Source organism: Strix uralensis, chromosome 5, assembly GCF_047716275.1.
Source record: "Strix uralensis isolate ZFMK-TIS-50842 chromosome 5, bStrUra1, whole genome shotgun sequence".
Taxonomy (NCBI): domain Eukaryota; kingdom Metazoa; phylum Chordata; class Aves; order Strigiformes; family Strigidae; genus Strix; species Strix uralensis.
In genome coordinates, this window is record NC_133976.1 from 53,406,342 (window position 1) to 53,528,237 (window position 121,896).

Sequence of the window (121,896 nt, forward strand, 5' to 3'; positions counted from 1 at the left end):
GAGCAAGGACAATATCCACTCAAATATGGCTTTTTATCTATATTAGCTCATCTATATATCTATATCCAGTCAAATACAGCTGCTGATCTATACTGCAGGGGTGGCTTTTGCATGGAATCCACAACACGGCTGATTGTATGATTGAGTTCTCGTTCTTCTGCACATTAATTCTCTGGATACAAATTTCACAACTGATGGAAGTTTCAGGTTCAATGGAAGCATATGCGTCTTCAGCCACTGCAAAAACTGTGAATGGCAGTAAGATGTATTTACTGTCATCTTTGCATCTTAATTCTCCATGGCCATCTCCAAATACAAAGTCAACTGCTGCCCATGCCATATGCTGCTGTAAATCCAACACTGCTGGTGATCAGAGTCCCACCACACTGCTCTGCTCTGCTCTGCAAATACTGCTTTACTGTTCTTCTTGCTGCTGGCTTCACAAGACTGAGTTATGTCTGAGAGGTTGATGCACTCTGTGCAAGTTAATGACATGAGGAACCCTTAAAACTAAAGGCTCTTAAAACTGAACTGTAGAACTGTTAAAGATTAGTGCAAGATTTACTTATTTGGTAGATCTTATCTTAGTGCCTGAATTTCACTGTCAATACAGTGCTATAACCTCTTCCATTTTCTGTACTCATGTAGGTAAATGCAGTTCCTTGGTGATCTTTGTATGAGCTGTATTTCAAGCCTGGGGTTCTGGAAAGTAAAAGATGCAACAGTATTGCACTGTAGGCTCTTATCTTCCTTGTCCCTGCATTGAAATAAGGCCCTGACAAGCACAGGCAAATGCAGCACCTCAGCTCTTCCTCTGTAAAATGACCAATACACCCAGCACATGCCCCATGTCATGTGCTTACATCCCTGAGCTCTCCATCACATGCCACCTTCTGTATCCCATCCTACACCAACATGGAGTTTAACACATTGAGTCTCCAAGAAAATGAGAAATGGTTTATAGGACTACTTCAAGAAATGTTGTAAATGGGTACACTTGCAGCATGCCAGCTGTCTGACTTTCCCATGCCTTCTCTAAACCCCTCCTCCTCTTAAGATGTACTCCTCTGTGAATTTGTCATGAATGGCTATGTCTAGGAGAAAATGATGCTGTTTACAGAACAACAAAAAAAATCCTCTCCCATTGCAGGCTGTAGAAAAGCAAATAGTGGGTATATAAATGGTCAAGGCACTTCAAAAGACAACAAAAAATCTCTCCCCTTCAGAAAAATATAAAAACTGTAGCTAGACGCATGATAGAAGAACTCTTTGGAATACAAATACTTCCAAGACCTTTAATAGTCTTTCTTCTCATGTTACCTTCTGTTATAAACTTCTTCTCTGTTCCAGATTATCTGCATTTAGAAAGCAAGGAATAGATAGTCATGTAACGAAATTAAGTCATATCACCTCTTTAGTTGCTTGAAAACAGTCTCATCTATGAAAATGTTTTTGTAGTCTATAAATTTATTTTTACAATTTGCAAAGATGGTAAGATGCATACATCTTTCTGAGAACAATACAGTTCAGTGACTCTTCAGCAGCTGCTATTAGGCATCTGCTGTACAAATGACACTTGCATAAAACAGTCAGTCCAGCCAGCCAGAATTCGTATGTCCTTTGGATAAAGTCTTTGATGAATAGACCCTCTTATCCTTCATTTCCAATCTATTATTACATTCTCTGTGATCATCCAGACACAAAGAATTAAGACAATAACTCAGTAAGTGAATACCAGAGCCTTATCTTCCCCAATGGAATAATAGTCATTAAGTTTCTGCCAAAAGACCATTGCTTCAGACATAATGATGAGCAATTACCATACAGGCTTAGAAGGTGTTTATACATGGTATATTAAGTTAAAAAATTCCCTTTTCTTGGGAGTTGTCTTGTGGTAGCACCAAACCTATCAATTAAATTACCTAATGAAACACATTTCAATATAAACCAATCTTCATTCCCAGTGTAACCATCTCTTCAGTAATAATATACCAAGAATATGTGTATGACCATCTTCCTGTAGACAAACAATGAAAGAAAAAAATGGGTCAAGGTAGTTAATATTTCTATGTTGCTGAAATAATGAGAAACTTTAGGAACTAACTTTTTGAGACAAAGAGGGGGATATGAAACAAGCAGGAATAACAATTTCCTAGTCAAACAAGCTTACTTTTATCCCATCCGACTTTGGACACTGTAGGCAGCCCAGAATAACACTCTGCTAGCCTAACACTGAAATGCTGTCTCTGTCTCTCTATTGTGTCGTGGTTTAACCCTAGCTGGCAACTAAACCCCACAGAGCTGCTCATTCACTCCCTGCCAATGGGATGGGGGAGAGAATCAGAAGAATAAAAGTGAGAAAACTCGTGGGTTGATATAAAGACAGTTTAATAGGCAAAGCAAAAGCTGCATGCACAAGCAAAGCAAAACAAGGAATTCATTCACCACTTCCCATCAGCAGGCAGGTGTTCAGCCATCTCCAGGAAAGCAGGGCTCCATCGTGTGTAACGGTTACTTGGGAAGACAAACGTCATCACTGCGAATGTTTCCCCCCCCTTCCTTCTTCTTCCCCCAGCTTTTATGTTTCTGAGCCTGACGTCATATGGTACGGACTATCCCTTTGGTCAGTTGGGGTCAGCTGTCCCAGCTGTGTCCCCTCCCAACTTCTTGTGCACCCCCACAACAAAAACATAGCCCCATACTAGTTACCATGAAGAAAATTAACTCTATCCCAGCCAAAACCAGGACAACTGACTATATAAGGAGGGAGAGTTCACAGTGGTCTCATTAAGTATCACAGTTAGGAGCTAGGAGATGAATGATCACAATTTGGGCATTGTTGTTATGTGCATGCAGAGTGAGAGGATGAATGTAGGCACAAGAACCTGCCAAGCTGCTGAGATCTCTGACCAGTAAACTTTTGACAATGTGCATGGCACGCCTGCTGTTGTTGGACTGCCCTGATTCCATCACCCATCCCCATCCTTTCTTTGTACCATATCCAACCATTTCAGACTAGCCATGAAATTGCTGTTCTTGCTGCATAACTTCATGCTGTTTTCCCTTTCAGAAAGCGATCTGGCAAAAGGAGAGACCACACTGAGCAATGACCATCTCTTGTCTGTATCATTTGAACACATGAAGGAAATATGGTGGTTTATGGGCTGCAGAAACTGTAGCCGCAGCCTTCCAAATTTCATATCCTCTTTCCATGAGTTCTGTGCATATTTTCCTCTCCATAAACATAGCTTTCACTATCTTGTCTTTTCAAAAGCCACAAATTCTCTTTATTTCACTCACCAAAATCTCAGACTAAGTAATTGTTTTACCACAGAGGAAGTTTAAGTATGGAACTAGCATAGGCAACACCCAAATTCTGAATGCATCCTGAAACACAAAGTTATCTGAATCTGAGATATCCATCTAGCCACAACATCCTTCTCCTAAATATCTCAGCTGAAGTTCTGCATCCGGTCTACAGAACTGCAAGGCTCTTCCGTTCCTCCCTAAATTGTAGGCAAACTCAGATCTAGATCTAAACTTTACACACTAGCATGTCTCTATTTAAGAGAACAGGGATGTTATTAATTGGCCCTGTAGTGCCCATTTTTGAGTACAGTTGTTCTTTTACTTCCAAATATAAGGAAAACAGATTGCTACAGTTTGCAGTTACACGAGGTAGTGTATGATAAGAATGCATGTTGTAATAGGATATCCAAAATTCATTTACCTAAAAAATACCTGGTATTTTAATCTTTCATCCTATGAAAATACGATGTTATTCTACAGGGACAGTCAGACTTCAGGAACTCTCTCCCATGCATACTAAGGATTTTTTTCTAAATAAAAGTGGTGACCAGAAGATTGATCAATTACTCCGTCGATCTATCTTCTGATACATCTTCTGCCCTGAATATACATCTTCTGGTCAGATTCCCAAACTGATCTAAATAGTCTCGCAAAGCTGCATCCCATCACCTTTGAAATCTTCTAGGGAATTGTACCACATGATGGCCACTGTAAAAGTGATTCCATACCCAGGTTTAAGGATTGACACACCCCTAAGAGTCGAATGCCTTGATACTTCTCAGTTACCCTGAAATAATACAACCAAGATTAAGACAGAAGCAAAACTAAAAAGCTTGGTTTCAGCACAGTATTGCAATGGAGCCCCTCTGAAAAGTGTTTGCTTTCTCTACTTTGTTTGAAAAAATGCCTTCAGGAAAATATACACTCTAAATGTATTAATCATTATTTATTTAGCAGGCGGGTATTTATTAGTAGTAATTAACTACTATTAAAAATACTAATGTAATTCTTTTTAGACGTAAATTTGTAAAGCCTTATGAGTCTACATTTTTAAGTCTCTGTAGGAAGTAGAGCTTCTTTACAAATAGCTAGAAAGTGAAAATTTTACTTACTTTAACTCCTTTTGCCTCCGATTTTACACTTTTGTCTATCTAAGTAATTTAAACATTTTCTGGCTTCTAAATATTACCTTTACTCTTCATCCCTTTTCTTGCACTGTACAGGCCTCATTAACATGCACCTAATCTAGCAATGTACTAACAGTCAGGTTCTCTCATCAACACATATTGCTCTTGACAGTGCTTAGCTATAAATAGTCAAGCTCAGCTTTTAATCATCTGATGTGGAGTTATGAATGACTTTCCATTCTTAATGCACAGTTTCAATCATTTTTGCCTTTTAAAAATGGCTGAAATTTCTTCTGTTCTTTCTTGACTCAGAAGCCAGCTTTATTTAAAAATTGGTAACTTATTACTGGTTCAATTGATTTTAAAAACAAAAAGGCATTGTCCAAACCTAGTAAGTTTTGTAGATGTAAAACATACATTGTGGAAATGTGAGGTAAAGAACTTGCTGAATAATACAGGACTTCCTCATATGAAGAAACAAGATTCAGTAATACTAAAGTTCATATTAAATGTTTTAGAAGAACATGCTGACACACACAATATATTGCTTATCTGATGGTGTGTGTCTTACAGGTTAAAGAAATGTTCCAGGAACTTTCAGGTGTGTAGAATTACACAAACAGGCCTTAAGAATGCCAAGCTATTATGCTTAAATACACTAGTAAGTGAATCATAGAAAATTCTTCATCTGTGGTAGACAAATATATATATATACACTATTCACAGATGTATAGCTCTTACTTATAGTATTGTTGGTTGTGGGGTTTTTTGAAAACCTGAAATAACCTGTCTGAAATAATTCTGAAAAGCTGAAGACCAGTAAGTTCATTAAAGAATTATCTAATAAGTTTGTTTAAATCCTTCTGCTTAACCAGAAGCATGTAGGATCAGGATTTTGCCTGTGTCAGACTGGGCAAAAATTTGACATCTTCAGCTGAATTTTGTCAGAAGTGTAAAATATTATTGGTATTTAGCACTGAAGTCCTTTTGAAAAGCTTAGTCTTTGTGCCATTTAGAAAATAATGGTTCTAAAAATATCTTTAGCATTTCCCTTTTTACTTTTCTTAAACTATGTCAGAAAAGATTGTGGCCCCTCACCCATTTAAATAGAAGACCCTACACAATTTCTTCCAGTATGAGTAGTTAACCTACAGAAAAACTTGACTTTTTCCTGTCTTCTTCTTTTCATAGTTTCTAAAGTGCTATAATTAAAAGTATATCAGTGTATCAACCCAACAATGTTCATACAGCAGAGTCAAAAAATACTCTCTCTCTCTGGTTCCAGGCAATAGTCCCTGAACTTTCAGTTATTATTAAGTAAAAGAGTGGCAGGAGCATTCATTCATTTGGGAAACCTACCATGTTCGGTGATGAGGACTTACACAGCAGAGATAGGGGACTGGGATACAGTGATGATGCAACTTCAATCATTTTCTTCCTCTCAGTCAGTCTTGCTACACTGAGAATGGGCAACTGCAGAGTTACCCAACTCTAGGCAAAAGGGTTAGTTTCATCTTTTGCAAAACCCACAAAATGTGGGTCCTGCCTACATGAATAAACAGGGGAAATGATCTAACTGCTTCCTCCATTTCCTGCTCCTCTTTATCCTTTCTTTCCTCTCTTTTCTATATTCATTATTAGTAACAAATGGACAAAACCAGGCATTAACTGCACATCTGGTTCAGCTCTGGCAAGAACTCTCAGGATGCAAGTGGCAACAGCTGCCAAGTGCCTTAATTTCAAAATGGAAATTCTCCTATTATAACTTTCTGTAAGAGACTGATTGATTTTTGCTGCCAAGTGAAACAGGCCAGTCCCATAGTTAAGACATTGTTGTAACTCCTCTTCTTTACAACCACATACTAGCAAAATGTTATCCATTAATTCAGTGAAGAGAGTGTGAGGGAGGGGAAATGAATGATGTTTTCTCCAGCCATTTTGACCCAGATTGCTATAATTTAATTTTATGAGCCGATTTTGTGTAAACTGAATTGGATTTAAGAGATATAATTATTTTTTTTCTCCTATTTTTAATGTAACAATTACATAAAATAGTAACCTCAAATTTCTGCTACCAAACTAATTTTGAATCAGTTAATTTTACTGGACTATAAAGTAGAGCATTTCAGAATGCCACCAGAGGGAGCCAATGCAATTGCAAACTTCAAAATCTAGTTCTTTTGCAAAAAAACCTTACAGAAAGATCATTATCCTGCAAAATAGCAGACAGCAAAGAAATAAAGATTATTGATCTGAAGTACATTGTTTGTGCCTTTTGAAGTAAAAATCTCCACATTCCAATCACACATAATGAGGAACACTAATGTAAATGAAAAAAAACTTGCTTATATTTTTTCCCAGGAATAGATGCATTATTTTGCATTGCACTGCACTTTAATAACCCCTTATTTTGTTTATTGTCACCTTGACAATGTCTCCCTTCACATTTTGCCCCACACCAATTCCTCAGCCTTTTTCTCATCTCTTTAAGCTGACATCTCCAAACCAGTGATTGCAGATCACCATCTCCCATCCTTAACAGCTGTGAGAATGCTGTAAAATGTCCTGTGTTCTCTGAATCTGGGTCTACCTAGCAATGCATTTGATATTTTTCCTCTTGCTTCTTTTTCTTTAATTTTACTAGAATTAAGAGTAATTTGGTGATTGTCAGGCAATGTATTGCAGATACACAGTAGTGTCAAGCCCTTACTTCAAGCAGCTGTGCTCTAAGCACATCATTCTCAACAGTCTCATTTGTGGTTTTGGCTGTTCAACTGACTTTAAATATTCATCTCTTGTTTCAAATTTAAAGTGCACTGCGATTCATTTCTGCATCTTTTTTTAAGTGTCAGGCTTTTACAATTGAGCAAGATGGTTAACCATCCATCACATCTTGAGTAATCTCTGGTGAATGTGCACATTTGCTTTTCTCTATCATGAATAACATTGGAAATGGCAATTAATTTCTGTAAGGGCTTTTTAATGTTTTATTTCATACCATCTTCCTTCTTCCATCTGCTAAATTTAAAAACCTATCCACTTCCCTTCTATTGCTCATCTACCCACTGAAAATTGTGTCAGAAGCAGAAGCAGCCAATCCCAGGATCTTCTCCTGGCATGGTTGAACAGGACCAGCAGTTTCCTCCATCCTTCAAGTCACTCTTGCACTCCCATGACTTGGACAAGACATGGGGCATCCTGGTTTTTCATAAGAAGAAAGAGTAAAACAAAAAAAAGGGGAGGGGGGGATGGAAGGATAGTGAAAAGGAAGACAGAAAGACTGCAGAAGTGAAAAGCCAGGAGTAATAGCACAACACATGGCAAGGATAAAAACCAACTGCTGAAATGAGAATTAAGCCTTACTGTTTTTTCTTAGTCATGAGGACCACTTGGGGTTTCTCAAGGTTTCCCTGCGCACATGGATTACTGCAATCATTGGAGTACATTCCTGAGTAAGGAAAAGAATGTGGTTTCCATGCTATGTGGCCCTTTTATCATAAGGAAAGGAGACATGAGGAAACTATTGCCCCATCAACCCATAGTTTTGTCCAGAAAGGGAGCTATTCTTCTGTTCCCCATGCACAACACAATGAAGTAGTAAATGGTGGAGACTGGAAGACCGGGAATGCACAGTGAAGCCAGCACTACAACAAATTGCTAGAGTGCTGGTAGCTTTGATCTAGTGCTTGGTTGTTAAAATAAATTAGTTGTCAACTTGGTCTTTTGCTGAGACTATTCTTAGCACTTTTGGTTTTTTAACATTTATTATCATTTTTTTTCAAAACATTCATCAAGCTCTGAAGATCTCTAACTGAACTATTAGAGAAAGATTGCTAACAGACATTATATTGTTCATAAAAGCTCCATTAACTCCAATGCCATTTAGAAGATTCCAAACTGTCATTTGTTATGCTTTCTACTTAATACCAAATACTTTCACAGACAAAATGTACCTTGATGATGCACTATGATGTTTGAATATCTGTTCACAATGCTGCTTTCTCTCTCAGCTACAGTGTTTTCTTAAGTCTAGATTTTGTGAGTTATCAATACATTTTTCAGTGATGCATATCTATCTGTCATGCTGAAACTTCTCAAAACCTTCACAAAAGCAGCAAACATACATAATTTTCCCTCTATACTTCCATGACACACTCTGATAGCGTTTTAAAGGTAAGGTCAGTTTCCCTTGTGTTAACTACTAGACAAAAACTAAACTGACTTCTATTCATTCTTGGCTCAGCACACTGATATTTATCTTTTTTTTACCCACTGATTTTTCAGTATTACAGTAGTACAATCTGTCAAACTTAGAGAACAGCAAGCACTGTTCAAGGTCTGGGGCATTAGTGAGTTCTGCTGTGGGAACATACAATTTTTTTCCAAGTATTCTGCAGGATATTTTGTATATTTCTAATTTCACACCTTAAGCAAGCACAGAGGTTTTTGTTTTAAGAGCACCTCCTCTCTGTGCTCATCTCTGGTTTTGATGTCCGGTTTCCCCATTGTAATTACTTGGCCTGCACTTGTCCATGGTCTAGATTGAGTGAGCATGAGAATGCATAAAAGATCAGCTTTCTAAGATAAAGATAAAATCATCGCATATTCCCTCAGTTATAACTTTGTAAACTCAATACCTTTAAATATCTCCCCATGCTCTTTACAATATAATTAATTTCTTTGTGCGATGCCTTTATCTCATGACATCTTTGTTTTGGACATCTAACTTCAGACTATGGTGCTTTTTCCTGTATTACTTTCTGTGGGTTTTGCTATCCCATGTTTTTCCTGTCTCTACACTTATTTTGCTTTGTTAGGTTCATGATTACTTTTTTTTTCTGAATGACAGTTTTTTACTCCTAGAACTGATATGATGTGAGAGTCAGACCTGATAGTTGCTTTATGGATGTATATGACAGGATTTTATTTTTTTTCATGTTTGTCTCCAGAATTTTCCTTTTTAGGCACTGCATGATTGGTCTATTTTGAAGCAAATTATTGACAATTTCAAGATTCTAAGAAATGCCATACATCTGACCAAGTCAGACCAATGGTGAAATTGTTTGGGTCCACTGCAGTCTTTCATCATGGGTAGAAAGTTTTTACTATTCTTGTAGTCATATGGTAGGCATATTCTAGTATCCAGAACTGCATTACACAGGAATACTTACATTCGTACACAATCTATTCAGGTTTTGGAGTGTCCTGATATATGTCTAAAGGCCTTGCTGCATAAACACTCTTCTGAGATTACTCTGAAACAATAAATCTCATACACCAAAAGAGGTGTATTCAGTATACAAACTTGATCAATCTTCTGCCTTTTAATTACTGAGTCCTATCCTCTGATTTCTCAGTAGGACATCTCTCAGTTTTCGCTGTTCTGAAGTTGAAATTATTCATTAAAACCAGCCAGCCTCCACTTTTTCTGGTTTGAATTTTCCAGTTTTTTATGGTATTTCTCCAGTACTTTTGCTTGGCAATCCCTTTTGAGGGGAAAAGTGATCAGAATGCAGATTCCCTGTGAGAAGGAACTTATTGGGAGTATCCATCAGATTTAAACTGTGCTATAGGAATAGAAATGGCTAGATTCCACTATCCAACTTTCTTTCAGAGAAAATGCAGTTCTGCATGGGCACTTCTAGTCCATTTTATTTCACAGTTCTTAGGACTGAAATTTTCAAGCCCTGAGATTCCTCCAACAAGTTTTTAAAAGGCTCCATTTATTAGACAGTTCACATGACGTAACAGAGAGGAAGCTGCCCAGCTGTGTGGCTGCATTTAATACTGTATAAACTATACTAGGCATGCTAATAGGAGAAAGCCCCTTAAGTCCCTCTTCCCACTAACAATGTCACAGTCCCTTTTACCTTTAATTTCTTCAGCTCTTCAGCTGTTGGTTTTACACAGCATGTGTGATCACTCATTCCCTTAAGTGATGTAAATTCTAATAACTTCTAGAACTTCATTTTAGCTTGATCAAAATACATTAGTACAGAGAGAGATCATTAAGTCATACAGATTGCACAACAAATCCATTACACTGGACATTGTGTATGTCCAAAAACTATACAGAAAGAAGTCCTATAACTTAATATGCCATTTGATAACTCATCCATTCTTACTGAAAAGCTCATTAAATCCTGTGCTGTGAATTTCACAGGGTGAGGGTACAGACAAAAATTAAATGGAAAATAGAAAACAAAGAGAAGATGGAGTGTGAATGTGTGTGAATGGGCAGCAGTAAGAGAGTATAAAATAGCTATGAAGAGTAATCAGAATCAAATGCATTCAATTTGCAGCAGCTCTTCTGGACCAGGGCATCCTAAAGACCACACCGGTGAAGGACTTCGCTTCTCATCTAGGGTTTGTGTTTTTTACATCGATTTAGAAGAATTAATTTCTGCAGCTACAGAAGGCTCTTTTTTTCCCCTCACTGAATATAAAATTAGAGTAATTGGGCTGAAATTACTTGTTCTATTTCACAGTCTGGCAAGGAGATGAGGGCCTGACTTACTGCTCACAAAACTTACCTGTCAGCAACTGTGGGTTCTGAGGACTGTCCTCATTTCTTTCAGGCCACCTGGATCATTGTGGCAACTACAGCTAGGAGGGAACTGCTGATGCAAGGAGCTGCCCTAACAACATTTCATGCTACACTTAGCACATTCAACCTGCTGACACTTTCCTGATCACTCCATAAACTGCAGAAGAGGCAAAACCACTTCTGTAGCTTTTTAAATTTTCCTTGGTTTGGAGCCCTAACATTTTTCTAATGGGGTTATAGACCTCTGTACAACAACTCTAAACCCAATGACAATTGGTTTGCTGTTCCTAGCTTCCTTCAGGGACTCTGGTTTTAAAAACCCAGAAGATAACTCTTCTGTATCAGGGCAGCTCTCCAGAAGGCTATAGTGCTTTGGAGGTGACACCAAGGAGGTGTTACTTAGCACTCACCTTGACTAATCTGAAGCAGATATATATTTGAAGTATGAATATATTTTAAGCTAACCAAAAGCTACCTCAAGAAAATGGAAAGTAATCACAATATCAAATAGCTTCCTATTTGTATAAAATATGGTCATCAGTACAGTTATTTATGTAAAAAAAGAAAGCTTAACATATTTAATAGAAGGCACCATTTTCAGAGTATGGTTCAATAAGCAGTTTTTACTGAGAGATGCCCTGGTGTAAGAGGCTTGATCTAGTTCAAGAGACTGTTACACGACCAAATTTTAAGCGGCTACTTCAATCAGATACAGTACCTTGACTTTGTACCAGTGTGAAGTGCTAAGGCTTGGACAACAGGCCCAAGCCAGAGTTGACCTATAGATGAATCCTGTATATTTTATAACTGATAACCATTATGCTAACAGGTGTTATACTAAATTATAAATACCACCTAGTCTGATGTAAAAGGTGGAAGTGTTGAAGCCTGAGCAACAGGCCCTGCACCGAAACTGTTAACTCAGCATGTAATCCCTAACGAAATATGCATGGAGGATGCAGCTACCTTGAATGTATCTTTCCGTTCCTTGTATGTGAATAGAACAACAGAGTCACGGAAGCAGGTGTCTGTCTCCGAGACCTGATGTGATGAATGTATCTTTCCCTTCCTTGTCATATGAATAGAGTAACAAAGTCATGGAGGCAGGTGTCTGTCTCCAAGACCTGATGTGATGAATGTATCTTCCCCTTCCTTTGCATATGAATAGGGTAACAGAGTCATGGAGGCAGGTGCCTGTCCTCGAGGCCTTGTGCATAACCCGATCAGATAAGCAGAGAAATTCCCTTAGTTTCTTCCTTGAGCCCTGGCCAGGCTCTGGGGGGAACCTAATGTGAAATTTAAACCAGATATTTCTGCTTGAAACAAAGGTGCCAGCTATTCTGGCTTGCTGATTTTTAGCATATAAGACTGGACCCGCTCACAGCAACTTTGGAAGCCTCACCTACGGGTGGACGCACCGCGTAGGATTTCCCACTTGCCGGGACAGGCTCTCCAAATCCTCGCTGTAACCAGGGCTCCCCAGCGACTGTGGATCTGGATGATGGTAAAGTATGCAAGTGGTGATATATCTTTCTTAATCACTATTCTCTCTCTCAGGTAGTAATGATTTGATGATTTAATGATGATGTATTTTCCTATTTGTTTAAGTGCACTGTTCTGTCTTTTCTTACTGTATGATTTCTGTATTATTCTGTTACATTATTTTGTTATTTCTAGTAAAATACGCCTGCTCTTTTCACTCTGCTGTCTGAGTTTAATTGATATCCCTGATCAGCAAAACACAGTGTTACCCATGAGCATGTTGCTGGTATCCTGCATCGCACTGTGTCAGATCCACTGCTTATGGACCCTGGGATGCTCGCGCAGCAACACTGTGAGGAGATTTTGTGCAGCTCAGCCTTCTGCCTGGGGGACCAGACAGTGCCTCCAAGGCAGCAATGCTGCACTTCACAGTTTGCATCTCAGATCTGCAAAAGGAAACCATGGTCTCAGCATCACACCTGGACAACCGTAACGCTAGAAGCAGGAGTAGTTCTACATGGCAAGAGAAGTACAAGCCGCTGCCATAGCACAGATCCATCCCAGATCACACTGTCAAGGATGGCATCAGCTGTGCCAAACCTCAACATGCCGACAATAATGTATGTTCCTTGTCAAGTCAAATAAGGTGACGCAGGTGGATGACATGAAATTGAGGGGGGCAACTGATAGACTCAAGGGCAGGGCTGTCATTCAGCGGGACTCTGAAAGGCTGGAGAAATAGGCCGACATGAATGTTTTCTAATTCAGTGAAGGCAAATGTAAAGTCCTACACCTTGGATATAATAAACCCATACAACAGCCAGGAGCTGACTGGATAAACAGCAGCTTTGCAGAAAAGGTCCTGGGGGTCCCAGTGAACAACAAGGATGGGCTTGAGTGAGCAATTGTTCTCGTAGCAATGAAAGCTAATCATATACTGGGCTGCATTGGTAACAGCATAGCCGTTACCAATCAAGGGAAGTGATTACTGCCCCCACCCTCACCCGGCACTTGTGAGACTGCCTATGGAGTACCTATGGAGTACCCTGCACAGTCTGGAGCACTGCGGTACAAGAAAGACATTGGCAAACTAGAATGAGTCCAATGGAGGGCCACCAAAAGAACAGGGAGCTGGAGCATGTGACAAACAAGGAGACACTGAGAGAGCTTGTTTTGTTCAGCCTGAAGAAGAGAAGGCTACAGGATGATCTAATTGTTGTCTTCAGCTACCCAGTAAGAGGGAATAGAGAAGATAGAGCCAGACTCTTCTTGGAGGTGCACAGCAAAATGGCAAAAGGCAACCAATCAAGTTACAACATGGCAAATTCCAAGTAGATATAAGGGGAGAAAAAATTCTTCCCAGTGAGGGTGGACAACCTGTTGTGGCAAAGAGGTTGTGGAATCTCCCATCCATGATGATATTCAGAACTCAGCTGGACAAGCTGCAAGATGAGCTTCAGCTAAGGAAGCTGAAGGGGAAGTAGCTAGCTTCCAGTTACGATGATGCGCTAGATCCCAGCCCTACTCCTACTTATGGTCAAAAAGGGCCTCTTGCAGATGGCCGTTGCTCCAGGGAGCAGGCCTCTAGTGGCTGCTGAACACAAAGCTGGTGCAATGATGAGGAAAGCATGGAACAAGATTGTTAGGACTGGACACATGGAATAGCTGTATGCAAATCCTGAGGAGAAGGCAGATGTTTCACAGACTCTGGAACACCGATACTAGTTCCTAGTACCTGTTCTGCTTTGTGCTTACATGTCTCCATGACAAACCAACAGGGAATGCATTTCTCTGTAACTGCGAGTCATTGCAGTCTTTGAATAGTTCATCCACTTCAAAACAGCACTTTTGCTGTGCTGACTCATACTTCAATGTCTCTTCTTGCTCCCCTTCTAAGACAGCTTTGGAGAAGCCACCTTCTTGGTGGCAGTACACAAGGATGTCTTTAAAAGTCTGGCTTCAGACATGCATATAGGCTTCACTGAGAAAAAAAAAGTGCTCATGGTTTTCACCATAGCAGGACAGTTGGTTAACCCTCCTTCAGGGTTGTTTAAGAGTCACCATCACCAGGTCAGGTCATAGTAGGTATTTTTAGTAGATATGCTTGCTCTCCCTGCCAAATGGGGAGTGGGAGGAGGTTGTGCAAGAGCATGAGCCAGTGTATTGACTGGCACTTTTGGTTCAGGGTTGCCCTGGTTGGAAGATGTGGAGAACGTACAAGATGACTGACGCAGCCAGAAGTAGCTGTCCCAAAATGGGAGTGGGTGTGCAGAAGTAGTGCAGTGAGCTGAGGCATGACCAAGTACTCTCATTTCTAAACTAGCTGCTTTCTGATAAAAACACCCTTAGCAATGTACTGAGCTATTGAAAATGGTGCTTCAAGAGGCCTGCCACACCACAGGCTTTCCTCATATCTCCAGCAGGTCCAGAACTTCCAGCCAGATCTGCTTTTGCCATCATGGACAAAGTGAAGAACACAACAAAATGTCTACACTTGTTGTGAGCCTGGCTCCGGTATTCTGAAAGTGCTTAGCAATGCCAAAAATTTGGAAGAGATGTTATGGAGATAGCAGAAGTCCTGTTCCAAGAGAAGACGGCCCAATGAGAGATCTGTGCAGGAACCTGAGGCAAAACCAGCTCTGAGGTAAAGAGCAGCAGCTAAACAAGGCCTGAGTGCAGCAAGCACCACCACTTACACAAGTGGTAACATCTCGGCTGCTTGACCACAGGGATCAAGGAACAGAAGGAACTGAGAAGCGGCTGCCAAAAAGGTCCAAACGAGCCAAGTGTGAGTGGTCCCACAAAATGCAAACAGGCAATGTTAGATCCACCAGAAAGTCTCCCAGGTTAAAGTTAACCATCAATATCTTTTGAATAAAATTTGAACCTGCGCAGCCAGTTTAGACCAGCCTAGCAACACTGGTTTTGATCCTGCTCTGGGAGGTTTAAAGCCTATCATCAGTTCACAGCCCTACCAGTTCATCTCATTACACTACCTCTAAAGTAATGAAATTATTATGAGGCTTTAGATTTTTCACTGGTCAGGACAAAATTTGAATCTGTTGCATCTACTGAGAAACACATTTATATTCAAATGCTTAAACAAGTAGGCCAATTTTTAGAAATGCTTTGTTTACAGGTCACTTATATTTAGATGTCTGTGTAGAGATTGCTGTTTGCTCTTTAGCAATGCTTGTCTGAAAAAGCTAAGGTAGCGTCCTTTCATCCAAGGAAATACTAGAGGTAGCTGAGACCATCAGAAGAGGACACTGGTTGTTCCAATCGCTTGTTTATTATATGGCCTTAATTCTTCATCTAACAAGGTATCAAATTAAATATAGTTCCCTGTCTAACGTCACTGTGATACAAACTTACAACCATGTCACTGCTGACCAAGCCAGCATCAAGCCATATGCCCAGTATGTGTCCTTCTGCCTTTTACTCTCAAATCTCAAAGTAATTGGTTTCCATTTCTCTCGTTCCCTTTTTAGGTAGGTAAGAAGCAGGTGCTCGAGGCCCTTCACCCCAAGGACTGCTGACTCCACGGCTTCTCAGGTTCCCGTAAAAAGAAACTGCGTGAGCGAATGCAGAAATACAAACGCAAAGACACCCGAGCTGCTGCTCTGCCCCTCGCCGCCTCCCTTCGGGCAGTCTCCTCGCCCCGCAGTTCTCCCGGCTGCGGCGGGCAGAGCCGCGGAGCGCCGCGCTGCTGGGCGGGGGGTGCGGACCCGGGATGCGGGTGGAGGGCACGGCACCTCTCCCTCCCCACAGCGACACGCCAGGGCCGGAGGCGCCCAGAGACGCCCGAGCCATGGGGGACGCCTACGCGCCGCCACCGCCCCGCGCGGGGGGACACCAGCAGCGACCGGCACCGCCCCTTCCCTCCGCCGGGCCGCAGCGCGCAGTGCGCGCCGTTACGCTTCCGCACATCGTGCACTCGGCTGCCCCGCGCGCGCCCGCCCAGCCGCAGCCTTCCCGAGGCCAGGGGAGGGGCGGAACGAGCGCGTGGGGGCCTGCGGCGCTCCCCGAGGGCCTCCGGGCAGCGCAGGGCCGGCCCCGGGCAGCGGACAGCGGCCTCTCCCCGCGCAGCGGCTGCGCAGCGGCTGCGGCGCCCGGCGGCTCCTCGTTAGTATAGTGGTGAGTATCCCCGCCTGTCACGCGGGAGACCGGGGTTCGATTCCCCGACGGGGAGAAGTGCGCCCGCGCGTGTGTTTTTTTTGTTCCTCGGCGTGCGGCCCGGCCGTTGGCCCCCGGGCGGCAATAAAAATCCTCGGCGACGGGCGCCCCGCCCTTCCGCCCGGACGGGGGAGGAAAAAATTTACAGCGGCCTCCCCGTCGGGGAATCGAACCCCGGTCTCCCGCGTGACAGGCGGGGATACTCACCACTATACTAACGAGGAACTGCCTTAAGAAAGTTCTTCGCGCGGCTGCCTTTAGGTACAAATGCACACGCCACCTCCCTGCCGGCGAGTAACGGAGGGCTTTTGACGGACGGCGGGGGGGGGGGCGAGACCTGCGGGCAGCGGGAACTGTGACCCACAAGGCTGCGTACGGCGGCGATGCCGCGAGAGGCGAGCGCGGCACCCCGGGGGGCGGGAGGCCCTCGCCACTGGGGCCCGTAGTGGGTGGGTGGGTGGGTGGGGAGAGCTGGCGTACTTGCGCGGGAAGGCGGGAAACGAAGCAGCGGCGGAGAGGGGCCGGCGCGGGGACGCGGTTGCCAGAGCAGGCGAGAAGGGCCCTCGCCCGCGCAGTCTGGCCCCGGCCCAGGGGGGCGTCCCGGGGCGGCGCGTCCGACTGCCCGCGCTGGGCGAGTTCTAACGCTCGCGGTGCGGGTGCCCAGCAGGACCTCGTGGCGCAACGGTAGCGCGTCTGACTCCAGATCAGAAGGCTGCGTGTTCGAATCACGTCGGGGTCACTCGCCTTTTGTGTTTTCTCCTTTATATTTCCGTTCTCGGTCTTCACCGGCTTTGTCTCGGAGGAAAGAGAGGGACATTAATTTCTTTTGTGTGGTTTTTTTTTGTTGTTTTCCCTAAAGCTAAGGGTCTCCTCTCTTTGCTTGAGCCCGAGAGGGAAAGCAGAAGTATAGAAGGAGAGCCGTCTGAACAGCGGCACCGACGAGGCAGCCCGCGGAGAGAAACTCGAGAAAGAAGTGTGTAGAAAGCATCTGGCTTTCAAATTTCGGCAGCAGCGGTTTGGGGGAAGTGCCAGGGTGCCACAAGGGGAAAGGAAACGAGGACGCTGCTGTCCTTCCCTGCCGTTGGCACCACCACTGCCTGCAGCACACGCCACGGTGCACGGAGAGGCATTTTTTCCCGTTTGTTTTAATTGTTAATTAAATTTTAATTTAATTTTTTAAAAAACTTAATTTGTTTTTAAGGCATGTTTCCCCCGTTCCACTTGGATCACATCTTGCAATTGTGCACCAGTAGCTGCATCACAATGGGAGTGATGGTGCAGTGTTGCTGCAGTATCAATGTAACCATAAAGATCCATAAAGATCCCGTTGGATAAAACAGACATGTGCTTGTTTATGGTGTTTGTGTATCCAGGACTTTCTAATGTCACACTTAAACACAAAAGGCAAGAACGTGTCAAAGATCTACTTCAAGTTTTACAAAGACTACCCACTGTGTGGAAATGATGAGAAAAAGTCAGAAAGAGGTATAATTTTAAGTGGGACAGAGGCCCAAAAAATGTCAGGGAGACCCTGTTTTCAGCACAGAAGCTCAAATGAAAAGGAGTGGAAGTCAGGGCAGGGGAAACAAGTGGTCGGGATGAGCCAAGGGCTGAGACAGATGCTGGGTTAGGAACCCTGAAGGCAAACAAAACCCTGGTGGGGAGGGAGAGGTGAGTGGAGTGCCAAGGGAGGTGCTTCAGAAGGTGATGGGTTTAGGCTGTGGAACAGAAAACTTTTCTCAGAGTAGCCATTTTCACATGCTGAGGTGCCAGAGGCAGAAAGGCACACAAAGTACTTAATTTTGATCTAGATATGAGATAACGAGTCCTAGAAGTAATACTTTCATGATTTGAATGGACTGGAAAGTTTGACACTTAATGAAATTTAATTAGGAGGGAAACAGAATTGTTTGTCAAAGGCCTGAATTTGAGGGACAGAGAGAAACATGCCAGAAATACAATTCATAAGTTTGTAAGAACTGATTATTAGTGTTGTAAACCATGGCAGAAAATCAAGAGAATACAGAAATCTTAGAAACCAGATTCAGCAGAGTCATCAAATTATGTGGGTTTTTTAAAGATAAATACTTTTGGGTTTACGGGCTAATATTTGTTCCATATACCCTTAAAACCTTTCAAATCGAGAAATTCTGTGTGCATCTTAAGTGCTCTGTTCCAGTGCTTTGCTATCCTTACTGTTAGGAAGCGACTATTTGTAGTTTAACCCTGATGTCTCTTTTGCAGTAACTTAAATCCAGCCCTCGTGCTATTGCACTGGAGAACAGTTTATTCCCTTCCTTTTTATAGGTACTGCTTACATATTTGAAATGTGTTATGCCTCTCCATAGCTGTTTCAGAGCAACAGACCATGTTTGCTGGGCTTCTGATTATTTGTATCACTTGCCTCTTGGGTCTTTCCAAACGAGTTGCATTTTTACGTGCCCAGACCAGTATTTCAGCTGACTCAGGTTTTACCAGGTCTGAATAGAAGAGGAGGACTGCCTCACACGCTATGCTCACTGGACTTTCATTTATGTGGTTAGTTCTTTTTTTTTTTTTTTTTTTTTTGGTGCATAATCTGTTACATAGATGCATTTTATATTGGATGCGTAATCTGTTAGATGTTTCCCTGGTCCCACAAAATATCTTACGTCTCTGCCTTACCAGCCCTCAGAGAGATGGATGTCAGATGTGGCAGCAATCTGCTTGCATTCCTGTACCGCTGCCAAAGCAGGTGCGCTGCTCTAAGCATTCCAGATTGTTGCCACACAATACCCCTGGCTTGCAGTAAGGGGGTCAGCTAATGACAGTAGAGAATATCTATTAATAGGAGTTGAAGTTTTCAGGGTGTGGTTTCATGCTAATATACCGAACGTAATAACGTGGGTGCAGGTTGTCACAAAACAGTCAGTCTCGCTCTGCCCTGTCCATCCCTGCCTGTGTGTTTCCCCCACTCCACTTGGATCGTATCTTGCAATTGTGCAGAGCAGCTGCTGGCTCAGCATGCAGATCTGGTGACACAACGACTAGATCCGACACAAGAAAAGTGTCAGGAGCACATGGCCTGGGACAGGATAGAGAGCAGGATCATCCCTTTCAACAACAACCACAACTACCAATGGTTCAGCTAAATTTTTTGTCAGTTGTTCTTTGGAGGGAGAGTCTACTGTCCCTAAATCAAAATAATCTAGTGCTGCTTCAAAACTAAGTGAAAGAATTAAATGTGCCTTAGCTATGTGCAAACTCTCCCTCTCAATTTCCTATCAGTAAAATGGGGATAAGAGAATAGTCTGTCATCCCACAGCTGTTTTGTCAAGTTGACTCTATTAATTCTGAGGCACTCAAGTACGCTGGTGCGTATTTGTCTCTCAGCAGCATTTCTACAGTGTGTGTGCTTCTGTGCTTTTGTCCCTTTCTAACTTTTAAATGCTTTGTTTTGTAACCTGACTGATCTTTTAACACAGATGTTTTTACTTACAAAATTGTTACTAGCTAAATATAGACAGTAACTTAAAATCCACATAAGGTTCAAAAATCTTGGAGCTGAAGTAATAGCTTACATATGGTAAATATAGCTGCTGCACTATCTCTGTCTGCGTATGATAAAAATAGATATCCAAATAATTCTTGTTTGGAAATGATTCCGTGTGGGAAACTGCCCTGTAAACTGTCCTTTTCATTTCTGTCAGTGTACCTAAGCAGGAGCAGATACTTCTGTTTTCAATCCTTGTTGGTACAGGCCTTTGTCTATCACAGTGTCAGCAATAAGAAGTATTAACAGTTACACCGCTCAGTTGTACACATTTCTTTCCCTGCCCAGGAACAGTCGTGCAGACCACCCACAGCGCTGGGCACCCCTGTATTCACAGCAAAGGCAACCACCCGTCTGTCACCACGCTGGGTGACAGACACAGCAGCATATTCATCCCAGCAGGTGCCAAGGTGAGCGCAGTCGCCTGGCCTCTCTCCCTGCTAAAACTACGTCCACTGGCAAATTCGGCAGAAGATGTAAGAGAACTGCTCTAGCAGCAATATACTCCATTATAGTAAGGCACGCTTTTTTCTTACCACTTTGCCATTTCAACTTGTATTATGCTTAAAAAGAGACGTTTCTGATAAGAACGCCAGAGTTATTAAAAAGCCACCTAATTTTTCTAAATTATCAAGAACATGGAGAAGAAATGAGTGATTCTAGAAAGTATAGCTACACTGTGCCATAATGATTAGGCAACTGCTTATTTTATTTATAGTAATGCTTTCTGGTTTCTATTGCTTTTCTCAGAGGGAGTATTATTTTCATTGTGAAACTGGCTGTGCACCAAAACTGAATTAATACTTCATATAGTTTTTTTTACATTTCCTTTAGCTAAGAAGATTTCCATATCAGCTCAGGCTAACGCAAGGACATGTCTGTAACACTTCCTTAAACGCCTTTGCCATGCATGGATTTATAGCCTTCACAGTGTTATTATGTATTATGAGGCAAATGTTACATGTGAATGCAAATTATACATCTATACTTCATTATGGATTAAATGTTATCCAACCCTCCACTGAATTTAGGATACTTTTTTGAACACGTAGCTATAGAAAATTCATTTTTTTCGGTGTAGCACAACCTAAACTACCTGCCATATTTTTATGGGTGGCATTAGAGGTTAGGAATCATAAACCTGGTGAAACTCAAAGCTAGAAATCTGAGATAGGCGGCATTCAGTGTTTTCCTGTCAAAGAAGACTGTATGAAAATCTCTTTCTCACGCTCAGGAAAGCTAACAAATTCCAGACATTTGGGAAGGTCCTACAAAGGAAGGATTTTTGGCTTCTACTTTCAGCATATTTCACATTTTTAGGCAAGCTTACAGCAGTTTTTTCAGCACTGAAAATGGCCATAATCTCACACCATTTGCACTTTTTTCCTAAACTTTCCTTTTGTCACCATTTATACTGACAAGAGGTAAAATGTGTCTACCTGTTTCTCAGGTAGAGGCAGGTATTCTGTCTTTGAAAACCAGAACTTGCTGTTAGGGATGAACATTTAAGTACTGGAATGCTTCACAGAAGGCATGGCAAAACACCAGTTTTGTACTCCAACCTTTAAGACACAAATCATCTAACAGGCATATGGATCACCTCATATTTTGTTGTTCTTTTTTTCTTTTTCTTCTAGAAACGTTAGAAAGATCTTTTGAGCTCATTGATAATGTACTCATTCCCTTATCCCCTTTGACTGCTGCCTTATGCTACAAAATGCAAGCTTTCTTTCCTTCAAACAAAACAAACAATGAAGGTGCAGATCCCTCAGCTGTATTAAGGTCTAATTGTGGTGATAGTTGCAGGTTCCAGTGTTAATCATTATGTATGTGCACATTTTGGCACTTTCTTGTATTACTTTCCCTGTCTTTACCTTGCCTGGAGAATACGTGTTTTTACCAAGGAGCAATAATGAAAAGTGTGTGAGCTGACACAGGCAGGATGCAGGAACAACCACAAAACCACATGCGAAATGCAGAGAGTAAATTCATTGTTACTTCGCAACCCGGGGATCTCTGCAGCAGCACCCGGGCAGAGGCACGCAAGCGAGGACACAAGCACATGGAGCTCGGTCCTTGCTAGCCAGAAAGAGTAGAAGAAAGAAAAGATCTCGAACCTGCTGCTTTCATCTGTATATATCAGGGATTTTCACAGGCGTAGTTCGCTACTGTGGATCTTTCCCACAGCAGGGCAGGAATCTCAAGGATGTTCAATAAGGTGCCTCTGTGTCTATGACAGGCCTATGTTATCTAAATGCAGAAGTTCTACCCGTCAAGTGCACAAAGCTAAACAACAATTAGTACGATATATGTTTTCGACATCCCAGCTGCAAGTCACTTGAGCATGTTTACAATCCTCCTCACCGATCTTCTGTTGTATTCCCACAAAAAGTGTAGAACCAGGGAAATAAAGGACAGTTTTGTGCCAAGGATTTTTTATGGACTTGGCTTCCCAGAGAAGTCTACTGCTTTGAAATAGAGTGACGCTAGAGTATTATATGATGCTTTTTTAGCTTTTGTCACTTTGGAAGCAGCTAAAGGTAAGCCAACAAGAGTCCAATGTCCATGCAAGGGAGTTATATCAGTGTAACAATGTAACAGAGAATTAATGAAAGATAATTCAGATTTCTATTGTTGGGGAAATAACTTTCAAAACATGAATGGACTGTAAATATGAACTGTAAGTAATGTTAATCTGAGGCTGTGGCTCCACAACCACTGTACTGGATTTTGAAAAAGTAGCCAAAACATACAGTGCTGAGTTTCTGCTGTCTTTATGCTTCTATGCCAGTTTTCCCTGACAGCAAAAAGACAAAAAATACAGATCCAGAGTAAAGCCAGTTAACCCATCTATTTGTTACGACCAAAGCTGAACTGGGAGTGTAACTGTAGTGATTTACTACTTCATACCATATTGCTGTTGCATTTTTATGCTACACTTAATGCATTAAAACCAGACTTACCACCAATGTACTTGGATTGAAAGGTGTAAACTGACTTCGAGCTCAACAGTTTTCATTCCTTTCACTCCTAAGGGTCACTCACAAGAAAAGCAAGCACCAACTGTTTTGCATACTCTGAACAGTACGATGAGTTGCAAATGGCAGTTGCACTCCTCTAAGAAGCTGCGTCAGAATCAAGCTTCATGCCTAGAGTACCACTATTGTCCGTGGGGATGTTAGATGGTGTCTGCACCAACTTTCTAGATCGTATTTCCACTGTTACCTTTGGTTAAAGTTTCCCAGACTCCGTTCCCCCTTACGCTGCTTTAAAACATTTTAGACTTGATATGAATTGAGGTTGTTATTTTTTACATTAGTAAAATAGCTGAAGAATCTCTCTGCCTCTGCCTTTCTGAAGTATGCTGTGTCAGTCTGCAACTGGTTTCATATCCAAATAAGATGTAAATTTTTAAAGGTGGGGGAAAGATCTATTTTCCAAGGCACCTAGAGGCTTTTCAAGGTGAAACATACTATCTACACTTTAAATTATTACTACCAAATTTTGAGAGGAATTCAATTTCCTTTAAGCATTGCCAAAACACTTGTGATACTGAATACTTTCAGATACAAATTATAATGAACTGCAGGTGATGGCCACCTCATATCACTACTTGCAATACAAGGTAAATTAAATTCCCCGAGCTAAGTTTCTCCCATGTATTAATTACTTTGTTACACCACGCCAGTTCCTCAGTTGGAAGCATCAGGCTTCTTGCCGGTGGGTCAATGATTTGCCTCAAAATTACCTTCCACAAAAATAACCCTCAGCACCTTCATCTAGCCAATACTGTGGTAATGGCTAAACAGGAATGACAGCCACCATATCTTGTCATGGAGCAAACCCAAACAGAGAAAATTCCTTTTGGAACATGAAGAGTAGTGGGTGCAAACACTAGCAATCCTGTTTCATGTCCATGACTGATGGTCAAATGAAAATATTCACATCTCAATTCTTCTGATACTGTAACACAGTTCTCAGAAGGATAGGATATATAGTCAGATGTAAATATTAAACTGTTCCCATCATAAAATACAGGAAAATGTATAGCATCATATGTTCCCAGCAAGCAGCCTGTGAACAGAAGGATTTAACTCGCTTAAGACTCCGTCTTAACTTGCAGTCTTAAACTCCGTCCTACTTCCCCAGCAGGGACACACTCGTGAAATTTTTGAAGTCAGCTCAATAAAATGACTACGTGCCTTTAAAATTTTTTAATACTATAGAAGTGATTCTATTTTTTTTTTTTAACATGTAAGTCATCACAACGGCAGCAGTTACACTAACAGATTAACTACCAATTTCCCGGTTGGATTTCTTCTGAAGCGTGATAGCTAACGCATTAGTGAAGTTAAGCACTTGGCTGGCGGTAGCAGCAAGTTCGGTTACCCGGGAAGAACTCCTCTCAGTGTATCTGAGAGGCGGTCGCCTCTCCAAACGGAAGAAAAGCTCGCGGCAGCTCTGCCAGCTGATCGCGCCAGGGAAGCCGGAGCCTGCGGAGCAGCGGCGGGGGCAGAACCGGTGGCAGAGGTCACAGCAGGTCACGGGGATCACCGCAGGTGTCAGCGATCTCCTCAACCGCCTCCCCCGCCTCACGACGGGCCCGACCCGTCACCCCGACGGGGCGCTCCCACCCCTTCTCCCACCAGAGGGAAACAGCCTGCCGGTTCCCTACCGCGGGGAGGCCCCGGCGGTAGCGGTAAAGGGGGAAGCGCTGTTACGAGGCGCCCGCCTAGCCGGGAGGGGGGCAGGGGCGGCGGCAGCAGCAGCAACGGCCAAGGCCGCCTGAGGCTGCCCGCGGCCGCCCTGCGCGAGCGCCGCCCCCCGCGCCTCTCCCGCCTGAGACGAATTTAAACTGCGTTACTATCCCTCGCGCAAAGCACTAACGTTGGCGGGTCTCGCGCGCCTCTCCCCTTTTCCGCCCGACAGCCAATCGTACGGCCGCTTCGTTCTCCTTTCTGCCAATCGCGGCGCGGTTTATTGCTGGCTGGCAGGAGCCCACGGTGCGTGCGCCCGCCCGCTGTGGAGCTGGGTCCCTGGCGCGGGGCAGGCGAGTCTTCCTCCTTCTCCTCCCCCTCCCCCCCCGCCCCTTCTCCCCGCGCTTTGTTGGTGCCTCTCCCAGGAGGGCGGCGGCGGCGGCCGGCGGCGATGCCCGAGTTCTTGGCGGATCCGTCGGTGCTGACCAAGGAGAAGCTGAAGAGCGAGCTGATCGCTAACAATGTGAGCCTGCCGGGCGGCGAGCAGCGCAAGGACGTGTATGTGCAGCTCTACCTGCAGCACCTCACCGCCCGCAACCCGCCCGCCGCCGCGCAGCCCGACTTCTCCAGCGACGAGGAGCGGGAGCCCACGCCTCTCGGCGCCAGGAACCGCGGCGCTGCCGCTGGGCGGGTGAGTACCGCCGTCCCGCTCCCGCGCTACCATCCTGGCCCCCGCCCGCTGCTCCCGCGGCTTCCCGGCAGCCTCGGGCCCGCTTTCCCGCCCGAATGGGTCTATTCCACCCCCCCTCCCCTCCGCCTGCCCGGCCGCGAGTCGGAGACCGGCGTGAGGCGCCGCGGCTCCCTTCACGTTCTCCCGCGTGGGACCGGGGCCGGCTCCGCCTCGCCTTACTTAAGGCAGGGCGCGGCCCGGCTCGGCTTGAGGGCGCGATGGTGCCCGAGGGGGACGGTCCCTACCGCTGGGGCAGAGGGGCAGCGCGGCCGCTCCGCGCCGGCAGGCGGTCCGGGACCCGCGGGGTGGGTGCAGGGCAGCCGCCGGCTTCGCCTCCAAGTCGCGTGCCGCCTGTCCGCTTCTCGGCGGTGGCGGCTTCCGAGCGGCCGCGGGGCCCCGCCAGCCGGGGAGGGGCAGCGCGATCGCGCCTGAAGCGTGAGACACACACCCCCCCCACACCCCGCGACCGTAAATCGGGAAGCCTTTACTTTGGTTTGGTGGGCGGTCTCGTAAGTAAAATACTGGAGGAATAAAGCGAGAGGAACTCCGCACGGGGCTGCAACTTACTTTTAGAAAGAAGACTCCCGTCAGCTGTCCCAGCTGTACTGGAGCAACACTGCTCTGTGTAAATATCTCCTGATGAAAGAATGAAGCTGTGAAGGAACAGCTTGTTTGTTTTGTTTAATGAAGTGGACTGTTTAGTGTAAAGAGGGTCTACTTAATGTAGCTGTCTTTCTCATACCTCTGAGCATATGTTTTATAGCAAAGTGCCTTTGCTGCGTGTTTGGTTGGGCCACTGTTACTTGCTTTCTTAGACATACTTTCTTTTATCGTGTAAGGAAAGAGGCAGGGAGCTGATGCCATTTGGAATTTTTCCCCTTTGGGAAAATGTCATTTCTTTTTAAATTTTTAGTAAGTGGTTTGTAAATTTGCATATATTGAGAAAGCAATCTTTTAATTTCTAACTCGAAGCTGTCTGGTCTCACGTAAAGGCTTGTATAATGATTGCTAGCTACCAGAGTTGTAATGCATGTGATATAACAAGTATTTAATTGTATCTGAAATAGTGTCTTTCAAAGCTCATTTGTAAAGAGTGCAGAGAAATGGACTCCCTTGAAGGTCTTTCATACCGAAACCTTTAAAAAACCCCAACAAACAGTTCTTGAATTAAGAAATGGAAAACTGCACCTAAGAGAGGAAGAGATTTCTAACCAAATTATTTATCTCTCTTTAACATCTAATTCAAATACTTAACTGGCATTCACTGGAGAAACTTTACGGTGAACTAGATGCTTCTCTGAGTTACTGTTTTGCCTGTAACAATTGTAAGGTGCTTTTGAGTAGAATAGGATGAGCTTGAATCTGATGTGTTTCACTCTTATAGAAGGAAAGTCTCATAGCTGCTGAAGTTCCTAGACCTGATTTTTCCTTTCCCTTCCACAGTACTAAAGCTTAAACAATTATGGGCGACTTTTTTGATGTTTATAAAATGGGTGGTACTCCTACACTTCTGTTAACAATGTCTGGAAGGCTCTGTGCTATTTATGCTAGTCTCGTGTGTTAATATCAGAGCACTATATCATCGTAGCTTCCTAAACTTCAGTGAATGTTCTAGTGACAGTTGCTTGGCTATGGATCTGTCATGCTTCCCACACTGCCCACCACCCCAGAAAAAAAAAGCTTGGTTGATGTGTGCTTGTCTGTTGAGTACAGCTTGGGTAGTTCTGAAACTGCTTGTAGCTTGGGTAGCTGTTGTCCCTATTAATGCCTTTTGGCATAAGGGTGCTTCTCTGATCAGCTCCCCTTCCAAAAGAGTAACATACAGGTCTCCAGAGTGACTTGCCCCCAGCACAGTTGGAAGGGAGAGACAGAGTGAAGGAGGTCTGACATCCAGTAGAGTGGGATTCCGGTATGGAAACAAAGCAAGTTGATAAGATAGAGAGGGCCAGAGGGAAAGCACTCAGACATCTGGAAGAGACGAAGCTAGAAATAAGGGACAAAGGTAGGGAGCTGGAACTGCAAGGCATTACGGAAAGGAGGAATAGAATAAAGGAATCCTGTATTTCCTGTAAGTCACTTTGTAGGCTTCAGAAACAAAGGTGGATTCAGCGACCTCTATCTCTTACTCCTCTCTAACTTCATTGTTTTATCTTGGGTATTGCTTTTACATGTATGTTTAAAAGAATCAGAAAACAATTTGCACTGGGTGCATAAGGAAATAAAACTACTTTATAACATGCACTGGTATAATAACATGGCTCTTTTCTGTTATTAGGGTGAGATCTGAGTAACAAAATTGCAATGCTTTATTAGTTCCATTTTTATGTGTATTACAGGTCTTAGAAATTGTAGTATTGGCTTGTGTACATTGAGGAGGGGTTGTAAACTGGCTGTTTCAAACTTCTAGGCGATCAACTACTTAATAATATGTTTCTAGAACACCAAAATACTTGCCTATATTACAAAGGTATCTTCTATGGGATGCAAAAACTTGGACTACTCTATTCCATGTTTCCTGTATCACTCTAAAGATTTGGATACTGCTTAACTTGAAAATTGAGAGTGTCTCTTCAATCCAGGTGACTCTGTCCAGGCTAGTATTAACTTGTAAAAATGTTTGAAAGAGCACTGACATAGGTTTGCATTTTGGAGCGTTCTGTCCCACTGTGCTTTCTGTTAGTCCTTATTTTTTTGGTATTTCTTTGGATATAGCTTAATATTCTACAATCCTTAAAAAAAACCCGAACAACAATAATCAATCAAAAAAACAAACTGATTTGGGAGTGAAAATTCACTTTCACTGTTGGGGTGGATGAATGAATGAATGCTGGATGCATAGAGCGAGAGGTAGAAAAGGGCCAGAATGACTCTTGGAGCAAAGAAACTTTTGAATAGAGTAACACAAGTGAGAGATGTAATCTCTTTCTTCTTAAGTTTGTGCTTATTCAGTAGTAATACCAACACAGTAGTTGGGAGTGCTTAACTGTGTGTGTGCCAGCTTGCTCAAGTCCTCTGGAAGGATTGGGATCACAGTCAAAAAGCAGTCTGCCCTTACTTTATTGGCAAAGGCTATCAAAGATGTACAAGATAAATTGTTTAATATGGCTTTTAGTGTGAAAAATTTATTGTGATGAGGATATCATATTGGCCTGAGCAAGGGTGGTCCTGACTTGTTGGTCACTGGAGGGGTTTACTGCTCGAGGAGCCTTCCCCCCATCCCGCTCTGGGTGTGCTCGAGTGTCCCTTCAGTAAGCGCAGGGAGTTGCAGCTCTCTCTGAGCCTGCAGCCGGTCGGAGCTGCCGTGCCCGCCTCGGTGGAGAAGGCCTGGGGCCGGGGCCGGGGCCTGGGCCTGGGCCTGGACCTGCTGCCGCCGTCAGGGCAGGGCTGCGGTGGGACTGCTTGCGCTGCCCGCCAGGGGGCGCTCCGGGGCCGCCGCCCCGGCACGCGCTGCCGCCCCGGGGCCCTCGGGGCGGGGGAGGGCCGCAGTGATGCTGGGGGGCTCCATTTGAGGGGACAGCGGCGGGTATTCCTGTTACGCTTGAGTCTATACCTTGATCTGTCTGCTCACTTACGCATGCTGAAGGGGGGAAGAGCAGTGTTTTCCTTAAAATGGGTGTGAGAAACAGGTTCAAAGTAGTACTGTGAATATCAGTGTTGCAGCCATTGAAAAGGTGGTAGAGCTCAACCAAGTCTCTTGATTCTGACAGTTAAATGTTTTGACACTGCTGTAGTCATTAGTAATTTTAAGCTGTCTACACTGCCATTTTAGTGTTCTTTTTTCTAAGTTCTGGGCATTTGATAATTCATTTATGTGCACATTTTCTATTGATGAAAGCTGCGCAGCAATGAGACAAATGCCATAGTTTTAATTCGCCTACAAATTATGTCTTTTAAATCCATCACTCTTCCAGCACAGCTCTATCAATACTACATCCAACCTATACCTCTCTCGGAATAAATAAAAACCTTAATATGCTAGTGATGTAAGGTGATGTATTGTAAGACAAGTATCCTGTGTCCATAGTGATGATGCTGCTGTTTCATTTATCTTCACGTGGGTTTATTTTGACCTGTTTTTTATTCTGATATGGTAGTGAACATACAGATGATTGACATGCAAGTATGAGCAGATCAAAACTTTTAGGGGTTTTGTTCTGACCACATTGTTTTCAGGCCCTGAAGCTATCATGATTTGGAACAGCAAACTCTTTAGACAGTTAGCATTTTTTTGACACTAAAAGACACTGTAGCAAGATCTTCCCTTCAGTGAAACTCAGACAGCATTTTTACGCTTTGTAATGTGTTACAGCAAAATCCACTCCTTTTGTATGAAGTGCAGTCTGTTTTGTGGATGATGACTTCAAATGCTGCCAAATACCTAAAATTCACTAAATCTAAGTAAGATTAAATGTTATCCCAATTATTTTTGTTAAAGAGAGTTTTCCTGTGAAATATTTGAAAGTATCATTTTAAATATGGCCACTTCTTTAGACTTCATACTACTTTTGGGGGGGTGGGGAGGGCTCACTTTGTTTAGATGCTCTCACTGGAGAGGAAAAGCTTTTGAAATCGTGCTTGTTTGGGCCTCAGTCTGATAATACTGTCTGGAGGAGCCAGCTTCTCCAGCTCTACTAATGTTTTTTTAGCAACTTTTTTTTTTTTTCTAAGTCTGATTAGCATACTGGTATGTGAGGACAGTGGCTGGTATGCGAGACACCTTTTTGCTGTGGGGGAATCATCTGCATCTGGATGGTCCTGGTTAGTTATGGGCTGAATATCAGGACAGATAGCTCAAAGGAAAAATAACTATGAAATGGCATTTTTTGCCCCTTGAGGAGCATTGTTTTAAAGCACATACCAAAAATATCATCTTGACACTGTTGCCAAACAGGAGCTGTTCAGAGCTCAGAATGTGTATGTTTTATGACTTAGTTTATTGGTGCATTTCATGTCCTGGAAGAATTTCTTTAGAATACACTGAGTGATATTAAGGTGGTGATTTGAAAAAGATCAGTCAGATGTCTCTTCTTCATCCTGTTAATGAAGGTATAATGAGATCATCTGGACCTGAAGGGCCTGTTTGAAAGGTTATAGAAGAGATCTGTGAGGTAAAGATGATGTTTTGTTTTAATCAAGTAGCCAAGTAAATTAAGAGCTAGCTTCAGCTCTTTGTGGCCAGAATGGTGTGGTAGTGATAATGTCTGTAGCTGAGGTATCTGTATGGTTTCAACCCCTTCGCTCTGAGAAAAAGGAAGGTAATAGTAAAACTGGTAGTTTAAGAGGATTAGGAGTGTGGAAGGTGAAACTGCGCACTCGGATAGGCAAGAGAATGTAAAGCATATATGCTACCTGGTGAAGGAAGAGAATCTATTCAGTGTTCCCTGTGTGGCTGTATCTCTTCATTATGATGTGACCCAGAATACAGATTAGCACCATTGTGGCCTTTTAAATGGCACTCATCTGCTGTCTCAGTGACAGCTGTGGGCAGTAGGGTGAGGTGACTGAGTAATTCCTGCTGCAGTGAGAAGTCCTGCCATGCTGTTCTGCACCTTCATGAACTAGGGAGACATGCCTGTTAGAGCGCTGGTGTAATAATGGCAGTTATAATTAAATAAAATAATCCCATCGAAGTAACTTTTCTCTAGCAGTGCATGTCAGTTGTTCAGCAGGAACACATACACAAGCCAGATCTCCAGATCAACGTTCAGTTGACTAAGCCATGAGACCATCTGTTAGTTTGGTTTCTTGATTTGTTTTTTGTTGTGATTTTTTTACTCTTTCACTTAGGTTCTCTGGAAACAATTCTTCATTATGTAGCGTTCATCTGTTTTCAGAGTGGGTACATTCCCTTCACTGAGTAACGTGGAATTTAGTGTCTGGGCAGAGGAGAGCGTAGAAGGGTTGAGTAGTCCCTAATCTTATAATTTAGGACTGTTACTGTACATAGGCTTGGAAATTAAGTCTGGCACTTACTAACTAAGGTTAAAAGGTAGAGAATTCTTAAAGTCGTGTGTATCAGTATCTCTGAATTACTGCTGCATAATTTCCTTTCCATTGTTTATTTTGTCTGTCCTGTAGTTTTTGTTAAATATTGTCTCAAGGCATTTGAGGTTAAAAAGTTCAGTGGGACTTTGTTTCCAAAAAACAAAAACTTCTACTGCAGGAAATGTTTGCCTATGATAGAATAAAAAGTGCAAGGGGAACAGAGACCTCTATTTTGCAGTTTAAATCTATTATTGAGACTTGGCATGTGCAGTTTCTTATCTTTCCCTCCCCTAAGAGAAATACAGTTACTTGTTACCAGAGACAACACTGTACAAACTGGAGAATTAAAGAGCATTCTGTTTGTGTGATTTGGGCTTTCTTAGCTTGTTTTAACCTCATTCAGAGAAACATTAAAGAAGCCCTGAGCCTTTCTCCTTCTAGTGATGAAGCTGTACCTGCCTGGGATTAAAGTCCTTGACTAACCTAGTGTAGGTGTCATTTAATTTGGGATTTGAAAACGCGTCTTTTGATGATGTCTCATAGTTGTCTGTTATGTTATTTAATGGCTTCTTCAAGATGTTACTTACGCTTTTCTTTGGAGTAGTGCTAGAACTAGCAAACATATGTGTGAAGTTTGTCTGATAAGTGGTCTGTGGCTGTTGGATTTCTGTTCAGCAGGAATGCAAAAGATGAGGTAAGGGATAGCTTCCAGGTCTGAATTCTCATCACTTGCATTTTGTGCTCCCCTCATTAGTGAAAGAAGGTGAAAGCTTTTTGCTGTCGAGGGCTGACACTCTGAGAAGATGAACTTCTCATGCTCTTTTTTTTCCTGTGGCTCTAGAACTGAGAATGCTGTGTGGGAGCCCCATGTTTATAATTCACTTCAGTACTTGTGTGAAGGGTTGGGTCCTAGTTAATCTGAAACAACCTGGCAGATACCACTACCAAATTGCCATCTCTTTGGTGTGAACAAATCTCTTCTCAAGTGAAGTATTTAGATCCTGTTCTGCCTTGTTTTCTAGAAAATGGCAATGACTAGAAATATTTTTTTAATGCTGCTAGCTTTGGATAGAGTTAGATTTTTCAGATAAGGATTTATTGGTCTAGGTATAGTGTTGCAAGAATATTTACATTGTGTGCTGCACCACCTTACTTTGGCAAATCCTGGTGTTCGCCACAATTTCGTTTTAAGCACTTCACCTCTGCACCACAGTAAGACTTACTAGTGGTCACCAGACCAGGAAAATGTGGAGGTGTTTTGGGGGGCTTTTTGTTTACTAGTTTTGTTTTGATTTTCAATGACAAATTTTAAAGCTAGCTCTCTTCATCTGTCTCATGGGGCAGTCCCATGGATAAGTTGAGATGTTGCACAGAAAATGTAGTGGTGCTTTGTACTATAATAGTAGTGGTAATTAAAGTTAATGTTGCTGAGGTTAATGCTGTCATGCCACAACCAAGGTATGAGAGAAATTCTTCTTTCCTGCCTTATGCTTCTAGTGCTGGATCTTATGGTCCAGTGAGTAGTTAAGTGGCAACTTTCTACTTGTACAAGTGAAGTAATTTGCTTCTGTTTTAAGGAGAATAGTCATTCAAAAGTAAAATTTGAAGACTCACAGAACACAAGGTAATCAATACATTATGGAAGAACACGGATTACCTTCAACTTTTCTTCTCCTCCCTGCCCTTTTTCTCTGCAGAAACTGACTACTCTGATGGTCTCAATGTGTGGTAATACTGCAGTAAAAAGTGAAATGGTACTTGGAAGAAAAAAAAAAAAAAACACTGATACTATGAGCTGTGTGAGTTTACTTGTGTTAGAGGACCATATTACTCACTAGTTGCAGTTAGATTTCTGGTAGTTCAGATTTCTGTAAAATGTCTAGTAGAATACTTAGTTCTTCTGGTGTATATTGTTATAGTCTTTTCTGTGGCCTTTAAGTGATATACAAAGGCAGAGATACATTAAATGAGGTTTCCAGTTTATTTAAAGTGCCATTGGGATGTTGATTTCCTGCACCATGGTGGTAGTTTTCTTCTGAAATATGGAAGTAGCATCTTAGTTAATCTGCTTGGTGATGTGTGTAAACACCACAGCTGTCAATAGTCTAAACAGATCCCAGCAAGAAAACCCAGCATGTGTTTTAGAACTCTTTTTCACTGTTTGGACAGTTCAGTAGTTCAGAAAAAAAAAAATGCACTGAATATGAAATTCTTGTTGATGTGATACTTAACTTGAAATAGTGTTATGGCCACACATTCAAAAATAAATACAAGTCTCCTATAGCTGCAGGTTGGTCATTTTTTGTGTACAACATAAGTAGGCTCAGTTGCTTCAAAAAATGAATTAGATTTTTATGTGATAAAGAAATGGAATGATTAATAAAGTGAGTTGTAAATCTCATTAGTCAAATCTGCCACTTAGTGATCCTATCCTTTCTTCAGACTGCTTGGAGTCTATTTCTTAGAATTAAGAAATAGCATGAGCTCTTAGAATGTGTGGTTTTTCAGCAGCTGCATCATGCTGGGATTTTCACAATCCGGGAGTTAGAGGAAAATCTAATTTAACTAGGGGGTCAGTTATATTTGGGAAAACCTCATACAGTCCCTGTTTAGCTTTAAAATGCCAAGACACTTGAGACAAGACTAAGCTTGCGTGCAAACCAATATTGAACTGGCATTAATGGCTAACTAGATACTGTTGATTCATGTCAGTCATCTTACAGTCTTTTAGTGCTGTCTTACTACATGTAACAAGAAAAAACTATTAATTGTGACTGAGTGTTATAACATATTTGTATTTGGAATTTTAGTCTCTGGTAAGTACCGGAAAACCTGGATAAGTTCCTCTGGGCAACCAAGTTGAGAAGAATGTTATAAGTGTAGAAGTTGTATCTGTTTATATCCTACAACTTTGAGATACAAATATGACTTATTTCAGAGCAGTATCAAGATCTTTCTTAGTTAAGAACAGCAGATCCTAAGCATATTTTTTCTGTCTTACCTCCTCACTCTCTTGCAGATCTTGGAGCTTGAAATGCCTATTGTAGTAACAAAGGCCTCCCAAGTTGAGCAAATGTTATGATCACTCTCTTTGGATATAGCGGAAGCTGCTAATTTAAGAGTAGCATCTTGACAGATTATTTTGATAACCATCTGTATGTGGTGGTGGTGTGTTGCCAACTGTTCAAGTAGTGTTGCCAGAGTTGGGTTTAGGATTTGTTAGAATGACACTAGCAGAGGCCTAAGCAGACAGGCAGGATTTTGAAAATTTGAGGGTGTTTCTGGCTTCGCCTTTCCCACACTCATTTTGTAACATCTTGTACTCTTACAGAAAACACCAGGATAAGTGGGAATGGGGATTTGGGGAAGTTGGTTGAGAGGATGTGGGTACTGAAGAACTTCTTCCATATCATCAGGGGAGGAAGTGTTGACCTACTAGGTAGAAGAATAATGTGAAGAAGTGCCAATGGAACACAGATATTTGTAGTTTAGTGCAGTCATGGTGAAATGGCTAGAAGCTTACCTCTCCAGTCATAGGAAAGTAATCCTCTCCTTTTATATACTTCAACTTCAAATTAAAACAGAGGATCACTATAGAGGAGGCCTGTAATGGGTATTCCCTTACATAAGTAGGAAACTTGTGCATGTTTGCTTAGTAGGCGTAAATGTTTGAAGTGTTTCACATAATCTGTGGTGCTGGTGGGGGAGAATATATTGGCTTTTTCCGGTTTTGTGTGTTTAGGACTCTCTTATCTTCCTGTTCCCTTAGAAGAAAAAGATGTGTTCTATATTAACTGGAAACACTCTGTCTCTTGTTTCTCCCTTGCATGCTCACAGAAAGCCACAAAGAAAACTGACAAACCCAGGCCAGAGGAGAAGGATGACCTAGATATAACAGAGATGAGTAATGAAGATCTTCAAGAGCAACTTGTGAAGTATGGACTAAATCCTGGCCCAATTGTAGGTAGGTCAACTGAACTAGCAAATATTCATCTGTTCAACATATTTCTCACTAAACCTCTGTTCTGAGTGCTCTAAGCTTCTTTGATACAGTTGCGTATTAAGTTTAGTACCAGTAATGTTGTAATCCTACTTCCCACTTCAGATGCTTTCACTGAACTGTATACATTGAGAAGACTTGAAGCATTGCAGTGTAAGCAAGTCCACAGTTTGTTCCTCTTGTGTTCTAGGCCAGCTGGAGATGTTCCAACTTCTGTTCTGATGCTGTCTAACTATTAGTTAAAGCTCAGCGCTGGGATAATTAGGTCTTTGATACAGAGGTTGAGATCTGGGGCCTGGTTAAATAGAAAGTACATTTTACATAATAAGCTAATAGCATTGAGAGCAGGATAAGAACATGGACCTTTCCCTTCCCTAGAGCATTTCCCACTCACTGCATTGTGCACTAATGTTTTCCTTTGATTTTTTTTTTAAATGTTTTTTTTTTCCTGGCCCCTTGAACCTAGCATTCTATCCTGCATGCTAACCCATGTCAGAAGTCCTGACCTCAGTTTAATCTCCTGCCTTAGGCACTCATCTGTGATGTGGGATCAAAGCTCCTTGCCTTTCAGACTGTGCACTAGCATAATGGCAAGGGACTTTGATTTCACAACTCTTCAAAAAAAGATGGTTGCCTGTAGTGTGCTGAGCCTTCTGTGGAACATTCTTGAAATCCTAGGTGGATGGAAGTGCCAGTGATGGAGCCTGGAGTCCTGTGTGTATTCAAAGTTTTATGCATAATAGTTTTTGTTGGCTGTTTCTGTATGGCTTCCCATTCAACCTAGTCCTCTTGGGTAGCACTCAAGTTTCTGAAAAATTCAAGTACCTATGCAGTCTGCTGGAAAGGTATTTGGATTTGGCCTAAGTAAATGCCTTGGTTCTTACAGGGTATGGATTCTGTTTCTTGTGAGAGTCTGCCACTTATTTCAAGAATGGCTTCCTCTTACCTGAAATCTTCTAAGGTTAGAGTTTTCTGCAGCTAATAGCTCAGGCAGTGATCACCTCTACAGAATTTTGCCAGCACAGTTCTGACATGGAAGTATGTGCCAGACTTGATACCTTTTAGTTTTAAACAGCTGTCCTCTTAGATCAAGCAAGCAGCAAACAGGAAGGTCTGTTGTTGCTGTCTTGCACCACTGATGCTTATTGGACTGTTTGCCAACAGGGCAAAGGTTAAACTAAGGGGGAAGGGACATTAATTCCAGGGTAAAGGGATTAAGAGGGTAATATTGGAATATGCATGGAAACTGTTGCCCTTGCAATATCAATCTCAATTTTTTGTGAGGGCATAACTTGTGTATTGCAGCATATGAAACAAAACATCTAAGCAGCAGGTAAATTCCCTTTCCATAGATAAATGCTTGTAACTTTCAGTATGCTAACAGGTCTAAATTTATCTTGAGAATTCTCTTAAACCAAAAAGTTAGAAGCCTTAAAGGTAGAATTATATACCTAGAGGTATATGCTTTAGGACTTACAGATGGATTAAAAATAAAAAACATATGTTCAGAGATTCCCAAGGAATATATAACAGCCAAGTTCTAACAGTCAAGTCAGGAAAGATGAAAACTGTATCTTTAGCATGTATCCTTCCTTGTTATAGCTACTACTAGGAAACTTTATGAGAAAAAACTGTTGAAACTGATGGAGCAAGGTCCAGAACTGAAGACACCTGTGTCTTTCCCAGCAATTTCTTCAACTGCTGAGAGCACCAGAGAGAATGGAAATAATGATTCTGACCAGTACAGTGATAATGAAGAAGGTAAGACTTAAGTGGAACTTGTGTGTGAACTATTCAAATTAGATACTTCTCCTACTGTAAGTATTACTGATACATAGAGGGCATGATCCTGCTGTTAGGTGAGGCTTTAAGGTACTTCTGTAGACCATGTGAGTTATGCACTTGATCATGCAGTACTATGGCAGTGATCCAGGTGCCTGTTCTGGGAAAGGAAACTTTTTGCTACTAAACTGTTCCCTTTTGTCCATTCTTCCCAGATTGGAGCCTATAAATCTGATAGGTAGGGGAACTGTGTATTAAGTGTTCCAGTGTTCTTTGCGCTTCATCTTTAAGTGCACATGCCATTTTGTCTTATGGTGCTCACAGTAGTTATTTACTATGGGATAGTGTATGGATGTTTGTTTATCGAATTTCTGTACTTTTTTTATGTTTAATATATGTCATGTATGACTGAGAGTCTCTTTTAAGCTCTGTTCCTGGTGGACTTAGTTTGGGGTGGGTTGATTGGTTGGTCTTGGGTGTAGTTTTTGTGTTTTTTAATATCAAGTTTATATCAAAAAACTATAGGGGTGGGGGAAGTGGAATCTAAAACACCATCTTACAAAAAATAAAACCAGTGTAGGTCTTAAAGAGTGTATTGAATGTTAGAAGATGCTTATTTTGTGTGGTTTGGTTTTGGGGGTGGGTTGTTCGGGGTTGTTTTTTGTTTTTACAGGAACTTCAAAGGAGATAGGACAGAAAGGATTGAAATACAACTAGGAACTCTGTGGATCTCCCTTGAATATTTAGTCTTATTTTTGAACTTTAATCTTTTGTGCTTTAAGGGAGGAGGGGATGTTAGAGATTTATTTATTTTTAGGACAGCCAAGAGCTCAGTCACAACTGACAGCTATCTCCTTATACTTACATATGCTTCATCTAACTGCCAAACTGTTGAAATAAGGGGGGGGGGGGGGGGACACACACACACACACGACAAAAACCAAACAAACACTCCCTCCATCAAAGAAAAAAAAATCTATAGATAAACAAACTCCAAATATGTTGGTGTAATGCTATTAGAATTTTAGAAGGGGGATAGAAATAATACATCCTCTTACTGGTAAGATGACTACTAACCACTCAGCCTTCTGCATCAAAGAGTTTTATATAAAAGAATGTATTTTAAAAGAAACAAAACTAACAGCCTAAACAGTGTTGAAAAGCTTCAATACTTTTACTACAATCGGTAGTATAATGGTACTTCGGCTAAAGTAATTGCAACTTGATACCTGTTTCTAAATGGAACTGCTGGATTGGTCAAAGCTTATCTGAAATGTAGGATTTTTAGGACAAAACTGAAATACTTGGGTCAGTGTTTTAAAATAATTTTAAGGTTATTCTTCAAAAGTCTTTGTCCTTCTACATTCAATGGAGAAACTTTGCCTGTATCTTAAAACTTTTTAAGGAAGTGATAACTCGTAACATAGTTATGTTGCCTCTTAAAATGAATTTTTATTAAAATACAGTTGGTTTAAACTAGTACAGCAATTAGTAGTATTATGGAAACTAGTTATATTAAAACTGGTTACAGATCCGAAGACTGAGCTGAGGCTTGAGCAGAGAGAACCATTGAAAGCCAGGATGAAGACCCCAGTAGCACTCAAACAAAGAAGAGTTGTTGAACACAACCAGGTATGTTTAATTTAGTGGCATCTGAAACAGCTGCTAACTGCAGGTGATCTGCTCATTAAACACCTTACTACTTTTAACATAATCACATTTGACTTAAGGGGGCTATGCTGTTCTTTAAAAGTTCTTTCAGAAAGCCTGTTCTAATACAGCATGAAAATCTTGTGAATCAACTACAACTGCTGGTTTTACCCTGTCTAACATTCAGAATTATGGTCTGCTAAAAGCTGTTTGTCTGACTTGCCAGCTGCTGTAGCACCATTTAGAGAAAAATAATAGGCAACCTTAACATGTTTAGTTTTGGAAACCTGACAGGTTTTTAAGTCAGATGGGCTGATGTCATCCTGTTGGATGTTTGTAAACAACTCGATTCAATAAAAGAAGCCCTTTTTAAAAAAAAAAAAAAAAGTTTGGAAAAAGTTTGGTTTTGTTTTGTTTTTTTAAGAAATGTTTTTAAATGCATATACATGGTATTTCTCTATGTGGTTTGATATTTGTAGATACATGTGTGCATTTTAAATACATCTGTTTAATGACTGATTTCAATATAATATATGAAGTAACGTACTTCTGTATATGCCTATATACACAGAACTGTGTGTCTGTGTGTACACACATGCACTAGCTGTCTCTATATTTTTTTTTCCTCTACTATGCCTGTAGCAGCAGTACTAGAGTAGACATTAATTTGTTGGAAAGTTTCTCCTAAGAGGAGAAATAATAAATAACAAGTTTAAGTCTCGCTGTATGTACGCTTGTCCTTTACTTATAAATATTAGTTCTGTTGTCTTGGTGAAAGAGGGATTTTACAGAAACACCTCAGGTTTTCAGACTGCTGGCTGAATACTAGATTTGGTAATTGGTGGCTGATCTGTCCTTGTTATGTGACAGAGTTGTGCTACAGTAAAGGACTTTTCTATAAAACAGTAAGTGACTCAAAATCTGACCTGGTAATAGCTTGATGTATTTTAGCAGATCAGTGACTTTTCTTACTACTTTATGGTAAATGCCAGATACTTCCTATTTAGATAGTGTGTATGTATGTATAAACATGCTTTTGCTATGGATGTCTCTTAAAGCAGGCAACATACTGCTGTGTGAGCTTGGGTAATACAACAGTTATGGAGATCCATAACTAGTTCTGCTTATTTTTAATTGGATTTTTAGGGTACAAGCTGAACAGATTTCACTTCGACAAATCAAAAACCACACATAGTTCATCACACAAAATATTCCTTAATTTATCAGACAGCTTTTGTTCATGATGGTCTTTATCATGGGCATCTGAATCCTGAGGTTCTTGTATTTTAAGGATTACTTTTTTTCTAAATTGCTATTCACCCAGAAATCCCTGCCAGCCTCAGTGTAATAGAGATATTTAATTCAGCTATCAACAAAGCAAGCTTCCTAATCTTCAGGAACCCACTAACAGAATACAAGGGCAAAGATGCAGTGATGTATTTTTGTGGCCTTTTCAAGTGATGAGTGCATATTCAATCTTTTCCATCCAATTTCACTGTAATAACATTAGGTTATTACTGTGTTTTGTCTTGCAATCTTTTACATGTGCAGTATAGATGCAATATTTTGTGACTTGTGTATTTTAATTACCAGTAGTTAATTAAAGGAGTATCACTCGATTAATCAAAAAATGATCTAATTTCAGAATGATACCAAATTCTTGAGGAACTCTTAACTCTGTAGCTTGTTAAACCTTTTACCTTTCAACTCCTGACTGCTGTGTTTAAAACAAACAAACAAGCCCCAAACCCACCAACAAAAATTTAGAGCTGCTTGAAGCCAATAACAACTCATTGGTTTTGGCTAGCAAATGTGTGTAGTCATGTATTTTGCTGAGAATAAAAGTGGAAGATGGGGAAGATGTTGTCTTTCTTTTTTTTTTTTCCCCTCTTCCTGTGAAATCAGATCTTAAGTTTGCTGCTAATGTGTCAAGTGACCATACTCATTCTGCAGAATTATATGCAACTGGTTCAAAGACTATGAGGCTCTCAAAAGTGGTGGGGCTGAACTGGTTGGTAGTGTGGTGTGAGCAGACTTGTTAGTCACTTCTAGGTCCTGTGTAGCCCTAGTCTTAGTCCAGACATACACAGCTGGAAAGATTGTCATTTGGTATGGGTGGATGTTGCTGTTCTCTTAAGAAAAGTGCAAATAGATAGTCTTTAAGCAGGCTGGTGCAAAAGAAATAGGGTGGGGAGGCTGAGGAGGCTTATGGATCTTATCAGTCAGTTAACAGTGGAGGGCTAGACAAATTTGAGCTTGGCTGCTTGTGCTTAATTGCCTCCTCATAATGAACTGGAAAAGTTGGAAGAAAACCCTAATTTGAATGTGCTCTTCCAATGAGGTAGGTGAATATAGAGTTCAAATTCAAAACTGAGCGGAAGGCCTCATAGTAAATGGCACTGGACAGAAAGAGGCAGGCTAATCAGTTTAAATGTTAAGGAGTCCTAGCAACATAAAACTACGTTCTCTCCTTCAGACTTTGTATAGTGACATTCTGCATTTGCTGTGTTCCCCTACTCCTCCCTGCATTTTTTTGACAATATAGCTGGGCTTCTTAAAAATAAAACATGCAGCATTGCAGCTGCTGGCATACAAATTTCATGTGGCATACACCTAGTAAAAAAACTTGATAAGTGATAGCTGAGGTAAACTCATAATCTATAGCTTTGCTGCTTGTGAGTAATGTGACAGTTAAAAACACATGCTGAATAGTACTTGTGTACCACACCATTGTAGCTTTCTCTGGTTATATACATGGTGTTGGTGTATCTAAACATGAGTATTATATTCTAATAGGGTTTATTTAGTCCAGATATTTGTGGGATAAGCAGACAAGGCCTGCTTAATTTACAGTGAGGATAACTATAACAGTTCTTTTTAAAAAAAAAAAAAAAAATTGTCTGTTTGGTATGTTCTGTTGAAGTCTGGATGGGTCTTATGCAGCAGATTCTGTTTTTTTCCTAGACTTTTCATGCAAGAAAAAACTTGAAACTTTGTACTCAGAACACATGTCTGACAAGCATGTGAAGAACTAAGGAGAGAGTTGGTTATTTACTGAAGTACTTCTAATTTTTTGTTAGAAGAAAACTAATTCCTAGCCGAACAGCCTGGGACAAGGGAGCTCTCCATTAGCGGGATGAGGGAATTCCCTTACTGCTTTCTTGAGTGGAATGTGTTTGAGTGGAACCATTCTGAAACTAGTGTTTTTCTCTAAGCTTCTAAAGAATACCTCTCAAATAGAAAGTGTATGGGGGTGAGGTGGGGAGCCACGACTGAAGGTTGCAGGTTAAGCTGTTCTTAATAGGGAAGAGAAGCCAGCATCTGGTGAATATATAAAGAGGGTTGGGAGATCTTTCATCAGAAGTCTGTTTAAATTAAATGGTGGAGACTAAGGCTGAAATCTACAATTCAGTAGGAAACATCTGAATCTGTTTGGACTTGAGGTCTGTGCATAAATATATATCATTTGGTTTTCAAAGTATTTCAGTGACTTAGGAGTCAAGCAAAACACTTGTGCTCCCTCTGCTGGATATGTAGCAGCTGTAATACAGAACTTCTGTTTAAGAGTCATAAAGCTGCTCAGCTTCTAGTTTCACCGGAGTAACTTTGAAGATACGAGTGGGGAATGGATAGGGCATTGTTAGACTTGTTTTCACTTCCTGATAAATAAGTACTTTCCAGCCTGCTCTCTTAACACATTGTTTTGGGGCCAATACTGTTCCGGTGAAGCTATTTCTGCTGTTAGACCTGACGGTTGCACCAATCTGTATAACTTCCATCAGCACAGAGTGTAACTTCTAAAGACTTGGCAATACATAAATGCATGAGGTGTTAATGTGCAAAGATTTCAGTATTAACATAATATTAATTCTTATTTTTAAACTTAACCAAATAAAAAGGAAAATCTTGTATATAATTTAGAAGAAGCAGGACCTCATCTCCCTTTTCCTCCAGTCTATATTTGGAATTAGGTTTGAGGAGGACTTTTTTCTTTGAGCATAAGACTTGCAATAAGGCATAGGGAATGATCTGCCTTTTATGGCTATAAAAGTTTGGCACTTCATGTTGTTATTTAGATTTGTAAAGATCTGTGTGAGGCTTGATTGTTTAAACCTACTGTTATGTGAAAATTGTGTAAGTCTCATCTGTGCGTGTGGAAACTTTTACGATTATAAAACATCCCCCCCTGCCCCTTGTGGCTGGAGATTAGTTCCTGTTGAAATGTAGGTGGGTGTGCCTAAACCATTCCCATCTCTGCTTGAGAGAATAGACCCCTGTCTGGGTGGAGAACAAGGTGATGCTTTCTGCTTATGCTCATAGGTTAATTTTTTTGTGTAGGCAGGTAATGTAATGGGCCTGAAAGCTAGCGTATCTGCTGTCCATGACTTGATGTAACTACTTGTAGCATTAGTTTACTCTATTGCGGTGAGCAAATTACCAGTTTTTACTGTTTGGCATTATCTAGTCAGTTCTGTATTTGAACAATAATGTGCTCTAACGTAAGTATTGTGGTTAATGCTACTAATTAGCTAGCTATTAATTATTGAATGTATTAGGATTCATATTTTTGGGGGATTGTAGACATGCTGCTTCTGGAGTATGCATGCTATTCTGGCTGTTGGTTGTGAGTATCCAATGTTGAGAGCTGGCTTTCATGTATTTGATCATGTGTTTGATGCTTGAATAGACCTATTCTCAAGATGAAGTTACTGAGACTGTCTGGACAAGCGGATCTTCAAAAAGTGGACCTCTGCAGGCATTTTCTAGGGAGTCTACAAGAGTGTCAAGAAGAACACCAAGGAAAAGGGTGATGAGAGGCTTATTATAATAGACAAGCTTTTTTTCTCACTGTTAGGGTTCCAGTGGCTATTTTATTCAATTGTTTTCTTTTGTTTGTTTTAAACAAACAGGTGGAAGCTACAGCACAGTTGCCTGTAGATGATGCTGTAATATCAGAGAGTACTCCCATAGCTGAAACTATATTGACTGCCAGCAACGAGACCCTAGTAAATATGCTTAGTAAATATGTTTAAGTCATGCAAGTGGTATTCTTCTGTAATATATCTTTATTGTCAGAATCATTCTGGTTTGAACAGTTAGAAGATTGTTTTAAGGAAAGTAAGACTATTCAGTAGTCTTTGAAACTACATATTCAGTATCTGTATTAGTATGTAATGCTGTTCACTTTCACGTGGGACTAGGTAGACACCTAGGTCCCATCTAATGTCTTTTGGGGGGGAGGGTTGAAAAGAACCACTTTAAAAGCTTAGATCTTTCCTTAATTTATTTGAGTACATGCAGAATATCTACTTTTAAGTTTGGCTTTTTTTGTGAACTAAATAGCTCTTATGTTTCTAAATGGCTTAAAAGAAAATACTTGGAATGATAAGCAATGTTTCCTGTGCTTATTTCAGAGTCTCTGTTACATAACCTTCTTGAGTTAATGCCTAACATGCATATATTCAATGCACATAAAGGTTTTGTTGTTTAGTTCTGCCACCTTCCCCCCCTTTTGTTTTGTATTTTGGCTGATTCTGAGTTTGAACAATTTTGAATCTTGGCAGGTTGTCAATAGGGTGCCTGGAAATTTCAAGCATGCATCTCCTACGCTGTCAGTCAGTGAACTCTCAGACACGCCCAGAAGAACACCAAAGAAACCACTGATGACAGCTGAAGTAAATAAATTAAAACTTAGATTGCTTTTGCTTACTCTCTGTGAACAAGATTCTTGGGTGTATGTGCTTACTCCTTAGCACAGAAGGGGTGAAGGACATCAAAATAAACTAGTGTTGGCACATGGCATAAAAGAAAGAATATAAACTTCCCCTTTCAGATTTGGGGGGTGTGTGTGGAAATCCTACTTTTTTTTTTTTGTTTCCTCTTTTTTTCCTAAGCTAAATATGTTTTGGTGTGTTATTTCTCCTTGTGCTGCTATTTTTCTGAAAAGACTGTAGCATTTTTTTTTTCCTTTAAAATTCTTTGAATAGCTCAAAGATAGAGCAGAATTGGGTTATTACCTTTGATCTCGTGAATCAGCCTATCCTGAAAAATTGGAATGTGCCTTAATTTAGGGAATCAAATAGTAGGATTACTTTAGACCAAAAGCCTGTATTTAAAAAGCATCTGTAGCTTCCTGTCAGTTATCAAGAAAGAAAATAATTCTTTTACTGTTAACCTATTCAAGCTGTCAAAATTATATATCTCTTGGAGAACTTGCAAGTATATGTAATTGTATTAATGTAGTACTGTAATATTGTGGAATTTTACATTACAAGGTAGTGCTTGGCTGAGTTTAAATGGGGTTCATTGCTTCATGTAGTTACTGTAGATAAAACTTGTATTGACACTTGTGAAGCCTGTTCTATCAATGGGTCTGTGATTTTTAGAAACGGGCTGCTTTATTTGTTTATAATGTGACTGGAATGTAGACTTAGTCAAGTAGAAGGTTGTGGGAAAACCTGATGTTCTATTTCAAACTGGTTTAAGTTTTTTTTTCTTTAGTTAGTATTTTACTGTTCTATGGCATTGTTTATTACAGCAAGAAGAGACAGATTGCCTGCATCAGTGCTTTTTTAATCATGTTGGCCACAACCAATCCTGTGATCTGCTCAATACAGCCATGATCGAGGTGATGGTTAAGTTTTTTTGATCATCTACATCATTGGCTGGCAGGCGTATTGTATTTATACAACATATTCTTTATCTTAAAGGAAACTGAAGAGAGCACTGAATGCTTTAAGACACCAAAAGTGACCAGACAGCTGCCACTAAAAAAGGTTAAAGTAACTTCTAAACCCCAAGAAGTAAACTTCTTGAATGTCACTGGGTGACTCATTCACTTTTACAAATCACACATGGTTATGGTCACTGAGATAGCTATACAGGAGCTTTTTTGTTTTGTGGTCTGTTAGGCCTATAACTGTTTTTGGTTTCCTAGGTGCTGGAGAGAACTCCTACAGAAGAACGAAGAGTAGAAAGGGATATTCTTAAGGAAATGTTCCCTTATGAAGTATCAACACCTACAGGAATTAGGTATCTCTAAGGCTTATGGGGGCTTCTTTCTTGGTTCTCATAAACCTATTTAAGCTGAGAAGTATCCTTTGATTATATTGGTAGATTTCTGCGGAACAGTTTTTGCACTCTGGCTCAGTGACAGTTGAGATGACCACCTAGCTCTTCTGTTCTGTATACATAGTTTTGTTAGCTAGAACAGCCTCCTCTCTAAATTGGGGGTGGGAGAACAGGGTAGTAGTACAGTAGGAATTATTACTGGAACTTCTGGATGCTGCAAGTTAAATGGAAAGGGCTTCTCTGTGGTATTTTAAGTTTTTGACTAGATGCAACTGCTTTAGGCCTGCTGTTAAATTAAGGAAAGGTCTCCCAGTATATATTTGAGCTTTCTTTTTGAAAGCCAAAAAAGAATTTTCATATACCCTGTTTTTTCCTTTAAGTAGCAGTCCTGTTGTAGTCAAAGATTACTCTTAGCATGAATAAGGATGACATCTAGGAAGGGTTATTAGGTTTCTCTTTGCAACCTTGTATTTAAACAAAAATTGAAACAACCCTCTGGATAATAAAGCAGTTCACACAACTTTGTCCTGTTTAGAGAATATGAGAAAAAGTTTCCCTGTGTTAAGATGTGAAATCAGCTCCTGTGTTTCCAACATGTTAATTATAGCTTCAGTTTAAACTGCAATTGCATATAAAGTCTTACCATAAAGAGAATATGTGGTACCAGTTACTACTACTATGGTGTATCTGCTCACTACTCAGCTTTGTTCTCTCTTGTTTTGAGGTCTATCAGCCTAGTTAAATCTATACCACTTTTTAAATAAAAATCATGCACGTGTACTCCTTGTATATAAGGACATGGCAATGTATGTGGGTTTCTTAACCCTTACTGCTTTGCCTTCTGGCTCTGTGTATTAGCTTAGCCATCAGTAGGTATTTGAATGGCCAGGGACAGTCTTAGGTTTAGAAATCTCAGTGGGCTGCATAAGTGATCATTAAAAATGCAGAGACACTTCCTAGAGTTCTATTGCCAGTTACAATCCACTGATTATGTGGATAGGGTGAAATTGCCTTTGAGGTTTTTTTAAGGGGTGTTTGCTTGAACACTGAATGATTAACTTTAAAAATAGTAATAGTAGACATGTTAGAGTTTGAGACAGATATTTCAGGTACTGTGTTCCCTAGAAACAATTTTTAGTTCTTTTAATTGTACTAAAACTTTCCTGTGTACCTTAGATTGCTCTTTTAAAAATGCAATATTTTAATTCTTTTTTTCTTCAATTAGTGCTAGCTGCCGTAGACCAATCAAAGGAGCTGCTAGCCGGCCTATAGAGCACAGTGACTTCAGAATGGAGGAAAGTTTCTCTAAGTACATTCCAAAATATGGTACCTCAACTGACATCAAGTCGGAGAAGCCACCAACAAAAAAAGAACGCTCAATCCCCCTGTGGATAAAAGTTCTTCTCTTTTTTGTTGTTTCAGTCTTCTTGTTTTTGGTTTATCAGTCTATGGAGACTAACCAAGGAAATCCTTTCTCTAAATATATGAATATTGTCTCTCCAGGCAGTGCCAAATGAGTATCTTTCTGAAAGGCACACCCAATTTGATCTCCTGTTTTTAATTGTAGAGAACTCTTCTGCCCTCTCATCGGCTCAAGGACTTCTTACAAACAATGTGATTGGAACCTGATAAATTGGATAAATGAAGAAAGATAATATTAAATGGACATTGGTAACTTTCTGGACTTTGGACTAGTAGATCACTTTGCCATAGGAGTAACATTTTTTTAGATCTTTGAACTTTTTGTAGGCTTTATTTTTTTAATGTGGACATCCTTTAAATTCATTTTTGAGAAACTGTATATTTGTTTTTGCAAGAACTTGGAAGCTGAGAAGGGCAAAAATGTAGTAAAATGTGAAGCTGTGGGGTTTTTTAAAGCTTTTCCTTTGTACAGAAAAGAAGTTGTACTTTTGTCTCTAGATTATTGTGGAGAATTTTAACACAGGTGATAAAGGGAAATGCATTTTTGTATGCATTTTTTCAGTAACAATGTAACTGAATTTGATCTCTTAGGATGTAGGGAGAGTACAACAACAACCTTTTCTGTAGATTACTGTAACTTTTTAGTAAATGTAACTGTAAACCTGTTTGCATTTCTGTAAAAGTCTTAGTATCATATTAGTAACTCCGTTTAAGCGTTCACATCATTTAAATGTATCTCTTCATTTTAGTGCTTACAGTGTTGTAGGAGCTGAATACAAATCTAATTGGCAAGAGATGTCTTAGAGAAACTTATTTATTAGTAATATGCGTGGAAAATAAAAATTGCATCAATATAATTTGCTACTAAAACACTTTTTTGGGTCAAGGTTGTTATCTGAAGTAGTCTAGTAGCAGTAGTCTTTTTTCTTTTTTTAAAAAAGCGAGGTCTTTCCAACACAGCTTTATGTGATTATCTTTGAATATTCATGTAGAGAAGTATTCTCAAAGTGTGAAAATTCCATATGAAGTTTTATTCTTGTATGAAGAGGGCATTGCTGCATTTTCTGCTACAGTTTTCATCTTCTAAGGTGAGATTTACTACTTTCATGCAGCTGAATATTTTTCTCAGTGGAAGCATGCTGAAACACTCTATATTGTATAACTTAGTTGAGCAGGCAGCTGATTTCACTACTACCAGTGAAGAGTGATAAGCAACAATTTTTTTAAAGTGAATGTATACATTTTGGTGCGCTTAAATCTGCAGCATACAGATGTTCAGTCTTACTGCTTGGTACAAAATTGCAATAAATCATACTACTTATTCTTAAAGTGCTACTTATAAAAAGCTGAGAACATTAGTTAATAGTCATTATCTTTTTACTCTAGGTACAACTGTTGTGTAGACTATAGCGATGGGGAAGCTTTACTTTGTGAACTTTGGGACAAACATGGTAATTCATAGCAAAGCAATAGTGGGGTTTTTTTTCTGTTTAGGTTAATGTTTTTTTTCCTTTTAATCTGCTTTTTTGAGTAATCCAAATAGCTAAAGTTGTGTCCATCCTATAGAAAATTGTAACATAAGACATTCACTTTTGGTGTCAAAATGCAGAAAAATAAAAATGATTTTAATGTGTGTGGATTTTCCTTATCAAAATAAATGCATTGCTGAAAAGCAGCAAAAGCAAGACAACTGATGTATCAGTGGTGTCATTTTGTGCTGCTACAGTCTTCCATGTTTTTTAAAAAAAAAAAAGATAGTAAATCCAGAGCAGTTCATGCCAACACCTCAACACTTGGTGGGAGGAATATTCATCATACTCCCGCTATAATAATAGTTTTGCACCACAATCCTTTAGCCTATGTTTGGTCTTTAATTAGATGGGGCGAGAAGCTGGTTAAGGAACTTCAATGCTTAAGGAACTTCCTCTTCACTTTAAATTATTTTTCACCCCACTTTACTATATGTTTTGTCATGAAATATATCTTTCTCTTGTAGTTACATGAAATACTTTCAGTTGATGTCCTTCAGGGATACTATTAGCATCATAAAAAAACCCGACGAACCAAACCCCAAACTGAACTGCAGTGCAATTAAATGTCATTCTTTCATTCATGCACTGTTTTGGAGAATCCTCTTGACTTCAGTGTTACTTCACAGAAAGTAAAGACTTTTCTACATAAGTCCTCAGAGCAACCTACATGTAATTCAGCTGTAGTTGGAAGACAATGCATCTTCAAGAAATGAGTGAGCTTCTTGAGGCATTTAATGGTGTGAGAGCACCCTTAGAGTAATCTCTTCATTATTCACTCTCTTCCTTTCTCCCTCAGCCCTGAATATGGATGTACCAGCATTCCTAAAGCTATTCATGTTATTCTAAGAGTAACACATGTAGTAATAGTGCTACTAGCTGAATAGTTGCATGTGCTTAAAGCCTTCTAAATACTGCTGTGTAAGTTACACTGAAGTATACTGTGGTCTTTGATACAAAGTGCCAAAACAAAAATTTTAAATAATTTTGTTCCCTTAGTTTATCTTGACTTCTAGACAGAGCCAGGTTAAGCTCACAAACCAGAGCAATTTTATGGACTGGTATTAGTATCCAAATTCCAATTGCAAAAATTAGCTGAGTTCTGACGTAAATATTGCTTAAGTCCCTTTTAGGGCAAGAGCTACAAGAAGTCTGGAAAAAGGTCTGTGTAAGTTAATAGGCATGGCAATGTTTTTTGGTTTTGGTGGGTTCTCATGATTGGTTATACTGCTTAGAATGCTGTGCTGAAAACATGGCAGATTTGATTTGCCTGTCTGAAGTAGAGCTTTCTAACACAGAGCTTGTGCTTTTTCCTTTAAATTGTGTGCTAATCTTTTAACATGCACCCAGTCTCAGGAGTCGGTATCAGGCTGTGAATCACTGGAGGATATCGCTTGCAGCGTTGAGACAATTTTTTGATGCGTGATCCATGGTAAAGGCTGTGAGAGCTTTACCTAGTGTCTGAGCCAAGAAACTTTCAAGGAGGATCTTAAATTTAAATTGTGTGTGTTTTGAAACCTTAATTTTTATTTAAGTAGAAAATGGTGTGAAGGAACTTTTTCTTCCCTGAGTTTAACTGCTAGCAGTATCCTCAGTACTGCCCTACAGAATGCTTTCAGGTCCCTCCCAGGTTTGATCTACGTGTGTTTTGGTTTGTGTTTATCATGGCACAACTTAAAAAATCATGGTATTAAAACTCTCGCTTCCTGCTAATCACCTTCTTGACTAGTTCTGTAGGCAAATGATTAAAAAAAAAAAGTGTTAACTAGTTTGTGCAGAGTTAAATCGGAAAAGCTGAGTACAAAAAGAATACCTTTAAATAATAGAGCTCCAAAAGGAGACTGTTAAGCAGAAAAAATGTGTAATAATTACAAACGAAACTTGTAATATTGTGTGGCATGTCTTGTGTGTGGTATATTTGGCTTGCTTTGATATGACTGAAAAGCTTTTAAAAAAACCCCAAACTTCATCCGATTGATCAAAATAGATACAGGGCTGGGTTGTGATGTATAATTTTAAATTCTGTTTACAAACTTAGGCATTTCAGCATACCCTTTGTTGTCAATACAGCTTTTACTGTATGTTTGGTAAATCTACCTATCTTTGCCTGAAACTTTTGCTTTTCTTTTTCCTTGGGGAGTGCAACAGCAGGCTACAACAGATGTATACATACATGCATGTGTTCATACAGCACAGGGTATACAAGTTAATTCAACTTGTAAAATAGTCCTAAGGTGGCGTATATAAGTACTACATATATATTGATACCAAAAAGAATAATTCCTCAGATTTTCTGTCCCACCTCACTTTGAAATTTGTGGTCAGCATTGGTAGTTTGTGGTTTAAAAATTGTATCTGCATTGCCTTTATTTGCTGTTTAGGAAAAATAAGATGTTTTAGGGAAGAAAAACATGTAATGTCTGGGGAGAATTTAGATTAGAAAAGATTATCAGATGAGGACACTTACAGCAATGACTAATAAGAATAGGAGAGTTTTCAGTGCTTCCTGCATTCAGAGGATGTGACTGCTGTTGTTCAACCTAGCTAGTTTGGATCCTGTTGAAGGAGATCCTGCAGTGTTAAGGCTTCCCTTTGGGCTGTGAAACCTATTTACAGCTTGAATTGACCTGTTACTGATTCTCTAGAATCACGGTCTGGTAATTTTGGCATTGATACAATGAGTATGTAAACCACATGCCTACAACAGGAGCAGATGCTACTTGTGCTAACCTGATTATCAAAGATGTGGAACGTTGTTTCACTATCTTGTATATTTTTGAAAACAATGTCATCTGGAGAACAAGGTTATAAGAGCTTTGATTTTACTTACAGGCTTCATCAAAATGTTAAGAGCTGTGAAAAGTTATTGTAAGACAATTTCTTGGTTGTATGCTGCTTGGGGAACAGAGAGAGGATGCGTGTGGTGGGTGTTAATAACAGAAGGGAGAGATGTAATTAGGAAAACTTTGGAGTTGCCAAACAGACATTTTCTTAAACTCCCAACATTTGAAAAGCTACTGATTAGGAAGATGGATTTAATTTACAGTAGCTCTTTTCACTGTGAATCTGACAGGTGGACACCAAAAGGTAACACCTTTCAAGTCTTCATCTATTACTACCTTCAGTGTGTGTCAGAAATCAGATTAAGCTAGATGGTTTGAATTACAGCTGTTGCTATTTTATTATTTCACATCTGGGAAGAACTGAAGAGATTTTTTATGTAAAATGATATGCATTCAGCAGAGACATACATTTCATGGAGATATGTTAGACTTTGCTGTTTAATAGTACAGCTGTTAGAAGTTAACTCTCAGCTAAAACCAAGGAAACTGATCCACAGACTGTCAGTACTACTTGTGCACACAAATTGCCATTAGATTTATATAATCACGTTCATCCTTCATATTTGGAAGGAGCAGAGGTTTTCTGCATGTTAAAAATCAGAAAAGTCTGCAAGAATTGCAATGATTGTAATTTCAATATATGTATTGATACATGGTACGTAATTTCAAGAGAAGAACCCAAGTCTCAGTCATGTTTAGAGGTTATTAGCTAATTAAAAAAGTATTGGTGTTTGGCTTTTAGATAAAACATTGCTACCAACAATTGTTTAGATGCACATGAGTAGAGCAGAACAAGTAATGGCAAAATGAACAATTCTGTCCTGTCTTCCATCAGTGACAGTGAAGTAAACAGCACTTCAGTCTCTCAGCTGGTTGTTAAATGAAAGTAAAGAATGCAAGTTTCAGCTGACCTTTTCCCGCTCTGGAAGCAGCTGGACTCTAGTTTACTCAAGAGGGACTTAGCACTGTCACAGAAGTCTAGGTTGGCTATTTGGCATGTGTCATTTTTGCCTGTGTATGACAGTCTGCCTGGATCAACTTGGTTGTGAAATACAGCAAGCAGAGCCAAGTCCTAAGGTTAGTGTAGCAGGTCATCCTCCAGGAAGTTCGATAGGAGCCGCTCAGCTGACCGAAGGGGTGTTTCTTCAGTGTGGTGGCATAGGTGTTATCAGTTGCATTATGGCTCCATGCCCAGAAGTAATAGCTGGGATATCCAGTGCGTGCCTCCTGCTTTGCCGTCTTCTGTGCTTATGTTGTTACAGAGCACTATAATGGAAAGAATATGATCAAGAGGTGAAAACTTGGGAGTTCTTACCTCTTCAGTAACTGGAGAGCTGAACTGTGCTCTGCCACTTTTGTACTATGTAAATCAACTAAAATGAGTGAAATCATAGAGTGTTAGAAAAGGCATAGTTTAAGGTAGTTAAGGCCAAGCATGGTGCTGTGCTAAATAACATTCTACTTTTAACAAACCAGTAGCTAGCAATTCTTCTGTAAGCAGCTGCAGCTGTTGTAGCATGGGCGGTGTCAAGATGCCTTGCAAGCTTGACCTCCAGAGGTGAAATGCAGCTGTAGAGGCTGCAGGTAGTACATTTGGTGGCCTTCCTCCTGACCACGCTTGGGCTTACGCTGTGCTGTGGCAGGAGCCTGATGAAAGGGCTTAACCTTTTGTTAAGAGAGCTGTGTCTCGCAGCTTTACCAGGCTGTGATTAAAGTATTACTAGATGCAAGTAAACAAAACTGGAATCTGGGGCAATGCTGAGGGCTTCTTTAATTTTAAAACCAGGGTGTGATTCAAGGCAGGTCTGCCGGTGCCAGCAGCAGGGTGCTGCCACAGGGGTGATGTGCGTGTGGTGGCTGCGGAGCAGGCGCTGGAGAGCGTCTCTGGTTTGACATTGCCCTGGGCTGTAACAGCTCCCGAAGGCTGCGGGAAGCACGTGGACTAACCGGCAAGCGCCCAGAGAGGGGCAGTGAGAAGGCAGGCCCAGTTCTGGCACTGGGCTTAAGACGGGGAGAGCGCACTGATAGACCCTGTCTACCCAAAAAAACCCGTCTCCCTGCCGCTGGGCCTTCCGTCCGCGTTGCTCAGGTCTGTCGCGGCTGCGGTGCCAGCCTGACCTCTGCAAGGGCAGCCGCCGACCGCACCGGGAGCCGACGGGCAGCCGTGGGACTCAGACCGCGCACTCACCCCCCCTCCGAGCCCCCCGGGGCTCCGCTAGCCGAGCCCCCGCCTCGCCGCCCGGGGCGCGGCCTGGGGACCGGCAGGGACCGACCGCCCAGGGCGCGGTGCGCGAGGAGGGTTGGCCTCGCCTGCGCGTGCGCGACATCGCCGGTTCGCAGAGCGCCTCCGCCAATCGCGCTGCAGCTTCTTGGGCCCCGGCTCCGCCCCTCGCGTCGGCGAAGGACAAAGTGACGGAGCCGGGCGCGCGGTCAGCCTCTGCGCCGAGCTGCCGCCCGAGCAGCGGTCTGCGCGCTGCCGCCATCTTAGGAGGTGAGTCGGGGCGGTGTGGGGGCGACCTGCCCGCCCGGTGGGAGCCGCTGCTCGCCCCAGGGCGACGGGCTGCCTGGCGGGTGCGGGGCCATCTGGGAGGGCCCGTGGGACGCCTCCTAGTCCCAGCCGTTTTACTCTTCTCGTCCGTCTCAGGTCGCCATGTTCTCGTCCATCGTGCCGCTCACCCGGCTCAACCCCTTCTACGCGCCGCACTTCCAGCTGATCCAGGATGGGGTGAGGAAGCGTGCGGAGCCAGCGGAGGCGCCTACTACGCAGCGGAGCTTGGCGGCCGCATCCGCCGCTGAAGGTAAGAGAGGGAGGGACGGGTCGCGGCGGCGGCGAGGCCTGCGGGTGGTGGAGGCGCCGGTGCCCGTCGGGGCGGCGGAGGGAGGGTTAGCGCTCAGCGGGGCTCGGCCCGGACGGGGAGGAGCCGGCGCTAGGCCCACGCGCCCGCTTGGAGGACGAGGAAGGGCACGGGTGGGGGAGGCGCTGGCAGCCTCTTCCGCTCCCTGAGCGGTGGGTGCTGAGTGGCAGCAAGATCCGATGTTACCGGGAAAGGACACAGGAAGGTTCTGGTTCAGAGTAATTACAGAGGCTTCGGATGGATTCTGGCTTGGGAATAAGGGAGTGCTTTTTCTGGCTCTGCTGGGGATGTAGGCCCGTACTTCTTTCTTTCGCGGAGAAGAACATCACGTGAATCTGAATGGATTTGAAAGACCATTTCTCCCATCCTTTTATTTATTTTCCTCTTATTTTTCCCTCCTGTTTATTCACAGCTGGACACCTAAACATCTGGACACATTAGAGGTGCCTGCAATTGTTCTATTTTGTGGGTTTTTTCCCTGCTTTTTTTTTTCTTTTTCTCCTTTATAGTTTTGGGGCATATGCCAGATAGCTCTGCTGTCTTAAGATACAGTGATGCATTTTAGATTTAAGTGCAAGTGCTTCCTGTATGTTTCCTGATCACTTTTGTGACTTCCAAGGGTCAGACCTTGATGATACTGCTAATAGCAGAGGTAGATGTTAAAATTATAATTCTTTTAAGCTGTTAATAACTTAAAACTATCTCTTTGCCGTTATTTTACAAAAACCGATACCTATTCTGAAGTACTGTGATTACTGAAGTATGTTAGTGCTCTTTCATGAACATTCACATAATATGTGAAAGAGAGACAGACATTGGTGTGAGATCTTACCAAGTTTTCAAGTAAGGACTTCTGGCTTTCAGTGTCGTAATCTTATTGCTAGCTAACTAAAGCCTTAAATCGCTTTTCAGTATGCTAAAGATATTCAGTAGGTGCACTTATTTCTTAAAAGCGTTATGCTAATTCTTCATCCTGTTTGTAGGCAAATTCGGTCAAAGTTGACCATAATTTCTTAGTCTTTGTAGTTTTATCTGCTCTGTTCGTTATTTCACGTGCCAGTTGGTTCTCTGGCCTTTGTGTTGGGAGAGTAACATGTTGCAGAAGATAACTGGAGCTTACACAAGGTCACACAAAGTCAGTACAAACCACAAGACCTTCTGAGTTCAGCTTAGGGCAACAACTGTAACACAGCTCAGAGACAAAGTGTTTTATGATCGGCTCTTTGAATTTGTCCTTGCTAACATGTCAGATCAGAAGCAGAGAAATGAAATAGTTACGATGTAGCTGTCCTAACTGAGTAGGCATGTTTTTGTGCTGTATATTTATATTTCAGTAGCTTCAGAGTGTTTGTGCTAAGTCAGTCCTAGGTATGTTAGAATAACTTTCTTGCCCTTTGTACAACATATTTAGCTGGTGCTTTTTTTCAGATAACAGTTTTTAGGAAATTTGACTACTTCTGAAATAGAAAGTGTGGGATCTACTATGGCTTTTTTCCTAATACTGCCATACCACTACAAACTTAGGTACCTGTAAAGAGCTCAAATCTAATTGATACTGGCTTGTTTTTCTTAATTACTCTTTTTGAACACCTAGCCAACAGGTCAGTCTGAATAGCACTGTAGTAAAGCTCTACTTTTCTGTGGATTATACAGATGTCTGTCTCTGTCAGTTGAGGAGTATGACTTCTAACAGTAAATTGTTGTGAAAAAGGGAGTGTGAACAAATATTTCTGGTACCTGGGCAGCATGGTAACTACTGCAGTACTGTTGTGCTGCAGGCACAACTAGTTGCAGATGCAACTAGGCAGAGCTGAATAGAGACCAAGAGTCTGTTCTCCGATTACACCTTCATAGAAAGCCTTGTTTGTGTTTGTTTAACCAGTCATTCTGGCAAGTTGTAAACAAAATATTACTGCTGTCTGCAAATCTGCTAGCATAACCAAGCTACTTTAGAGGCGCGTGTAAGTCCTGGACTAGCATATTTACAGTCTTGAGCAGCATCTCAATTAAAAAAAATTCTCATAGGTTATGCATTATTCTTGACTGTTAACTGATTTCTCACTTTTAAGTTTAGGCTTAATACAGTGTCTGTGATTTGGAATTTGTTATTTTAGAATAAAGAAAAAACATTTTTGTTGTCTTGGTGATTAATTTTGAAGAGTAAGGTGAGAAGTGTGAATGTAAAATGTAATGTAAAATCTGGAGCATTCTGGGGAAGAAGTTCCCTTATAATAGCAAAGTTACGAGCTGGATAAGCCTGCTAGTGTTAACTGGTGCTCTGTTGATGCTGTTGAACATAATTGTAAATTTTTGTTGATGTTCATAAAGGAATTTATTTCAGAAGCAAAAAGACAGTGCAGAGAAGCTCTGAATAGGATAAGTTTTTTCTGTCTTTTTCATTAACGACTCTCTAAAGACAGTTCTTAAGTTGGTATAACCCTTTAATATCCCATTATATTGAAGTAACACCACTAGATCTAATAGCAGAAGAACCTAGATTATCCCTTGCTACTCTGGGGAATATTTTCTACATAGCATATTGTTTTCTATATGCTTATTCAGTATATTAGTTTTGCTTTTACTTATATATTTAAAATGCTAAGCATAGTAGAACTGTGCTGCTACCTTATGCTTATTTCGTACTGTTAATTGTAAACTTGAGTGTTTTCTGGTTGCATATAATCATACCCTCCCTAGCTTCTTCAGAAATGGAAGAGGGAAACTGATTATTGTTTTTCAGCTCCAGTAACTTTGTTCTATTGGATTTTGTGAAAATTAATAACTTGTTCTTAAGACTGGGTGGTTTTATATGTAGTACTGTATAGAACACTGCAAATTAAGTATCCCTTGATTAAATGTGATCTGAAAGATTCTTTAATGAACCCTGTTTATGGGCATTGAATGTGATGATTAATTTAATAACGTTCTGCAGTTTCATGAAACGGAAACTGCATAAATCTGAGATTCTGTATTTGAAAGAAATATTTTTTAAAAAAATGTATAAAGAATCTGAAAAATACCTGAAAATGTATCTTCCTAAAGATCCAGTGCTGATCTTGTAGATTTCTATGGTCTGTACTTAAATGCAGAAGTTGCGCTATCACAGAATATTTAACCAGAGAAGCTTTGTCTCAAGAATACTAGAGAAACACTATTCTTAATTCCTTGATAGAAGAAAATGTTGGACCTTGCAACTTCTGAGTCATAATTTCCACTAGCAGCTTCTGGGATTAATTTCTGTGGTTCAAGTGTGCTGTGAGCTAAAACTGAACTGTTTCTTCCATTGCTTTTTTTAAAGGAACAAACTCGATTTGGAAGGCTTAGAATGGAATCTTGTCAGTCCAAAAGGTGTTAATTTAAAGCAAGGGAATTATTTTTGAGTGTAACTCTACAGTTGAATAATACAGCATGGGACATTATTTCAGTTTAATACACTTGAGAAGGTAGCACTCAGTCAATTTTGTTTCTTTTCTGGTGTTTGTTACCATTTATGATTGATCATATATATCTGTAATTTTTTTCAATTAACTAGAATACAGCTGTGCGTATGGCTCAGGCAGATTCTTTATGCTTTGTGGCCTTGGTGGGATTATTAGCTGTGGAACAACACATACAGCACTGGTTCCTCTAGACCTGGTTAAATGCAGAATACAGGTTTGTTCTGCATGTTGGTATGTGGTGACATTGACAAAGCATGTTTAGTGTGGTATATTTAATCTACTAATGACTTGGAGGCATAAACTATCCCCTGGACATCACTGTCCAACAGTGCATGGAGTTTATGTAAAAGCATGGTGTGTCTTTATTTTTTGCTGCAGAATACAGTTGTGAATATGGCTCGCTCAAGTTTTATGCTCTCTGTGGCGTTGGTGGGGTCCTAAGTTGTGGCCTGACACACACTGCTGTTGTACCTCTGGATTTAGTGAAATGTCGTATGCAGGTTTGTATTAACTTAAACATTTATTAAACTTTTTCTCTATGTAGCCAGCATATTAAGAATTAACAGTAGGGACCCGGTCTTTTCTGGATGACAGGAAGTGAGTAAACTTGAATGGTCTTTTATCAAGTCTACTGCTGTGAGACTAACAAAGTACCACTTTCAAGAGAAGCAGGGACATTTAGGATATTCTAGAATTATTTTTGACTACATTTAAGGCATGTTTAACTGACTGTTTTTGCTGAAAGGCACCCACCACAATGTTACTCTTTGCTGGCTGGTAGGCTGTCTAGTGCTATTCATGTGCTTTTGGAGAAAGGAAATAGTATCTTTGGAAGATCTGTGGTTTTCAGCCTGGAGTGACATGCATGTGTAATTTGATCCATTAACGTTGTGGATATCGATGCATGGCTTATGGATTGGATACTTTCTAATGATGCCACTTTGAATAGAATAGGTAAAACTTGATATAGTATTGGTAAGGCCATCAGTGCTAGTTTCCTTGAAGTGGTTCTTAATCGAACTGAAAGGAGTGTCATCACATTGCACTTAATTTGCAATACCAACTTCCACATTAAAATCACCTAGTGAACAGCCATGGATAAAACATACTAGTGGATTTATTCAGGCAAATCTGTGCCTCAAAAGTGAAGCAAATTAAAGCACACTTCTGAATTTCTGGAAATAGAGTAGTTAATGACTTCCCTGTTGACACTGAATATAAAAGTGGCGATTTTGTAATTATAGAACTCCTGAAATTAGGAGGAAACTATAAATTAGTGAGGCCTACTACTTGCGCTAGGAGTACTGCATGTGATATCCTGTAAAATTGTGTTCTGGAAGGCCTTTATTTAGCATTCTTTACAAGAGAGGCTTTTTCACCTACTTGAGAGCATCTGAAATTCTGGTCTCAAACTAGTAATTCTGTAACACATCGGACAAACACAGGGTGCATCAAATGAGGGCAACGTGCTGCTTTCTACAAAATTTGCTTTGAGACCAGGCTAACTGTAGGAATTCCCTGTTTCTACTAGTAGAGAATAACTGTAACTGAGTATGTGTTTTATTTCTGAAATGTAGCTTAAGTGCACTCTTCTATTGTTACGGACTTCGTAATCTGAGATCTGTAGCTTGACTACCTGTGCCTAAGGTTTGAGCTTCCTGAGAAGGAGATTGATCACGGGTAAAGAGGGTGTAGCATCTCAAACAGTTCTTAATCTGACTGAAAATTGGGATAATGGGCAGAAGGCCTGAGAGCTATACAGTGCTGCATACACAACTGGGAGCAAGGCCTCATACTTGCCAGGCTTCAGCTGCTTGGTAGGTGTGCTCAGCTTGGGCTACCTGTCCTGGGCTGCTTATGTGGTAAGGGTGGTAGTACTTCCCCTTCCTTCTCCAGCACTAAGAGGAAGGTGCAACACGAGGGTTCCATGTGGATTCCAGCTGTGACCTTGTAAAACCTGTCAGCATTTATCTCTTTACAGATCCAGTACAGAGCATGTTACTAATCCTAGATTCTCCAGGAAGAAACCCGTTGCCTGCCCTCATGTCTTTTTAAGAAGTCACCTTTTCTGTAGATGATAAATAAGCATGGTTCCTACATGAACAGTTTCATTTTACAGTGCCCGAATAAATATGCAATTTTCTGAAATACTGAATATTTTAAAATTGACATATTTAGGTGAACTAGTTCTCAAGTAGGTTGTTGGCACACTGTAAGACAAAATATCAGTCACTGCAGGTTGGCATGCATGTCTCATAGCTCTTTCTGAAAGCTTTGGTTGACTTCTAATTTGATATCTTCTTATCTCTCTGAGGAAATGTTGGATGATGTCAAATATGAGAAGTAACAGTGTGATGTGACTTAAAATTTGTCAGAATGATCTGTTTAAGAATTTCTGTTAAATGGTTTCTTTTCACATGAAACAATTATTCAGGTTGGGTTTTTTTATTTCTGATAAGTTATTAATGAAATTTCACTGAAAGTTTTGTGTGCAGAAAATATTTTACTTCACTTTACTGTGAAGTCAAAGTACAAGTGTAGAACTTCTTGAATACTATTTGATCTGCTTTGCTCCATCTGTCTTAGTCTGACTGTGTGGAGGGATCAAACTAACAGTGGACAAATGACCTTTTCTGATGAAGAATCAAGTGAATCATAAGGTTTGGTTTGTGGCAACACTTGAGTGTACATAGGTATGACATGTAGAGTGGTTGAGATTGCTGACAGAAGCTGACAAATTTTTAAAGAATCTGATCTAAACATAGATATGCCAGTATACTACAGACGGTGTTAGAATAGTGATTTCAGTAAATCTCTCCGATACAGAAATTCGTATTGTTTCATGGTTCCTGAGTATTGAGGAACATACTGGCTGTTAAAATAAGTTAGGATTTGAGACTAGCAAATTACCGTTACAGTTACATTAGTGTAACTTTGTGGTGAGTACGAGTTATCCCTCCAGGGAACCTTAGGAAGCCAGCTGTGTGAGGAATTTAAGAATTTATATTTCAGGTGGGGGTGTGAGAAGGGAAATAATAAGCTATATCTAGAAATTAACTGCCTATTCTCTTTAGGTTGATCCACAAAAATACAAGAGCATCTTCAATGGATTTTCAGTGACAGTCAAAGAAGATGGTGTTCGTGGCTTGGCTAAGGGATGGGCTCCTACCTTTATTGGATATTCCATGCAGGGGCTTTGTAAATTTGGTTTCTATGAAGTTTTCAAAATCCTGTATGGCAACATGCTGGGAGAGGTAAGCTTTAGGTGGTTTACATGAGGCTATACATCTGCAACATAATAGTAGTAACACAGAGTAATCACAAAAGCGTGATTCATTAATAAAAATGTGTGTTTAAATTCACTTCAGGAAAATGCATATCTGTGGCGTACTTCACTATATTTAGCTGCATCTGCCAGTGCAGAGTTTTTTGCTGACATTGCTCTGGCTCCGATGGAAGCTGCTAAAGTTCGTATTCAGACACAGCCTGGATATGCAAACACTCTGCGGCAGGCTGTACCTAAAATGTTTGGAGAAGAAGGCATCTGGGCGTAAGTATATCTCGATTTTTATTTTTATCCAGGTTCTTGATGTTGAGTATTTTTTCCTAATGAAGAACTGTTGCCAAAACTATTTGTGGTCTTAGCTTATAATACTTTTTGGACTTTGTATTTCCACATAACAACATACTGCAGGGAATCTGTGCTGAACTAGCTGTTAATTCCACATGCTCCTTAGATCCATCTTTGTGAGTATCTTTGTGCTGAGTTCTGCTGGATAACTTCAGTTTCTAGCAGTTCCAGTCAGAGATATTCAGCAACTTTTTGGTTGTACAGTCAAAGATGCTTGAGTCATTGGCATGTAAGAGTAATATAACTGCATGTTAGCTTTCTGTTCTGATGGAAGTGGCTGTAAACATACGAGTCATGTATTACTATCGGGACTTGGCTGGTATGCAGACATGAGCCTTACTGCACTTGTAGTATCAGTGTGGCATTGCTGCAATGCATCATATTCTGAAAAGTGACTACAAAAACAGGTGTGCGGTGTAGTGATCAGGTAAATTCTAATTTGTGTTGCTGTTTCAAGTTAGTTCTTGGGAACTAATAAAACTTAAATTTCTGGTTCGTAGGTATTAAGACACTTAAGCCTTACAGTGTCAGTATTTAGAAGTTGTATTGTCGATAGCAACAATAAGCTAACTAATCTTTTCTCAAGTTAGACATGTACTTTAAATACTGGAGAAAATGAAATTGAGTGTCTCTTCTCTGGTTAAGTTTCTATAAAGGTGTTGCTCCGCTATGGATGAGACAGATTCCATACACAATGATGAAATTTGCCTGCTTTGAGCGTACTGTTGAAGCTCTCTACAAGTATGTCGTTCCCAAGCCACGAAGTGAATGTACAAAAGGAGAACAGCTGGTAGTCACATTTATTGCAGGCTATATTGGTAAGGAATCTTTTAAGTCCTACACTTCATTAATGGACTACCGCAACTCTAGAAGTCTATCCTTCCTCAGAATATCAAATAGATGTAACTAGAATGGCAGAACTTACTTCTCACTTTAAAATGTGAAGGGAAAAAAACCTATATTCAATCTGTAAGTGGAAAATGGGTCTGTAGTAGGACAGTGCTCTTAATTTTAAGTTCTATGTATTACCAATGTCAATGTCCAAGTTTAGAAACTGCAGTTGATTTAAGTGAAAAAACTTGCATCTTTGCTAGGCTGGGGAAGGTTGAAGGAAGGGGAGAGAAATCTGGATGAAAGGGGAATTTTCAATATTCAGAAGGAGTTTTGTTTCAGCAGAAGAGGTGATGCAAGAGCAGAACTGAGGTGTTTTCTAATATTCATGTCACATTGTAGGATGTAGCTGCTGTCCTTTTAGGATACAGGGAGGCTTGATGTAAATTGCACAGAAGTTATTAGAAGGTTTGGTTTCAGCTGGTTGTACTTAATGTACACAGTAATGGTACAGCTTGCTTCAGCTGTACACTACAGAACTAATGTCAAATTACTCTTTCAGCTGGTGTGTTCTGCGCAATTGTTTCCCATCCTGCTGACTCCGTGGTGTCTGTGTTGAACAAAGAAAAGGGCAGTTCTGCTTCACAGGTTCTTATGAGGCTTGGATTCAGAGGTACATCCTTACTTTTATGTATTTTGGATCAAGTGCTTGTGGTGTTTTGTCTTTTGGGGAAGATTTCTTTTTCCTGGCTTTGTATGCTACTCATCTTTTGTTTTGCTCTACAGGTGTATGGAAAGGTCTGTTTGCACGTATCATTATGATTGGTACCCTGACTGCACTACAGTGGTTCATCTACGATTCTGTGAAGGTTTATTTCAGACTTCCTCGTCCACCTCCACCTGAAATGCCAGAATCTCTGAAGAAGAAGCTTGGTCTAACTGAATAGACAACTCATGGACTGACTATGCTGGCTGTCCCAGTGATGAGTTTCATGAAACTTTTATATATTTGACTATGTAGAAAACAAACTATATGATGTCATTATTGGCTGTACCCTCATCCCACATGAGGGTTTAAATTCTACCACTGTCATTGCCTGAAATAAATGAGAAACAGAGTGCTTAGTGTCTGTTTACTACTGCATATGTAAGCTTCATTTCATAGCAGCAAATACCTCAAATACTTTCCCCCACCCCCTAAAAAATAATTTAACCTATTCTACACTTTAGGAACTAGAGAATTATGAAACAATTGTAACAAAAATAGGCTTTCGCTGTTTCCAGAGAAGTGCCAAGAACCTGTCATTGCAGAACAGCAGAAACTTAACCTGCAGTTCTATGCATTTTGAGTCCACTGTTTTATTTGCCTATAATAAGCTGTTACTGTAAAACAGCTGAATGGAATGGCTGAGATGAGACTGCAATCTGCTAGGGCATCCTGGTCATAATATTGGTGTTCTTCATAAAGGAACCTTACATGTAATAGAGCTGTTTCTGCTTTGGGGTGGTCATCCCAACATAACTAACTTATGCTTATTTGACTAACTTTTGCTTCTGTTGGCTTTGAATCACACCAAAGAACTCAGTCCTTCTGGTTGTACTGTGGAATTAAACAGTAGCTGCCACCTTAACAAAAGAAAAGCTGATGTTGATGAAGATTCTCAAAGATACCCAACCACTAAAAGCTTACTACAGCTTTACAGTAAAATAAAAATGCCTTGCCTCTTACTGTAGACTTTAATGAACTTGTCAACTTTTCCCTATACTTGGTTACTCCTGTGCTTTGATATATTTTTTTCTGAATTAGTTTAACTGTAAAGCAGAGTTTTGGTTGAACCATGCACTGCTGCAGTGCAAGAAGCCATACCAATCTTTTTTTGGACCTTACTTGATGGGAAGAAATCTAGGCTCCTAGACATGCAAGGGGAGACACTCGTGTAATGTTTTGTTAAGACAATGAATTTGTTTTTACCAGTCTTTTACAGAAAAATGAGCCTGCTGCATTCTGTGTTTTGTCTGTTCAAGAACCCACAGTTGATAATCACATTGAGAAAAATTCAGAAAATGCCTAATAGTATATAAGAGGTTCACCGTATCCAGTACTACTTTGTTCACTTAGAGCTGGAGCTTAAGTGTCTTTTGTGCAAAACTGTTTGGATATGCTGCCTTCCAGCATGTGAGCTTACGGTACTGAACTCTAGCTTGGCGTTCACATACGTTGTACTGTTCCTTCCTCTTGTGTCCTTCAGGGTCAAAAGAACAATGAAAGCAGGTGGCATGGGAGTAGCATAAATATACTGACCACTGTGTCTTACTGAAGTTTGATGTTCCTGCTACTATTTTACATAGTGTTGAGCTTCTCGCCCTCCGGGAAAACCCTCCTGACTTCCAAGATTTTGGATGGTTATGCTACCATCCAAATTGAATTGGTACCTTTCAAAATGTGGAGCAAAATCTAATATTCCCTGTCACCATGACACATTCTTAGAGTGGTTGGTATCAAACTGCATTATTTATACAGCAAAGTCAAATTCCGTAAGTCTAAATAAAACATTTGTACAACTACTTTGGTGTTGAATTAAATATATTTCATGATATAAGTATGTACATACATTTTGTTGCCCTATTGTGAGGGGGAAGCTTTGAAATTATTTAACGAATCATTAAATGCTCCGAAGAGCTTTCTTGGAGAAGAGCATTAACTATGACTTGATCTCATGTCAAGGCCACTGATGTTACATCAGCCTTTGAAGTTAACTTTTGTATGTGGTTAAACTTGTTAGAAAAAACAGTATCACTTTTGTGTACTGACTATCATAGCTTCTTTAAAGGCGTGTTTTAACTCAGTAGACTTTTGTTTCCTGGAAAACATCTCAAGTTCCTTCTAATCCTGAGAAAGTGAAGCACTTTTGTCACACTAAGGCAGGCAGAAGAGTGAGACAAACTTGGCTCAGGCAGTGAGGTAGTCTGTCAAGTAATCCAATGATAAGCTAAATTTCTCAAGACTGTTTTTTGCTCTATGTGGGAAGCAAAATCGCACACTTTTCCTCTAGAATTGGGTCACTTGTGCAGCCATTTTAAATATGTGCAGTAATAAGAGAATCTTAAATCTATTTTCTTACTGCTCAAGGGTAGACCTGAAACTACCTAAAGATGCTCAGATAATTTTATCAAGGTAGATCTGAGATAAGACTACGAGTGGCAACTAGCCATTCCCCTTCTCTAACTGAGAAAGGGAAAATATACTTTGGTACTTCTAGTGTTGAGTTTCAGTGGAAAACCTGAGAGAGAGCGCGCACAAGCCTTGCAGCTGCTGACTTCATTGACATTCAGCCAGAGGCTTGCTCGGATGCTTGAGATGAAGGGGTTTAATATAAAATGTTACTGCTTAAGAAGTCACCTACTGATAATTTTAAATAAGCTTTAGTGGAAAAACTAGTATTAAAATGCATTTAAAAGGTCAACTTTGTCATTGATAACTGCTTTATAGCATAATGTGTGGTAAGTTTTCCCGAAGTCAAAAGGATGGAGCAGAGGAAAAGCACAGTGGTGCTTTTGATGGACTTGAGCTTTTCTTGCAGGGAAGGTCCTGTATTGAAAAGGAGCACTCCATTTTGGACTTGGCTAACTCCGGACCAGTCACTAAACCCCAAAGTGCTTTGTAAAACATGGATTATGTGTAAGCTACTTGTGCATGTTGTTTTATGAGGGAGGAAACATCCTTTCTTGCTGTTACTGGAGCTGAGATCAGCTTTCTGGTTTAAAGCATACTGTCTATATAAATTTGGAATAACAATTCCATTTATGCCCTGTGTTTGTACCAGGTTGTACTACTATATGTACACATCAAATGTGCCGATACTTGCTGAAATGTTTGTTGCATATCATTTTAAAATGGGCTGTAATAATACAAATAGTTGTAATCATTTACATTTCTACATAGAAATGATGTAGTTCACGGTGAAAACAATAAACATCCTGCTTTTTTATAGTAAATATGAGTATCTTGGATAGCTGATCTTAGCAGTTATATGGGCTTGTTACAGAATACGAGTTTCATAACTGTTGTGGGAGAAGGATGTTGCTAGCAGAAACTTCTTGGCTGAGCTGATGTTCTAGTGTCTAAAAGTAGATTTTAATGTGTTGGGATTACTTTGCTTGTGTCACTTTTCAGCATTGATCACTTAATGCTGTTGTTGATTGGTTTTGATTCCCCCCCTTGTGAGTTGCTGGCAAGAATCTAATTGGCCAGTTCTACACCTGCACAGTAAGTTAAAGCAAAGATGTCCTGAGTATCGCTACAGGTTGGGCTGTATGGAATGATATGTTTTAAGTAGCATAGCTGTCATTATTACCTGAATCTCTCAATCACTTAATAAAATTATAGAGAGTATCCTTGAACACCCCTGGAAATGAACTATGTCAGGGGTAGTTTACTGAGCTGACACTCTCCTCACCACTGACAGTACTAAACCAGGGAGGTGGTGTTAGTAGTCTGCTTTAAATTTATGAAAAATACCTCTCTCTACACATCATCTTTTCCACTGTAGGAAGAGCTTTGGCTGTGTCCTCAAGACCAGTGTAATTACAAAGCTACTCTAAATCTTTCATTTAATTTTTTAGTACAGTGGAGGTGTGTGCTTGAAGAGCAAATGAGGATTTGTAATACCTGTGCAGATTATGCAAGAATTACTGATCACTCTGCTTACTTCTGAGCACAATACACCAGGTGTGTAAACTTTAGATCCTGGTGGGTTTTTTATTTTTTTATTTTATTTTTTTCAAGTAAACTTTACCTCTGTGACGTAAAGCTTTTTCTCTCGTTTGTAGCAACAAAGTTTCTGAAAGGATGGTAATACTTTGGACCTGCCCTTCCTGGGAAGGAAGGGTGGGTGGTCTGCATACATCTATAGATAAATTAATGGTTCTGTAACATTTTTTGCATGCTTCCCATGGGGACCATGAACAGGACTGTATACCCAGCTTTTCACTGGTAGATGTGTTTCAAGATTTGGAGGTTATTCATTTGGGGATTGAAAGTGAAATCGACAGTTTATCCTGGCTTATTTTCTGGTTACTGTTCCCAAAGTGAGAGTGTGTTCTTTTCATCCAGAAAGACCGCTTTGCTGTGTCATGACTTCTCTTATTAACTGTGCAGCTGGAGTGTATTTTCCACTTCTCTTTACTTGGGTAGATAGTGCTCTACTGGTTGTCCAGTTCTGCCTCTCTGGATTTTTACTGGCTAGTGACCACAAATGATTCATTCATAAAGTTGAAAACAAAATAAGTAAAATTACTATAGCCCATGATGCAATTAATCCACTGTTCCCTGCATCATATGGGCCATAGTGAAAGATATATAGGACAGATTTCTCACACTGCTATTGTGCCAAGTGCTCTCCTTGATGGGACTAACATGAGCTTGCACACACATAGAACCACCCCAGGATTGGTGGATTCAGTGAATATCAAGCTTTAATATACAAATGAGATATATTTATGTAAACCCCAAACTCTTATGGTGTACGTGCATGTATATTTTTTTTTTCCAGGTATGATACACAATGCATGCTTTAGCATGGCTGATCATTCCGGATGTTCTTTAATTTTTCTTTTTCAAATGCCATTTGGTTGTTGTCGTCAGGGTCTTGCTTAAGAATTGTGTGAAAGAGCAAAGGGACACTGATTGGTAAATAGTATCTGTGGCCACTTTCTAGGAAACCTTGTCTTTTGACAGATTTATCCTTGTGGTCTGTCAGGTGGACTGGAAAGGGATAAAAGAAAATTGGAAGTAGGAATGAGCCTATACCAAAAAAGAGGAAAACTTGATGAAATGAAGCATTTGAGATTGACTGAGGGCAATAAAGCAAGCAAGGTACAGAAGACCAGTAACATGAAGCAGGCCAAAAGACGTGGAATGCTGAATGAGGAGGAGAGTAGTGGGGGAGAGGAATGGTTATATCTTCCATACAATCAAGAGTCTAGTAGCTGCAAGGTGTTCAGGTATGACCAACTAAACAATTGAGAAGTTATAAAGGCCTTACTGTATGCTTGTACTTCTTGATATAATTTCATTTATAGGGATTTTCTGAATTGTTGCATCTCTCCTAATTGTTTTTATAGTAATTTTTATTCCTATTTAATGTATTTTTTCTCCTTTCCTCTGCTAAACCCATTCCCATTATCTTGTTACTTCAGTCTATCGCCTACCACATTTTCAAATGCCTCAGATCTTGTTAAACTCTTGCTCTTCACCACAGAAATACTGCCAGTGGCTCGTATCAGTCTAACCTTTTGGGACCTAAGTAGCTTCTCTTTGCTAATTCTGCTGCTTACTATAGTATTTCACAGGCTAAGGAACAATGAATGAGTAACACTGTTCGGATTTCTGAACAGATACCATGCACTGGCAGAAAGCCATCAGTAGGGGGGTCAGGTCTTCAAAGCACTGTCCTCATACAGAGTTCTGTGTTTTAAAGGCATAACAGTGCTGTACAGTAATTATGATTTACAATTATAAAGCCTCACACAAAACCTTATGCAAATTATTCCATCTAAATGTGTGACAAACTTTGCAAGGCATCAGCAATATTTCTGGGCATTGCTTGCTTCACTGCATTTACCTCTTTAAATATTATTTAAAAAAAAGTGCTATAGTTTACAAAAATCAGAGTGAATATATTGAGACAAAAATTAAATTGCTGCTGCAGTTTGACAAACTCTTAACTCTTTCTGGAAACCACAATTTTATTCCTTCCTTTGGAGCAGGAAAGGAAAGCTGAAGATGAGTCTTGGGTCCTGCTTTCTTCACGAAAAAGAAATGTTTCTTTCTTTCTAAAGGCAAGAACAACATTTTATACTTTAACACTGTTTTATTGTACAAAACAAGCAATTTATTAAATATAGCATCTGTCATCCTTCAGAAAGATAAATACATGCACAGAGACATGGGTTTTTTTCTTACATTATACCTTGTCCCTTCAAATCAGTATGAATTTTTTCTGTCCTTTTCAAAGGAAGAGGACAAATCACTAGTTAAGTTTTGGTGTGCTTCTAAATGAAGCCTTTAAATACGGTCTTTCTTCTTAGTACTACACATGATAGAGTTAACACTCCTCAAACACTACTATTCTTTAGGCAGTGGCATTTCACCGTGATCAATTCATGTCTGAAATCTTGGTTACTTCATCTTTCATATCTTTGATCTCAGTTTGAACTCTTGTTAGATTGGAAAATTTCTCATTCAGTAAAGCAATTTCCTTCTCCCGTCGTAATACGTCCTCCACTAATCTTCCTATTCTCAGTGTTAGGTCGTTTATTAATGGCTCCAGGATGGCAAAATCCTTTTTAAGTTTGTACATCTTGGGTTTTAAATCATTTGCAAATGTAACAGTCTTGAGAACTTTTGCTCTGTCACCTTCGAGATTTAAAAATCTATCCGAATGCTTGTTAAAGTCACTCCTTAACTCAGATAATGCTGTCTTAATTTGCTCAATTTTTCTTCCGTTACTGGATGCCAAGTTTTGTAGTTCTGTACTTCGGTCAATGCTACTGGTAAGTAGGTCACCTATATTTTTTACTGTCATCTTCTCACCTTTTTCTACTTTATCTTCTAGTGTTTGCAGAGAATTTGTCAACGCAGTCATATCTGAGACTAGGCCTGAAATGCGCCTTATGTCAGTTTTTACTGTCACAATCGTCAAAGTTATGTTTTTTGCTACAGAAGCTGCATTCTGTTCAACACTTGAAACTGCATGAAAAAGAGTTGTCAAATTCTTCTGCAGTTGTTCTTGTTTTTTAATTATGCTGCTAGACCATATTTTCATTGTATAAATATCTTCCTGCAAATGTTTAATGTGAGAAATTATTTGAAGATCTTCCAGCTGTTCCATTACGTTCCAAGTCTTTTCACACTAGAGGGATGCAAATAAAAATATTTGACAAAATTTCTAGTTTAATAACTCGTATCAAAATTAAAGCTCTAAACTAATGAAATATCTTACTATTCTGATACTAAAATTGAGTGCAAACCCTGTCTTTAGGAAATAAACTTCTGTTGCAACAGAAACAAAAATTTCATTTTTTTTCCTTTCAGTATACATAGCAAATTCAAGTGTTACTGCTTCTTCTATTATAACAAAAGTTACAGGAAGGTGCTATATGACTTTCCAGCATGAATTCTGAAAACACAAGTAATCAAATGCAATCTTCTGATTTAGAGAAATGTTTGTATTAAGCCTAAAACCTGTGTGATCTGGAAAGACACATGTAGAAAGATATTCAGTAACATTTTAAAAAGATGCCTACTTTAAAATTCTCTTATTCAGAAATCATGGATCATATTTAACTGAGGTGTTTTTATTTTGGTAATCATATCTATTCAACGGAATAAAAAACCAAAGGAATTAGGCATGGTTCCCTTTTGTTTAAATAGCTACCAAACTACTTTACAGGAAAAACATGACTTAAAACAGCCTGCCTCTAGAAAAGCTATGTTAATGAGGGAACATGCATGCTACTGTTGGGATTCTGGGCTGAATTTGCTAGTTCACTTTTTTCTGCTTTTTTCAACAATTTGTTCTTGGTTTTCAAATTTGAGAGGAAGAAAGGAAAATACCCAAGTGATACTATCCTGTTCAATCCCTAACAAGTCAGTGTAGAACTTGGAAAGAAACAGAAAAGCTGAATATTCTAAGAGACTATAATTAGTTCCACACTAATCCTTTTCTTGATACTAGTAGTAAAAATATCACCAAAGAAACAAATATTTTAAACTTTTTGATAGTGTTGGTCATTCCTCAGTAGCACGAACTGTTTGCTTAGAAACAAAATACCAAAATTTAGGCTGTGGACAGTCATGCTGGTTTCCTACTTACTGTTCTTTAAGGATGAGGATTTCCTGTTCAATCTCGTGTACATTCAGCTTTCAACATTAAATTGGGGAGCATGCCACTGGTCATTTAGCCACCTTTCCCCAAAAATGTATAAAGTAGACACATGGGAACACACTTGTGAAAAGTATTTACAAAACATTTCCATATAGAATAGTATTTCTTAATGGAACACTGAACATTAAAGTATTTATTCCATACCCTTTCCAGAAGAGCAATTTATTTTGAATTAGATTATGTACCAGGACAGGGCAATCCACTACATTTTATTGAGTATGACTGTAAAGAGATACAAATCTATATATATAAGTAATAAATTTATGAAACTGTTAAGACTATAACATTGAGAAATGCTGGTTTAATAGTCTCTTGAATGGGCAGCATTAACTGTAGTGAAGATTTCAGTAGAGTTCTACATAAATTAATGTACAAAACCAGAATAATTTAACTTAAGCCTGATTAAGTCATAAATGTTGTGGGTTCACACTGTCTACTAAGCAATCTCCTTTGCTGAGTTTAGAAATCAGGAATTGGAAATTATCAAGACAAATCTGTAGACACAAATTTATAGTGGTCCCAAGATCCAGATTTCAGTGAACAACTACAGGCCTACTAGGTAGTATTACATCCCATATAAGTAGATCTATTAGACTTATGGATAAATTACATATTCCCTGCCCCCAAGTACATAACTCCATGGCTTTCAGTAATTGCTTTTGCAGCTCTTTGGGAAACAATGTCAGTGACACTGTTTTTTTCCCTTTGTAATGCAAAGCAATACCAGACATGTCATGTAATGCTTAACTGAAAACATTCTACATAAGAAAAGGTTAAACTTGTTTCTAACAGCACCAAAACAAAACCACAAAAAAACCCCAACCCCAAACTAATACAATGACTGATGACACCAAACTTGCAAATTAAATGACAGAAGCAGCAGCTAACAGGAATATGTTAATAAGAACTTCAGTCTATATGTAGGTCCAATGGCTTCATTGGCAGAACAAAACTACGGCAGTGATTTTAAGAAGTTTGAAAGGGCTGGCAATGAGGTCTAAGGTGGCTATTCACATGGGATCAAAGAAATAAAAGATAACACCAACTGCTACATAATCCCTTGCTTACAAATATCAGTACAAGAGCAGGTTGTCAGTAAAGGGTACTTTACTAGTGTTTTCTGCAATGCTGTTATATCTAAGCTTCAGCTGTTAAAAATGTACTTAGTGCTTTCCTGCACATAAAATATGTAGATTCCGGTAACAACTCTGACATTGAGAAGTCTGTACTGTAAGTACAAAAACATTATGGTATATAATACATTAAAAGTGAGGTACATGTATATCTGCCTAGAGATAAGAACTTAATTGTTCATTGTGTTACAATTTCATGGAATATAATACAAAAAGTAACAATATAAAAAACTACATAGTGAAAACCAAATATAAATTGTAATCTGATGTCTCTGGTTTTGAATTTTTTTCCTTAAATCTCAATACTTTGCTTCAAATTACTTCTTAATAAAAATGAACTTTTAATAAATAAGGTGAAAATAATCCTTAATTTAAGAAAATACTCTTTTCCTCATTTAAAACAGTATTTCTTGCTCTCTAGTTTGCCTTTCAGTCTGATCCAATGCCTATTTAAATTAATGACAATATTTCAGCTATCCTTAACATATGTTGGAATCCCATTATTTATAATAAATTAACAGGCTCTTTCATCAATGAAAACCCTATGTCCAAATTCACTTATCCCCATTCTGGTCATTTTCTAAGTTACAGCTTGCTTTTGCTTTTGAAGATACTTTTATGTCATGCACTACTTCTTCTAAAACCACTATTTCATTTTGCATTTTCAGTATGTTGTCATTGTACTGCATGCCTTCAAGAACCTTTTGCATCGCCACTGTATGGGAAACAGTTTTCAACATACGATTTTCAACAGTATATAGCTGTGTTGTCAAGTCCTCGATCTTTTTCTCCATACTTAGCAATTCACTTGATAATCTAAGAATAGAGTGAATAGCATTTTCAATTGCTGGCAAATGGGTCTTGCACTCCTCAATTTTAGGTTCATAGTTCACAAGTTTCTGATTCAGGTCTGTGTCCTTGGCTACCAGACTATTCTGTTGTTGTTCTAGCTTTTCAACTGCCTTTGCATGCAAGTCCAACTTATGTTCAACTCTAGAGAATTCATCATCTTCTTGCCTTTTTAGTGTTTTGATATTTCTGGCTGTACTGTCTTCTGAATCTCTTACTCTCTCTGAAAGGGATTTAATTCTTTGGTCAAATTCATTAATTTGGGAAGTAACTTCTGTATGTATGAACTTTGCTTCAGATTTTAAACCACTAGTGTTTGTGTTCATTTCATCCAAGCTTCTTCTCCAGGAATTTGTAACATTTTGGAACTTCTCATTAATGCTCTGCATCTTTATAGAGAGAGTCTGTTGATTGTTCTGAATATCATTTATGATGTTATGAAGATAAGGTATTTCCTGCTCAAACTCCGTCATCACAGAGATGGATGAGGCAGCTTCTCGTAGGATACTTTCAGAAGACTCAAGCTGCATTTATAACACAAAACAATATCCATGTCTACTTAACGAAAGTAAGAACAGAAAACCATCTGCATTTATTTAACAGAGAATAAAGTCCCTTAGAAGCCACTTTACTTGTTAAAAAGCTCCTATAAGATTTGTTTTCATAATTCATCTTTAAAATACTGTTGATTAACCTAGCATGAAAAAGTCACAGAAAAGGTTATGTTTGTTGTTGAATTTCTATAGCATATATGCCATTTTCTTTGTTGTCAATCCCTTATTTGCCATGGTGATTTTTTGGTTTGTTTTTTTTGAGGGAGTTTTTTGTAAAATATATCACACTACATAAATCCCATGCAACATTTTGCAATATAAAGTGTAGTACATAAGCATCCAAATTACATCATGTATAAATGACATCATTATGAGATCAGTGCTAAAACATCATCACTGGCATAAACCATGCTCTAATCCTAATCCCATCATTATCTGTAAAATATAGAGGATAATTTGGCAGCCAGCTCAGGCTTTCTACTTGTTAATGACACACGTAGATAAAATAAAATAGCAATGAAAAAATAAAACTATCCCTTTATTAGGCCTTTCATATCATTAGAACAGGTCTACTACATAAATGCCTGTAAATTTTCTGCAAATCAATGTACATTAGAATTATACACAGAACAGTACTGGTAGAATGACGTATGTGCATAAATGTAAGTTTTCAAAAATAGCTTAGTGTCTAAAAAATAATACCGAGATACAACCACTATATTCACATATTTGAACAATGGTATGGATTGACACGTTTAGTCACACAAAATATTCTCCAAAGGCCTATTCACAGGCAAGTAAAATACATTATGAGAATTTATTTTAAAACAGTCAGTTAAATTTAACTAAATGACAACAAAGTAAAACAATGGCAAATGTCCCCCAGAGGTTATCCAATTAAGATGTTAATGATTACCTTTTCAGAAATTAAGTTAATTTTATTTTCCACATCCAGGAATTTTTCAGCTTTTTGCTGTAAGAAATTGTACTTTTCTTCCATATCAGCAAATTGACCTGACTGCTGAAATAGGAACCTGCAAATTGCAAGTAAATAAATAGTAAACATAACTATATAATTAGCACATATTAAGTGTTCCAGGACCTGACTCACAGCAATCTGTTACTGCAGAGATTTGTGTTCACAGAATTTGCTAATCAATATGTGAGAGAAAAAAAATCAGAATTTAATGAAGTTGAACTGTCTTTCATATTGGAGTTACCATCCAATAGAGGTAGAAAAATAAGGGAACATCCATAAACGTGCTTCATTTTTACACTGTATGCTATTCAAACAGGAAAAATGTCTGATAAGACTGCTGACAGAGGGGCTGTTACATGCTCATAATGCATTGCCTCAATGTATTTTGCTGATAATGTATTATTTAATCAGTGGAAATAAACCGCAAAAAAATAATTTGGAACTTTCTTGCTAAGTATCATAAAATCGTACATAGAAACCTCTGGATTTAGAAAGGCTGGTTAACTCTAACATTGTTTAATTGTAACCATCCAGGAACATATGGTTCAAAGCTTGTATAGCTACTGTTATGATGATGCTAGCTTTGAACAGATTAATAGAGTTCTCAGTCCTGTACTTTACATACATTCTAGATTCATTTACCGTGAGCTTGAGAGTTTTCTGAACTGTAAGTGCTGTCCAGTTAAAAAGAAAATGAGACAACCAAGCAAAAAAACCTGATTTTTGCTGGGTGTTTATTAATCCCAAAACAAGGCTTGTTGTAGACTATGCAGGGGTCCTCTCAGTAGTAAGAACAATTTTATCTAGAACAACAGAGTTTATTTAAAATATTTGTGCTTTCATAAATTGACATTAAACACATTGAATAGCAATTAGAAGTTTCAAAAGATCTACAATACTCTATACAGATTAAGCTTGGCAAGAAAAGCTAAAATGCTAGCTATAGATGATAAATGCAAACCAGACATAAACATATATAAAACAGTAAGCAGAAGCATCACTAATTATTTTATTCTACTATGTCATTCTGTTTCTCAAAGATTTATATAATGAAATCTGGGTGATGTTAAAATAAAAACAAATTTTACCTTAATTTTCAGATTGATACCTAGAGCGTAAAAATCTGGACTAACTTCTTGCACTGGAGTTCTCAGTATCTCATTGTATCATTTCTGCATGAAGCTCAAAGTTTCTGGTGAAACTAAGGTAGTGATGCTGCTGAGATGTTCTAAAACATCTTTTACAAAGCTATTTGACCTTTACTTGAAGACTCCATCTGATAAACAATTTACCACACTGCTGAGATTATTTACAGAAAACTCTACTTCACTTCTACCGCTGAATTATTTATAATCTGCCAAATGAGCCTTGTTGTACTTACTGTCAGATTAAGTTGCTCTTCACAGTTAGATGTAGTCCCCAAAGCAGGTATTTACAATTCATGAGCATGGCACCTTTCACACTTTCAACATGATAGAACAGATCAAACTTCTATAATCCCTTACTGTATACCAATGTTTCCACACTTGTGAATACTGCCATTCTTTTCATGATCCTTCTAGCTTTAACAAGTTTCTATAGTCACTTAACCCAAACACTATGTTCAAATGTAACTAACATATTGCCCGTGACTGAATACAGTACTGAGTACAAAAGAAAGTATTAAAATCCATTTTGTAGGGTTACCTACCAGATCAGCACCAGACAAACAGCAAGGAAAATTATGCTGAAGCTCGTTCGTGAGTCCATCCAAAAGGAACTCCAATTATGGCTGGTCCTGGGACTTGCCAGCTTCCCACAGTTACTGTGCTTCTCAACCTTTTGAGAACCTTTATTGGTCTTGAACGAAGAAATACCTTTTTTCCTCTGCTTAACTTCAGACATTTTCTGTTTTTAAAAAGCGGAAGCAAAAGAGAGAGCTAGGGAAAAAAAACAACGAAAAGGACTAGTTCCTTCTAAACATCCTCAAATACAACCTTTTACCCTTTAGTTACAAATATACCTCCAAAAATGTTTACATTTTCTAGTTATGTAAACCTTTGTAAAGCATCACAATACTTTCATAAGTCACTGAAAATTTGTTTTCTATATTATAGAGCACTGCTTTCCAATTTTATTAAACTGACTTTTCAAACTTTAACTAATTTCACCTTTCTAGAAATATTTCATCTGTTGTACAATCAGCCATTTTGAAGATATATTCAAAATCAGAGGGACTGAAAGCATATTTCTTTTTATAGTCGATTACTGTCACAATTTAATCAATTTCACTATCCTGTTTTACTTGTAGATTTTTTTTAAAATTACCTACTCCACATTAGAGGCAAATTAAGTTTCTCATTTTTAAAAATGGGATTGCAAATCAAGCTTTAATTTAGAAATAGTTCTGTTGCAATGATTTCATGTCATCTGTAAAACCAGAGACATCAGTTAATAGAAAGTCATTAATAGAAAAATAAAGATTAATGAAATCATGCATCTAGATAAAAGAGAAGCTACAATTTTGTCTTTGCTAAAATTAAGGTCTGAATAGACTCAAGCAACATGAATCTCCAGTTTTGAAAAGTAAAAGAGCTCCTAGTCTAACCAACCAGGTGGAAGTACAGAGTGGAATTTTTAAGCCTAAAATTTTCCACCATGCTGCTCAAAATAGACTAGATCCTTAGTGGATTTGGCTTAGCACAATTTAGGACAAAAATGTTTTGCTTCTTTCTGAATCATTCTGCAGTATTGCCACATATCAAAATATAAATATTTAAATATTAGAGATACTTACATAGTCAGATAAAGGCGTAAAACGCATTGTTTAAAATCCCAATTTGTTACCAGAGCACGAATCTTAGAGCTGTTTGTGAGTGCCAGTACTGGGAAGCATGCCCTGAGTTTGAGGTATGTAGGAAAAAAACCACCTCTTGCTCTCAAGAAAAACAGCAAAAATGCGAATTTTGTAACTTTTAAAGCACCTTTGGGATTGAAGGCATGTATTATGAAATTAAAATTAAAAAAAAAAAAAAAAAGAGACACCTCTTTTAGGTCTCTCTTTTATGAGTTAGGAAAATAGTTTAATACAGGAACAACTCAGCTTTAGAAGGACAACTTCAGCCCCGTGCGGTCCAGAGGAACGACCGCGGCTCCCCACAGAGACCTTCCCGAGCCCCCCCTACACAGCCCGGCCGCCGCCCCAGCCCTGCCTGCGCTCGGCCCGGGGCAAAGCCACCGACTGCTCCCTCCCCTCCGGGGCACCTCCACAGCCCCTCCACCTCCGGGGCTCCCGGGACACCCCCAGCCCAGGAGCCGCCCCGCCCGCCCCCGGGGCAGGCCTGCGGGACACCACCCAACCCCAGCGCCGCCCTTCCTCGCGCGGCCCCGTCGCTCCAGCGGCCGCCCGCAGCGCCACCGACCCCCCAGCGCTTGGGGCCGCCTTCCCCCCTCCCTCGGCGGCCGGGCACCCCCTCCGGCCACTGCCACGCTCCTGCGCCGCGGCACCCTCCGTAGCCCCGGCGCTTCTCCCGGCCTCAGCTGCAAGGCGGGGGCGGCGGGGAGGGCCCGTCCTGCCCCGCCGTGACCACGTTTGCGCGCCCAGAGCCCCACCTGCGGCCCGGCCCAGCGCCTGCCGCCTTGCCCGTGCAGCCGCCGCCGCTCCCTCAGCCCGCGGCGCGCCACGTCAGTCGCGCGGCCGCTGCCGCCGCTCCGCCGAGCGGGCCCGGTACGCGCAGGCGAAGCTCCGCGGCTCTGCGCCGGCGCGTGGAGCGCGGGGCTTTGTTGGGCGCGGGGCCGGGCCGCTGCCGGCCGCCGGAGGGGCAGCGGGCCGGGCCGGCCCTTCCCCCGCCCCCGCGCCCGGAAGGAGGAAGCGCTCGCGGCTCTGCGTCGCTCGCCCGCTGGCGACTCCTCCTCAGGGCCAGGCGAGAACTTGTTGCCGGCGGCTCCCGAGGGCCCGGCGCTGCCCGGCAGGTGAGCGGCGGTGGCGGAGGGGGAGGCAGGGTCGGGACGGGACGAGGAAGGGCCGTGGCTGGGCGGTTTTGCCGCGGTGCCCCTGAGGTGAACACCGGCCCCTGGCTCCGGAGCTGCCTGCCGCGGAGGCGGCTCGTCCCCCCCGCCTTGGGGCGGGGAGTTGCGGAGGTGGCCGGGCAGAGCCCCCCGGCCCGGCGGGGGTGGGCCGGCGGCGGACCGCCCCTCTGAGCGCTCCGCTTTCTGTTTCGTTCTCCCTCCGGCTGGTAACGGCGGCTCCGGTGAGGCGTGTCTGGGTGTGAGGTCACCCTTTGTTTTGCGTGTTTGTGGGGTGCTGTCTTCTTGTATTTGCTTCACGTGTGGATTGATGATTTTATTATTTTTTTTTTTTAACCTGGACGTTTTTCGACTGGGGAGCTTACAAGTCCCCTTTCCTAAACAGTGCGGTGGGGTAAAGGTAGGGTGAAAGACTTTCCTAACCACATACTTTGCAGTGACAATAGGAAATTCCGTCAGGACAGCAGAAGAGGCACTCCATCGTGGGTTTATCCACAGGCAGTTGTACTGCATCTGCCCGGCTGCTGAAGGAGGGAGTGAAGGAAAAGGTGTGAATGCTTCTGCACAGAGGTGCGTAGTTGCTCCGTGGAGGGGCTTGCAACTGCCTACGGACCCTTCCGTCGATCAGCAGGAGTGTGATTGGAGAGATCATTTGGGACTCTCAGGGACAGTTGATCAGTACTGGAAAACGTTTACGTAGTAGACAATAGTTTTCACCTTCTATTGTCTTCAGGCAATTTTTTTTTTTAATGACATACAGGAAGAACGCAAGTTTCTAGTTGCATATCAGGTGCTGACAATGGAAGGTATAGCTCAGTCGTTGGCAGTGCTGGGTGCTCCATCTTTACGTCATGTGTCAAGATCCAAATGTGGTTGTATCAAGTCCTGAACTTGGAGACAACATCGAGTTTATCTCATGGGATTTGGTACGCAGGGATTTTATTTTCTGTTGTAGTTCTGCCCAGGGCTGTCAGCCATGAGACCAGTTCTCTTTTTCATCCTGTTGTCCCAATCACATGATCCAAGGACTTAAAAATTTTGAGGGATGTATTGGGCGGGGAGGAGACCTTTTCGTAGAGACATTTAGCAAGTTCTTAGTAAATGAGAAGCTTGCACAGACTGTGATTCTTTAGTTCTGCAACTGTTCATAAACATAAATTCATAGAAATGAGGAAAAGCACTGGGATCTTTTTGTTTTTTTCAAGAATTAGCAGTACATACATGCTTTTTTAATGAAACCTTCCATTCATGTAGTGAGCACAAAAGTTTTACTATGAGTCTAGTTGTTAAAGGTTGAAATTCTTTTTATGTGTGCTTTATATGCCTCCAAGTGGAGCTGAGAAATACTGTGGTCAGATTGATTGTAATAATGCTTAGCTGGATGTTTTTATTAAACATAACAGCCTATGACATCTAAACAATATTTCAAGAATACTGTTCATATTCACAGTAGCTAGTGAACTATTAGAACTTAACTATTGTTGTGTTTTGAGCCCAGAGGGCAACTGATCACCACACAGCCTATCGCTCACCCCTCCCCCTCAGGAATGGGAATGAGGAAGTAAAGTAAAAGGCTCGGGAATAGAGATAAGGACAGAGAGGGATGACTCACCCATTACAGGTCATGGACAAAAGACAGACTCATTAGAGGAAGAAAAAGAGCATCAATTTAATTCAAACACTAACAACAACACTTAACAACAGAGTACAACAGCAAGAAGTATAACCACATCTTAAAAACACCTTCCCCTTCCCCCCACCCCTCTCTTATTCCTGGGCTCAACTCTGCTCCCGATTTCTCTACCTCCTCCTCCTGAGCGGCAGGGGGGTGGGGGGTGCAGTGAGTCCCACTGCTCCTTCCTCCTCAGGGGAGGAGGACTTGCACTCTTCCTCTGCTCCAGTGTGGTGTCCCTCTCATGGGAGACAGTCCTCCACAAACTTTCTCTGACATGAGTTCTTCCCACAGGCTGCAAACTCTTCCCAGGCTGCTCCAGCATGGGTCCTTCCCACGTATTGCAGTCCTCCCAGCACCAAACTACAACACTGGGGGCTTCCCACAGAGTCCTGGTCTTCTTCAGGTGCAGCCACCTGCTCTGGCGTGGGGACCTCCATGGGCTGCAGGTGGACATCTGCTCCACTGCTGACCTCAATGTGTGGCAGGGGCACAGCCTGCCCTCTCACCATGGGCTGCAGGGGAGTCTCTGCTCCGGTGCACCTCTCCTCTTCCTCCTCCTCCTTTCTTTCACTGACTTTGGTGTTTTCATAGGTGTCTTCTTCACAACTCCTCCTCCTCCTCCCAGGTTCCCCTTCGTAAATACATTTATCACAGAGGTAAAGCCACTGTTGCTAATTGGCTCAGCCTTGACACAGAGGTGGGTCTGACTTGGAGCCGGGGGAGCTTTGAGAAGCTTCTCACAGCTCTCTCCCGCTACCAAAAACCCTGCCACACACACAGACCCAACACAACTATTAATATGCCTTTTTTTACTCTGATAAAAAGAAATATTAATTTCCCCAGTATTTTCTTGATGCTACTGTGCTGTCCAGCTAAGCTAGACTAGTGTATAAACATATGTATATATATACATATGTTTATATATATATAAACAGTGTAATTAAATTCATATAACAGTAGTATGAAAGTCTCTTTATCAAGACAGAAGTAAAAGATCAACTTAATTTTTTAGCTTTCTGCAGTTTGTAGTATGAGCTTGTCTGAAGATTCACCATATTTTCCCCTAATGCAGCTGCTCTGCCACTTTTTCTGACTTTAAAACCACAATTCATAAGCTATTTTAAAACTTCTCTCCTTGTACTTTTAAGTTATATTCTGGTTCTGACTTGACGGGTTTTGTTTTCCCCCCTCTTTTTCATACTGAAGAAATATGGATGTCAAGAGTAGAAATTATTTACTTATGCATCGCCAGGCATTGGAAAAAGACATCAAGACCTCTTATATTATGGATCGTATGATTTCTGATGAAGTACTAACGTTACAGGAGGAGGAGAGAGTGAAACAACAGGTAGAATAATCTGACTGTTACTTAACTTCCTAGTCTACTCACATGTTTTATCATCCTTTTTAAAAAGCGATTTCTGTCTATCCTTCCTGAATTCAACAAATTCTTTAGTGTATGCCTACCATGCAGTTTTTATTGCACTTCATAAGAGTGAGTTGGTGGCTTGGTCAAGTTGAAGGCTATTTCTGTACCTATAAACAGTCTATAATTGACAGAGTGATAGATTAGGTGATTTCTAAGGTCTTTCAGTTTTGTATAACATGTCTTTTAATGTTTTCTCTAGAATACACAGAAGGAGCGAGCAGCTATGCTAATAAACATTATTCTTACAAAAGATAATAATTCATACAGATCCTTTTATAATGCACTGCTCCATGAAGGGTACAGAGATCTTGCTGCACTTCTTCAGGACGGCATCCCTGCCATCTCCTCTGGTAACAGAAAGAGTTCAATGGATGGAATGACTTCATACGGTCAGTGTAACTACAGCAATCCCTGTGCTTGAAAGTAAAGAAAAGTTGCCTTTTTTATTCCTTGATAAGTGACTATCTGTAATACCTGTTCCAGTGAAGAAGGACTAGTTGGTGCATTCACTTGTTTTGGTGGTGTAGTAGTCAGTATTTCTGTATTTCATATATTTAATATGATAGGAGAGTTGCAACAGTTAGAACTTTTGTAGGTCATCTTGAAAATGTTCATATTAAGTAGTGTTTATTTTAAAAGACAGGAAACCTGAAGCTCTCACAGTTTAGAGAAAACTGTAACATTTTTGTTGTACATGAAAGACTTTTATTTCCGTATATGTTAAAGAAGTTGAATCTCGCGTAAAAAGTTGTAGCCTCCAAAATTCTGACGTGTATCTTAAAGAGTAATCTCTAATCACGCAGTCTACCTTCCAATATTCAATCGAGTTATTAGGTTGCTTAATTCTCTCCACCAGGTCTTTTAGTTACTCTACATAAGTTCATAACTTTTACCTACATTGTCATCAGTATCATCTTTGACATGAAATGAATTGATAGTTTCTGATGGGAAGAACCTTCTAACTGCATATGTCTAACTGCCATATTTACTGGCACTCTACATTTTAAGTGTCATAGGCATGTGGCGTTTTGATTACCTGAGTAAGATTTCCCAAGGCTTATCATTATAATATGGCACCACATATGGCCACTTTGTGGCCAGCAGCAACAGATAAATGCACATTTCCTTTCCTGTTATGTTTTACCTGCTCTATTGCAAGTCGTGCTATTTATCTTGGATCAAATCAAAGGAAGTCTTACTTGGACCACAATGCTGTGCTGTTAACTACAAAGTAAAAGCCTTACACAGCATGCTTTCTTTTCTGCTGCATCCATGGGGCAATAACTTCTGGGTGAGAAAGTGATTTCGTAGTTGGGTATAGTGATGTTGAGCTCCTGTGTTTGCCACAGTTTCTACTGGAGCTGTTAATTAACTTTTCACTTCTAGGGATTGATGTAACTAGCTTGCCTCATATGTAGTTATTAATTGGAACACTATTGTAGGTGGGAGGCTAGTTACCTGTTAAGTAATTTATTTCTAAAAAGCAGTATTTTTTCAGTATTTGGTGTTGTGAGTCCAGTAGTTTTTAGAGCATTTGTAGGGGACCCCACTAGTTATTTGGGGTGGGGAGCTGTTTGGTTTGATTTGAAGAGGCATCACATTTAGAAATTACTGTTTATTTTCATGTTTCTTGTTTTTAACTTTAGTTAAGACAATTCTCTGCGAAGGAGGTGTACCACAGAGACCAGTTGTGTTTGTCACTCGTCCAAAACTGGTAGATGCTATTAAACAGAAACTGTTCTGCTTGGGAAATGATCCAGGCTGGGTCACAGTTTATGGAATGGCAGGTTGTGGGAAGACTGTTTTAACAGCAGAAGCTTTAAGGGATCATCAGCTTCTCGAAGGTACTTTTAGAAAAACATCTATATTTTTATAAAAATTACTACAGGTATACGTGTATTGGACATATATGGTGAAGTATCTTATGTCATCTTGAAAGTAATTTAGGATTTAGGTTTCTAAATTTCTTAGGTGCTTCTGAAATATTTGCTTGCAGCTTACAGCTTTCGTAACAATTTAGTGCTCTAGGACCACTAAGTATTTTATTAATTTATGGGAAAAGATTCTCAATAGCTTTTCACCTTGGAATCTGCTTTGGTTTATGAGAGTAGATGCATCCCTGATAAACTTAAAGTTGTTATTTCTGTTAGTGCAAAATAATCATATCTAGTTTATATTCCTTTTGGGCATTGCTTGTTAAATCCTCAGACTCTTCTGGTTGCTATGTGAGTTTAAAAGATCTTGCTCTAACTTTTGCATATATTTTAATAATGGCAGGCATTTGTGGAGTGATTACACTAGTTTCACTTTCACTTAAAGCAGATCATAAATGAAATCATTTAATGATTTTTTTTTCCCCTGCATAGGACACTTGAAGGAGAAAGTGGGACTCAAGCATTAGAAAACATGATGTAGGGATAGAGGCTACAGCATCCTCTGCTACAGCTGACTCTCTTACATGCCTTCCTGTTTACTGTTTTGGGATAATTTTCACATCCCAAACTCTGAACTCCTGCGGTAGTACAAATGCTAAGTCAGACTAGCAGCAAGATGGATGCAGAAGGGATTGCCAAGGGACAGGCAGGAAAAGCATGTAGAGATGGGGGATGACATCATCAGTGGCAGTGTGAATTCTTTGTGGGAATTTGCCTTACAAAGCCTGTTCCTTTAAAAATAGAGAGTTGTGGTCTTGTAGAACCATCCTTTTGTGTTAATGGTAGAGTTGCAAGGTTGGCTTGCAATAGACTTTACAGTTTTATATTTTAATTGAAATTGAGTTATTGATTGCTGTTGTAAGCTGCTATTAAATATTTCTGATTTTAAATGTATAGCATGATTAATATTGCTTTTCTTGTTAGATTACTTTCCAGGAGGAGTTCACTGGATCTCTGTTGGAAAACAGGACAAAGCAGGGCTCCTAATAAAACTTCAGAATCTCTGTAGTAGATTAGAACATGACTCTGCTCTTTCACAAAGGCCACCACTTAACATTGAGGAGGCTAAAGATCGTCTTCGTTTACTGATGCTACGCAGATATCCCAGGTGATGTCAGTAAAATTAAAGACTGTTCTTTTAATTGATAAAACTTTGCAGAGTAACTTCAGTCTAATTGTCTAAGGCATCTGTGCTGTGGTTACATGTCGCTGTGGTGTGGTGTTTTTTTTTTAAAACCAACTTCCTAACTCTTCCACTTTTTGTTTCCCCTTTTTCTGTTTTACTGTAGATAATTAGAAAGTGTTATTCCATGTGAAATTAACAATACTTCTAGAAGTTTTAATTCCTGTGTAGGAGTTCCTGTTAAAATTTTCTAAATTACTGACTTACATATGATAAAAGAATAATTAAGTCCAGATAAGTGTACAAAAGCTGAAAGGTAAATAGATGCTAGAGGCAGATGTAAAATATAGATAGTATAACTCTGTCCCTGTTTAAATGGGTTTTTTTAATGGAGTAACTTAAGGGACACATTGTAGGTTTGTCCTGGATATGAATATATTTAGTAGACTAATAAGGCTTCTGCTAACAGAATACATTAATCGGCTGTGCAGGAGTCACATTCACTTGTAAAGTTATTAGTTGTTGAATAATGAAAGTCGGGAACAAACAGTTGGAAATAAGAATTGCTCCAACTTTCAGTGTTCTCATTGTGTACATAAGGATGCTTTGCTGATGTGTGAGGATTTACAGCAGTAAAAGGATGTGTATCACTGCAGAAAATTTTTCCTTTCCAGAACAGCTGATGTCTCTTTAAAGTGTTTTGTCTAGAGTTATCAAAGTGAAAGCAGGTTTTGATGATATGATCAATTATCACCAAGAAACCAGTTTCTTTCAAACTTCAGGAAAAGTGATTTGATTTAATCAAACAGCATCTCAGTCGCTGCACAGCTTTTTTCATCTTTGAACAAGAGTTTCTGTTTTTTCTTGAGGATTTCATTACTTTCTGGGAAAATCTGCACTAAACTAAACAAGCCTGCACCTGAGTGAGATATCCAGGAATAATACTCCAACCTTGTGACCTTTACAGATCACATAGAGTAGAAGAATATTGTCATTTTTGTACAGGGAAAAAAAATACCTTTCTTGCGAAGATTTGAAAAACACTGCCAGGTCTTCCACAAGAAATTTTTAATTTTATGCAGAGGTCTTGTATCAAAAGTGCAAACAAGACACTTTCAACCGAAAGAGCAGGTTTCTCTGGGGTATATTAAGTGGTTGTCTCTATTGACACAATTCTTGTTACTTTTTATTCATTAACAAACAAACCAAAATTCTTCAATACAGAAGAATTTGGATGTTTAATTCATGCACAACATCGCAGTCTCTTCTGAGTAGAAGGGAGAGCTGTGTGTTATGTTCCTGTAAGGTGTATCCCTATGGCATCATGAACTGTTCCAGAAGTTGGCTGCTACTGTATAGCCAAGAAACATGACAGCCTAGCATGGTTGATATGCTGTGCTATGCTAGATTGTTTGTAGTTGCACAAAGTGACTAATTTAAGAGGTGCTTACTGTGTTTTGTCAAAAGAGCACCCACCTGTATGCTGAGAAAACTAAGTGGAAAAGAGAAAATGCCAGCTTTGGAAATAATTAGGCACTTGGTTTTATTTGAGGGCATTTCAATGCCAGCTGTGGCAGTGTCTTCCTTATAGACTGCCAGATATCTCATGTGGGATGCTGTTGACCTGGCAATGTTCATTAGTCTATTTCAAGATAAAGTAACAGATGTTTAATAGGAGTGTTGCAGAGAATGCCTGCACCTCAAGGAGAAGTGACAAGAATAGATTACAAAACCTTTGTAGTCTGACTGTTTTTTGCCATTTCAAAACCATGTTAATGTGATCACGCTGTTCATCTTAGTCCTGTTTACCCTTTCTCTTCTCCTCCTCTATCCTAAACACTTTGAGCATATTGCCAGAATTGACTCTAAAGGTAGGAACTTTGTATCTTTGAAAATTCTGTAAGTTTTTGAAAATTGACAGTGGCGAAAAGGGATATACTGAATGAATTGAAGGGCTTAATGCCTTCTTTGCCTCAGTCTTTAATAACAAGACTAGTTGACTGAGGGAATCCAGCCTCCTCAGCCAGAAAACAAGAGACTGGGAGAACGACCCCCCCGCAATCCAGGAGGACATAGTCAGTGACCTAGTGCATCACATAGACACACACAAGTCTATGGGACCGGATGGGATACACCCGAGGGTGCTGAAGGAGCTGGCTGGGGTGCTCACCAAGCCGCGTGTGAGGTTAATGGTTGGACTAGATGATCTTCAAGGTCTTTTCCAACCTAGATGATTCTGTGATTCTGTTTGGAACAGGCTACAGCCTGGGCTTCATCCTGCCCAGTTGGGAATATGTGAGAATGCTCTAAGAACAAGTTTGTCTTGCTGATGATGGGTTATCTGGGAAATCATAGTGGGCATGGGAGGAGGTAGAGGGGAATGTGCTGGGGATTGAGGTTCATAGGGTGCAAGTGCATTGGAAACCAAGCTTCACTAGTTCTAAGGCTTGTGTAGGAGCTTGCTGTGCGCTGGAATTCTCTTTGGTGACAGAAAGTCACTTCAGCTCTTTCTGCATTCAGATGGTCAACCCAGTATATCTCTTGGGAATAAAGTATTAATCAAGGGATTCAAATTGTGAATCCAGTATGTTTCTTGGGATTAAAGTATTAATCAAATGAAAACTTTATGAGCAAAATAGCATTATTTATTTTGTTGGATTATGTTTGAAGAAATTAAAGCTATGATATTCTTTAAAGTAAGAAATTTCAGGATTAAATCTCCTGTGATTGTTATCACAGTGTTTTGGGGGTTTTACATTTTTTTTTATAATTCTAATTAGGACTTAAGATTTGTTGGTGTGGTTGGGGAAGAAAGTCACAGGTACCAAAAGACTGGGAGGTCTTTGAAGTTCTCAGATTAATTAAAAACATAAAATCAGGCTGTAATTCATGCTGCCCAGCATATTTTCAAGTGTGAAAGTACCACAAAATTAGTCATTTATGGCTATGATAGTGTTCTTGTAAACCCTCTGATTTATCAAAAGGGTGTTAATAGAGGAATTGTATAAAAATGAGATATGGGTGTCCAAGACTTATATGCAACTTTGAAAATGTGGTATAATGTGTATGCACTTGTTTATGAAGGATAAAATCCTTATTTTTAAGCACTGATGGTATACGCATCATTTAGCTGAATTAAAATGCAGAAGTCTAGGCATGCTTCAGTGGGAATTGGGCAATTTAACCAATGACTAGTGTAGCTGGAAATTCCATCCCTTTTTAACATAAAAAAGGCAGTAAATGTAAACAATTTGTAGGATTGGGTTTCAGTAATTTTCTTTCCTTCACAAAACACATAGAATTCAAATAACTGGTATTTCTTTTCATAAATCTACTTGCCAGCTTTTTGACTTCTTGCTCCCTTGGAACCAACCTTTTAAAACCAGTTTTCAGTAACTTTTTTGTCACATATAGGCAGGTGTAGGGAAGTCTACTATACATTATTCTGGTGAAATTCCATGTAGTAATCTACAAATGCAACTAGCCATAGGATTTGAATATGTAGTCACTATAAAATGTTGTTTATGTAAAAAGAGCCTCATCATTCAAAACAATTCCTTCACAAGAGGATTAGTCTCATATATCTTTCTGAAGATACAAGAACAAAATTGAAAACTCTTGAGTCAAAAGGAAACTGAAATGGTTTCTCCCACAAAGCTTATCACTAGCCTGTGTTAAGCAGAGTTGTTATCTAGTCCTGTGCAACTTTTTTCTTCGTCATGATACCCGATGACTTGAAAAACAGAGTAAGTATTTCTGTTTTTCCGGGCATCTACTAATAGAAAAATTTCTCAAAAACTTTATTGTTTACACTTCAATTATAGCTATAAAGCAATAAATGTTAAAAACTTTTCTTTGAGATACTTGCATTCAGCTTTCTTGCACCATGTTTAATGCCCTCTTAAGGTATTTTATATATTAATACAAAAAAATTATGCGATGACACATCGTAAATTCTGAAAATGTTCTTTCATTATTAAAATGCAATACTGTATTTTAGTACTAACAGTTGATCTGAAATCTGCAATATTTCTTCTTGCACTAGATCTCTTTTGATCCTGGATGACATTTGGGATTCCTGGGTATTAAAAGCATTTGATAATCAATGTCAGGTTCTTATCACCAGCAGAGACAGGAGTGTAACAGATGCTGTGGCTGGTAAGGAACAGTTTCGTCTCCTGCACCACAGATTGTGTGTATGCAGTTTGTTCTTGTGAACTTTTAAAAGAATCTGATAGAATCTATGTCTATCAACTTGTGCACAAGTGGCAAAGTTTTAGAATACTGCTCTGTAAGACTTTATGCTCCCTGTGAAATAAATATTATATGTTATCCTGAAAGTGTTGAAGAGTGCAGTTATTCTCAACAGGATAAATTAACTTCTGTGACACTGTTGCTGTTAGACTGATTAAGCTATTAAGCAGTCACTGCTATGACATGCTCATAATGCATCTGTAATTACTAGATTATAGTCTAATATTTTTTTGTCTCTAATGCAAACTTGACTGTGGTAAGTAGAATTTATCACTTCTTAGTACTAGTTATATAAAATACTTAAAATACTGTGCAAAAAATCATGAGCCAGGTTCTTTGCTCCAGATTTTGCTCAGAAAATGCTCTCAATTTCCATAGGATTTTTTACATTCTTTTAATTTTTTTTCCATGTTTCTATGTCTAGGCAATAAATATGAGGTTCATGTGGAAAGTGGACTAGCACATGAGAAGGGACTGGAGATTTTATCCCTATTTGTGAATATGAAAATATCAGAACTGCCAGAACAAGCTAACTGCCTTGTAAGGGAATGCAAAGGTATACTGCTGCTCTTTAACATACCATTTACCACTGACTGTATTTTTTTCTTCTAGATTTTGACTTAGAAATAGAGGAGGGAACATTCTTTAATACTGTACACCTTAAGTAAAGCATGTGCTTGTTAAATGCTTTTTGTTTTTTTAAACTAAATAGAAGTGTCCCATGTTGATTTTTCAAGTAGTTTTCTTCAGCATATCTTCCCCTTGCCCCCGTATTACACTTAAATTTGGTGAGTTTGCAGATGACTACATGGATGTCTAGGTGTCCAGATGGATGACATGTTTTGTTTGTCTGTTCTCCACACCTCAAGAATTTAATCAGTGTATTGGGAAAATGACCTGACTTCAACCACTTGACTAAACTATTGGATTGTGTTCCTTGAAAACCTCTAAGATCAAATTAATCTTTTCCTTCAGGTTCTCCTCTTGTGATATCCTTGATAGGTGCATTATTACGAGACTTCCCTAGTCGTTGGGAATACTATCTCAAACAGCTGCAGAATAAGCAGTTTAAAAGAATAAGAAAATCTTCTTCTTATGATTATGAAGCCCTTGATGAAGCAATGTCCATAAGTGTTGAGCAACTGAATGACAATTATAAAGACTACTATAAAGACCTCTCTATCCTCCCAAAAGATGTTAAAGTACCTACTAAGGTAATAACAGCAATGCAGAAATCTAATACTTTTTAGTGAGATACAAACAATAAAGAATTCATAACATTATTCTTGTGTATAACTTATGTTGTATGTAACTTAGTAGTAATTACTAGATTGGATAGGTCAGGTCCATTATTGTATCATGCCTTTTATTGTCAGTAGTGAAACTAAAAAAATTGTAACTGACTAAATGTATTCATAATGCTTAAGTTTAATGTGCGTTCTATATATAGCTCTTTAATTAGATTGTAGTTGAGCTCTCTGAAGGCTTAAAAACTGATGTGAAATTTGTCTCCTTTAAGAAAAAGATACAATCACCATAAATCAGCACAGACAAAAGATGGCATAATTTGTATTATCTGTCCTGTAGTTTGATATGGAAGAATGGGTAACTTACTGAATTTATCACCATTTGTAATGTGTCTATATTTCTTAGCATGTGTTTAGTTGTCAGTTAATTCGTAGCCTTTTATGATATTCATACAAGTCATATTACCTCTTACTTCTGATTCTTATTGTGTCTTTTTTAGGTTCTCTGCGTTCTTTGGGATATGGAAACTGAAGAAGTTGAAGATATACTACAGGAATTTGTTAACAAATCACTATTGTTCTGTGATCGTAATGGGAAGTCATTCCATTATTATTTACATGATCTTCAACTTGACTTTCTTACAGAGAAGAATCGCAACCAGCTTCAGGTAGGGTATTGACTAATCTATTTACTCTTCACTCTGCAAAGCTGGGCATTCTTCAGGAAGTGTTCCTTTGTTAAATGATATCCAGAGTAGCTTCATAGAATAGGCCCATAATGTAGATATACTTAATGCTGATTAATTAAAAACATTTATTTCTAACTTGAAACTGATTCCATTTGCAGCTAAGAAACTAAACTGAGAGAAGACTCTTATTATTTCTCTGTCAAAGATGTTTCCAGCAGGAGATGAATGTTCCACTGATGATTCCAAAGGCATCAAGACCCTACCAGAGTAGGAAGTTTCTTCTTTAGTACAGAGGAGTTCTTTTTACTCCTTTTGTCAATTTAAGGCCATACTTGCAGGGAAAGGGCCTGTAAGTTGGGCCAAATAAATTTATCAGTTCTGAAGGACAGGACAGAAAAAGTAGATCTGAAGAAAAACCAAGTTTTTAGTCCTGCTTTAAATCTACATACATAAGGGTATTCCTCAATACTGAAACCAATCCATACCTTGGTATAGTATTAACTGAAAATGTGTTTTGATTCACACTGCAGGAGCTGCACAAAAACATAGTGAATCAGTACAAGAAATACTACAAACTTAATACGCCTGTTCCATCTCAAGAGGATTGCATGTACTGGTATAACTTTCTAGCGTATCACATGGCTGGCGCCAACATGCAGAAGGTGAGTTCTGACTAGTGTCCTCTGTTTCCTTTCTTGACCCACCCTTACCCCCCTGTCTTTCCCCTCGGGTGTTTTCCTGACTCGAACCTCTCTTCTTCCAGGCTTTTGCGCAGACAGGTAAACACTCAACATAGAGTCCTTTAGGGGCTCCACTGATAATCACTGCCTGTTATGAAAACTATTTCTACCCTTTGTGTCTTGTCTTTTCAACCAGTTCTTGAGAAGATTCCTTATTTTGTATCATAATAGCTTGTGTTTTTCTTTTCCTTTTTAAGAAGCTTTTATAAGAAATCTTCTCTAAACCTTTTTGATAATCCAGGCTCACTTTATTGTAAGATAATACAAGTAAATTGATTTCTTCAGAGAATTTGGTTAGATTACTTTTTTCTACAGAAGTCTTGTTAGTTTTTTTCCTTGTATATCATACTGATTTGTGTGTAAAAGTTCTTTCTCTGTATTACCATATTTTAACAGCCACAAAAAATCCAGCAAGAGTTAGATGGGCAAATCTCCTGGTCCCAGAATTGCCTTGGAGCCCTTAAAAAAATTGCTGTCATTTTTGCCACCAGCTGTTTTTTAGGTACTGAGCTAGTATAAGATGCAAATCATGCAGGAAGATTAATACTTCAGTAGTTTCACTTCAATGTCTTTCGAACTCGTGCCTCAAATAGGATTTGGTCCTGGTTGCTAATTGCTTTATTTCACGTGTACTCAACCTTATCTCTTGAACCTCTTTTGAGATGGTTCATCTGACTCATCATATAAAATACACTTTGTGTACTTATAGGAACCTTCATAATTAATGTGGGCTACAAATCTAGGATTTTTTGGCTCATACTAACTTCATTATCTCAGTCTCTTTAATTTCAGTGTATTGGAAAAATGTTTTTATTATTAGCCTTTCTACATTTTGTAGAACTAGATTCTCAGAGTTCTTTAGCCTGTCTCATTATGACTGTATGCTCCCCAGAGTTTAGACTCTTTATATTGCTTATTTCTCATTATTTAAACATGATTTCTCTTTGTTGGAAGGCTAATAAAGATGGGAGGTATTCTTTTTTTTTTTTTGTTTAACCATGATAATCTTTCAATCCTTGTGGTATTTACTGATTTTAAATTGGAATATACTTCGAGCCTGTGCAGTGTTGTCTTTAAGCAGTTTTCCTGATTCCAGCAAGAACATTTTTTTAACAAGAAGGGCTTTTTTAAGTACGTTAACAGCTAGTGGAGGTCTAAAGAAAACATTGGACCAATACTCATTGAAGATGGTCATCTGAGTAATAGGGATAAAGAAAAAGGGGAAGCATTCAATGCTTTTTTTGCCTCAGTCTTTAATAATACTGACAGACCTTGGGCTGCCCAGTCCCCTGAGTCAGAGGACCAGAAGGGTGGAATCAATAACTTTCCATTTGTGGACACTGAAATTGTAAGGGACCAGCTATATCAGATGAATGCTCACAAGTCCATGGGATCTGATGGAATTCATCCCAGAGTACTGAAGGAGCTAGTGGTTGTTATGGCAGGACCCCTCTTGATCATCTACCAAAGGTGTTGAGAGTCTGGGGAGGTCCCTGCTGACTGGAAGCTAGCCAATGTTATTCCCATCCACAAAAAGGGCGTGAGGGAAGGCCCAGGAAACTACAGACCTGTTAGTCTAACCTCAGTTCCTGGAAAAATTATGGAGAAGATTATGCTGCATACTGTTGAAAGGCATTTTAAGAATAATGCAATCATCAGGCACAGTCAACATGGGCTCACAAAGGGAAAGTCCTGTTTAACTAATTTGATATCCTTCTATGATAAGGTCACGTGCCTAGTGGATGAAGGGAAGGCGGTAGGTGTAGTTTTTCTGGATCTTAATAATGCTTCTCATACTGTCCCTCACAGCATCCTTCTGGACAAGTTGTCAAACTGTGAGATGAGCTGGTACACGGTGTGCTGGGTGAAGAACTGGCTGAAGGGTAGAGCTCAAAGGGAATGGGGCTGGCTAGTGAGTGGCCACCAGTGGTGTTCCTCAGGTTTCAATTCTAGGGCCAGTCTTGTTCAATATATTTATCAATGATCTGGATGTAGGACTGGAATGCCCCATTAGCAAGTTTGCTGATGATACCAAACTGGAAGATGCTGTTGATACTCTTGAGGGACAGGAGGCCTCACAGAGGGATCTAGATAGATTGGAGCATTGGGCAGTGATTAATGGGATGAAATTTAACAAGTCCAAATGCTGGATTCTGCACCTAGGATGGAGTAATGTCAGGCACGGGTATAAACTGGGAGAGGAGTGGCTGGAGAGCAGCCCTGCAGACAGGGATCTGGGGGTGCTGGTTAGCAGCTGGCTCAGCATGAGTCAGTGATGTGCCCTGGAAGTCCAGAGAGCAAATGGCATCCTGGGGTACATCAAACACAGCATAACCAGCCCGTCAAAAGACGTGATTATTGTGCTGTATTCAGCGTTGGTTCAGCCTCATGTCAAGGACTGTGTGCAGTTCTGGGCCCCACAATTTAAGAACAGTGTTAAGGTCCTTGAATGTGTCCAGAGGAGGGCAACAAAACTGGTGAAAGGGCTGGAAGGAATGTCCTACGAGGAGCGGCTAAGGACTTTGGGCTTGTCTCGTTTGGAGAAGAGGAGGCTGAGGGGTGACCTCATTGCTCTCTACAGCTTCCTGAGGAGGGGAAGTGGAGAGGGAAATGACAATCTAATCTCCTTGGTACCCAGTGATAGAACGTGTGGGAATGGTGCAAAGCTGTGCCAGAGGAGGTTTAGACTGGACATTAGGAAGCATTTCTTTATTGAGAGGGCAGTCAAACACTGGAACAGGTTTTCTAGGGAGATGGTTGATGCCCCAAGCCTGTCAGTGTTTAAGAGGCATTTGGACAATGCCCTTAATAACATGCTTTAGCTTTTGATTAGCCCTGAACTGGTCAGGAGTTGGACTAGATGGTCATTATAGGTCCCTTCCAACTGAAATAGTCTATTCTATTCTGATAATTCTATTTGCAGTTTCTGATTGCCTTTCAGGTAGCCTTCTCATTTTTAAGCTAAATGCAGGTATAACAGATTTTTTGCTTTCATTCAAATTCAGCATCTGTTAAGAATAACAACAGATTACTATTAGCAGAGTGATCTTTGCTAGACTGGACTAGAAGCAGCTTTTTCAGAGTTGTATCTTAAACCAGGTCTTGTGTGCTACAAAAGTCAAGATTTGCTTTGTACCCCCATCCCTTCTCCGACTAGCTGTGTCAAAGAGCAGTCCTTCGCATTAAAATAACAAGCTTAGAGTTCTATACCCCGAATTTTCATACCTGATCAAGTAAGATGCAGGTAACAGGAAATTGCCTAAGTTTTTAACTAGACACAATTGTACTGAAGCATATTAAATGTATTTTATAACCTAATGTATTTCCTGTGTTTTTCTTTTCCCCCATAATTATGCTCTGAACTTAAATTTGTATTTCTTGTAGGAACTCCGTGATCTTATGTTTTCTTTAGATTGGATTAAAGCTAAAACAGAATTGGTAGGGCCTGCTCACCTGATTCATGAATATGTAGAATATAGTTCAATCCTGGATCAAAAGGTATGATACTAAAAGGTAAATGATCAGTCTGTTCCAAATATGTTTTTCTATTCTGTAATTACATTTTGTTGGATGTATGTATATATAGGAAATATATAGAAAGCGTAAAAAACTGAACATAAGAAGAGTACCAAGTTAAACTTTAACTTGGAGAAGAGAAAAATGAAGAAAACTTAGTTTTCAGTTTTAGTTGTAACTTCAGTGTGTGCCCAAGTAATTAACCATGGAACTCAATAACGAAGGTGAACAACAGTACCTAATGGTGGGGTACACATGATACTCTGCTTTTGAGGAGGTGTAGAATTTTGTTGACTGCTTGGAATAGTCTTTCTGGTATTTCACATTGACTTCTTATTGAGTAAATCACTGTTGCCAGTATCCTTTATTTGAAAAATAAGGTTAATATGCTTTCTGGAGTAGGATAATGAAATATTTCAGTCTATCATATGTACTTGCTAATAGAACTAAATAGAAAAATAGAACTAAATGCTTCTGCAAGAATATTAGCTGTATAGAAAATTAAAAAAAGCAAAGGGCACTTAAGAAATAAATACACTTTCTATGTTATTAAATAGTATCTGCTCTGTATGTAGGATAGCACAGTACGTGAGAACTTCCAGGAATTTCTGTCTTTAAATGGGCACCTTCTTGGACGGCAGCCGTTTCCTGACATTATACAGCTGGGTCTTTGCCAGCCAGAGACGTCAGAGGTGTATCAACAAGCCAAGCTACATGCTCAAAGAGAAACAGGAACATTTTATTTGGAATGGATGTAAGTATCTGCAGTCCATCTGCTGATATGCTGATCCCTTGATCCAAGGAAATAATTTAACGTACAGCTAAATACAATGTATGGCTAATATAAGGACCTTTTTAAGAACTGCTCTATTTTTTCTGGGGAAAGTGAAATAATTTTCAAGAACTTGTAGGAGCGAGGGAACTCTGGATATGTAAGGCCACAAATTAGTAACAATTTCATAGAAATAAGTAGAGAAAAGAGGAATTTATTTACTTCTGTGCTCAATGATTGTTCCTTTTAAATAACTATACAAAGATGAAAAGAAGATACTTTGAAACTTCTCTAAATACTTTTATTTTTAAAAAAAGTTAGAATTTCAGTGCAAGTACTGGGCATGTCACAGTGTGTTGTTAGGTTTTCTAGTAAAATTTACACTTTAAAAAGGAGAGCATTTGTGTTAACTTGCAAAGTTTTTGAAAGTAGTGAGTTGGGGAATATTAAAAGGCTTTGTAATCTCTACTCAATCTTGAAATTTCTATTTGAGTAATTCTTTGCTGTTTTCATATTTTTGGAAATTGTTTAAGGAAAAAGTGTACATATCTAAACATTTTTCCAGCATAGTCCAGTAGTCATCTGATCACGTAACTGTCTCTGTTAGATTCTTCTGTTTGATGTTTCTGTTCTGATACCTGCAGTACTTCGTGGTCACAAAACAGAATGACTCTATGTCAGGTAATTATGGTAATAACCAGGCAGGTTGATCCAGGCATACTTAAATCCAGGTCTTCTCTTTGAATGTTTGGTTATTTAATTTCTCATAGCTAACAGAATTCTAACTAAAATGCTTGGAGGCTGCACAGTTCAGAAGAGTCAATCTCCAGGTAGTTCACCTGGTAGTTTCACCTTGGATGTGGGAGACTTATGCTGAAGAACACGACTGAAATCAGCAGAACAGAGACAGATGGTTTTGTCTCCCGTCCTAGGGCAGGGTTCTAAAAATGGTTTGTAGGATATGTAGGTGAATACACTGCTCCCTTGACCAGCAATTTTAGCTTTATTAAAATATGCAAAAAAAAAAGAGCAACCTAGGGATGTTGATGGATAGCCGGCTGAACATGAGCCAGCAGTGTGCCCAGGTGGCCAAGAAGGCCAACGGTATCCTGGCTTGTATCAGAAATAGGGTGGCCAGCAGGGACAGGGAAGTGATCTTATCCCTGTACTCTGCACTGGTGAGGCCGCCCCTCGATTACTGTGTTCAGTTTTGGGCCCCTCACTACAAAAAGGACATTGAATTACTTGAGCATGTCCAGAGAAGGGCAACGAAGCTGGTGCAGGGTCTGGAGCACATGTCCTACGAGGAGCGGCTGAGGGAACTGGGGTTGTTTAGTCTGGAGAAGAGGAGGCTGAGGGGAGACCTCATCGCCCTCTACAGCTACCTGAAAGGAGGTTGCAGAGAGCTGGGGATGAGTCTCTTTAACCAAGTAATAAGTGATAGAACAAGAGGGAATGGCCTCAAGTTGCACCAGGGAAGGTTTAGACTGGATATTAGGAAGCATTTCTTTCCAGAACAGGTTGTTAGGTGTTGGAATGGGCTGCCCAGGGCAGTGGTGGAGTCCCCATCCCTGGAGGTGTTTAAGAGTCGGGTTGACATAGTGCTGAGGGATATGGTGTAGTTGAGAATGGTCAGTGTTAGATTAATGGTCTTTTCCAACCTAGATGATTCTGTGAAATGTTGGCTTAGATGAGTCAGTATTTTGCAGTGAAAATTTGCTTTCATTCTACAGCACAGCTACTTTGAGATGTTTTACCCATTATGTAAATGCTAAACCTGAAGATTGAAACTGGTAATGATAAAAACTTGAAGTACATTGATTCATTTTGACTCTAGAAAAAAAATAATCTTGTAACAATCTATTCATCACCAAAAATCATCTTATTATAGTGACAGCTTTCTGTGTTAAGATCTGGCTAAACAGGGTGGTTATGATTGCTACTAATTCTAAGTTTTTGTTAAAGTGAGGCAAGAGTCATCTAAGTTGTGTTACATTCTGTACTTAATCTCTGATTGAAATGCAGTGATAGTCATAGATTTTATTTAAATATCTAGTGATAAGAATTGAGTCACTGCTGTGAAAATAAATTTACTAAGATCTAAACAAATTGTTTGTTATAAAGCTTGCTGCTCAAGATGTGTGGAAAAAGTGTTATCTTTTTACAGAGGATTTTGAATAATAAAAAGGCACTAGGAAATCCTACTCATCTAAAATCAACTGTCTTACCCTGTAGAAATAAAAAATCCTTGAAAAACCTCTACCGTCTGGTTGTTCGTCCACATAGAGATGCAGTTTACCATGCCTGCTTTTCTAAGGATAGACAAAGAATAGCGTCATGTGGAGCTGATAAAACACTTCAGGTAAGATACCTGTGCATGAATGAAAAGAGATGCTGAGTGCCATTTTGATAACATTTGTTAACACTCCTGTCACTTTTCTTTTGCTGTTATGTGGAGGTATTAGAGAGCTAGAATGATTGAAAAGGATTTATTATTACATAAAACATCAAGTTGCATGTTTAGAATAGGAAGTGTCATCTTGTAGTTAGAAAGCTAAACTGTGTGATTTCGGGGTTTATACCCTCACAGCTGTAATCCATGAACGTGAGACGCCTTTTAATGGTACAGAAGAGCTCACAGCCTAAGTAATGCACCCCAGCATATTTAGTATTTGCTTGCGAAAGTGTTATTTCCAGTCACAGTAGACCTTCTACAGAAGTGAGAAACAGTAAGACGTTTTAGTTACAGTTTTACTATTTCTGTGGGATGGTAATAGACATTATGCTACTTTGATGCTTAATTAGTAAATTGTCTTACGCAAAAGAAATACATCTGGGAATAAAAACGAACCCCTGAAGTTGAGGATAGTATTAGACTGGAAATGGGCCCAAAGTTCTTAAGAAGTGGATTAGGGGAGAGAGAGGAAAGTGACTAATATAAATTTGCCAGCAGTTTGCCTGGAGGAGAGCCAGCCAGCTCTCAAGAAAACTAGCAATCAGCCAGCCAGTAACCTGGTAAAGTATCCATATTCCAGACAGCCAAAGGTAAGGGAAAAGAACAACTTTTCTGCAAGCCTTTGGTATTGTTTTGGATGCTTGATAAGTTGAGTACGAAAATAATAATATTAGTGGTGCTTAATTGCTGTTCATTTGGCTACTTAATGTGTTGTTATTGTGCTTTTATTTATTTATTTGCTGGCTTCTACAATATTATGATCATAGTATCCACTTAAGGAGATGCCTGGTGGATGTACTCATTTTATGCTGTGCTGAAGTTATTGTGCTGAGCTTCTGTACTTAATGGCCTCATTATTGAGACTGCAGATTGTTTATTTTTCTCTTCATTTTCTACCCGAAAAACTAAAATCTGTGGACTGCGATTGTGTTTAAAAACTTTAGTTGAAGAAGTAATAGGAAAATCAGCAATAATCATTTTTTCATTGTTTAACTCTGAGCTTATTCATGTTTTCTCCAGTAGTGGCCTCAGCTTTTCAGTTTTCAAGGCTACTTCTACTACTTCTGTAAAATAAAAAAATGATTGCTAGATTAAGAACAGATGTTCTGCAGAATTTTTTGTAAAAGTAGATTTCCTGTTACTTCAGTATTTATGTTCTTATTTGAACCAATACCAAACATTTCATTGTCATTGATATTCCCACTCAATGAAAAAGGAGAAAATGGGGACTTCACAATTGTAGTATTCTGAACACTGCTGTAGAGAGCACCTAGTGATTTGTTTTAATAATTAAGAATACGTAACCTAAGGAGGAAAGGGAGACCCCTTTTTCCCCACCATTGTAAAGTTAAATCCCAGAATTTTGGGAAATCAATTAATATGTGACGCTTTTCCCCAACTGACATTTTATTGCTCAAGACAGACTTCTGTCATCCCATATGACTTCTCAGTAGTTCTTTTTTTTTGTTTGTTCCCCGAATCATCATTTGCTGCTGAAAGTCTTACTTTCCACAGAAGGATATGAGAGAGAGAGATAAATAGATAGATAGATATAAACCTGAAATTTATAGTTTTAAGAATAGTTTAGATTTTGTTAATAGATACAGTGTTTTGCAGGTACTGTTAAAAAATACTGAGAAAGGACATGGATTTATGCTTAAGAGTGAAGGTAGAAAAAGTCATTAATGAAACACACATTGCATATAGAAATCTTTTTTAAAATCAGTTTTCACTATTTCTTTCCCTAACAATTTCTATCATCCTTATAAAATTGAAGCTTAAATTAAATATTTTTATAATTATTATGTTAATTTCCCTGAAATTATACATTCTTTCAAAAGTAGATCAATTTTATGACAAGCTTATATAAAGAGAGCTGTTTGAGAGAAAACAAACATATTTGTGTTTTAAAATTGTATGTGGGTTTTAAGATTTTTATTGTTTATTGTTTTAGGTGTTTAAAGCAGAAAGTGGAGAAAGACTCTTGGAGATAAGTGCCCATGATGATGAAATACTTTGTTGCGCTTTCTCTGCAGATGGTGAATTTGTAGCAACTTGTTCAGCTGATAAAAAAGTGAAGGTAAGGAAATGGAGAGCAGACAATTTTTTTTTTTTTCCAAATAAGTAATTCTATTTTCAGTTTTAAGCAAGGCAGAGCACATTCTTAAGACTAAAGGTTTTTTTAACTGTCTTAAATCTTATGTGGATAATTCACCACTTCACAAACAGACAAGCCCCCTTGTTACGTAATGTAAAAGATGCTTGATGTTAACATCATCCTTACAGAATTACCACTTATTTTACTTGTATTATCAGATGATTCTTTTTAAGTAGAACATAATGTATGAGTCCATTCCTATCCGTAATGTGAGATGAATGTATCCATAATTCTTTTTTTTCATGGTTTTTTTTCCGTTACATGTGAATTATTTGGAATTTTTATTTCCTCACTGTTGTAGCAAAACCTTGGTGAAGTTCCAGTATTGATCAGATTCTAATTTGAATTATGACCTTTCCCCTCGTAACTTTTTATTTCTAATTATAAATATATTTGCTCTCCCTTCAAAACATTTTTGAGGTGGTGTTAAGAGTGTTTTAGGGCTTTATCTGTATTTCAGCATAGTTTACAGATTTTTTTTTTTTAAATGAAATACTTATATTTAAAACTCTTTTTTATCCTTCAATTCTGTCTAGATCTGGAATTCAAGAACAGGCCAGTGCAGGTGTGTATATGAAGAACACTTAGAGCAGGTCAATTGCTGCCAGTTCAACAACAGAAGCGGTCAGTATCTCTTAGCCACCTGCTCAAATGACACTTTCATCAAAGTAAGTGGAAAAGGTTGAGATTATTCTCATGCTGCGTACCATAACAAGATAATTGTTGATGTATAAATATTTTTAAACAGTATAAATTAAGGTTTTTTAATGAGCCTCATAGAGAATAGCTGGCAACAGATTAAGAGTACTGAGTACAGATCTGTAATCAGATTTCAACAAAGCAGAACAGAAGGAGTGTTTATGCTCAGTGAAGGAGAATGGGCAAGTCCTCTATTCGTAGGGCAGGAAGGTGAGGGCTTTGGCAAGACTTTTATAGGGTGAGATGGGAATGGGAGAGTATGGGAGTGAAATACCTGATTAAAAATGGCATAAGAGAAATGAGGGCAGAAATTTATGATTGAAAACATTAGTAACATAAAAAAGATGGTGAAAGAATGAAAGAAAAAAAGTATTATGGAAGTGTAGCAGGTACATCTTTTGATTAAATTGATTAGGCATAGTAAAGAAATGAAGGTGGAAGCCAACAAAACAACAGTAATCAAAGCAAGAGGTTTATCAGGTTAACCAGCTGGCACTGTTCAGATTGGAAGGCAGTATGCATACACAGAAAGAGCAGAAATCAGGCAACTGAAGTCTACCTCTGAGGGAGGGGGGTAATCAGAAGAATCAAGTAAGACCTAGACTGTGGCAAATAAGAGTGCAATTTCACAGTACAACTAAGCAAATCGTGTAGTTAACTGACACTGAAGATGCCCTGGCTGTATATTCTTGCCTTTGTTGCAGTGCATGTGCTAATCTTAATCTACGGTGGTATGATAGTTCAAGCAGCCAAATCAGCAAAAACCTCTGTTTGGTGGGATTGGTTTTCTGCTCTTTTAGTTCCCTGCAGTAGCTCAATTGCCCAGTTCCAGTTCAAGAGAACTGTTAGGAGTAAACAGCAGTTAGTGGGGAGGACAACTGTCACTTCCAGCATAGCTATCAGGATGTGAGGTGTCTTAATTGTAATGTGAAGTCTCATGTGAAGAGTTCTTGCAAGATCTTGTGTCTGTGTAAACTGGAGGTAAAATACAGTTACAATCTGATGTCAGGGTGGAAAGAGGCGGCTTTCGTGCTGACCTCCTGGATACCTCAGCAGATGCATTTGCGGTTTGACACCTTGCAACAAGTAGATGTAGAAGGGAGTTGTTTAAAATGTGGTTAAGAATTTAGACGGTGTTCAGCACTTTCATGAGTAATGAGTAACAGAACTAAAGTATTCACAATAATCAAAAGGGCCTGATTTTTTTTTCAGAGAATACCACACAAGTGATTATTCCTGTTCTGAGCTCTCACTTGAACACTCAAATGCATTTTTTTTTTTTTTTTTTTTTTTTATATAGGAGAAAGGGAAGAAATTTCAAAACAAGGGAAGGAAGTGTGGGATTGTAGGCTTGGAAAACAGTGCATGTGGGAGGAGTGGGGAGGAGGATCCCTAAACAAAAAAAATATGGAATGTTCTTTTAACTTTGTTAGTGTGGATGTGGCAAGGATGATATTCAGACTGTCCAAGACAAACCTGAGAGATTTCATTTTTATTATCACATGTAAACTGCATAATTCTGAACTTCAGAGTTGAAAGGGAAAGAGTCAAGAGGAAGCTTCTTCCTCAGTCTGAGGAAACTTTCATTAACTTAGTGCTGTTCAAGGGCCTTGTCTGCACTGTACAGAAAGTTTAACTAGTTCTGTGTAATTCTGATGTTAATAGTTTTTGTGCACATTAGCAGATGGAGGCAAATTGTGGGATAGCCTGGGGCATAGCATCAACATGTGGGTAAAACTAAGAAAAAAAAAAAAATTGAGGTTGCATGATTTTGAGAAGAGCAAGAGCAATTTGTCTTTGAATAATTCATGAACATGTTGATATTTATATGTTTATTTCTCATGCAGCTTTGGGATTTGAACAGGAAGTGTTCTAGAAATACGATGATCGGTCATGACAATTCTGTCAATCACTGTAGATTTTCACCAAATGATGAATATGTTGCTAGCTGCTCAACAGATGGAACAGTAAAGGTACACAGTGTAACTGTAAATCAACCGTTTTGATGATGGTTTTTTATAAAATGTGGAATATGTATAAGAAAACTTTGTCTGCATGATCAGCCTTAGTGAATTAAATCCTGAAACAGTTGATTATTGGTCCCATTTTTAATGCAAGATTTTGGAATAGCTTGTCCAGTACCATGGAAAAAGTTGGGTGCCCGTAGTTGTAAATAAATCCTAGCTAGCCTCGTTTTGAATCCTTTACATTTCACCATATTTTTTTTTTTCCCCCTAATGTACTTTGTTAAGAAAATTTGAGGGGAGGAGTGAAACTTGTTTTTTTAAAAAAATAGTAAGTTTTTAGGTTAATTGAAAGTTCTGTCATCTCTGAAAAGGAATCATCATTAAAAGGAGTTCTATGTGCCATTTTTAGTGTATGCACTAGAAGAGAATTTGAGAGGTTTATTTGTTTTCCCTCGGAATATAGGTATTATTTTTATTGCCTGTGGTTGCAACAGAACTATGCTATTTCAGAATTGCCATTCTTAAAACACTGTTATCTTTCTATAGAGAGCTGCTAAATCAGGAAAGAAGGGTTTCTGTAGCTGTTGTCATTCAGAAGGAAAATTCTGGTGGAGGGAACAGGAATATTCAGTAGAGTTTTGGCAGGGCCCTCAATGAAATTAAGGTGCAAAGCTAGATGTATACCAGATTTCTCATGGTGAGTGGACTTTTAATAGAGTTGCATAGCAGGTATTAACAGCATTGTAGCTGGAATGATAGGAGAGAAGAACCCAGGGAGAGGATTCTGCTACAGTGTAATCCTCTTTTTTTTTGTGTTTTATTTGTTTTTGGTTTTTAACTTTCTGTCTAAGCCATCTGGGCTTGTGAGTATTCTAATGCTATTTCTTGAATGGGGAAAGTAGCAAAGGCTTTTTTGTATTCTATCCCCCACCCCAGCTCTTTCCTAGAAGTGATTGAGAGTTACCTCTCCCCTGTTGTATTCTGTATCTAGATCAGTAAAAAGAGCTTTTGTGTATTTCCTTTACTTTTTTATTGCAGCTCTGGGAAGCACGCTCAGGAAATGAACTGAAAAGTATTGAGATAAAAGATTTCTTCAAAAATGCGGATGAACAACCAGATGAAGTGGAGGTTTTAGTAAAATGTTGCTCTTGGTCCAGAAATGGTGACATGATTTTGGTGGTAGCCAGAAATAAACTTTTGGTAAGTACCTCACTTTATAATTTTCTGGAGGTAGTATATTACAGTGTAGATAAAAATTATGATTAAAGATAAAATCCCAAGCCATTAAAATTTTTCTGATATAAGGTGCATGGTTTCAAGTGTGTATAAAGTAAAAATACGTGGGCAACAAACTTCTTGACTGGGAGAAATACCTTCTAAATTCAAGAATGTATGCTGTAGAGCATATAAGCTATTTGTCTATAGTGAAGTTATTCAAACTGGGTGCTAACTATTGTAATTATGTGTTCACAGCTTTTTGATGTTAAATCAAGTGATTTGTTATCACAAGTCATCATAAGTCATCACAGTACAATCCAATACTGTGACTTTTGTCCTGGTGATGAGTTAGTAGCAGTTGCTTTGTCTCACTGTTCTGTTGAGGTAAGTGATTGTCTTTGCTACAGTATACCAGGAAAGACCACTTGTAATATAAACTATTTCATTTGTCTTAATAGTTTCTTGTATGCAGAGGTAAACAAAATGTAGCTGTCTTAGCAGGCTTTCAATGTGCTTCATTCTTTTTGATTTTTGTTCACTTCTGAAATGTAAAATGTCAATTGGGAAATAACATTTTTAAGTCATATGTTCATTTTGGACAATGGAACTCACGTTTATATAAAAAGACTAATCTACTGAATTTATTTAAAGTTATGGTTGTCACTCTCAGGAGTATTGCTTAACTCAAACCAAACCTTCTCTTCTTCTATATGCTGCTACAGAATGTGACAACTCACTAAACTGGAATGAAACAGCTAGAATAACTTTGGGACTAGCATGGCTGGAGTAAGCCTGTACAAGTATCACTTTTGGGGTTAGTTTTTTTTTGTTGTTGTTGTTTGGGGTTTTTTTTGGTTTTGCAACCTACGTGGTCAAGTTGAACTTGTACTTTTTTATACTGAGTGATTTTTTTTCCTTCTTCTTTTTTTCCCCTTGTCTTTTAAAATTATAGCAGTCAAAGGGGCTGTTGGTTCAATTTCCCTGACCATCGAAATGTGATAAGCAGGCACAGTTCTTGTTACATCAGATTTCAGAATGAGAAGTAAGAAAGCACTGGAAGAAATAGTTATTAAGTATACCGCTTCTTGTTTTGCACTGTTTTCCCTGTAAATGCAATCTAAATCTATTTGAGTTCTTCTTTCATATTTTTATTGTAGTTATGGAATATCAAATCTTTATCAAAAGTGGCATATTGCAGGGGACACATGAGCTGGGTTCACTGTGTGACATTTTCACCAGATGGATCTTTATTTCTGACATCATCTGATGACCAGACAATACGTGTAAGATGGCGTCTTCCTTTTTTGAAAAATGTGAATTTATATATGTATTCTTAAATCATTCATTTAAGGAATTGTTTACTATAAAATTATATGTCATATATAACACATATACAATGTGCATTATGTATGTAGTATTTATGTTTATAGCCAATATAAATTTAATTATTTTTTATAAAATTAGATATACAGTAAAATGAGATGAGTTTTTTACTTTATTTACTGTTTATCTATGTGATTTTTTTTTTTTTTTTTAAGTCTGGTGGCTGTTCAAGAGTAATTGTAGCCTTCTATTTTGCTTCAGATTTTATCTGAATCAGGAATTGTGAAGTTTTTTGAGGATCTTAGCAGACTTGATATTACTTTCATTGTTAGATATATTTGCATGTTAATATTTTAGGATAGATTTCAGTAATTGTAATGCCTCATTAAAACCTGTGAAAATAGAAATATAGTTCAGAAAGTAACCTTTCCTTTTCCCCCAAGTTAGCACTTATATTCTTGACATTTTGAAAGCAATTGAAGTATAGAAATCTGTACTTGCTATTTTTTGTAATTGGCTTTTAACACTCTTTGGATTAGAAAATTGCGGACTTTATAGCTATGTCTCTAAACACAGGGGAATGTACTAGTCAGCCTGTGAAAAATTAGTTCCGTTTCATCTGTTGGAATCACTATAGTAATTGCACAAGTGTCCTTAGTAAATAAAAATAGCAAAAGCATAATTTTCACTGATTTAAAAAATCAGTGTTTCTTGCAAGTTTATACGACTTTGGTTTACAGATACTCAGCAAGTTTTGTATCTTGGCCTTTAATAAAACTAATGAAATACTGTGTTCTTCAACAGATTTGGGAAACAAAGAAGGTGTGCAAGTCTTCTGATGCTGTCCTAAAAAGTGAACTAGATGTTGTATTTCACAATGGTGAAGTGATGATTTTAGCAATTTACAATCAGAAGCATTTACAAGTAAGCTGTATTTCCCAATATGTCAGTACATTTGAATGTTATCTGCAAATCTCAGTAGGAAGCACTGAAATAACTGCTTGTTCATGGCTTTCAACAGTTGAATCTGTAAGCAGATGGCTCTTAATGTATGATCACATTTTTATATCTAGAAACTCTGCCTAGTTCAGTAAGAAAAAAATGAAGTTTGAGGGGAAACTTCCACAGTGATGTCAAAACTGTAAGTGGATGCAGAGGAACAAAACTGTGATCTCTTCATGACTGGGGAGGTTGTGGGCCCTCCAAATGGCTTAGATGTTGTAGTGCTAGGGCCTGAATAATAGGCCCTGAAACAAAGTTGACCTTTAGATGAACCTCACAACCCAAATGTTATCCATTATTAGTATCTGCTAATTACTAAAATCTGTATTACCATTAGCATTTATTATTAGTATCTGATCATTAATGAAATATGTATGCTCACTAGTGAAAGATGTAGCTTAGGATATAATCAGTAGTGAGGATGAAATGCTGTGAGATGTGTATCCAACTTTCCTTGTTTAGCCGTGTTCAAGCCTGAGAACCCAAGGGTTTGGCCTTGTTAGAAACTCCCTTGGTTCTCCTGCCCCGAGCCCTGGCCAGGCTTTGGGTGGAATCCAACAGGAGGATGAAACCAGATGTTTCCGCTCAAAGAAAAGTGTAAGTCGTTGTGACTTGCTGATTTTTGGTATATAAGGCTGGACCCTCTTGCTGTGACTTTGGATGCCTCACCTACGGATGGATGCATCACGTAGGACTTCCCACTTGCAGGGAAAGGTACTCCAAATCCTCGCTGCAACCGGGGCTCCCCAGCAACCGTGGGTCTGCATGTTAGTAACGTATGCAAGTGGTGATGTATCTTTCTTAATCATTATTCTCCCCATTGTGTAGTAATGATTAGGTGCATTACCTTGCTTATTCTTATTTTCTATAATTAATTGTATGTAGTAATAATTAAGTGTACTATTCTGTATTTTTCTTACTGCTTATTTTCTGTATTACTTTATTATATCCTTTAATTATTAACAGTAAAATAAGCCTACTCTTTTCACTCTGGTGTCTTGAGTTTAACTGGCACCCTTGATCAGCAAAACAGATGTGCACAGCAATGTGTAGTGCATGCAGCATGTATAGACCAGGTGTTACACAGCACATGTACATAACACATCAGAACTACTGTGTGATAGCTGAAGGAATCACCTCAAATTGGGGGAATGAAAGGTGTGAGCCTGGGTCTGCCTATAGCCTTAGGAGAGCATGGGATCTTTTCCGTCTTAAAGAAAATACTAATAGTGGATACAGTCTTATTACTGCGGACCCTCCCACCATGTAGTAAGTACACCAACATCCAGAATATATTTTTCCATTCCGTGATAGCAAATGCATGCACATCTTCATTTTTATATCATGATTCTCTACTACATCAAATAAAATTAATTGATAGGATTTTCTTTGAAGTGAAGGCAATACAGTTCATTCAGATTATGCTTCTACTTGATCGTAACTGTTTAAAAGTGCAAACGCTTTCATATTTGTTGCAGAATGCTGCTTATGCAGATCGATTGCACATTAACACACAAAATGGGCAATGCCATATATTTGGCCATGAGGTAGCTATTTCAGGTGTCTAGCCTAAAGCAGCATCTGAATAGGAATGACTTTGTTCTGGACTGTGAAAGTGAATTCTTAGTGTTGGATGTATAGGTAGGATTCTGCTGCCCTGCACTGAGGGACACTGTGCAGATAATGATGGTGGTACTGAGTTGAGATTTGCTGTATTGTGTATGCTAATAAGTTTAAAGTCACGCTTAGAGGATGCACTTAAAGTATTTTACGCTCCATTTGGCGTGAGCTGTAGAATCTCTCTGGCAAGGTGAGTTTGAGTGTGGAGCTTGCTGTATGGCTTTTGAAATTTGGGAGTAACATTTTGAATTACTGTTTTCTGTAGTCAAACTTTAAAAAGATGGCTAATACTGGGATGAGTTTCCTTCTGCAAACTTGTCCTGTTCAGAGAGCATTCCATGAAGATAGTTACACTGACCTTCAAAGCAATTGGTTTATGAAAGTAACTGATCCTTATAATTCAAAGTTTGAAACTGTTGAACTGTTCTCTTTAGGATTCTTAGCTCTGTATTGTAATTTATTTAAGTTTAAAAATATTGTAATAACATAGTTAACTTTCTATTTTGCAGCTTCTCTGTGGAAATACAGACAGTGTTATTATGCAGACAGCAGCTCAAGAATCCCCCATTTCCTGCTGCTGCTTAAGTGAAGATCTTAAATTTGCAGCTTTTGGGCAGGAGAGTGGAACAATAAAGGTATGAAATCCTAAATTTGATTTTAAAAATAGTAGGAAAACACCCTTCTTGGTGCTTTTTCTTTTTAAAGGAATGTCATTTGAATGACTTTGTACAATAATATTCTTAAACATAGTACTTTTTTTTTACATTTGTGAGTGATGCCTAAATGACAATAATGTAAAGGTTGTGCTAATAATGTAGCTCTAAATTTCGTTTTACCAAGGACTAAGCTAATATAAATTTTTGGTTGTTCCAATCCATTGACTGAGAATCATGTATTTACAATCTCATGGTATTTAAAAAAAGGATTTGCATGTTCTTTTCTTCCTTTTCCTCAAGTATGTAAAATAAATTGCATTTTGTTATTGCATTCTTCATTATAAAGGTATTACAGCTGTTGGATGGGAAAGTTCTGAAGTCCCGGGAGGCTTACAGGACATCTGTGCAGCATTGTCGATTTACATCTGATTGTCAGACTGTCATTTCAAGTGCTCATGATTCAGTTATACAGGTTTGGAAGATATTTAAAAAGATTATGTTGTAATTTACAATTTATTTAAAAATATCTTTATGCTATAGATAATCTAAACTCAGTAAATGACTACTGTATTCTGTATTGCTCCGTCTTGGGGCAAGGGACTGTAGAAACTGTTGGCTTCTATTTATACCTTCTGTGATAATGCATATTACACAGTTTCTATTTTTAATGCTGTGGATGATAGAAAGGCACCAACTCCTTTAAGATGGGTGAAGAGAACATTAGTTTTCAAACAAGGTATCTCAACAGTTCTGATTGCATAAGTGAAGGGTTTGGGATGTGACCCAGCTCTGCCTATATATGGTAGGTCTGTCAGTGGGCTTGCTTACACTGTCTGAAGGAATGAGGTAAAAAGACCTGTCTCTGAGTGGGCTAGCGCATCCACCTAGTCCAGTACAGTGCTGAATACAGATACTAGCTAGAAATAGAATGGCTACACTGATGTAGTCTCATATTAATAAGATCTGCCTCTCAGCAAGGTAGATTGGCTCCAGAGAAGCATTCTGGTGTGTCTATATTAGCATTTTAACTCACCTCAGGGATGCACTTTTGAAGTGAATGTCCTGGTCGTTTATGCTTGCTGTGGTTTAGTTTGCACTGCAGAGCAATTGCAGCCATGCTGACAGGATTCCTGAACTAGAACACGTACTCCATCTACTAATGAGCGTTCAGCTGGTTTGAAGTAAAACCTCCAAAACACATATGGGTGCTGGTCCTCAGCACTGTTTTGCTCACCAGATCTGTTCCAACATTAGTGTTCCACCTACTTGCTGATATACGTGTAACCTATGCAGCATCCCACTTTGGTGTTTGTTTCGATCTGAAGCTAGCTTGGGCGCAATCACTGTGGTCAGTTAAGCAGTGCTGACAGCTCACCAGTTTATCGGCTTTTGGATCCTTCTTTCAGGTGTAACGTGGGTAGCTTTTCTTTTGGGTCCTCAGCTCCCTCTAGTGGACAGTGCTTCGGTTAAACCTCCAGGATTGTCATCGGAACACCTCTTGCTTTCTGTTCTTCCTTTGATGCAGAAAACCTTTTAATTTGAAAACTATTACATCATTGTAATTTACATTAAATTGATGCTTAATAGCTTCTGTAAAATAAAATTACACTTCTTCAGCGTTCAGTGAGTTAGTAGTTGAATTAACAATAGAAGTGTCATTTTGTTATAAAAATGCAAAGCAAAATGGCGTTTCATTAAAAATATGCTTTAAAAATATAAAAGAAAGTTAATTTACGTATGGAAAATCTGAGGTCTGCCAGATGACAGAAGTCTGTTTGTTGCAATAATCAAAGGTTTAAACCCCAAAACTTCTGGGGTGCCTAGAAAATTATTGGTTTGCTTTTTCTTTTTAAATTACCAGTGAATTTTAAGCGTCAAATTCACTTTGAAAACCAGATTATGTGTGTAATATAGGGAACTCTCTCACAGGTTGACTATTAAATACTATTGCATCCTCAATCTTCAGCATCTCTACTATGGATATCTTCAGTATGTAACCTTTTAATTAGTTGACACCTCTGTAAGAACTTTTTATTATTCCTGTGAATTAGGAAGAATGAACTGATTGATTTTTAACTTATGTCTGCCATTAAATTTTTTGTTAAAAAGTATTCCATCTTTATGATTAGGTATGGAATTGGCAGTTGAGTGAATGTGTGTTTCTAAGAGGGCACAAAGAAGCAATCAAGGATTTTAGACTTCTGGAAAATTCAAAACTTCTTTCGTGGTCATTTGATGGAACTGTTAAGGTAAATAAAAGGTTGTGAATTGACAAATCGCATAAAATACATTTTACTGTTTCTTCTAACATTTGGTATTTCCTGCACTTCATGTTGACACACATTTTATTGAATTGATCCTAAAGTGTAAACTGACTTTTAAGCCACTAGAAATAGAAAATGCAAAATTGTAAGATTTACACTTTTGGATTTTAACTATACCAGTAAGTATAACAAAATGTTGGCTGTATTAGAACTCTGTAGCTGAGTTTTATCTCTTATAAATTGTTGTGTAAGACAATATTATTGTGTAAGACAATATGTGTGTTAACCTTTTTACAGTGTTACAAAGGTAACCTGTTTTTCCTGTATATTTGGTAGGTTTGGAATATCACTACTGGAAACACAGAAAAAGATTTTGCTTGCCATGGAGGTACTGTTCTTTCCTGTGCTGTTTCACCTGATGGTAGTAAACTTTCATCTACTTCTGCTGACAAAACTGCAAAGGTTGGTTAATTTCTGTACAAAGATAAAAATGATGCTTTATTTGCATCACCTGAAATGTTTGCTGTATTTTTTTATTCTGAGGTACCTGGTTATTATTTAAGTTATCCTGTTGTATTTCTGGTATTAAATTTCCTGTATCTGTGAACATGTTTCTAAAGCTGTTACAGTCATTCACAATTGATCTTGGATATAACTTGAGGCTGTCCTGGTGACTTCTGTATGAATAAAATGCACATTTAATGCACAAGTTTGTGCAGAACACTTTGTTTAGTTCTCTGTATTGATTTGTTAATAGCCTAATATTCTTAATTTGAAAATCTAAGTTAAGAAAAATTTCTGAAACTTTCAGTGAAAGTACTGCCCATAGGTTCTGGTATTCCTGTTCAGAAGTAAGGTGCAAAAAGAAGTGAACTGTTTAATATTCTGGGGCTGCCCTATTAGATTTTTAAAGTGTCCCATTAGATTTTTAAAATATAGCTTTAAATTGACTGATGAATCCTTTTTCTATGAACAGTTTTAAACTTTCTTCTAAATGAATCAGTTTCATTAATACTCCAAGAAAAAAAAATACTTGCAGTTAGTTCAGTAACTTGTAGCAAATGCATTCTTGTGTGATTCAGATAATAAAAAGAAAAGCAGACTCCAGTATAATACATACATAAATGCACACACATAGATGCATATATCGAAGAAGTCTTACATACATTTGAAGACTAAAGCTATTTTAGAAAGAAGTTATCTTTGGTTTTGAACTTAACTTTTTCATTCTTCTGTAATGTTTTTCATTCAGATATGGAGCTTTGAAAGTTCATCTGTTCTTCATGAGCTGAAAGGTCATGAAGCCTGCGTGCGGTGTTGTACTTTCTCTCGTAATAACAAATTACTGGCCACTGGAGATGACAAAGGAGAAATAAGGGTACTGCTTTAACCTTGGTGTTTGTTTTATAATTCAATTGATAGTCAGTTCACAGACAGAAGAATTCTCATAGTTTGTGTTCTGCATTGTGGTGAACATTGAGAAGTTGAAAATAGCAAAGTTTGCCACATGAGATAGTAGTTTGTAACCATATTGATAGATATATGTTCCATGAATGCTGAGGATCTGATTTACGTGATTTACTAATAATTCTACTGTGAATTGGATGTGTGATTAAGTCCTCCATATATGATACAGTTCTAAGAGGAGAATTCATTTTTTGATTATTCCATCATTTCAAGTAGAATGCTTATTTACAAGGGTTTTTTTTTCTCTAATGTAAAAAAGTACATTTCAGCTTTCCTTACTTGAGATTTTTTTTTCCTCATTAAGTTTACTTATATACATAATCTTCTCTCTCTTTTAGATTTGGGACATTTTAACAGGTGCATTACTTCACTTCTGTTCCCCAGTTACTGTAGACGAAGGAGAACCAACACATGGTGGTTGGGTAACAGACCTCTCATTTTCTCCTGACAGTAAAATGCTTGTGTCATCTGGAGGCTATCTTAAGGTAAGCCTTGAAATAATAAAATCTTCTACCATACTGACTGAATGGAAATACGCTGATAATTCTAAAGGAAAATGCAGACTAATTAAAAGAAACAAACCTGAAACATTTTACTTAACACAAAGCTGCTCCATTTTCATGCCTAACGCTCTTCAGTTCTTCTCAAATCTGAAAGCCGCCTGTAAAGGTCTCTTGAGAATTTCGACTTCAGACTTGGAGTTTGGTTTTGAATGCCATATATTCCATTTTTACTAGCTTCAGATTTTTATTAGCAATGTCTTTCATTAACATCTTTAATATTAAAGTTCTCAGTCATTTTTGTCTGCCTTAATATCCACTCAATTTCAGCAGCAATTAAGTTCTTTATAATGAGCAGAAAAATGCTTTATGTCAGAGTTTTATTTTTTTTAAAGATACCGAGTTTTAAATTTTTTCAAAACAGAAATTCAGAAGGAATTGTAAGTGATAATTTTCTGCCTTGAAAGACATTCTGTAAGTAATCTTTGGAAGAGAGCATGTTGAAACTGAGGAAATCAGTCTTCACCAGTCTTCCATTGGTTCAGACATCTACTGGGCATATGATTTTTGGGAAGAGAAGAAGCGTTCTTTCTTTGAGTCTGTGAATTGGTTCTTCATAATTGTAAATTTTGCATGAATTTACTTCTTTTTTTCCTTCATGTAATGGCTAATACCTGTTAGTAGAAACTGTGTGTATATCTGAAATGACAGGTCATGGAATTATCATTTCAGAGTGCTGGGGGTTTGTTGATGGTTGGTCAGTGTTTAGGTGTTGGGACATGCTACCGGACTAATTCTTTGAAGTCAATTAGTAACTATTTAACAAAGACCGTTGAATTTTCTAATTTAGCATTGAAAACATCTTCTGATGTTCATTTCATATTAAAGAACAAGACATGCATTCTGTTTCTAGCTTCCTTCCCATTTTGTCTTGTGGTTACACAGTATGGTGTTGTGATGCTTCTTGGAGTCATAGAATGATTTAGGATGCTGGGGACTTCTGGAGCTCAAACTAGTCCAGCCCCCTGCTAGACGTAGTTTGCAGTTAGGTGAAGTTGCTTAGAGCCTTGCCCCATCAAGTTTTGTCCCTCACTCCAACAGGGGCACCTCTGGGCCCTGAGAGGAGAGTCTGACTCTGTCATCTGTAACCGTCTTTTTGGTAGTTGAAGACAGCAGTTAGTTGCCTTTTTCTTCAGGCTAAACAAATTCAGTGCTCTGTCTCTCTCTTCTATGAGATCTGTTCTAGGTGTCCAGCCATGTCAGTGACCATGTGCTGAACATGCTCCAGTTTGTCAGTGTCTTTCTTGTACTAGGGTGGGGCTCAACACACAGTAACTGAACTGCTGACTGGTACTTTTTGAATCTTATCAGTCCACCCAGTTTGTCACCTACCTTGTGTTCCACCCATCCAGTCTTTATCTCTTCAGTTTGACTATAGGGATGTGATGGGAGACCATGTTAAAGGCTTGGTTAAATCACATCCATTGCTCTTGCCATGCTGTTTGCAGAGCCACTGTTACTGTCAATAGAAGTCAGTTGGGTGGTTCAGCATGATTTACCTTTGGTAAATCTGTGCTAGTTGTTAATCATCACCTTCTTGTCCTTCACATGACTTGAAATGACTTCCAGAAAACTTGTTCCATAATAATCCCAGACACTGGAGTGAAGATTACTGGCCTGTAGTTCCCAGCATCATCTTTGTCCTTTGTGAAAATGGGTATGGCATTTGCCTTTTTCTAGTCATTTGGACCAGATTCATCACCATGTCTTCTCAAAGTACTGTATTTCTGCGTTTCTTTCAAGATCTACAGATGGACGTGTATGATGTGCATGGAAACACACACACACGCATGCACCCTTTTTGTAGCAAGATACTAGTCAGTGAAAGTCTAAAACATTTCAGGAGTTTGAACCTCTAAAAACTGGACTGAGTTGGATTGTAGAGTTACATGGAAAATAACTTTAAACAAATGAGTCATTCATAGATGAGGTGCATCCAGCTATGTACTGTTGAACTTGCTATGTGAGTGGTACTCGCTGACCCAGCACCTGATCATTTATGCACCAACAAAGATTCAACAGCTAATTAACATCCATTTGTTGTTTGTTGTTGTTTGTTTTTTTTTTTTTCTCTTGGTCTCCATCAAATAACAGACACTTTAGGAAAGGTGTTTTTAATCAGAACATTATAGATGTGTAGTTGCAAATCTGTAGTATGTACACAACTATAATGTTACACTTTTCGTGAGATGAGTAAGCTAAAAAGTACTAATACCACCTGCTTTTATAGATGATCAAAGCTGAAGGTAGTCCGTTTCAATATTTTGATATTGCACTCAAATGCTGCAAGAATAGAGGGTAGACTTCTTATTGAAACAATCAACACCTTTGCGCTGGATTGTGTTTGGTTCAATTTTGCATTGGTCTACAGTTTTTCTGAGAAATGTGAAATTTCAGTCTATGTTCATGGAGTAAATTGATGGTTGAAGGTTTCTCTGTATTTTTGTTATTAGTGCTTACTGTATATTCTAAAAAAAAAAAAGTATTTTAATCTCACTGAAAAAAGTCTGTCCTGCTAACAAAACTGCAGGTGGTTCCAAATGTGTACACAATTGATCCTCTTGTGAGTCCAGCTAAGTTTAATCCAGCTATAGTTTAAGTTATATTGTCTGGCAACGTGTTTCATGTATTCATTTGGCTATATAAAAATACATATATTGAATTTTGAAGATGTTACAGTTTATGTCAATTGATCACATTTTTTTGATGGGGTAAGGGCCCTGAATTTATTATTTTGTATGCTTTGCTAAAATTGAACAGTTTCAGTCTTTTTGAAGTTTCCTTTCATGTGAAACTCTTATACCTCTAATACCAATCCTAAACGTTTTCTACTTAAGGTTTCTTTATTTTGAATTCTAACTCTACGGGGAAAGCGGTCAACTGGGCTTGCCATGCTAAACCTGTTTATAGAATTTATTCCAAGCTTCCTTTAGCTAACTGAAAGTATTGTTATTTTTTACAGTGGTGGAATGTAACTACTGGAGAATCCTTACAAACGTTCTACACAAATGGAACAAACCTCAAGTCAATACATGTGTCCCCTAATTTCAAAGTGTATGTGACTGTTGATAATCTTGGTATTCTTTATGTATTACAGAAGTTATGATTTATGTGCTGAGCACTGCAAAGATAATTCATTTTTTCAGCTGGAAACAAAATTCTGCTAAATGTTTGTCTGACACTCGTTAAGCTGTGAATTATATTTCATTGTTGAATTCATGATGGTTTCATGTATATTTATGCATGTTTTTCAAATGAACTGGCATTTAGTCTTGTTTTTAATAAGCATTGTTATAATCCTTAAGTCTTGATTTGCATCTTAAGTATGTTGCTTCTGATTTTGTAAGGAAATTATATTAAGATTTATTCAAATTAATTGAAATTAATGTTAATAGCAGTGAAGAAATAATAGGAATATAATACTTTGAAATTGTATTTTGTGCTAAGGGTGATGGCTAAATGCTCTCTAGCCATGAACATAACTGTGTAAGATGAAAAAAAAATTCTTTTTACTGTGATGCAAGGATTTTCATTTAGTACAGAATGAAAAGAATCAGGGACATCCTTTGTTTGAAAAATGAAACTAGCTATCTTGGTGCTTGATGTTCAAAACAAATCAAGTAGCTGTTTGGTTTACAGTAGCAGTGCTTCCCACTTGTGGTAAGAACCTTCATGCTTCTAACCTCATGGAGATAAAGTGCATTGTAACACATATGAGCTGTTCCTATTAAGGGAAACATCTTGAGTCTTGTTTTCTCACAGCAAAATCTGAACGGATATTACAATTGAAGTGGAAGAGATTGTGCCACATTTCCAGTCAAAAGATGAATACAGCTAACCAGCTAAACTGAGAATGGAAATAGTTTAGAAGGTATATATTGAAAAATATAAGGAGATGTGAAATTTAGTTATTTTTATTTTAGAAATTAGCATTCAATTTATACTATGGAGACATTTTACTGTTGTCAGCTTTGTTTACGTAGAATTCTATGCACAGGGATCTCTTGCCTGGTAATATGTGAAATTTTTTTTTTTTAGTTTTTACAATCTATTTATAGACTCAATATAGGGTAGAAATGTTGATGTTTTGTACTTGACATATCTTTTGTGAATAATTAGATAACAGTTTTTCCTAGGTACCTGGTAAGCCTTGATCTAGTAAATTGCATCTCAACTGCTATGAGCAATTTCACAAACATTAATATCATGATTTTTATATTTTTGTAGTTGGCAACTACAGTGTAGAACACTCCTAAGTACTTGATTGTAAAAAGTACATTAGCAAATGTCTCAACTGGTACTGAATAATGAAATCCTCACTTTTAGTATTTTTTTGTGTGCATTTCAGAAGATTTAATATACATTCTTAGTATTTTCCTGGTTTTGACAATCACCAGTTTTTCCTCTTTTTTAACTTGAAATTCCACCATTTCTAAGGTGCTATTGAATACAGGTCAGTATAATCAAAGTACTGCTGGCAGAAATGTAAAGAGAAGAAATTCAATAGAAAAAACATGATGTTTTGTATTCTAAGTATGTACAGCATTCAATAAAGATAATCTGGGCAATGTTGGCCAAAGTTGTAAATTAATTTGAATTCTTAAGTGGTTTTTTTTACAGGGTAGAACGGAGGCGGAGTGCTGCCTCTTTTATTGCCTTTTATTGTGGTTTTATTTTCAATCTTAACATAATGCTGCTTTACAAACTATACCGAAATACTTTGATAAGTAAGCAACAGTATTAAATCTGAGGACAGAGGAAAGAATGAACAAAGGGAAACTGAAGTCTTGGAATGTAGAATCTTATCACAGAATGGTTTGGGTTGGAAGGGACCTTAAAGATCATCTAGTTCCAACCCCCTGCCATGGGCAGGGACAACTTCCACTAGACCAGGTTGCTCAAAGCCCTGTCCAACCTGGCCTTGAACACTTCCAGGGAGGGGGCAGCCACAACTTCTCTGGGCAACCTGTGCCGGTGTCTCACCACCCTCACAGTGAAGAATTTCTTCCTTATAGCTAATCTAAATCTATCCTTTCCAGTTTAAAGCCATTACCCCTTGTCCTATCACTACATGCCCTTGTAAAACATCTCTCTCCAGTTTTCTTGTAGGCCCCCCTTTTAGGTACTGGAATGCTGCTATAAGGTCTCCCTGGAGCCTTCTCTTCTCTAGGCTGAACAACCCTAAATCTCTTGCCTGTCCTCACAGGGGAGGTGCTCCAGCCCCCTGATCATCTTCATAGCCCTCCTCTGGACCCGCCTGAGCAGGTCCTGTCGTTATGTTGGGGGCCCCAGAGCTCGACACAGTATTCCAGTTGGGGTCTTACAAGAGCAGCATAGAGGGGGAGAATCACCTCCCTCGACCTGCTGGTGGCACTGCTCTTGATACAGCCCAGGATACAGTTGACTTTTCTGGGCTGTGAGTGCACATTGTTGGCTCATACTCGGTTTTTCATCCACAAATACCCCCAAGTACTTCTCCACAGGGCTGCTCTCAATCCACTCATCTCTCAGCCTGTATTTGTGCTTGGGTTTGCCCTGACCCACGTGCAGGACCTTGCACTTGGCCTTGTTGAACTTCATGAGGTTTGCACAGGCCCGCCTCTCAGGCCTGTCCAGGTCCCTCTGGATGGCATCCCTTCCCTCCAGCGTGTCAGCTGCACCACACAGCTTGGTGTTGCAATGTTCAGGATGGAGTTGCCCCTACTGTGAGGGTTTGTACAGCCCTCATCAGTACCTGCCCTGAATAGCTGAAGATTCGAGGAGCAGGAAGCTCCTCTCAGACAGTGTCCTTCAATTGCATAAGCTGTCCTGTCCTTACTGCACAGGACCATGATGGTCTGAATTTAGAGACCCGACTAGGTAAAAAGATAGATAAATGTTTCATGTGAGGAACCAGGGCAGAGAGTTGTCTTTTGTGACAACAGTAATGAAACTGATGATAAGAAAAACTGATCATAGTTTAATGAAGAAAATGAATGGTGTATGAGTAGAGTTCATAGACTCTTTCAACTTTGAAGCGAGTAGGAAGCAGGTAACACAGAAGCTCAAAGAAGTGTGAGATAAATGGTGCATTCTTGAATTATTCTGCAAGAATGACAACACAGCAGCATTATACTTGTTGCTGGAACTGAGGAAGCTGTGCTTCACAGAAAGTGGTGGTAATACAGTCAGGATGGTTGCGTTCATGTGCAAATGTATGGAGTTGGCTGTAAGTCTTTGTAGCTGAGGTGGAAGACGAGAAATAGCAATGAGAAAGTCTGGAGAGCCAAGTAGATAGGATTTGCAGGAAGAGGATCATGAAATTTAAATGAAAATTTCTTTAAAAAGGGGCCAACCAAGACAGCAACTTTTAAAATTTAAAATATTTAAGAAGGTTAAGAGAGTTTACTGTAATAAAAAATAAAGTCCTGCTGTGTCATCAGATTTAGCTGTTCTCTGTGATGTTAGATGTATTTTGAAGGAAACAAAGTTTGTCCAGAAGCAATTTTTACGTAGATTGAACATTAGTGCTTCCATTATCTCTTGTAATGCCAGATCAAATTGAATCTGCATTCAAATTTAAATAATGAGCATTGCCAATTTTATCTAGTTCTGAAATTATAATATGCTTTTGTGTAAACAATTTTTAGATACACTTCCTATTATTGATGCCTATCAGTTTCTGTAGAAGTTTTGAGCCTCTTCACTTTGGCAATTAGACCTACAGCTCCTTCACAAATCTTTTTCCTCTTTATTAACAAGTAGTTATATGCATATGCAATACAGCTGCTCAAGAGGATGCTTTGTATTGCCCTGAATTGTACCGTTCCTTTAACTACAATGTTTCTCTTTCCCCTCCCTTACCTTACACAGTTGTTTGAAATAGAACTATGCAGTTATTGCCTGAGGTTTTTCCATGTAAAGGTTTATAGAACTCTTGTAGTGCTGGAGTGTGTGGGTAGAGCTGAAACTGGTAACCTGTTGACAGTAGAGAAACATCCTCCACCCCAAAATTATTCAGCCTCCCGTAGAAAATGATGCCGTTAAACTCCCTATTACAGAATGCTGTGCAAATTGCTAATTTTTTCCCCAATTTTTTATTTAGTGAAGTCTCTGTATGGAACCCAGTTCCCCAGGTTGTATCTACCTGCAACAGAGCCTGTGTCCTTGTGTCTGCTCTCCTGAGGTGCTTTACAGAAGCTGATGCCTTTGCAGGTTTCAGGGGAAAGTCAGGCTGAGAAAGCAGTCTGACTCAGGTACTTTCTTCTGCCCTCCAGGCACAGAACATTGCAGGGAGGCCACTCTGCCCCATCTTCAGGAAGCCACTAAATCCAGAATGCTAGTAGGTCACAGAGAATTCAGGTATGTTCTTCCAGTTGCTGGCAGAACATAAACCTCTTCCCAAACTGTTTGGTTGCCCTTTCTCCTTCATAACAAGTACAGATGCTGTGGCAATGCCGAGGAGTGCAAGTGTCAGCCTTGCAGCTGAGAGATGCTTTCTGGTGTTTCCCTCTGGTAGCCCACACTCAGGTGTATTTGTCCACATCTTGCTTTCTTCCTTCTTCTGTCTACTATGAAGATACAAATTTATCTGGGCTCATAGGTGGTGATGATGATGCCCAAGAGCTCTGACAACTTGGGACACCTTATTTCTGTTGTGATTTCAAGAAGTGCAGAAGCCAAATGAACCTTGCTGTTTGGAGAACAGGGAGTGTGCCAGATACTCAGAACACTTTCAGTGTGATTTTTGTGCTCAATTTCACTTTGCTCTTTCAAGCTAGGAATGGGACACAACCACTGGCCCTGCCAATATACAGTAAGATGTTAAGCTGAAACTGGGCTTGTTTGTGGCATGAACTCTGCAGTAGTTTGACCTATATTTTTCAGCACTTCCAAACCTGCTGTGCAGCATGCTACTATCCATGTCTTTGCATGTTGGTGTGGGGGTTTTTTTTGCGGGGTGGTGGGAGCAGTGGGTTTGAAGGAGGGGTGTTGGGTTTTCTTGGGTTTTGAGGGTTGTTTTCCAAATTAACTTACTGTAT

General features: G+C 39.2%; 4 protein-coding genes, 2 long non-coding RNA genes and 4 other non-coding genes across 31 annotated transcripts; 7 read left to right on the forward strand and 3 right to left on the reverse strand.

Moving 5' to 3' along the window:
• Positions 1-16,585: 16,585 nt before the first annotated feature.
• On the forward strand, positions 16,586-16,657 carry TRNAD-GUC (transfer RNA aspartic acid (anticodon GUC)). Its single transcript has one exon. It is a non-coding gene; the product is annotated as a tRNA-Asp (tRNA).
• Positions 16,658-16,694: 37 nt separating this feature from the next.
• Positions 16,695-17,982, forward strand: LOC141944347 (uncharacterized). Its single transcript, XR_012629234.1, has 2 exons — positions 16,695-16,902; positions 17,501-17,982. It is a non-coding gene; the product is annotated as an uncharacterized LOC141944347 (long non-coding RNA).
• Positions 16,794-16,865, reverse strand: TRNAD-GUC (transfer RNA aspartic acid (anticodon GUC)). The gene has a single exon. It is a non-coding gene; the product is annotated as a tRNA-Asp (tRNA).
• On the forward strand, positions 17,309-17,380 carry TRNAW-CCA (transfer RNA tryptophan (anticodon CCA)). The gene has a single exon. It is a non-coding gene; the product is annotated as a tRNA-Trp (tRNA).
• A 7,165-nt stretch (positions 17,983-25,147) lies between the features above and the next one.
• Positions 25,148-49,200, forward strand: TMPO (thymopoietin). 4 transcript variants are annotated; one of them, XM_074870815.1, is made up of 9 exons: positions 25,148-25,561; positions 35,423-35,549; positions 37,272-37,346; positions 38,899-38,999; positions 43,705-43,824; positions 43,928-44,023; positions 44,582-44,692; positions 45,955-46,049; positions 47,314-49,200. In XM_074870815.1, the coding sequence occupies exons 1-9, from the start codon at positions 25,322-25,324 to the stop codon at positions 47,603-47,605; spliced, it is 1,257 nt and encodes a 418-aa protein (XP_074726916.1). In that variant the 5' UTR covers positions 25,148-25,321; the 3' UTR covers positions 47,606-49,200. The 4 variants fall into 4 exon arrangements, with proteins under 4 accessions (XP_074726916.1, XP_074726918.1, XP_074726915.1 ...); XM_074870814.1 differs by having other exon boundaries at positions 25,150-25,561; positions 37,188-37,346; XM_074870816.1 differs by lacking the exon at positions 43,705-43,824 and having other exon boundaries at positions 25,150-25,561; positions 37,188-37,346.
• Positions 49,201-52,195: 2,995 nt separating this feature from the next.
• Positions 52,196-54,133, reverse strand: LOC141944354 (uncharacterized). The gene is made up of 2 exons (XR_012629239.1): positions 54,071-54,133; positions 52,196-53,148 (listed from the first exon to the last, which is right to left on the reverse strand). It is a non-coding gene; the product is annotated as an uncharacterized LOC141944354 (long non-coding RNA).
• Positions 54,134-54,243: 110 nt separating this feature from the next.
• SLC25A3 (solute carrier family 25 member 3) lies at positions 54,244-63,760 on the forward strand. Of its 2 annotated transcripts, none has more exons than XM_074870827.1 (8): positions 54,244-54,373; positions 54,527-54,680; positions 58,270-58,391; positions 61,252-61,431; positions 61,546-61,727; positions 62,454-62,626; positions 63,202-63,312; positions 63,426-63,760. In XM_074870827.1, the coding sequence occupies exons 2-8, from the start codon at positions 54,533-54,535 to the stop codon at positions 63,584-63,586; spliced, it is 1,077 nt and encodes a 358-aa protein (XP_074726928.1). In that variant the 5' UTR covers positions 54,244-54,373; positions 54,527-54,532; the 3' UTR covers positions 63,587-63,760. The 2 variants fall into 2 exon arrangements, with proteins under 2 accessions (XP_074726928.1, XP_074726927.1); XM_074870826.1 differs by lacking the exon at positions 58,270-58,391 and adding an exon at positions 58,556-58,677.
• LOC141944900 (small nucleolar RNA SNORA53) lies at positions 61,901-62,140 on the forward strand. Its single transcript, XR_012629360.1, has one exon. It is a non-coding gene; the product is annotated as a small nucleolar RNA SNORA53 (small nucleolar RNA).
• Positions 63,761-69,491: 5,731 nt separating the features above from the next.
• IKBIP (IKBKB interacting protein) lies at positions 69,492-78,851 on the reverse strand. Of its 7 annotated transcripts, none has more exons than XM_074870820.1 (5): positions 78,694-78,803; positions 77,879-78,065; positions 76,793-76,989; positions 75,040-75,157; positions 71,720-74,093 (listed from the first exon to the last, which is right to left on the reverse strand). In XM_074870820.1, exons 2-5 carry the CDS (start codon positions 77,903-77,905, stop codon positions 73,275-73,277), a joined length of 1,161 nt encoding a protein of 386 aa, XP_074726921.1. In that variant the 5' UTR covers positions 77,906-78,065; positions 78,694-78,803; the 3' UTR covers positions 71,720-73,274. The 7 variants fall into 7 exon arrangements, with proteins under 7 accessions (XP_074726926.1, XP_074726921.1, XP_074726922.1 ...); XM_074870821.1 differs by having other exon boundaries at positions 77,879-77,980; positions 78,694-78,793; XM_074870825.1 differs by lacking the exons at positions 71,720-74,093; positions 78,694-78,803 and adding an exon at positions 69,492-70,552 and having other exon boundaries at positions 77,879-78,581.
• Positions 78,824-118,466, forward strand: APAF1 (apoptotic peptidase activating factor 1). Of its 12 annotated transcripts, XM_074870807.1 has the most exons (28): positions 78,824-79,053; positions 81,374-81,479; positions 81,989-82,130; positions 82,411-82,600; positions 83,858-84,055; positions 85,070-85,253; positions 89,314-89,426; positions 89,947-90,078; positions 90,498-90,736; positions 91,270-91,437; positions 91,989-92,120; positions 95,583-95,696; positions 96,290-96,468; positions 98,722-98,848; positions 100,896-101,021; positions 101,636-101,767; positions 103,646-103,771; positions 104,804-104,965; positions 105,239-105,367; positions 106,141-106,266; positions 107,111-107,230; positions 109,438-109,563; positions 109,931-110,056; positions 111,714-111,833; positions 112,185-112,310; positions 113,101-113,226; positions 113,654-113,800; positions 116,838-118,466. In XM_074870807.1, exons 3-28 carry the CDS (start codon positions 81,993-81,995, stop codon positions 116,979-116,981), a joined length of 3,750 nt encoding a protein of 1,249 aa, XP_074726908.1. In that variant the 5' UTR covers positions 78,824-79,053; positions 81,374-81,479; positions 81,989-81,992; the 3' UTR covers positions 116,982-118,466. The 12 variants fall into 12 exon arrangements, 9 of the variants coding, with proteins under 9 accessions (XP_074726908.1, XP_074726909.1, XP_074726910.1 ...); XM_074870808.1 differs by lacking the exon at positions 81,374-81,479; XM_074870806.1 differs by lacking the exons at positions 78,824-79,053; positions 81,374-81,479 and adding an exon at positions 79,098-79,677.
• The last annotated feature ends 3,430 nt before the right edge of the window (positions 118,467-121,896 follow it).

Bases quoted from the DNA above. Each gene is read 5' to 3' on its own strand.
- SLC25A3 (XM_074870827.1), top strand. From the start codon at position 54,533: ATGTTCTCGTCCATCGTGCCGCTCACCCGGCTCAACCCCTTCTACGCG. The intron at 61,432-61,545 runs GTAAGCTTTAGG...AATTCACTTCAG, and splicing joins ATGGCAACATGCTGGGAGAG to GAAAATGCATATCTGTGGCG. The intron at 61,728-62,453 runs GTAAGTATATCT...TCTCTGGTTAAG, and splicing joins GGAGAAGAAGGCATCTGGGC to TTTCTATAAAGGTGTTGCTC.
- APAF1 (XM_074870807.1), top strand. From the start codon at position 81,993: ATGGATGTCAAGAGTAGAAATTATTTACTTATGCATCGCCAGGCATTG. The intron at 104,966-105,238 runs GTAAGTACCTCA...ATGTGTTCACAG, and splicing joins TAGCCAGAAATAAACTTTTG to CTTTTTGATGTTAAATCAAG. The intron at 113,227-113,653 runs GTACTGCTTTAA...TCTCTCTTTTAG, and splicing joins ATGACAAAGGAGAAATAAGG to ATTTGGGACATTTTAACAGG.
- IKBIP (XM_074870820.1), bottom strand. From the start codon at position 77,905: ATGCGTTTTACGCCTTTATCTGACTAT. The intron at 76,990-77,878 runs GTAAGTATCTCT...TTTTAAAAACAG, and splicing joins TTACGCCTTTATCTGACTAT to AAAATGTCTGAAGTTAAGCA. The intron at 75,158-76,792 runs GTAGGTAACCCT...TGCAATTTGCAG, and splicing joins GTTTGTCTGGTGCTGATCTG to GTTCCTATTTCAGCAGTCAG.
- TMPO (XM_074870814.1), top strand. From the start codon at position 25,322: ATGCCCGAGTTCTTGGCGGATCCGTCGGTGCTGACCAAGGAGAAGCTG. The intron at 44,693-45,954 runs GTAAATAAATTA...TTGGTTTCCTAG, and splicing joins AACCACTGATGACAGCTGAA to GTGCTGGAGAGAACTCCTAC. The intron at 46,050-47,313 runs GTATCTCTAAGG...TTCTTCAATTAG, and splicing joins TCAACACCTACAGGAATTAG to TGCTAGCTGCCGTAGACCAA.